The following is a 144,179-nucleotide window of genomic DNA, read 5'->3' on the forward strand; positions in this document are numbered from 1 at the left end:
CCTGTCCTCCCACCCCCTGAAACTGTGCCTCTGTTCCTCTCTTTCCACCAGCCTGAGTGAAAAGAGAATCCAATCCTCTCTCTACTGGGGATTTATGTTAGGATGGTTTGAAAAGAGTAACCAGGGAATACAGGGGATTGACTATTGGTTCTCACGAGGCATGTGGAGGTTCTTACTTGCACTTTGATTCATACCTTTACAAAATGTTACATTTTTACTGCTAGAGCACAGCTCAGAAAGAATGGTCCATTTAGGCAGTATTTAAGTCACTTCTCAGTTCTTACTCCTGAGGATCATCATTGCTACCTAGTCTCTCAAAGCCAGAGTCTTCAGGACAATGGAGGAGAAAAAGAGGATGCTTACCAAAGTCACCCTTGTTCTCTGAATGCATTGCCTCTGTGGATCCATGAAGATCCATCTACTCAGGTGGCTTAAAAGAGGTGCCAGAGATAGAGAGGAACTGAGGGGCAACTAGGAAGGTGGGGCTTTTTTAGTCTAGGTTTTAGGGTGCTGGAACAGAAGGGCTTGTCTGCATTCCCCTAAAGGCTAACTATTTTGAAGTGGGTTCTGTCCCTGTGTGGCAGTGCACATGGTCTCATAGCGGGGATCTGAGTGCAGGGGACAAAGTAAAGAACCTCTTTTGATCAATCCATCCTTTGTATGCGGAGCTAGTGTTCTCTGGATATGTATGGAATATTCACTTTAAGGGGACAAATTTCCCTACTACAGTTCACGGGGAAGAAAACTAACTTCCTCTCCCACCAGCCAGGATATTGATTCAGTTTGTGGAGAGCCTTTCAGATACAAAATAATTATTGCAATCTTATCTTAATTTCCTGTGGTAAAGGAATGAAGGCAAAAAGTGAATGAACCGTATTACCCTACCAGTATTTCTGATCCTCGAGGTTTCTTGCAGACTAATAGCAAGCCTATGTAACACTACATATTGTTTATTTATATAGCATCTTTGATCCAAAGAAATCACAATCCAGTTCATGAGAGATTCAGTGTCAGGATAGCCCTATTCAGTGTCAGGATAGCCCTTGAAGATCTAGTGCAGAACGGCATGCTAACAACTGAGAGTTTATTGTCCTGAGTCTGATCTCGCTCATTTACAGCAGTTTCACATCCGTGCATTGCCAGTGACTTCAGCCGAGTCACTCCTGATGCACATCAGTGTAATGGAGAGCAGACTCAGATGTGAAGAGCAAGAAGGTGATTGAAGGGTAGCAATATAGAGATGAGAAAAGCCAGATACGTCCGGAAAAGAAGCAAAAACTAGACAACTTCCTAAAATATGCATACTGCATACTGCCATGGTTGCATGAGCACTGAAAGATAATATTACAATATACATATATATAATTAAAATAAAACCAACCAGCCAATAAAATAGACAAAAAGCAGGGGGGAAGACAGTGTTTGGAAATAGCAGTTAAAAATATGACTTGAAATAAGAAATATCTAAAAATCTTACCTGCACATACTACCATGCATGATAAGAGTTGTGGTTAGTTCTAGCTGTGAAGTTGTTTCCTTTACAGGAATTTCCTTTACCTCAAAGTCATCATCCCTTCCTTTCTCAATGTAGTTGTAAAATGTTCAAACTCAATTTCCGGCTAGTTTTCTCGTAAGAACAGAAAAACTATGTAACCTTCTGATGAAAGACAAGAGCCTGTCATTTCTTTAAAATCTGTTGCTAGCCACACGAAAAGCTTGTGGGCTATTTTGTTTCATTTCACAGCAGGAAGAACAAAGAAAGTTTTTGGGGGGTGAGGTTTGCCAAAATGCTGATAATGTTTTATAAAATTTACTTTATAAAATTATCTGTTCATAAAATACCAAATCTCTTCAATATACAAAAGATCAGCATGCTTGTATAATAAAGCATAACTGTCAGCAAAATAAGTACATTTTTTTAACCAGTGACCTCTTCAAACTGCTGGATCCCATTGTGACACTGGCAAATCAAGTGCCAGCTCATGCCAAGGCCCCTGCGCTTCAATGAACATTGACAAATGAATAGCTGGAAACCAGCTTGGCTCACTTGTGTGTTAGCGTTGTTAAAATAGGTGGTAAGTTTATGAGAAAGCATTTAGTGTTTAGACTTTATGAAATGCTTGTGAGTTACTACACGCATTAATCTCATTTATAATATCTGTATCCCATGTTATAAAGGATACAGAATATTAAACCAATATTTAAGTGTTTCTTTTGTAATTTTAAAAGTGTTTGCTATTAAACTGGACATACACCCCACCCAGGCAGGAGAGAAGGATTACTAAGTGTGAAATACTAATTTACCACACAAGGTGTCACCTCCTGCCCTACAAAAAAAGCCCATAGGCATTGGATGAGCTATTTGGCACATTAGTGGTCAAGCCACTTTGTTGATTGCTTCCCCCACATCCATGAAGAAGGGACGTGCACAAACACTCGTCCCATCCCACTTTGAGCTCTGGGGGAAGAAAATAAAAATCCCTGACCAGAAGGAACTGTATCACTGTGCTGCTTGGAATTTGGAGTGGGCAACATTTCTAACTTTAAGCAAGGAATCCCCAAGCTGCTTGGCTTGGGTTAGCCCTAAAGGACATACAGAGCTTGCATATCATAGCAGCTTCTATTACTTTTGAAACCTAAGACTAACTCATCTGTGTGTGCATGTTTAGCTGCTTTAGCCTTGTAAATAACTATTTCTTTTTCCTAGTTAATAAATCTTTAGTTAATTACAGGATGGGCTACAAGCATTGTCTTTGGTGAGAGATCTAAAGTACAATTGATCTGGGGTAACTGACTGGTCCTTTGGGACCGGGAGGCATAGGCGCCAACTCCGTGGGTGCTCCGGGGTTCAAGCACCCACAGGAAAAAGATAGGAGGTGCTCAGCACCCACCAGCCACAGCTGTTTAGCGGGGCCACCAATCAGCTGCCGATCTGCTGTTCGGCAGCTGGCGGGAGGCACTTGGGGAAGGAGGTGGAGCAGGGGTGGGATGAGCTGAGGCGAGGGCAGGGCCTCGGGGGGAGTAGGCAGAGTAGGGGCGGGAAGAGATGGAGGGAGGGTGAGGCATCAGGGAGGAGAGAGGCCTCAGGGCAGAGCTGGGGTGGAGCACCCCTGGGGAAAAATAAAAGTCGGCGCCTGTGCTGGGAGTAAGGGGAATATTCTATTTTTCACACAAGGGACCATCTAATCACAAGGGCAGGTCTGCCTGGGTGGCAAGATAGGCTGTCTGACTCCATGGTAAGGCTGTTGTAGTGCTTGAGGCATTTGTACTCGAGACTTGGTTGGTGAAATCTAAGTATGGAACTCACGGCCCGTTTGGGGTTTGTGTCCGTCTTCTTGTGTCTGTGCTTCTTCACAGTCTGCCCTGAGGTTCGCAAAAAGAAAAGGAGGACTTGTGGCACCTTAGAGACTAACCAATTTATCTGAGCATAAGCTTTCGTGAACGTCTCTAAGGTGCCACAAATCCTCCTTTTCTTTTTGCGAATACAGACTAACACGGCTGCTACTCTGAAACCTGCCCTGAGGTTGACACCAACGTTTCATGAGCCATTCCAGACAGTCTGACACCCACTCCTCAACTGAGCAATATATGCCATATTTCCTGAATCCTATTCTCTGTGCCAAAAAAACATGGGCTACCACATCCTGCTCCAGCCTGTTCTCACCCTCCCAGTAAGGCATAGTGACATCACATAGGCCTGACCCTGAACACCCTTCATACAACCTCACAGGCTTCAGTGTGGCTCCATATGGGTCCAGAGGTCCAGCCATGTGAACGCGTCTATCAAAAACATTAGGGCTTGGTCCTTCTCTTTACATATGTAGCTCTTTCTTGCTGCCACAATGGCTTCCCTGACTGTTGGATGCACACTTTGCTCAGGATCTTGCCATCATGAGGAGTAAAATATGGACTTTTTGCTCTAAGAGGGTTATAAAAGTCAGTCCAATATTGCCATAGATTTACACATACACACACATTCCCATGGTCAATGGCCAAGATGCTGAGCACCTTTTGAGAAATGCTGAGTGTCCTCAACATCCAATGCAGTCCATGAGGGTTAGAGGGTGCACAGCACTCCACAGGCAGTCTGCTGCACCTTGCGGAACTGAGCCCTCAGACAGGCAACGATGGAGGGGCCATTTTGTTTTGTTATTTTACTTTTTTTTTTTTTGGTATTCTTAGTGCTCATCTACAGTATGCCTGGCATCTGTGAAAAGGTTTGCGCTGTAGGAAAGGAGAAGTTGATTGCTGCCTCTTATGTTTTATTAAATTTAAAAATTACCCTTTTAAAAGTAGAGCTTTCCGATTATTCAAAGCAATCCCCTTTCAGCGCGTTACAAGGATCCTTACTGATCGTTACCTGTACTAATTCTCAAAGCTTTTTAAAGTGATATCTCTAGAATCTCTCAACAAATGTTTCACTGATGACTTGCGACTGCAAACTACTGGTGCTCAAACCCCAACAAGTGAAAATTAGTCCTTTCAACACAAGGACAGCCATAATATGTCAAAAGCATATGATTATTATTTTTTATATTCATGAAAAACATAGCCCTCCCACCAAGATCAGAGCCCCATTGTGCTAGGCACGATACATACAAATGGTAAGAAGAGACAGTCCCTGCCCCAGTGTGCTTACAATCTAAAAGACAAAACAGACGTAGGTTGGAAGAAAGGAAGGTAATAGTTATCCGCATTTCACAAATGGAGAACTGAGGTGTGGAAAGATCAAGTGACTTGCCCTAGCTTACAACAGAACACTGAACAGGAACGGAAGCCAGGTATTATTAGCCTGAAGCCAGCACCTTGTCCACAAGTCCATTCTTCCTCTCTAGCACTTGGTTCTAGCTCTTGGCGCTTTCATTCCTTTATTTTATGGTCATTCACACTTGTCAGAAATGTGTACATTGAAACACTTCTCTGCAACGATCCCCCCCCCAAACCTTCCTCTTTACCAGCTGACACACAGGTCAGGTCAACAAACACTATCTAAAAGCGTAGCCATGTCTCACTCCCTCCTTGGGGCATGAATTCCTGAGGAACTCATGGAGCACAACATGGACAAGAGCAGTCAAGCCATGGCTGACACCACTGCATGCAATGGTTATTTCTCTCCCCCACCCCACTCCCATAATACTTACTGCACACTTTTAGGCAGTTTCAAAGTCAGATCCAAGGCTCACAGAATTTGTCAGACCAGTCTGTTTATTAGCAAAGCGCTTTGCCAATGCAACCAGATATGTGAGCCCTCTGCAAAGGCTCAAGCTAACTTATTTATACAGATAAGCCAAAGCCAATTTAACATAAGAGACAAAAGGAAGCAGAAACTGACAAATATACAAACATATCTTATTTGCATACTAACATTTATCAATCTCCTAGCTCAGTAGGAGCTCTAAGTTAATTAGTTTGAGGACCCATTGTCTCACACTCCTTAATGTTTCCCTTCCTGACAACTATATTTCAACAAACCCACCAGATGCATTTCTTTAATGAATTATAATTTCAATATAATTCATTCTACTTTCACAACAGTGAGTGTAATCTCCAAATAATGTATTTGTTTCATTCAAATGTATAGGAAGGAACAGTCCAAAACTCAAACCCTGACCCCTTTGAATACCAGAGATAAAGGTCATATTTGAGCTGCACCAGGCTCTATAGGTTTGATTCTAGAACAGATCTAAGGTTGGAAATAGGGCCAGATTTACACCTTACATGCCCCTAGGCACAGCATCTTCAGTGCCTCCCATGCCTACAGCTGACCTTTGTGTTTTCCTTAAAAAATGAAACTTTTAACCCACTTTTAACTTTTAGGCACCCCTAGAACTCTGGCACCCCTAGGCACATGCCTACTGTGCCTAATTAGAAATCTGGCCCTGGCTGGAAAGGGTCTAATTTTTTATGGTACCAGTTCAGACAGAGTGGAAGTCTTGGGAGGACAAGTCTCGAAGGGTTCTGAATCAAAGCTTATCACAAGATCAGCTGATCTAATGAGATTTCCACCATTTTGCCTCAAAATCTTATCAGATTTCAAGAATGTCAAATCCAAACCCGAGCCTTAGCTTCTATCCATGTTTTAAAAGTAAGATGGATACTAAAACCATTGTCTCCACCCATCTCTATTTTACAGGACCAGATTAGCTGTATCTCTAAAGCAAGTACGCAGGAGGAAGGAAAAAGGCAAACTCAAGGAGTCTTCCCCTCTCTCCCCTTCTGCCCACCACATCTTGCATACCTAGTGCAATGGCCAAAGGTAATTACAGTGACTCTGCTCAGGAAAGCACAGTGATTACTTCCTGTATGAATAACAGGGGAAAAGATGGGCCCATGGCTCCACCACCTCTGCCCCTTGCTGGCTTGTGAAGCTGACTGACCAAGGAGAGGGGAAAAGAGTGCACACTTACCAGGCAATGCCTAGAGCGCTGGGAGGGATTGTGCCTCCATAGGTTTGTGATACCCCACTGGGGTAATGTAGCTGCACATCACTCCCATCCTGGGCTCTGGTTAATGCCACACACTCACAGAGTAGGTAAAGAATTTTCCAACCCTTAATTCCGTTTCCTAGCATGAGTCAGAGCTGCTAGTGCTGCTTTAGCAGTAGGCGCCAGAAATTGAGACGGTTGAGAGGAAAATTCACACCTAGCAGACTGTGAAGTCAGGGTGGTTACATGCATAAAACAGAGCAGAATTTAGCCCAGTGAATTAAACGCCCCAGTTTCTACTTTGTATTATAGTAGAAGGCACTTCATTCCGTGCAGATTATTCTAATTTGCTGCAGAAAAGTACAAGCCACAGAGTTAGGGAATTTCCCAATCATGGTTGCACCATGCATCATAGGCACTTAGGTAAAAGGCCAGTGTTCTTGTTTTTGTTTTGTTTTTTGCTTTAACAGCTGTTATGATTTTAATTCTAACATATATACACATGTTGCGATAGTTACACCATCATTCTGAATGTACTATTATCCACACCACATCACGAGTTACTTAGTCAAGTGTTCCGAGTTGGCTTATAGGCTTTTCAAACCCCAACACTCTATTTGCAAAGTTAATCCTTTAGAAAAGCGGAACCATGCGTGTAGCCCAGTCCAGTTTAGGACTATCCTCATCTACAGGTGTGCAGCCTCTGACACCACACCCCCAGCATGCATTGCTCCACCTCACTCAGAATGGTCAGGCTGCTATGCAGGCCAAGACTCGTCTCCAGAGGCTGCAGCTCCATATTAAAACGAGGGCAGCTACACTTTGCTACATTTACAAGATAGGTGGAGCTCTCTGGCTCCAGGCAGATTTTCAATCTGCCCATCAGCTGGGCGAAATACAGGCTCCCCTGGTTTATAGCGATCCCCTGGTTTTGATGAACACACACATCCCATCAACAAGAATCACTCAGCAAGAGGGGAGCAGAGTCCTCAGGCCAGCAATTCTGATTTCAGGTTTGAATTTATGCCAGGGAGACATTACAGTAATGGAAACATTTTTTAAATAAGTCTATTGCCAATTCACTAAGGCAGCACAACACTCCTGTAGCTCACATTAAGAGCCCCTCCCTCAAAATAAATATATCAAGATCCTTGTAGAACCAGAATGTATGCTCCTCACCGCCCCCCCCCCCGCACTCTCTTTTTCTCACACTCACACACACACACACAGTTAAGATACTGTCTTTAGGAGATACATGGCACAGATCTGGTCAGATATTGCCAGTGAAGGTTCAAACAGGGTCTGAAACTGAAGTCAGAATTTGGTTTTTTGGCATCTTATTGAGGGTGAAAAATTAAGACATGGAGTCCATCTCACAATTCAGAAAGGGGAGAGTGCCCAGTTCACATGAAGTCATCTGCATCATTGCCATCCTGGTTGGAAGACATGTTCTCAGACTTCATTAGTGAAGAGTAGCTCCTGAGAGCTTCCATTTCTTTCTTTTTCTTCATTTCCTCCTTCTCTTTCCGTTTCACCTCTTGGATCTGGGCTTTTTTCTCATTCCTCTCCTCTCTGTCCCGGGCTTCCTTCTCAGCAGCCAGGTCAGGGAACCGCTACACTTTGGCCTTCTCTAGCCTGTTCAGTATCTCATTCACCTTCTTCTCCACTGTCACTGTTCTCACATCCTTTTGTCTGTGAAACCCTATCTGTCCCACATCCATGTCAGCTGTTTTCTTCAGGTTGGTCCACGGCGTACACACCACATTGATGTTGTTCATTTTGCAGCCTTGATTGCTATTGGCCTTCACTAGATGGGCGCAGTCTATCAAAACTTCTTTAGGAATATCATCCACTGTTTGCCCCTTGTGTAATCGGAGGTACATGTGTGCAGAGGAGAGCTTATCCACATGAAACCAAATATCTTCAGTCCAGCCATATTTTATCAGGTCTTCATTTTAATATTTAGCTTTTCCCATGTAAATCATAGAATCATAGAATATCAGGGTTGGAAGGGACCTCAGGAGGTCATCTAGTCCAACCCCCTGCTCAAAGCAGGACCAATCAATTACCAATCAATTACCAATTGTGTAAACGGAGGGAACAACGCTGGAGGTGAAGTAGAACACCATGGCGGCGGCGGCGGCTGAGTCCGGGCTCCTCAGCCGGCCAGCCCAGGCTGCTCCCGGCTCCACGGCCCGCTCCCGGCGGGAGGACGCTTGTCTCACCCCAACTTCCGGCCGGCAAAAGGCCAGTACCTAGATATAGTAATGTACAGATAGAAAGTCTGTGGGTGGGGACAGAGCAAAGCTAATATCCTCAACATGTTGGAGTGTTTAAAAGATATTTTTGAGATCAATTTTCTTAAAACAACATTTACTTTTACAATTTTCAACTTTGTCACTTAGAAAGAAGTGATTTTTTTAAAAAGCTGGTGTCATAAATATAAAGGAAAGAGTAAACCCCTTTAAAATCCCTCCTGGCGAGAGGAAAAATCCTCTCACCTGTAAAGGGTTAAGAAGCTAAAGGTAACCTCGCTGGCACCTGACCACAATGACCAATGAGGAGAGAAGATACTTTCAAAAGCTGGGAAGAAGGAGAAAAACAAAGGGTCTGTGTGTGTCTGTGTGATGTTTTTGCCGGAGACAGAACAGGAATGGAGTCTTAGAACTTAGTACGTAATCGAGCTAGGTATGTGTTAGATTATGATTTCTTTAAATGGCTGAGAAAATAGTTGTGCTGAATAGAACGAATATTCCTGTCTGTGTGTCTTTTTTGTAAATTAAGGTTTTGTCTAGAGGGATTCTCTATGTTTGAATCTAATTACCCTGTAAGGTATCTACCATCCTGATTTTACAGAAGTGATTCTTTTACCTTTTCTTTAATTAAAATTCTTCTTTTAAGCACCTGATTGATTTTTCATTGTTCTTAAGATCCAAGGGTTTGGGTCTGTGTTCACCTGTACCAATTGGTGAGGATTTTTATCAAGCCTTCCCCAGGAAAGGGAGTGTCGGGCTTGGGGGGATATTTTGAGGGGAAGACGTCTCCAAGTGGGGTTTTCCCTGTTCTTTGTTAAACATGCTTGGTGGTGGCAGCATACGGTTCAAGGACAAGAAAAAGTTTGTACATTGGGGAAGTTTTTAACCTAAGCTCTTAAGAATAAGCTTAGGAGGGTCTTTCATGCAGGTCCCCATATCTGTACCCTAGAGTTCAGAGTGGGGAAGGAACCTTGACATGGTGGCAGAGCGGTGGGATCATTTTGAGATTTTTTTTTTAGATCGTTTTGAGATCATTTTGAACCAGAAGCACAGCAGGATTTTAAAAGGTTTTGTAAAAGAGGATTACAGCTGTAGATTCTGTGTCTTTGCCTGGAGACAGAGGTGTTAGTTTTTTACAAAGGGATTTTTCTTTTTTGAGCTGGAGTTTCTCTACCTAAAGGCAGGGTAGTTAACTTCCTGCAGGGAAATTCACAAGTTTTTCACAGACCTGAAGAGGTTTTTTTTTTAAGCTGAGAGCAGCTAGAGGGTTTTCTGTATTTGCCTGGAGACAGAGGTGTTAGGTTTTTTTTAAACAAAGGATTTTTCTGTAGGCTGAGAATAGCTGTCAGAGAACATAGGTATCATGTTACAGCACAATTTTGCAAGCCAGGATTTTTGGTTTTGTTTTATGGTTTTCTTTCTAACTCTCGGGTTAGTTAGTTAAAAAGGTAAAGTTAGTTAAAAACAGGGAGGCTAGGATGACAGAAACCAAGGCACAACACAAAGTGGAGTTAACCAGACTGGAGGCAGTGAAAGAGGCAGAAAAAGCCCGAGAGGCTGCCCACCAGAGAGCTATGGAGGCAAGAGAAAAGGAACTGGAGGAGAAGGAAAAAGAGAGGAAGCATGCACTGGAAATGGAGAAGCCAAAGGCTCAGCAGAATATACCAGATAACCCTAACAATCTTTACCCAACAATCCACAAATGGGAACGACTATGTCCACAGTATGATGAATCCAGTGATATTACTGAATATTTTCTCACCCTTGAGAGACTGTGCACACTCCATAAAATATCTGAAGCTTACAAGATGACCACATTGGTCGCAAAATTGACTGACATATTCAATAAGATGCCTTTTGATGAGGCTTCTGACTATAATAAATTCAAGGACTTGATTTTAAAGGAATTTCAAGTTACATCTGAAACTTACAGAGTAAAATTTAGAGCCCTTAAGAGAGGACCTGGACTAAGTAATGTGGCTTATATAAACCAGATGAAGGATCTATTAGATAAATGGGTCAAAGGAAGGGGTGTAACTAGCTCTGAAGGAATGTGTGATTTGATGACTCAGGAGCAATTCCTGAATATGTCCAAGGAGGATATAAAACAGTGTTTATGGGTTAAGAAAATGGACTCAGCGGAAAGTCTTGCTTCTTATGCTGATCAATATGCGCAGTCCCAGACTGCCAGAAAGGTGGAGCAAACCGGAACAAAACGGGTGGAGGGAAGAGAGAGAAACAACCCTGGTCGCAGTTGGAGGGGATACCAGAAGGGATAACCTCAGACCAAACCCTACTACCAGGGGCAGCCCAAGGCCACAACTACACCCCAAGGAACACTCCAGACACGTTATCGTCCTGCCACACCATTCTCCAGCAACCCACCTCGCCCCAGTGACCCGTCAGCTGGACGATGTTTTAAATGTAACGAGCTGGGCCATGTAAAGGCCAACTGCTCCAAGAACCCCAAAAGTTCATTGCACCAGAATCACACCAGAGGTCCTCAGGCCCAGATACCTGCCAGATACCCTCAGAGCAGAGGGAAACTGAGTGTGGACGGAAAGAAGGTCACCGCGTGGAGGGACACTGGAGCACAAGTGTCGGCTATCCATGGTTCCTTAGTGGACCCCAATTTAATTGACCCAGAGGTCCAAGTGACAATTCAACCCTTCAAGTCAAACTCTTTTGACTTGCCTACAGCCAAGTTGCCAGTCCAGTACAAAGGCTGGTCATGAATGTGGACTTTTGCAATCTATGATGATTATCCCATCCCCATGCTGTTTGGGGGAAGACTTGGCCAATCATGTGAAGCTAGCCAAGAGGGTGGGAATGGTCACCCACAGCCAGGCTAAGCAAACTGTCACACCTAGCTCTGTTCTGGAAACTTCTACCACGACCTGGTCAGAGGTGATGAAACCGGACCCCATGCCAACGTCTGCAACAGCAGTAGTGGATCCAGTCAGAGAGACCCAGACAGAGGCAGTCTCAGAACTGGAATCGGTGGAACAACCAGCACCAGACCCACTGCCAGCACTGAATCCAGTACTTGCAACTCCAACACCAGAGGGCCCCACCGAACCTGAACCGGCAGCAGCCGATAACCCTACACAAGAGGCTCAGCTGGAGCCTGAACCCCAACATAGTGTCCCAGCAGAGAGCAGTTCACAGTCAACGGAAACAGCCCCATCACCTGCATCGCTTCCAGAGGGACCAAGCCCAGGTCCACAATCCAATGAGGAAATGATGTCTCCAGCATCAAGGGAACAGTTCCAGACCAAACAGGAAGCAGATGAAAGCCTCCAGAGAGTTTGGACAGCGGCACGGAGCAACCCACCGCCTCTCAGCTCTTCTAAACGATCCAGGTTTGTTGTAGAAAGAGGAATTTTATACAAGGAAACTCTTTCTGGTGGACACCAGGAAGACTGGCATCCTCAGAGACAGTTGGTAGTTCCAACTAAGTACTGGGTAAAGCTATTAAGCTTAGCCCACAATCATCCTAGTGGCCATGCTGGGGTGAAGAGAACCAAAGACCATTTGGGAAAGTCATTCCATTGGGAGGGAATGGGAAAGGATGTTTCTACCTATGTCCGGTCTTGTGAGGTGTGCCAATGAGTGGGAAAACCCCAAGACCAGGTCAAAGCCCCTCTCCAGCCACTCCCCATCATTGAGGTTCCATTTCAGCAAGTAGCTGCAGATATTCTGGCTCCTTTTCCGAAAAAGACACCCAGAGGAAAGCAGTACATACTGACTTTCATGGATTTTGCCACCTGATGGCTGGAAGCAGTAGCTCCAAGCAACACTAGGGCTAAAAGTGTGTGCCAGACACTAGCAGACATTTTTGCCAGAGTAGGTTGGCCCTCCGACATCCTCACAGATGCAGGAACTAATTTCCTGGCAGGAACTATGGAAAGCCTTTGGGGAGCTCATGGGGTGAATCACTTGGTTCCCACCCCTTACCATCATCAAACAAATGGCCTGGTGGAGAAGTTTAGTGGAACTTTGGGGGCCATGATACGTAAATTCTTAAATGAGCACTCCAATAATTGGGACCTACTGTTGCAGCAGTTGCTCTTTGCCTACAGAGCTGTACCCATCCCAGTTTAGGGTTTTCACCATTTGAACTTGTATATGGCCGCGAGGTTAAGGGGCCATTACTGTTGGTGAAGCAGCAATGGGAGGGGTTTACACCTTTTCCAGGAACTAACATTCTGGACTTTGTAACTAACCTACAAAACACCCTCCAAACCTCTCTAGCCCTTGCTAAAGAAATCCTACAGGATGTTCAAAAAGAACAAAAAACCTGGTATGATAAACATGCCAGAGCGGTCCTTCCAAGTAGGGGACCAGGTCATGGTCTTAAAGGTGCTCCAGGCCTATAAAATGGAAGCATCATGGGAAGGGCCATTCACAGTCCAAGAGCACCTGGGAGCTGTTAATTATCTCATAGCATTCCCCACCTCCAACCGAAAGCCTAAGGTTTACCATATTAATTCTCTAAAGCCCTTTTATTCCAGAGAATTAAAGGTTTGTCAGTTTACAGCCCAGGGAGGAGATGACGCTGAGTGGCCTGAAGGTGTCTACTACGAAGGGAAAAGTGATGGTGGCGTGGGAGAGGTGAACTTCTCCATGACCCTTGGGTGTATGCAGCGACAGCAGATCAAGGAGCTGTGCACTAGCTACGCGCCGACGTTCTCAGCCACCCCAGGACTGACTAGACGGGCATACCACTCCATTGACACAGGTAATGCTCACCCAATTAGAGCCCAATCTTACTGGGTGTCTCCTCAAGCTAAAACTGCTCTAGAACAGAAGATCCAGGATATGCTACAGATGGGGGTAATCCGCCCTTCTGGCAGTGCATGGGCATCTCCAGTGGTTCTAGTTCCCAAACCAGATGGGGAGATACGTTTTTGGGTGGACTACTGTAAGCTAAATGCTGTGACTCGTCCAGACAACTATCCAATGCCACGCACAGATGAACTATTAGAGAAACTGGGATGGGCCCAGTTCATCTCTACCTTGGACTTAGCCAACGGGTACTGGCAGGTACCGCTAGATGAATCCGTCAAGGAAAGGTCAGCCTTCACCACACATGTTGAGTTGTATGAATTTAATGTGCTCCCTTTCGAGCTGCGGAATGCACCTGCCACCTTCCAAAGACTTGTAGATGGTCTCCTAGCAAGATTGGGAGAATATGCAGTCGCCTACCTTGATGATGTGGCCATATTTTTGGATTCCTGGGCAGAACACCTGGAACATCTACAAAAAGTCTTTGAGCGCATAAGGGGGCAGGACTAACTTTAAGGCTAAGAAGTGTCAAATAGGCCTCAACAGAGTGACTTACCTTGGACACCAGGTGAGTCAAGGAACTATCAACCCCCTACAGGCCAAAGTGGATGCTATCCAAAAGTGGCCTGTCCCAAAGTCAAAGAAACAGGTCCAATCCTTCTTAGGCTTGGCCGGATATTATAGACGATTTGTACTGCAAACAGCCAAATACCTAACCAAAAAGAAACAGACAAATGCAGTGCAGTGGACTGAAGAGTGTCCAAAGGCCTTAAAGCGACACTCATGTCTGACCCTGTGCTAAGGGCCCCAAACTTTGACAAACTGTTCCTAGTAACCACAGATGCGTCCGAGCGTGGTGTGGGAGCAGTCTTAATGCAGGAAGGACCAAATCAAGAGTTCCATCTTGTCATGTTTCTCAGCAAGAAGCTGTCTGAGAGGGAAAGCCACTGGTCAATCAGTGAAAAGGAATGTTAAGCCATTGTCTACGCTCTGGAAAAGCTACGCCTATACGTTTGGGGACGGCGTTTCCACCTGCAAACCGACCATGCTGCGCTACAGTGGCTTCATACCGCCACGGGAAATAACAAAAAACTTATTGGGTGGAGTTTAGCTCTCCAAGATTTTGATTTTGGCATACAACACATCTCAGGAGCTTCAAACAAAGTCGCTGATGCACTCTGCCGTGAAAGTTTCCCAGAATCAACTGGTTAAAATTGTCCTTGAGATGTAGAAAATATTGTTAGTCTTTTTACCTATCTGTGATTTGGGGGGCATGTCATAAAAATAAAGGGAAGGGTAACCACCTTTCTGTATACAGTGCTATAAAATCCCTTCTGGCCAGAGGCAAAACCCTTTCACCTGTAAAGGGTTAAGAAGCTAAGGTAACCTCGCTGGCACCTGACCCAAAATGACCAAGGAGGAGACAAGATACTTTCAAATTTGGAGGGGGGGAAACAAAGGGTCTGTCTGTGTGATGCTTTTGCCGGGAACAGATCAGGAATGCAGTCTCAGAAACTCTGTTAAGTTAGTAAGTAATCTAGCTAGAAATGTGTTAGATTTCCTTTTGTTTAATGGCTGGTAAAATAGCTGTGCTGGATGGAATGTATATTCCTGTTTTTGTGTCTTTTTGTAACTTAAGGTTTTGCCTAGAGAGATTCTCTGTGTTTTGAATCTGATTACCCTGTAAGGTATTTACCATCCTGATTTTACAGAAGTGATTCTTTTACCTTTTCTTTAATTAAAATTCTTCTTTTAAGCACCTGATTGATTTTTCATTGTTCTTAAGATCCAAGGGTTTGGGTCTGTGTTCACCTGTACCAATTGGTGAGGATTTTTATCAAGCCTTCCCCAGGAAAGGGGGTGTCGGGCTTGGGGGGGATATTTTGGTGGAAGATGTCTCCAAGTGGGCTCTTTCCCTGTTCTTTGTTTAAAACGCTTGGTGGTAGCAGCATACGGTTCAAGGACAAGAAGAAGTTTGTACATTGGGGAAGTTTTTAACCTAAGCTCTTAAGAATAAGCTTAGGGGGTCTTTCATGCAGGTCCCCACATCTGTACCCTAGAGTTCAGATTGGGGAAGGAACCTTGACACAATCCCTTTGACATCAGTGCTCAATCATATTTTGCCTCAGATGGCACTGTGAGTGCTAATACCAGACCTGAATTCAGCCACTCAGTTTTTTAAAGTCTTAAGTCCCAGCTACAGGGTGGCAAATACTGTTTTGTGCCAGCCTCCCACAGCAAGGTAGTCCCTTGATGCAGTTGAAGCACAGTGATATCTTGCAATGTACAGTAAAGTGAAACTTGTTGTAACCATCTTTTGAAATTTTGCCACAGACCTGCCAAAGTCTCCTCCACAAGAGTGACACAAAGTTTTAAGCATGTCAGTGGACTTGAGAATTACAGAATACACTGAGCCATGAGTCTATTATATTCTGTGCTATGGTGGGAATCCTTTTTCATTAATTAATATGGCAGTTACATTTCGAATGGTGCATATATTCTCTACCCACTAGAGGCCAGACACTAGAGCAACCAGTGGAATTCCCTAGCTGGAGTCTTCCCCCATGTATCTAACCTATATTGAAGCTGAAATGGAAACATAGGACCCTTATGGTCTATCTGCAGCCGCTTTCAGGCAAGCTGAGGAAGCAGCTCCCCTGGCTGACCCACAGGCAGCTGTGCTAGGTTTGTCACAATTGGAATTTCTAGTTTTGAACTCTTGCAGCTCAGTATCTTACCTACTGTTTGTAGTCATCATAATGCTAGTTACACACTGTTCCACTCAAATTCTTGCCATGGTTCTGAGGGGGTGCCATGTATAAAGCTACTACATTTTAGGGCTGGTCGATAAATGCAGGTACATTTTTTGTAAAAAAATGTTGAAAATTTTTCATTTCAATTTCAAATTTTCCAAACACTGTGACCACTCTACAAGCTGGTTGAAAAACAGCCAACGGCACAGGATTGTGCTGATTCAGCTACCACGTCTATGCCAATTACTTTCAAATCTCTCTCCCATCTCCTGACCCCCACCTGCTACCTGTTCTCACATCTCCAATTGTTTTATAGACATCACCTCTCAGATGACTCAATGACATCTGAAACTCATTCTCTCCAAAAGTAAACATCTCATCTTTCTCCCTAATCTCTCTACACCACTTCCTTCTGTATCACCTTTGCCAGTTACATTACCCTTCCCATGACGCAGGCTAACAACTTCAGGTTCACCTCTGAATTCTCTCGCTGCTTCTCCCCCCCACCAACTCTCTAAATCCTTGAAATAACCCAGATCCACCAATTGATCACTTTCCCAATGATAAATTCCTTGTCCACATTTTAGTCTCATCTTTCCTTGGTACCTTTCTCTGCTCCAGCTTCCCACCTATATCCCTGCCAGTCTGTTCAAAATGCTGCTCCCAAAGGCTCTGACCCCACCATTCCCCTCCTGGATCCCATTCCTGGCTTCTCTGGTTTGGTGCATCAAATTCAATTTTCTTATCAGATTTCATCTTTCAACTTTCTTTCTTTTTCAATCTGTGCTATGCTGTAACCTCTTTGGTGCCGGAAATGGATGTTACCCTACAGACGCCAATGTTGCCACCACTAAAGCCAATAGGAATTTTTCCCCTATGGTTTTAAAGTGTTACATAAATTTATGGTGCTATAATAAAGAGCAAAACAGGCACTGTACACTGAAAGGTTAACTACTTATATAGCTGTGGAAGAGACACAAACATTGGGTCCAAATCATATATGTATTTCATAGCAAGAAACAGTCATTTACTTAAGTTCATACTTAAGGAAAAGAAAGAAAGGGAAATAACTATACAACACCAAACCATATGCCATATCTTCTGCCATGCTGCTAAAATTAAGTTGTTATGAACATGATCAGGAATTACAACACTTATCCATATTTAAAACTTTTAAAAATAATTCAAAATTTAAAAAGTCCCAGAAGGTTAAAATAGTCTTTATTTTGAACAGATTCTGTCCATAAAAAGTGCAGATCTTATTTTCACTTAATTTTGACTGACGACAAGCAGAATATTCCCTTTCACCAAAAGTGATTGTAACTTCATAATGTAGCCCCTTGCACTACAGCCACAGTTCAGCTTCCATCTCTGCTATCTGAGAGGCCTGGTGGTAGGAAAAACAGGAAGGGCTTTTACAAAGGTATCCAGGGGGAAAGGAAAAGACTCGTGAGAAAGTACTGTCATTAATAAAGGAGGGATGGAATTAAATGAAAGATGTTTCCAATACGACTGAGGTATTGAATTCCATTTAGAAATCTGCCTTTAAACAGATGTAGTTTGGACATTTAGGAAGTAAGAAATGCCTTGTAAACACAGATACAAATAAAGCGGATGTAACAGAAAGTTTGAACACATACAAAACAGCATGGGCAGGTGATACAACTCCAATGGTATCGAAGTGTTGCTCTCTCCCTGTCCCCAAACCCTTCAAATCCTGCATTAAAGGCAGGGGACAGAAGAGGTATTGGCAATCCCCCACACCTTCCAGAGAATACAAGAATTTCATTGGGTTATGGTTGTTCCTGACACTGGCTTCCACAAAGGGAGTGGTCAATGAATGGGGAGAGGATGAGGCCAGCAGAAATAGCTGGGTACAGAGAAAAGCAGATGGAGCAATTTCTCCAAAGGTAATGCACTGACTGTGCTTCCTTTGTGCCCTGGGAAGAATTTTACAAACAGAAAAAAATAATTCCTGGAATTCCTGCTGGGATGAGGGAACTATGTATCATCCCTTAAACGGTACTGTGGCTATATGCTCTTAGACTCTCTATACAGTGCTGCATGCAGCAAACAATCCAGAGTCTCATTAACAGCAGTGGGCATTAATGAGGTAACACATTTCCTATAATGAACTACTCTTGAACAATTTCTCCCATGTTCTGGGCACAAGTAAGGTTTATTTCATCATCAGTGGGGCTTGTCTTACTTACTATTTTATATTGGACTTCTGCAGTATTTGTAATGGAAATACAGTTTAGAATTCGACACTTCACTTATGTTTGATTTTTTTCCCCCTTTGTTCCCTGGTGTACAGGATTACGTTCCAAGGGCTAAATTAACCCTTTTGTAATTCTGTGGCGTCAATATAGCTACAGATGGAATGGATTTTGTACTCTTTGCTTTTGGGGGGCTTTTTTAAAAAATATGAACCACGCCCCTTTCAGATTCCAGTACCAAAGAGGCAATCTTGAATCATAGCACCTGAATGGATTTTTGAGAGCATATTTATTTTTCCTCAGCTTGGTCTGTGAAGATCCAGTGGGAAATCTGACTAGAGCTGGCTGGAAAATGGAAATCCCTTCCTATGAAAAAATGTCATGTTTTTGAAAACATTTTCACCCCAATTTGGGACAAAATTTCAAAAAATGAGAGGACAAAAAGAGAATTTTTTGTCTTGTCAGCCGCCTGCCTGGAAGCCTCTTGTCAATTTTGTTTTCTCCCTGCAGTTCCTCTGTAGCCAAGAAACAAATCACGCTGACTGAAAATTCCCAACCAGTTCCACATTTGACCTAAGACTGGGCAAGAACATTCTAGTAGTAGCAGGATTTAGGAGCATCAGGTTGAAAAAAGTCAAGGAAATTCACCCTATCCCATTAAACCAGCTATTGTGAGTTACTATCAACTATGCACTTGATTGATGTTGCTGAACATTGTGAAGAGCCCGAGTTTGAACACTTTCCTAAAAGTCCTCATGTGCTTAAAGCAGAAAGAAATAATCATGTGCATATCTGAAAGCCATGTTCAAAAACACAATCATAGAAACCCTGACCAAGTGCAACTGCACAGTTTTGTACTTTGGATCTTGTAAATACTGAATAAGCTTGGAAGATCTGCTCCTCTAGAAGCCAAAATAGAGGCCTAGATTCACCACTGTCTTGCACCTTATGTCACCATTTACATCTGTGAAAATCTGTATAAAACGCTACCAGCCTGACCTGGTGTAAATAACTACCCACAATGCCAAGGCACTGGAGAACCAAGTCTGGTATCTTAGATATCGGCAATTATTTTTCCCTCTATCAAAGTACCTTAGACCCTCGACTCTATCGCCTCAGGCCCCTCGCCTGGAAGCAGCTCAGATACAAGTTGTACCTACTGGCCTCTCTGGAGCAAGTGTTATTTCCCACTCCCCTTACCTAAACAGTTATTCAGAGTACTCTGACCTGAATAACACTAATCTAGGGACTAAAATATTGCTTTGCCATGATGCCTACAAAAAAACTACCATCTGGCACTGGTCATGGCATTGACTATCTGTAACTACTGAGACTACTATTAGGATTGATATATGCAAATACACCATATTTCTACTGTTACCTTGTCCTCCCCATCCCCTTCTTCCAACCAATCACTCCCCTCCTCCCATTTGTCACTTTATTTACCTGTGTTATGTTGTCTAAATCCTAGATGTTGAGCTCCCTAGGGCAGAAACTGTCTTTGTGTTATATGTTTGTATAGGGCCTAGCACAATGTGGCTCTGATCCCTGATTGGAGTCCTTACATGCTATCACAATAGAAATCATAAATAACAATAGTAATCACATTTCTAAATAATAATACTTTGAAAATATAGACTATTCACGGGCCTCAAATTGCTTTACAAAAGTGTATAAGTAGAATTAATGTTTTTCTATGAGAAATGAAGAAACTGTGACACAGAAAGGTTTTGATCTGCCCCATGTCACACAATGAATCCAAGGCAGAGTCAGATTAGATTCCTTGGGGGCATTTCCTCTGTTTGTGTAAACTGTCAGAGCCCCAAGGGGTGAGGGGCAAGGTTAACCTAGACCTCTGGGCTATGACAATTTATACAAGCTGAGGATTTGTCTCATCTCTTAAGTCCCTGCCGGTACTCTATTCACTGGACCACATTGCCTCCCTAAAACACATGCACTTAATATCTTCCATATAAGTAACACCATGTGCTCATTTCTGCAGCATGTTTCTTTTCCAATTTTTGGTTATAAGAATGTTTTAGACTCCCAACACACAGTTGTTGCTTGGGTTTCTTCTTCTGAGGTAGGGCTCATAGAATTATTGTGACTTCTGATGTTTGTCCTGGAAGCTTTCACTGGCATCAGGTACCGAAGGTTCTTCCAAAATCTGGAATTTGAAGGAAGAGACTTATCCTCTTTCCACTTCACAACTCTCCTGGATGGTAGAAGCTCCAGTGATTTTGGCAAGAAATTATAATCACTTATAAGCATGTATTCAATTAATATAATTTTAATCTTCCTTTCAACCAGTGCCTTATGCAGTCCAGTCTCAAGTTCATACATGACTCGGTCAGAAATGTAGTTCTGGCTCAGTATAATGATTAATCTTCTGCTTTTGTCAATAAATGAATGGACATCATCAACAACGGCTGTAAATTGAACGATACAGTCATTATTAAAATCAGTTGAAAGTACAGGCATTGACTCAAGACCTCTTTTAGCAGTAGTGATAATATTGTACACATTTCAAAGTGACTAAATTACTGTATGTTTTGTTCCTTCCTAATCTATCACACTACTAAGTAATATGAAAAAAAAAGAGAGAAAAAAAATCTCAGATGTTTAATTCTGATCAATTAATGCAAAACAGCAATGGAATCCTAATTTGCCTGTAGTCAGTATACATTTCTTTCATGTTGGAAAGCAATTACAAACCAACATATCAGCTCTGGCTATTCCTTATTTAACAGATAAGGTCATCCATAAAGGTCCATCCTGAACATCAGAGTACCTCCAAATTAAGTCATCAGCCATGCACAGCTAACCATCTCCTGTAATGCTCACTAAACTTTTAATCCTCACTTTACTACCTTTTGTACCACCAGATACCTTCTTACCTTCTTATTCAGTAATATCTGTACCATAGATAACCTCAAGTGTGTGTAATACTAGCACCCTCTGCCAAATGTAACAGTATAGATTACTATAGAATGACATCTAGCAAACCATTATTTCACAGATTTTCAAAACCTGGTGCTTTCTTAAAACAGGGATTGCAGAATAATTTTGTTATTAAAAACAGTGAATGAAATTAAATGGAGAAGCCCTATATCCTGCAAGCAACATGTAACAATATGCTCATGCAGGGCCAAAATATTACCTAAACATTTTTTTCCCCTATAGACCTCAGAACCACATGGAATCCCACTGTACTGTCTGAGAATTGCAGCCTTTGTAAAGGGTCATCTATTTATAGACTTTGTATATTCAAAATTCCATGTTATCGCATCTATCTATTTTAAGTATTTCTGCCGCACCCATCACATAGGTGTCAGCTATAACTCTGAGTCAGTTTTAATAAAAGCGGCTTCGTCTTCTACATTTTAAAGATTACAGAAATAGGGGAAAATGTGTGTTTCATAGGACAGGTACAGCAAAAGCAGTTGTATTGTAAAGCCAAGCTTACTTTTCAAATCATTAAGATCTCTCAGGTTTCTGACAAGCTGTAAACAGAAAGCTTTCTGAAAAGGAAGAAAGCCAAAAGCAGAACTTTCACATTCTGTGGTAACACTACAGCTAAATTGTTTTTCTCCCCTGAATTAATCTCAGCATTTAACTAGATAAAGGGCAATGTTCTACCCTCCACAGATTATTCTTGTTTGGTGGGCAGAGTGACATATTTTAGCTGATAGAATTTTATGATCTTTGTTCCATCGGGGCTCAAAATCTGCTGCAATTCCATGCACTGCTGGAAAGAGAAAAGGTGTTGGCCTTCTAAAATTAGTGGGTCTTATAAAATCTGTGCAAATCCTGGGAAATCTGATGACTGCTTTGTTAATGGTTGACCTGCCCTCAAGCTGCATGGTAGCAGCCAAGGTAGGGAGTCTATGGGTGTTAATGATGCTTGAAGAAGCATTAAGTCACAGTTTGTATGCCAGAGAGCAGAAAATAATATGGCATAGAGAGCTGCTGCTACCATGCTCCACCCTCTCTCATTCTTGTCTCTGAAAGCTATGAATACCCAATCCTGTAGGCCTTTCATGTTCTAGGAAGGGAAAGAGCATGTCATAGAGCTAGTACTCCCCCATCCTCCTCGATGCACTCTGGCCAAGATTCACCTAGTGGATGATCCAGAGACCATTTAAGTAAATAGGAATCTTTCCATTAATTTCAATAGCCTTTGGATCAAACTCTTCTTTTGGTTACCTCCACACACTGAAATGAAGGACAGAATAAGTCTAAACTTTCTAAACAGCCTCTGATTTTACATGCATGTTGTTTAATGTGTATTCTGTCATTTGCACCCCAAAATAGAATCCCCTTTGAAAATGAGACACTTAAGCAAAAATGCCACATTTGCAGAGATCTTTCTAATTACAGATCCTGGCATCTTTGTGAGATTTTTGTATCAGTTTAATACCAAGGACATTCCATTTGCTTACCTCCTCCAGGAGATACATCCCGCTCAAATATACATAATTTGTAACCAAAATGGTCTTCTAATGTCTTGGGCAATATCTCCAGAGCAAATTTTCTTTCTTCTACATTGGTAGATATGGAGTCTTTCAGGTAAGACACAAAAGCATCATATTCTTTTCCATCTGGAAAAAAATGACCAATTTTTGTCCTGTTGGTGACTGAACTGATCTGACCCATTACACATAGGATAGCTGACCCTTCACCCCGACCCTTATAAATACTGCCCCACTGGCAACGATTTTGAGATAAGAGCTTTCTCTCATCCATCTGCCCAGTCACCTTTCACACAATATATCCAGGATCAATTTCAATCTGACACAAATAGATCTACCCACTTTGTTTTCCAAAAGGGTTGCAAAAACTGTGTCCCTTTTTTATTGAAAATTATTGAAATGTGAAATTTCTTGACCAGCACTAATCATACCTAGTTAAACTGAACTTATTGATAGAAACTTGCATCATTAAAATATGGTTTTACCCTGAAAAGTGAGTCTGTAAAAACAGCATTGTGGGATTCCAGGTTTCTTTCAGTTCTTCTCCTACATTAAAGACTGTGAACCACTTTGAGATTTACTGATGAAAAAGCTCTATATAAGAGAGTCAGGTATTATTATTATTCCACTATTGGGCAGTATTGCAATGTGGAGATTGTCAAAAGGAAAAAAAATCAGGATATATTTTATTTTATGCATTTAGATTTATAATAGCATAACAAAAAAAAAGGCACCTTTCCAGGCCATAAGTGCTGCTGGCAGTTAGTCACACACACACACACACACACACCAAAACATAAAGACAAATTCAGCAGCAACTTCCACCATATATAGCAACTAATTAAACCTTATAACTGAATAATGAAAAATAGCACCCTGTCCTCCTCAAATATAGTTTCCTCAAGCAGCGCCTCCCAAAATCCATTGTAAAAAGGATAGCTTAACGAAGGATAGCTCAAGAACATCTGATGAAGTGAGCTGTAGCTCACGAAAGCTTATGCTCAAATAAATTTGTTAGTCTCTAAGTTGCCACAAGTACTCCTATTCTTTCAACAAATTGAGGCTCTCTCAGACCAAGGGCCGTGAAGCAAGTCCCAAAGTTCAGAGGTACTCATAAAAACATGGACCACCTCATTTCTACTGAGAGAATTCCATCTTGAGCACTTCTAACTGATCTCAACTGTGGAACTAAGATATGGGGAAAGAGGCTCTCTCAAGTAGGTGGGTCCGAAGCTATTTAGGACTTTACAGGACAAAAACTTTATGGTACATGCAGAAACCAATAGTCCACCTTTATCAGTTATGAAGCACCAGTGTAACATGTTTCTGGTGAGATTCTCCACCTTAACAAGCAGGCTTTAAGATCAAGACTTAATTAAAGCACACTGCAGTAATCTACCAGTTAGGTAACACAAGCATGAAATCACACTAGCATGGTCTGTATCCAAGAGTAAAAGCTTCAACCTCCTAGCCAGATGTAAAAGAAAAAGACTGTCCTAGTCCTGATGAAATCTGGTCATCCAGGGAAAAGTGGGAATCTAACCAGACTCTCAAGTTGTGGATACAAGAAACAAGTCAAGGACACACATCTGCAATCACAATAAATGGACATAATCCTCTTCCTAGCTTCCACTGTTTCGCCCCAACCTACTAACATCAATTTTGCTTTATCTGGATCAAAGGTCAGTCACCTCACTCTCTACCATGTCCCGATCTCTACCAGACACTGGGAGAAGCTTCCCACTGTGCCATCTGAGTCAGAGGACAAAGAAACACCAAGTTGGGTGTCAACACCACAACCCAAGTTTTGTTACTAACCCTCCTATATATGTTTAACAGGAGGGAACATAAAGTGAAAACCTGTGTAAAACTCCACATGACAGAGGCCCTAAGGGCTCTCTGGGATCTCCTCAAGTGTGTAGCCCCAACCATGCACTCTGAGGTCCTCAAGTGAATCAACAATGCCTTGTGGTCAACAATAGAATTAGAATAGAAAAAATATTGGCACATACAATGTATCTTCATGCATTATTAAGAGATTACCAACCAATGCAACTAGTGCAGTCTAGGTACTGTATATACAGACTGACAAGGGTTAAGGAAATCTGAGGCATCTAGATACTGTGAGGGTTGTCTCACCAAAACTGTCTCAGAAACTAAACCACAAAGGAAAGATCAGACCCAGAACAAGTTGGCCAATTGTCAACAACAAGTGATGGCTTCTTTGTGACAGCCTGCTCTCCTTAAGGTAGACATTGACAACCCCCATTAACACTGAACCAGCATCTCTCCAGTGATCTCCAGAAAGCACATGAATCTAGAGCACAAGTCAGGTGAGCGCAGAAGGAATCTGACAGCTCCAGGGTACTCGTCTTCTCAGAATCGTCCCTTCTTTCTCTCCTCCACTAACCAATCCCTGACTTTCAGAATGAAAAAATCAGGACACATTATAGGATGACGCATGCTAAAACAATATGTAATGCTATCTGTCACCTTTGCTATTTTCTCCCACTCCCAGACACTTCTTTCCTAGCCAAGTCCTGTCTTGTTTACCCCTCTCCATCTATTCCTACACAATATCCTCCTCTCCTGGATTTTCTTTTGTTTCCATATTTTATAGGACCTACCTGAAGCCAGAGTACACTATTTTATTAATAGTTTTATATCACTAAATGAACTTGTTTCAATGGCAGCATTTGCCAAATCCTACCTCCTATTGTGTCATCTTTTCCAGTGATGTCCCTGTAAAATAAAACTAAGTCAACTCTGAATATCACAAAGAGAACCATCAGGAGCACAGGAACAAGTGAAAAGAATACAGCCACGATTATTCCTGTAGTAAATACATGTCGGGGGAGATCTGGAGGATTCCCTGTAAAACAAAAGCCCAAGAAATTACAACTTTGTGACACAAGTGGCTCACGACATGATTTTTCTTACTAAAAGTCATTATTATCTGACAGCTAGAACTAGAGAACTCTACTTCCAGTGTGAATCCTTTCCTGGTAACGTCTCATGTGGCTATACATCAGTTTGTACTGAAATGGGGAATGAAACACGGGACAAAGCTTTCAAGGTTTACTCCGTGGACTGCCACCCTGCCCATGGCCCCAAATTAGGAGATGTATTTTACCCCCTCAGCCCCACACTTGACCCACATAAAGCCCAATAGACTGAGCCTTAGCTGGGTGAAATGAATTGGTCTGGGAGAATCCCAAAATGTCACACTTGACAAATATTGTGTGTTACTCAGTTTCCCCATTCAGCTTTGTAATGCTGCTTGACTGAATAGAGCTAAACCACAGGAGGCTGTAAAGGGGTTATTATAGAACCTGGGAGGAAAGGTGAGGCGATGACAGAGATAAGTGATCCTCACATACACAGATTCAAAGGAGTTAGAAGAGAACAATGGCTGGCCCATCGGTTGGTGGGAGAATTGACCTAGTTAGCTCTATCCAGGCCAGGATATGTCAGTGAAAAGGCTGACAGTCTGACTGAGATATCTTTATGCAGTGTTGTTGTAGCTGTGTTGGTCCCAGGATATTAGTGAGACTAGGTGGGTGAGGTACAAATGTATTTTATTGGGCCAACTTCTGTTGGTGAGAGAGACAAGCTTGAAGAAGAGTTCTGTGTAAGCTCGAAAGCTCATCTCTCTCACCAACAGAAGTTGGTCCAATAAAAGATATTAACGCACCCACCTTCTCAGTATGAGAGAGACACAGGGTATGTCTGCACTGTAGTCACGAGTAGACATACCCAAGTTAGCTGTAATCTAGATAGCTTGGATACTGGAGCAGCGAAGCTGTGACAGCATGCACTTCTGCATGGGCTGTCTAAATCCACCTGGGATCCTGGGTAATTTCTTGTGGAATTAGACGGTACTGAAGCTCATGCTGCTGCAGCTTCACTTGCTATTTTAAAGCTAGCTCAGATATGTCTACTCGAGTTGCAATCTCACCCTGTGATTGTAATGTAGACATACCCATAGAGACAGAGGGAGAAGACCGCAAGCAGTGTAGGATGCTTCTGTGAACTCAGAGCGGGGGAATAAGCCAGGCCTGCCTGAGCTATGGATAGAGAGGTTATGCTTAGGTAAGGGAATATGCCTGTAGGACTCTTATTTTAAATCTACTTCTGTAACTACTAAGTTGGGACCCACTCAGAGAGACCCTGAGAAGGGACAGTGGTGTAGTTAGCCCAGTAACCATGACAACATGTGTGCCATGTAGTGTTGAAACCAGTTTTCCTCAGCCAGAAGGAGATACACAGGAGGAAATGGTGGAGATGAGATCTTTGGGGGTACTAATAGGGATGCAGAGAAATACCCCTCCCCAGGCTTTACCTTAAAAAGTGCTGATTCTTAAAGGATATAGTTAGGCTTGGCATAATTCGGGGGTGGGGGAATAATTTCAATGGATGATGTCAATGTTTATTTTTAAGCATTTTTTTATTTTTACGGATTTAAATTTTCATAGTTGTAGGAAATTATGGGGAGGGGTTCAGACAAGTTTTAACAATAGTAGACTTTGAGATTCAAAAAGTCAAAGCTTTATAACCATTAAAATACAAATCATTAACTTCACATGTCAAAATATACATAGTAAATATCCTTAAATCAAGTTTTAATAAGTTCTCAAGCAGCATTTTTCTTACTTTGCCTAGCCATGTGTTTTGATTATTATCGATGGAAATATATTGTCATCAATTTTTGTGTGTACAGTGAAATTGACATTTACCAATAAAAATTTAATGCTTCCAAGCCTACACATAGTATTTGTAAGTCATTAAATAGCAGAAGTAAGAGTATTATAGCATACTGTACCTTTCTTCAGTTTAAATATTTTAAATTGTGGTTTATTTGTAGTTTTCAAGAGGCAGGTATAATTACACTTCAGGTCCTCCTCTTTAACAGTTTTAATCCACAATAGTTTTGAGGCATACTTCTTGTTTCCTGAATTACTACAACAGAAGTGCAGAGTTAATGAACAGTCTTTCCTCATTACTACATCCAAAGGAGTAATTTCAATAAAGTAATTTAAAGGCACAAATATTATATGTAATGTGGTCTTAAAGGGGTGGCTGTTTCCAATAGCCTTCTTAATATTCACACCCAGTATAGATTTTATAAGTCTAAAAATAGGCTAACAAAGCTTTCAAATAACCCTTTCAAGATATTCTTCTTCTTCACCTTCACAGTTAAGATATAAAACCTGATGTTTAACAGATCATTACAATAAGAAACTAAGTTTTTATGATTCTTTAGGACTGCAGATCAGAATGAACTAGCTGTTCTGTACTAAAAAAAACAGTTAATGAATAAGCCAACTCATACATTAGACATATATAACTACATTGCTTCCCTTTTCCTTCTCATTGTCAAACTTAAATTAACCTTTTCACTGAGGACAATATACTCTATCAGTGAGATGTGGAGCAGAGTCAGCATGGTACTGTTCTCCACAGGCCCCTATGGATGAGCAAACCCAAGATTTATTAGAAATTAAAATTCATAGTAGTTTATTAATAGCACCTTGGCCTTGGGCCAGTGCAGAAAAAAAAATAGTACAACAAAACTTAAAACTAAATCCAAAATTATAATATATTACAATACTCATAAATACAGATTTTAAAAAGGACATACATCATTAATGAGTATATGATCACCGTGCCACTTGCTTTTGCCTTATTTTAGTGGCTAACCATGCAAATAGGGCAACTGCTTGAATCACAGACACACCATTCCTAACAAATATTCTTTGTCCTCACCCATAACTATTTCACATTTGGGGACAATGTATACCTTCAAATCAGCAGCACTGCTATGGGTACCCGCATGGCTGCACAGCATGCCAACATTTTTATGGCTGACTTAGAACAACGCTTCCTCAGCTCTCGTCCCCTAATGCCCCTACTCTACTTGCGCTACATTGATGACATCTTCATCATCTGGACCCGTGGAAAAGAAGCCCTTGAGGAATTCCACCATGATTTCAACAATTTCCATCCCACCATCAACCTCAGCCTGGACCAGTCCACACAAGAGATCCACTTCCTGGACACTACAGTGCTAATAAGCGATGGGCACATAAACACCACCATATACCGGAAACCTACTGACAGCTATACTTACCTACGTGCCTCCAGCTTTCATCCAGACCACACCCCACGATCCATTGTCAACAGCCAAGCTCTATGATACAACTGCATTTGTTCCAAACCCTCAGACAGAGACAAACACCTACAAGATCTCTATCAAGTATTCTTACAACTACAATACCCACCTGCTGAAGTGAAGAAACAGATTGACAGAGCCAGAAGAGTACCCAGAAGTCCCCTACTACAGGACAGGCCCAACAAAGAAAGTAACAGAACGCCACTAGCCATCACCTTCAGCCCCCAACTAAAACCCATCCAGCGCATTATCAAGGATCTACAACCTATCCTGAAGGACGACCCATCACTCTCACTCTTGGGAGACGGGCCAGTCCTTGCTTACAGACAGCCCCCCAACCTGAAGCAAATACTCACCAGCAACCACACAACAAAAACAACAACCCAGGAACCTATCCTTGCAACAAAGCCCGTTGCCAACTGTGTCCACATATCTATTCAGGGGACACCATCATAGGGCCTAATCACATCAGCCACCCTATCAGAGGCTTGTTCACCTGCACATCTACCAATGTGATATATGCCATCATGTGCCAGCAATGCCCCTCTGCCATGTACATTGGCCAAACTGGACAGTCTCTACGTAAAAGAATCAATGGACACACAGACGTCAAGAATTATAACATTCAAAAACCAGTTGGAAAACACTTCAATCTCTCTGGTCACTCGATTATAGACCTAAATGTCACAATATTACAACAAAAAAAACTTCAAAAACAGACTCCAACGAGAGACTGCTGGATTGGAATTAATTTGCAAACTGGACACCATTAAATTAGGCTTGAATAAAGACTGGGAGTGGATTAGACTCATAGTTATTAAGGTCAGAAGGGACCATCACGATCATCTAGTCCAACCTCCTGCACAATGCAGGCCACAGAATCTCACCCACCCACTGCTGCGATAAACCTCTCACCTATGTCCGAGCTATTGAAGTCCTCAAATCGTGGTTTAAAGACTTCAAGATGAAGAGAATCCTCCAGCAAGTGACCCGTGCCCCATGCTACAGAAGAAGGAGAAAAACCCCCAGGGCCTCTTCCAATCTGCCCTGGAGGAAAATTCCTTCCTGACCCCAAATATGGTGATCAGCTGAACCCTGAGCATATGGGCAAGATTCACCAGCCAGATACCCAGGAAAGAATTCTCTGTAGTAACTCAGATCCCATCCCATCTAACATCACATCACAGGCCATTGGGCCTATTTAGTTAAAGATCAATTGTGAATAGTTAAAGATCAATTAATTGTCAAAATCATGTTATCCCATCATACCATCTCCTCCATAAACTTATCAAGTTTAATCTTGAAGCCAGATAGGTATTTTGCCCCCACTGCTTCCCTTGGAAGGCTATTCCAGAACTTCACTCCTCTGGTGGTTAGAAACCTTTGTCTAATTTCAAGTCTAAACTTCCTAATGGCCAGTTTATATCCATTTGTTCTTGTGCCCACATTGGTACTGACCTTAAATAATTCCTCTCCCTCTCCGGTATTTATCCCTCTGATATATTTATAGAGAGCAATCATATCTCCCCTCAACCTTCTTTTGGTTAGGCAAAACAAGCCAAGCTCCTTGAGTCTCCTTTCATAAGACAAATTTTCCATTCCTCAGACCATCCTAGTAGCCCTTCTCTGTACCTGTTCCAGTTTCAATTCATCCTTCTTAAACATGGGAGACCAGAACTGCACACAGTATTCCAGGTGAGGTCTCACCAGTGCCTTGTATAATGGTACTAACTCCTCCTTATCTCTACTGGAAATACTTCGCCTGATGCATCCCAAGACTGCATTAGATTTTTTCACGGACATATCACATTGGTGGCTCATAGTCATCCTATGATCAACCAATACTCCAAGGTCCTTCTCTTCCTCTAATTGATGCATCCCCAGCTTATAACTAAAAGTCTTGTTATTAATCCCTAAATGCATGACCTTACACTTCTCACTATTAAATTTCATCCTATTACTATTACTCCAGTTTACAAGGTCACCCAGATCCTCCTATATGATATCCCGGTCCTTCTCTAAATTGGCAATACCTCCCAGCTTTGTATCAGCCGCAAACTTTATTAGCACACACTCACTTTTTGTGCCGAAGTCAGTAATAAAAAGATTAAATAAGATTGGTCATTACACAAAGTAAAACTATTCCCCCATGTTTATTTTTCCCCCCTACTGTTCCTCACACGTTCTTGTCAACTGCTGGAAATGGCCCATTTCGATTATCACTACAAAAGGTTTTTTTTCTCTCCCGCTGATAATAGCTCACCTTAACTTATCACTCTCGTTATAGTGTATATGGTAACACCCACTGTTTCATGTTCTCTGTGTATATAAAATCATCCTACTGTATTTTCCACTGCATCCGATGAAATGGGCTGTAGCTCATGAAAGCTTATGCTCAAATAAATTTGTTAGTCTCTAAGGTGCCACAAGTACTCCTGTTCTTTTTGCGGATACAGACTAACAAGGCTGCTACTCTGAAATCTATTTTTTGAGAGGTCACAAAACAAGGCATCCAGGACAAAAATATAGAAAGCTTTTTAACCTCAAGTGGCAATCCAAATTACAGTGTGATAAATGATGGGATAGATCTTCCACATGCCCTAAACTACATGGACAAAGGCAGTTAAAATTCTCAATTCCAGCATACCAGCCTTCTAAATAAGCTGTCTGCATGGACAGGTAATGGAGAGCTCTGAAGGCAGTGTGTTATTACACAGACTGTCTAAATATCTGGCATAACTATATGTCTTTTTTTTAACAAGGAGAAACCACGATGACATCTGAAATAGAGACAACTGCCATATCCAATTGCTTATTAATATCCTCTATTCCTAATTTGATCATGGATGTCACCTTTTTAAACTTAAATCTAATCATTTCCATTCTGTGAAACCTAGAGAATGCAAAGAATTTTGAATATGCTCTAACCAAGGAAATTTATGAGAGAGAGTCCTGCTGAGCTGTTCCTCTAAGCATAACCTTGGCAAATGCTGTGGGTACATCCTATTCAAATCCAAAATTTAACGCTACAATTTAGGACTTTGGACAGCATAGAGTTCATACTTGTCTCAGCTCTAAGGAGGATGACTGCAGTATTATCTGGCAGACCAAAAATCTTCCTAAGAAATTTGTATGGAATCACTTCCAGCCCCAGGGGCTCATTCTACCCCCACATTTCTGTGCCATAGAAAATTTGAGCTTATACGTTAGCCTCAAACACTCTAAGGCCTAGTGCACTTCAATTGACCCCAGAAGTCCAGATAAAATGTTAACACTGTTGCACTGAATCTGAGACCTTCTCTTTTGTTACCTGAATATGCTTATCCCACAAGCCATTTTGTGAGAACCAGATACCCAGATAGCCAAAAGAGCTAACTTGTTCAATATAATGCCATCAAACTTCCATTTATGCAACCTCCGTCTCTGACTAAAGACAATTACTTTATCTTTGGCATAATTTATCATGAGACCTTCCCATTGTGAGTATAAACCAAACACATTTAAAAAACACTTCAATCACAAAGGTGCCTGTGACAGTAAAACCATATTTGCATATAAAAAGATAGTCACAGTGTGATTCATGGTTTTACGGGGGGAAATACTGAGCCCGTTTTAATGCTAGAACAAAATCATCAATATAAAATTACGAAGAAAAGGGCTAAAAGACAGCCCTGTTGAACCCCCTTTGTAACTGGAATAGAATCAGTTCATTATCCACAGGCCTATCCCAGTCTTGGTCACTGTCTGTCTGTGAAGACCTCTTAAAAGAAAAAGTAACCAGGGATCTATTCCAGCAATCTCCAATTTGCCCCACAGACGATCCCCATCAATACAATCAAAGGTCAATTTTAGACCAAGAAAAGCTGCATACAATTTCCTCCCCTGAAGGAGGCACATATTTGTGAAACAAATAAGAAACAAAAACAATTATCTGTAGTGGAGTGGCCCTTTTGGAAACCAGCTTGTTCCTCAGCAAATAAATTATCTTTTCCTGCCCAGCTCCCTAGTCTCGCCAAAAGATATCTAGTGTAAGTCTAATAAATTAACTGGGTGGCAATTCCCAGAGTCTTTTCTATTCCCCTTTTTTATAAAGTGGAATAATAATATTGATAGCCCAACCTGAGGAGAAAATCCTTGTATTATTTATATTAGAGAAAAGTTTAGCCAAAACAGGTGCCCACTAGTCAACGTTTACCTTAAATACTTCTACAGGGATAAAAACCTTCCATGGTGCTTTATTACAGCATTATTGATCAATTAAAAAGTTAACTTCCTCACTGGATACTGCAGAACAGTCTGGAAGGGAACAGGGAATGGAGGCTACCAGAGCTGATCATGCCAAAAAGTTATTAGATGGTGTGATGCTGGCAGGCCAGGTGCCAGCTCTTGCCAACGTAGCAGGCATTAGCTAAGAGATGACAAACTCATAGCTGGAGACCGGACCAGTTCACTTATGTATTAGCGTTGCTCAAAATAGGTATTAGTCTTATAAGAATGTATTTAGTGTTTAGAGTCTATAGAATGTTTGTAAGTTGCTGCATGTATTAATGTAATGTCTGTATTCCATGCTATAAGGAAATATGTAAGTTTTGCTGTATCACTTGGAAAATGTTTGCTCTAAACTTGTGAACGCAGATGGGAAGGAGTATTTCTTCCTGCCCATCCAGAACTGTTAAAATCAGGTAAGTCATCAAGGAATGTCACAATACAAAGGATTGGTTAATGGCCCAATGGCACCTTGGAAATGCTACATGCAAGGAAGCTCATCCTATGGACTTGGAGGCTGAATGAAGGAAATAAAACAAAGACACAGGAAAATATTTCATCTCTTCACTGTTTGAACTCTCATGGGGCCAGAGACATTAAACTGAAGCCAGAGATCCCCAGAGGTTACCCCTAGGTCTGCCTGAAAGACATTTTGAATTGACAGATCTCTACAACTCTGTCACTCTTAGAATTTAAACTGCAATGATTTGTGTATATATGTTGGCTTGCTTTAACCTGTAAATAACTCTATTTATTTTTCCTAGTTAATAAACCTTTAAATAGTTTATTACAGAATTGGCTATAGGCGTTGTCTTTGATGTAAGCTCAATTATTCATGAAAAATATCTTAGGTGCCTGTACACAAAAGCAAGAAGCCTGGGAAACAAGCAGGAAGAATTGGAAGTCCTGGCATAGTCAAGGAACTATGACGTGATTGGAGTAACAGAGACTTGGTGGGTAACTCACATGACTGGAGCACTGTCATGGATGGGTATAAACTGTTCAGGAAGGACAGGCAGGGGAGAAAAGGTGCACTGTATGTAAGAGAGCAGACTGATTGCTCAGAACTACATTATGAAACTGGAGAAAAGCCTGTTGAGAGTCTTTGGGTTAAGTTTAGAGGCAAGAGGAACAAGGGTGATGTCGTGGTGAGCGTCTGCTATAGACCACCAGACCAGAAAGATAAGGTAGACAAGGCTTTCTTCAGACAACCAGATCACAGGCCCCAGTTCTCAAGGGGGACTTCAATCACCTTGACATCTGCTGGGAGAGCAATACAGCAGTGCACAGACAATCCAGAAAGTTTTTGGAGAGTGTTGGGGACAACTTCCTGGTGCAAATGCTGGAGGAACGGACTAGGGGTTGTGCGCCTCTTGACCTGCTGCTCACAAACAGGGAGGAATTGGTAGGGGAAGTAGAAGTGGGTGGCAACCTAGGCAGTAGTATCCATGAGATGGTTGAGTTCAGGATCCTAACTAAAGGAAGAAAGGAGAGCAGCAGAATACGGACTCTGGACTTCAGAAAAGCACACTTGGACTCCCTCAGGGAACTGATGGACAGGATCCCCTGAGAGGCTAATATGAGGGGGAAAGGAGTCCAGGAGAGCTGGCTGTATTTTAAAGAAGCCTTATTGAGGGCGCAGGAACAAACCATCCCAATGTGCAGAAAGAATAGCAAATATGGCAGGCGACCAGCTTGGCTTAACAGAAAAATCTTCAGTGAGCTTAAACACAAAAAGAAAGCTTACAAGAAGTGGAAACTTGGACAGATAACTAGGGAGGAGTATAAAAATATTGCTCAAGTGTGCAGGGGTGTAATCAGGAAGGCCAAAGCACAACTGGAATTGCAGCTAGCAAGGGATGTGAAGGGTAATAAGAAGGATTTCTACAGGTATGTTAGCAACAAGAAGGTGGTCAGGGAAAGTGTGAGACCTTTACTGAATGGGGGAAGCAACTAGTGACAGATGATGTTGAAAAAGCTGAAGTACTCAATGCTTTTTTTGCCTTGGTCTTCACAGGCATGGTCAGCTCCCAGACTGCTGCACTGGGCAGCACAATATGGGGAGGAGGTGAGCAGCCCTCAGTGGTGAAAGAACAGGTTAAGGACTATTTAGAAAAGCTATGCACAAGATGTGCACAAGTCCATGGGGCCGGATGCGCTGCATCCGAGGGTGCTGAGGGAGTAGGCTGATGTGATCGCAGAGCCATTGGCCATTACCTTTAAAAACTTGTGGCGATTGGGTGAGGTACCGGACAATTGGAAAAAGGGAAATATAGTGCCCATCTTTAAAAAAGGGAAGGAGGAGAATCCGGGGGCCTACAGCCTCAACTCAGTCCCTGGAAAAAATCATGGAATAGGTCCTCAAGCAATCCATTTTGAAACCCTTGGAGGAGAGGAAAGTGATCAGGAACATTCAACATGGATTCAGCAAGGGCAAGTCATGCCTGACCAATCTGATTGCCTTCTATGATGAGACAACTGGCTCTGTGGATATGGGGAAAGTGGTGGATGTGATATATCTTGACTTTAGCAAAGCTTTTGATATGGTCTCCCACAGAATTCTTGCCAGCACGTTAAAAAAGTATGGATTGGATGAATGGACTATAAGGAGGAAAGCAGGCTAAATCATCGGGCTCAGCAGGCAGTGATCAACAGCTCAATGTCTAATTGGCAGCTGGTATCAAGTGCAGTGCCCCAGGGGTCAGTCCTGGGGCTGGTTTTGTTCAACATTTTCATCTTCATTGATTGCACCCTCAGCAAGTTTGCAGATGACACTAAGCTGGGGGGAGAGGTAGATATGATGGAGGGTAGGGATAGAGTCCTGAGTGACCTAGACAAATTGGAGGATTGGGCCAAAAGAAATTGGATGAGGTTCAACAAGGACGAGTACAGAGTCCTGCACTTAGGATGGAAGAATCCTATGCACTGCCACAGGCTGGGGACCGACAGGCTAAGTGGCAGTTTTGCAGAAAAGGACCTGGGGATTACAGTGGACGAGAAGCTGGATATGAGTCAACAGTGTGCCCTTGTTGCCAAGAAGGCTAACGGCATATTGGGCTGCATTAGTAGGAGCATTGCCAGCAGATCAGGGGAAGTGATTATTCCCCTCTATTTGACACTGGTGAGGCCACATCTGGAGTACTGCATCCAGTTTGGGGCCTCCCACTGCAGAAAGGATGTGAACAAATTGGAGATAGTCTAGCAGAGGGCAACAAAAATTATTAGGGGGCTGGGGCACATGACTTATGAGGAGAAGCTGAGGGAACTGGGATTATTTAGTCTGCAGAAGAGAAGAGTGAGGAGGATTTGATAGCAGCCTTCAACTACCTGAAGGTGGGTTCCAAAGAGGATGGAGCTAGGCTGTTTTCAGTGATGGCAAATGACAGAACAAGGAGCAATGGTCTCAAGTTGCAGTGCGGGAGATCTAGGTTAGATATTAGGAAAAACTATTTCACTAGGAGGGTGGTGAAGCACTGGAATGGGTTACCTAGGGAAGTGGTGGAATATCCATCCTTTGAGGTTTTTAAGGCCCGGCTTGACAAAGCCTTGGCTGGGATGATTTAGTTGGGGTTGGTCCTGCAAGGGGTTGGACTCTATGATCTCCGAAGGTCTCTTCCAACCCTAATCTTCTATGATTCTATGATCCAGGAGTTCACATTTGTCTGTGGCTTGGTGAAATATAATTATAGGACATACCACCAGTTTGGGGTCTGCCCTTTTTTTGACAGTCTGCCCTGAGGTAGGGACTCAGGGTCGTGAGCCACTCCAGACGGCGTGATAGATGGCCTATCATTATGAAGTACAGAAAAATATTACTCCTGATCTTCTTGGAACCCATTGCTACCAGTTTCCAAAAAAGTAAAGAATTTTTCATTTTGGCAGCATTTGAATTCTTTCCACAATGCCATGCAATGTTCCATCTTTTTTCTTTTGGCAATTTTTTATAAAGCTTCCTAAAATTAACTAGCTTTTGGGTGGAATCCTGTGAGCTTCCTTTCCTGGCCTCCCTTGCCATCATCTAACAGTTTTCTTTTTTATGAAAACAATTGCTGTCATACCAAATTATTTTATCTTTCAGAGGGAAGGAATAACCCTTTTTGGTACCTGTAATTTATGTACAATATTGTTATACACATTAAGTGATATATGCACATCTCTAAGGTCTAAAAGATGTGGGTTTTTTTCACCCTAGCTGATAATTACAGGAGAGAGTCTCTTTAATTTTAGATTTAACCAATGGATTACACTTACTTCGCCTTGCATGTAAGGCTTTGAAATTAGAAGTGAAATACTGTCCAACAGGGATCAGCTGATGTAATGGGGCCAGATAGCAAAAATTAACCTGGAGGGGTAGAAGGTCACTATCATATTTAAGGGCCACTGAAAAGTTAGCAAAACAAGGCCAACTTAAAATTGGAACTTCAGTATAGTCAGTCATACTTGCCCCTCTAAGAGAGGTATAAATCAAATGACCCACTATGTCATCACTGCCCCTACCATTTAGTATTCCCAGCCCGAATCTGTCCAAAATCACCAAAAATATCCAGCCTGCTGAGTTTATTACTTTATCTTTAGAATTTCTTGGGGGAAGGACAAACAACTGGTCATTAAAAGTACTATTTGAAAGACGCTGCAATTTCTTATCTTCCCCACCCAACTGAGCATGAAAATCACCTATAAGAATTGGATAATTTCCAAGCAGCCAGCATCTCAATAATAGATTCTAACTCTGCCCATATAGCTTCATTGTAACAGGGGAATCAAATGAGCATTCATTAAAATATTATCTAGAAAGGTGATACTACAAGCTTGAGGATAGGATTTACCCAGAACTAATACATTAGCTATAGCAGGATATTGATCGAAATGAAAAGGGCTTGACTGTTTAATAGATCCTTCCAAACAAAATTCACAGCCTGAGAGATACAAAGATTCATCTTTGGTAAGCCAGGTTTCCTGTAAAAATATTATATCAAATTGCACTAAATAAGTTTTAAGTTCCAGATCACGAGCTTTACTTTTGAGGCTGTTAATGTTCCATGATATAATTTTAATAACAATTTTATAAAAGCTCTGTAGAGCACCATCTAGCTGGTCAAGTCAGTTCTGTACTAGCAGTCTCAATTTATAAGTTACCAATACAAATCGCCCCACTGGATTTACAGTTATAATTAATTCCCCAATTCTTTCTTCTTCAATTCTTTGATTACCTGTTAACTTCTGTGCATTAGAATCTAGAGCCAACCCAGCCTGGTACATCTGCACCAACAGAATTTTTGGAAGAGTCCTTATCCTTACCCTTTCTTGTAACTGGCGGGGAGGCAAGGGAGAGAACCATTCAGATAATCATTCTCTTACTGGTTCTTTTTTACTTTATCTATTCTATATCCTCTAAAACAAAGACTATCTCTCAGACCCCAAATCTTCTTAACCACCCACCAATTTTAAATGCTACCAACACACAATCTTTTAGACTTCAGTCTTTTAACCTTTAAAATTTGATCTCTGGGCGAGGAGTAAAACACCACTTGTTCAAATAGCAGTTCAATCCAATGTAGTAAATGAGCTAGAGACACATGAACAAGTCAAGCAAAATCAATCCCAACACTTGTCCATGTGCAACACAGGTCTTCTTCTGAAGATCCAGCATGTTCAATATTCATTACATAGCTAGCCCCACCTCTATCATCATACTCTGTAACTTCCATATTTAAAGCCCAGTCAACTGGAGAGGAAAATATCACTCTATCCTCACAGCAAACAGGTCCTCCCCTTAATCAGGCACAGAGCTTCACTTGTGCTGAAGCTAACAGTTGGCCAATAACTGGCATTTCACACATCCAACAGTTAAATAAAATTAGCCAGTATTTAAGAGGCTGGATGCCCTTGCAGTCTCTGGGTAACTTCAGTTTCCCCATTTTCAAATGAAACAGCCAGCCCCTAACTCTAATATGTATGGGGAAGCCTGATAGTTCTCCTTCCTGGACTATTCAAACAAGCTAATGACAATCTGTTCAGTCATCATTGAGCTGAATGTACAACAGCTCTCTTAGTACAACCGCTAGAGCTCTAGGCATGTTCATAACATGCACATCAGTACAGGATGTGTGACACTTTTCAGGCCCCTGGAATCAGAGTATAGTTTACCCACCAAATGGCTCTTGATTAGAGCTAGTTTAAAAAATTCTGACCATGTTTTTTCATCAGAAAATGTCTGATGAAATGTGTTGATTTCTACAAATTTTCATTTAGAAAAAAATCAGATTTTTTTCTGATTTATCATGTTAAAACAATTTTTAGTTTAGAAATTTAAAAAAAAAATAAATCAAATTCAAAACAAAATGTTTCATTGTTACGAAAATGAAACAGAACCAGTCTCACTGTCCCAAAATGAATTTTTTTTTCCAATAATTTCCTTTCTTGGAAAATTTTGAAATTTCAATATCTCAGAATGTTTTGTGGAACAGAAATTCTAGTTCCTGCATAGCTCTACTACTGATACATATTTCTCTCCCCTTCTCATTGTTAATTTTCACAGTTAAACTCCAGCAGGAGTGTACATCGACGCTACTGCCAAGGAAGCCTCTACTGAGGCAAAGAGCAGAACAATGGGAGACTCCAGCATAATTATGACTATGCCTACAGCATTGCACATGTACATACAGTGAAAACCTGACAGTCTTAAAAAAAAACGTTAAGCTACATTAAAAGTCATGATCACAGACATCCTGCATGGAAACCTATGGCCAGCTGATAGGTAGATTGTGAGAGACAGGACTGAAGGAAACTCAGATGTTACACTTAACTAGCAGAACACAAAATGCAGTATGTTATATTGCACAAACACTGAAGAAAAACATTTTGCAGTAAACATACTTACAAATCATACTCCTTTTCACATATTGATTGTTCCTCCTTAGTGCTCTCTGAACATGAATTTAAATTTTTGACTACCCAGTGCAGGAGGTATATTGGCTTGGCAGCATCTGAGTAACCCAAGAAAACTGTGCAGTTGAGTACCACCTCTTTACCTAGGCAAACCAATATAAAAATTTAACATCTGCTCATAAGAATAGTGCAAACGTTCACAATGCAATGGGGAGTCTGATTGCCAGAGATGCAATCTGGATGTCATAGGACAACCTTCAGTGTGGCTTCCGGCATGTCGAAAAATACAGCCAACCTTTCTGTGTATTACAGTATCCACACAAGTGCACTGAAAATTGACTGAACTCCTTAAAGCATTTTGAGCCCTTTAACAGTTGAGATACTAGCAATGCATTTGGATCACTTCAGCTGATGGCAATTTTCAACTGATAGACATTCAGATGACCTATAGTTGAGGGGTGATGAGCCATTTCCATCTTAACACCTTATATGCCCCTGTTATTTAACTAACAATATATATTCAAACCAGGTTTCTGATGGGTAGGTGACCCACAAGATTACAAAAGCCTTCTCTCACATCTCCACACAAAAGTCTTCCATACTAGAAGAAATATCCCTACATCACAAGCTATTTTCTGTGCAATGATGAAGCACTGTAGCTGTGTCAGCTACAGGTGCCGACATTTTGCAACTACGTTTGCCCATGTATTGTGAAAGTAATCAGCTTAGAGACTCTCAAAAACTGTAAGGTTAATTTAATAGCACAGGCATTTCATTTTCAGAGAAACATGCTTGGTTTTGTTATTGCTATGCACTGTATGCAACGTAAACCGAGAGGTCAAATAGCTGCCTGATTTTAGAACTCCGTGGGCATTGTTTGGTGGCTCGGGCCCAGTTCCAAAGAGGCTTGGGGTTTAGGTGCCTAAGTTCCAGTTTTGGCACCACTGTGATCCTCAAAACTCCTGCTGAACCTTGTAGGTGCCTAAATTCACTTGGGGCTATGTCAGGGTAACAGATCCCATGGTGCCTAAGTTTCTGCCTTTGAGCATACTGCATCTCTCTAGGCATCCAGACACCCATCTCCCACCTAAGCCCCAGAGTGATTCACAAACTTGGGAAAGACAGACATTCATCCACCCAAGAACTGTGTGGGGCCAGATCTAATAGGCTTGCTCAGTGGCCACCTACCAAACTGGGTCCCATTCAAAATTGGACAGAGGAGGCTGTGGTGATGCTGTTCTTGTAACTTTTAGCCCAGTGATTGCATACTCACATAGGACATGGGAGACCAGAATTCAGTTCCCCCTTTTGCCAGAAGGGGAGAATGGATTTGAAAATGGGTCTCCCATCGCATAGAAGTGTGCTCTACCCACCAAGCTATGAGACAGGCTGATGTGGGGCTCTCTCAGTCTCTCCTATTGCACTATGGATAAATAACGAAGGAACAATTCGAGCAGGGGGACTGCAACCTGGGTCTCCCACATGGGTTTCCTAACCACCAGGCTACAGAGTTTCTGCTCACTTTCTCGCTCGCTCTTGCCTAGTGGCCACACCTTTGTGGATAAATACTTAAACAGTCATTGGGCCAGAGACAGAAAGAGAGAGATCATCATTTAAACACAATGGAAGAACTTCAATAGGAGAGACAGAGAACCCAGACAAGAATATCCCAATGGTTCAAGCACTTGCCTGAGAAGTGGGAGATCCTCTGTTCAAATCTTTTCTTCCCCTCTGGCAGAGACGGGGGGATTTGAACCTGCGGCTCCCACATCCCAGGCGAGTGCTCTAACCACTGGGGTAAAAGGTATAAGGTGGGCACCACCAACTCCTTCAGACATCTGGTGGATGGCAGTAAGGCAGGTACCTACCTCAATAAATGCCTTAGGTGCCTAAACTGTCTGACTCCAGGTGGTGAGTTCCCATTCATGGATAATTAAGCAGAGACAGGTGCCTCCATGCCCTGGAACACACCCGTCTCATCAGCATCTCTTATTGGATAGTTTAGGTGGGTACTCACCTAGCATTCTGGCTTGGGGATCACATTGTAAGCTGCCTAGATCTCCCCATTCATTGCATAAGGAGCCTAGGAACCTAACTCAAGCTTTGTGGATTGCAATGGTGTTCCTGTAATTTTCTAGGCACTTAGAAGTTAGGCACTGTGATGCTCAGCGTTGCAACACTAAAGACCTTTTCTGGATCCAGGCCTCAGACTCTAGGAGCAGGAAGTATGTGTTGCTGACCTCCTCCAAGCTTCGCAGCCAATAAGAATCAATCAATGTATCATCTGCATCAATGTACATGAGGCTAAACTGAGTCCAGACTAAGCTGCAATCAAAGGACCAGTTGTGCTAAAAGTTAATTGTGTCCCTGGGCCAGTTCTTGTACCAAGACAACTCAGAGTATTTTCCCCCCATCTGTAGATGATCAAGGACACCATATAGAACAGGATGTGGTATGCTGTTCTCAAAGAATTCAAAGAGATCATTTTCTAACCCACTGAGATTCAGGTATTACTAGAAAGCCAATTTTCTAAGGAATTTGTCACATGAAGCCTGATCTGCAGTTATTTTTTAACTTAAAACATCATTCCAAGAATGCAATGTCAGTACCCATCCACACTTCCAAGGTACTTTGTCCTCATAATCCACAAAGTAACTTCATTTAAAATATCTCTGCACGTTTTATAAGGTAGCTGTCAAACTGTAAGGTTTGTGCAGGCACATTTTAAATAAATGGCTATAGGAAGTTGACGTAGATTGAGCACCATTGTCACAGCACACGGTTCAAATGGAATTGTTTTTAGAATCCTCCTTATAGGATCCATATGAAAATCTGTCTAACTCAGCTACTACACACATTAAATACTGAATCACAGTTTGCAGGGATTGAAAACTATATCCGCTACTCACCTAAAGTGTAGCTCTAACATGTTTTTAAATAAACTAACCTGTTTTACACCACACAAAGTATGTGTCCACACACAAGTTAGTTAATGCACTGCTCCTATCCACTGGGGCATACAAGATTTTGGCTTTACTAGTGCTCTTGGCACAAATGTGTACTACAGTAGTTCTTCTGCAGTTCAGACAGGTCTGCCTAACTGGCTGTGTTGACAGGTTTGCCAACCTTCCTACTTTCCATGTCTCTGTACAGAAAGGCATCCTAAAACACACTGAACCACACATTAAAGGGGTCGCTCTGCCTTACTATCCACTTGATGACCTATCCTTCTTGTGTCAGCCATCCAATGTGGCTTTGAGGTCTACAGAACCAGGAAACATGACTAGAACTTCCTTTTGCTGGCCATAGTGAGCATCTCGGTTTCCTCTTGAACAAGGTAGCTGAACTCAGTGAATGTTTATGCCAGTTACTACCAATGATGACTCATCTGAAATAGGGAAGCCACAAATCAACACTTGGCCCAGTAGGTAGCTATGGATCTGCGCAAAGAGAACTTGCAGACAGTTCTGAGTTTCACTAAACATACACCATATAGAGATCAGAACAAAACAACATACATTCACAAAGATTATTTATATAATTAGATACCTATTTGTGTTTCAACATAAATTTCTCCAGGTTCAATTATCTCCAATTTAACAACTTCTGCTGCATCTAAGAAAAAAAAAGCAATATTTTAAAATGCCATTTTTCTAACATCCCACCTCTGTAAAATTATACAAATGGCTCTATTTCAAAAACCCATGCTTAAGCATATCATATAGATTTCAGCCTACTAGTAATATATTTATGAACACTGATGAATCAGCAGTATAATTTCATCTGAGTAACAACAGCTGATGCTCTGGCATTACCAAGTAGTTTAAAACAGCAAAATGGTATGTCCTGTTGAATTTTTTTCATGAACTCATAAAGTGTTCCATTTATGAGGTCCTCAAAGATTCATCTCCAAGACTGCTTCTGAAATCGTTGCATTTATTACTGTGGCTAAATTTAACAGAACGGAAGAGGTGGAAGCTGGCGAGGGAGGCAGGGAGAGAGGAGGAGAAATCAGAACATTCACATAAGACTAAATAAAACCAGTAGATTTTTTTTTTGCTTGTCTCTTTTTGCTTTTTAAATTATTAAGAAGCTTACTTATAAAATAAGTCAAAGTGCAAAGTCAAAGAGTTTTGCTTTCCCTGGGGGAAGAGAGATATAGTTCTGTGTACACTGTACAGTACATAACAAGAACTACAATAGATTGGAACATGTTTCAAGTTCACTTGATCATGCATATTTCAGAGGATTTTACTTCATTTCAAAGAGCTTCTCTCTAGTCCATAGCCCATCTTCATTATTTTTAATGTTGAATTCTAAAATATTCAGCACGCTTATATTGGTAGATGGTGCCTCTTCAACAATTAGACTGAACAACATTGTCCAGTTTGAACTGATCACAATATGCAATAAATACATGACCTAATGATATCTACAGTTAGAGATAATGACCTACATCCTTTCCTCTTCACAAAGCCTGAGAAAATGGACTTTGCATAGGAAGCCTCCATTAAATATTTAATTATATGGTCTTCAGACGCCTAAGAAGACAATCTTACCATCTTTCACCATCAGCTCTGTTGTACTTGTGGTGTTGAATGCCTTTCCTGCATGACTAATTGAAACAACACATGTGTAATTCCCAGAGTCTTCAATCTTTAAACTAGAAAAATCCAGTTCCTTCTCGTTTGCAGAGTTATAGATGTTACAGTTCTGTTTCAATAAAGAAAATTTAAATAATTTTCATGCTATGGATACACTCTGAAGCTTCAAATGAGAAAATAAATATTTTAAAATGAAACCTTTGGGGGAAAATGCTCAGAGATGGCTAAGAGAGGCTGAGGTCCAATTTTCAAACATGGGCACCCAAATACAGCATTGGGACAGCCAAATGACAATATAGCACACAAAATAAGAAATGAGAGTAATCCAAGATAATCATGTAGATTAAGTACCAAACTGAGTACTCAATCACAGGATTTGGGCACCAGAGAGAGTCTCATGTTGAAAACTGGGACCAAGATTTTAAAAAATTATCTCATTTTCAAATCCCCCCATGGTTGCTCAGTATTTTTGAAAATCAGGCCATTTACTCACGGTGTCTAAATATAGATTTAGGAACTGAATTTTAAGTATCCATTTTTCGAAAATTTGGCTAGGCTCTGCAAGCTTAGCCAATCCATTACTCAAAGAAGTTGTTCTCTAGTGTACCATGTGTGTGTCTCAGCACTGCCACAGTTGGAATGTGATTTGCATACACATAGAAATAGTACTCATCAAAAATGGCGGGGGGGAAGGTGAGGGGAATCAACATTTCAGAATTGTTTCCAGGGTTCAAAACAACCCCTTCGTCATTTTTTTTTCAAAATTTTTAACCATTTCAATAATGGTTTTGATTAAAAAAAGATTTGAATTGTTGTGAAGAATTTCACAAAAAATTCTGTTTGGTAGAACACTATTCCCAAATTAGACCAGTGCTTTACAAATGAATGGTATAAAGCAGATAGATAAGGCACTTCTATTCACCTTCTCATTATACAAGAAGAAAGGGACATTCAATGAATGCTGAAGGTAGCACATATAAAACGGATAAAAGGAAATACTTTTTCATACAATGTACACTTAGCCTGTTGGACTCATCATCACAAGTTACCACTGAGGCCAAGAGCTTAGCTGGGTTCAAAGGAGGATGGGACATTTATATGGGTAATAAATATTTCCAGGGTTATAAAGTAAAAATTAAAAAGAAAATAGGAGTTTGGAAAGAGATATAAACCCCCATGCTTCAGGGCACACACCAACCTCTAACCATTGCGGGTCAGGAGGAAACTTTCCCTGGAGCAGGTTAACTAATAACTGACTACTCCAGCATTTCTTGCACTTTCCTCTGAAACAAATGATATTGACCACTGTCAAGAGACAGGACGGACCAACAACTGATCTGATCTAGTATGGTAGCTCCTATGCTCCAAAATGAGCATGCAACATCTCTGATCGCAACTGTTGGGAGCGGACAAACAGTATCCATATAAATCCATGGAGGAATGGAGAGGGCTACCCAACATGGTAAAGAGATAGGAAGACTAAAGGAATGTGTCCAAGGCTTTAGCCCAATTATGGAACACAGTTCACTACAACTGCAACTGTTGTAATCAGGTCCCCTGATTTGGTGTATTTGTAGTACAGAAGAGATTTATGGTTCACTTTAAACAATGGAATTTATTTTACATCTCTTAATGCTACTATAAATGATCTGAAACACCAAAACTTCCAAGCTGCCAACTACCATATAAGCAAATCCCAACACTCAGGTAAGTCCCTTTGCACTCCTTTTAGTGTCAGGATCCCACATGCACTAAAGAGAGTTGAGGCTGGGTAATTTATCAGGTAGGTTCAAGCATCAAATATTTTACCATTCCCCAACCCTGAGATCATAAGTAATTCCTAATTGCTAGTATACTTTATCTTGCAAATCTTTGCAAGTAGACAAATGAGTTTTCTTTTGTGTGTCTGTACTAAGAACTGTGTCACTTACCAGAATTACTGAAGATTTTTACATGACTGTAGAACTACTCTGAAACCTTTTAGATGTTTGTAAGTTTGTAATCTACCTTTCCCAAGGTCTAACATTTCATTATTTTTTTTTTTTTTACTACTAATTTGGGTGGTGATATTTTTGGTTACTTACCTTGTACCACATTATAGTGACATTTTTATTGTGGTGCACAGCATTGCATTTCAGTGTATAACCTCTTCCAACATCTTCAACTTGCCTGGATAAATGATTTGTGTTAAAACAACTGTCTTTGCTTCTTTTGAGTACATTCAGGGACCACTTTTGTAATGTGACATTATATGTTCCATTGCTATGGAATAAAAAAAACAATTTTGGGTGTTTTTTAAAGTCATGTAGGTAGGGTAATTATACAACAAAATAAAAAAATATATACCTAAAATATAATCATTAGAAAAAAAGCATACCAATATTTTATTTTACTTCCTTTTCTTTACTTCCCCACATAAACTAGGTGTTATTTTCAGTAAAGGCCCAGCTTAAGTAACAGATAAGCATATCAAAACAGAATCATGAAATCATTCAGTTTCATAATTATTTATAATAATATAACAATATATGGTGGCAAATATACATACAAATTAGCCTAACGATGCTCAAGTAGTTAAAAATGACTAGTTAGTGGATTTATAGACTTACTCATCTAATTCACTAAGGTTTGATGTAGTGATAATAATTTAAAAAGTGATTTGTGACTATTTATGAACAAATAAACTTGGCAAGCTCACTCTGCTGTTGTTCATGTGGTCACATTATTCATTGTTGCTGTACAGACAACCAGCAAAGTATTTGTGAAAATGTTCACAAATCCTGAGGGTTTCATGGAGAAGCTCAAATTACTACTGAACAAAGACACTTTGTTTCATAGCTACATATTACCTGAAAGACAGAGTTAATTATTTTTATACAATATGTAAATACTTTCATTGTTGAATATTCCCATGTACATTAATGTGGGCCAAATGTGATCTGGAGGAGTCTTGGGGGAATTAAAGTATTGGGGAAAGATGAATGTTACTGAAAGGCAATAATCAACATTTCAAAAAAGGTGCCTAAAATGAAGCTCTCAATTATACATTAAGGCATCTAAACAAGTAGCTTGATTTGCAAGAGTACTCACAGACTTTTGCTTTACGTTAACATACTTGCTAACAAAAAATATCACAAATAAAAATGTTTGCAATGAAAAGAGCCATGAATACCACCAAAGCAAATTCAGCTTTTACTCAATTAAATTATTTTAACGTTTTCCCAATTCTAGTGTACCAAATATGTTTTGTAGTTTTATCAGCCTTCTGTATGACCCTCAACAACATTGTTAATATTAAACATCCTTTATTTTATATATAATTTCTCTGTTGAATCCTAAAATAAATACTAAGCTACTTTTGTTTTATTTAGTCTGGACTGAGTTGGAGATAGTTCTATTAGAGGAAATACCCCCTGATACTGTTTTCAAATATATGATCTATATAACAGTCATAATTTCAGAAGAAAGGAGTGGATTAAACATTGGCCTCATGTTCTGATTAATAAATGTATGGGGAGTCAGAGTAAACCAATCCAAAAAAAATTGGCTTGGCACAGTCTAAAAATTAGTTGTGTATCACAAGAGGGAAAACGAAGAAAGCAGGAAAAGTTAACCTATTTATTTATATGCTCAACATGACCTTTGTCACCTGAGAATTAATAATAGATCTATTGTTACTACACCCCGGTGAGGTAGGGAAGTATTATCATCTAGAATTTGCAGATGGGGAATAGAGATGGACAAACTAACTGACTTGCGCAAAATCATGGGAAGCCTGTGATAGAATGAGGAACTGAACCCACATCTTTTTTTAATCCTAGCACAGTGCTCAACCGCAAGGTCATACTTCCTCCCATTAGACAGTCCCTCAGCATAATAAGAGAGGCCCTCCCTCTGTGATAACACATTCTGTGAAATAACTTCACAGTTAGCTGCACAACACACTGAAGATGTTGGGCCAAATTCAGACCTGGTGTAAACAGGTGCAACTCTATAGATGACGACCCTTACACTAGGTATGAATTTGGCTTGGAGCATCTCCAATCCAGTCTACCACATATAAGATTTTAGTCAACATCCATTAAGAGACATCCTTGTCTCTTACACTCCATGAGGTTTTATCTTTCTGTCTTGGCTTTCACTTTATTTCTTTGGTTGTACTTTGTGGGGAATATGGTATTACAAAATCACTATTTGACTAAAACTCAAAACATGTAGCCTGGCTCAGCAAAGCACATTGGAGAGTGAAAATTCATAAAGTAGCAATTAAGATTTTACAAAAAAAAAATACTGTACATATTAGATTACAAATCACCCCTCAGCCATTTCACTATCAAGGTCAGATTTTGACTTAGTATTACCACTTTACAGTTGAGTACTGAGCATTCTGTTCCCAAAGCATGTAAGCATATGTTCAGCTTCAAGAATGGGTATAGTCCCATTGACTTCAACAGGGCCATACATGCATAAAGCTAAATACATGCGTAAGTATTTGCAGGCTCAAAGCCTTAAAGTGTGTCATTTGCTTGTCACTGACTTCCACCTCTAATTTTTTTTTCAGTTACTTACAATTTACCTAGTTACAAGGTCACAACTATGGAAGAGCTTATTTGACCTGATTTGTGGTAACCACAGGAATTTAGGATATATGATGCACAAAACCATACAAACAACACCACAGATGTGTGGTAAAGATTGTCAGTCAACTCCACTTGTCAAATGTAGCAGGAACCTTCATGACAAGAAATGGGGCTAACTGTGGTCAACTCTGTGCTAAACTGTTAAATTGCCTCAATAAACAAAACTGCACTCATTTCATTTATTTATTTATTTATTGAGGGAGGGGCTTGGTTTGTTTGATTTTGTTTTTATTGTCTGCTTTTCCCATCAGAACACTGATTTGTTGTGAAAATGTTTCATTGGTGCGTTTCTGCTTTATCTAAGGAACCTCTATTTTTCTTCAGGGTCAAAAGAGCTGAGTAAAGACTATAACATGAACATATAATTCAATCAATTTCACCTATTTCTTTTAGTACATTGTCCAGTAAAGCCAGTTGCAAATTTTCAACTGAAAATGACTTTTTTTCTATAATAAAATTTCTTGAAAAAATGGTTGACATTTTTCAATTTTCATGAAAAATGTCAATACTTTTAATCAACAATTTAATTGATAACCATTTTGATAATATTATCAAAAATTCTGAAAATCGTTCCTATAATTTTTAAGTTCATATTTAAATAAAGTTAATTTAAAAATCAACAAATAAAATCATATTAGAAACTAATTACAATTTTTGGACATTTAAAAAAATAATGGAGGCTTTCTGTTGGTAAATTAGGTCTAATATAAAGTTGTAGTTCATGAAATTCTAGCCCTTTTTATTACTGGAGAACTTAGTTTTGTATTTTTCAGTGCTATATATCTGCAGTCACACATCTACTCTGTATTTTATAAACAGAAAAGAGCCCTTTAAAATTTTCCGGTAATCAAAGCACAAACCACTGCTTACATAATACACTATTAAAAAGGAATTATTATTTTAGCCTTTGTCTTGAAATGTACTGTAATTTCAGTATAAGTCAATTATAATAGAAACATCTTCACCTTTTCAAAACTTGATTTAACCACTGTTAAACCACACTTTCTTCCTGCCCTACTGAACAATATCACAACTAAAAGTGCACTAGTCTTAGAGCTCCATTTGAGTCACGGCTTTGTAAAAGCTATTCTGAGGTGAAAGAGCATACTCAACTAAAAATCAACAAATTCCATTTGTGCTTTTAATAATGCCAAAGATGTAAAGTTCTGTATAAAAGCCACAGCCTAATTATGCCATTCTTACTCATCTTGTGTGTTACCTTAACATACAATTAGTCCCACTGATTTCAAAGGGAACACAGTCAGTTACTTACTCAATGCAAGTAGAATCATAGAATAACAGAGTTGGAAGGGACCTCTGGAGGACATCTAGTCCAACCCCCAGCCCAGAGCAGGACCAATCCCAACTAAATCATCCAAAGTAAGTCATTACTTACCCATGGAAGTAAGACTCTTCCATATCAGTTGAAAGAAGTATGTTATTAATCAGTTTTTAAGCATAGATAATGTGCTGTGTCTGGGAGGAACAAAAAAACACTAGTCTTCTTTAACAAAAGTTTTGCTTAAACTTTTAGAGGGTCTGTCTACCTGCAATTAATTGTAAACTTTATGAGCTCAATTCTCCACTGCTTTGCACTCTGTGTAGTTATTTAGAGTTGTGCACATGCATGTAACATGATACTACTTGGGTAAATGTAGCTTTCTGTACCCCTTTGCATAAGTGCTAATGACTACGCAAGGTTCTGGTAGTAGAGGATCGGGTCCTATTTTTATACAGTTGCAAAGACTCTACATTATCCACTGGGCATGTGTACTCACCTGAGTCTGTATATGTAATTCCCCAGGTCACTGAGTTCAGCTGGCCAAAACTCCAGAAATCTCCCATTTAAAACAAGTCTCTGTGTTGCTTGGATCAAATTCACCTTTCCTTCGCTTTCTTTGAACCAGGTCACTGTGTATGTTTTACTGCAAAGCTTATCTTGTATTGATCCAGGGAAGCAAAGGAAAAAATATTCCCCTTCAAGTACATCAATGGAGCGACGCAAGGGGCACAGCTCTTCTTCACAGAAAAAAGAATGGTTAGGAAGCAAAACACTGTTTTCAGATAAGGAGACTGGACTGATTCTAATGACAGTTGCTGTCTATCTGGTTTCTTTCTAAACAGATTTTCTTCCAGCAGGCCTAATAGCTACTGAAGAGTGTGGCCATATGAGGGAATCAATATTTATTCCAATCTGAAGATCCAGTTTTCAAATCTTTATTCAGCCCTTACTCAGGCAAAACTTTTCATGGCTAGAGGAAGGTGGGAAATGGGAGTTTTTCCCCATGGACTTCAGGAAACATCTGTAAGGGTCTGTGTGATAGAGCATGATCCTGCTCCTGTCTTCTACTCTTTCTACACAGATCATTCAGAGACTTTCTATTGTTAAACACCACCCTATAATTATTTACATTGCTCTTCCCCCGCTTTACTGACCACATCATTTACAGCATCAGTTTCTCCTCTGCCAAGTACAGGGAAGAAATCTCTTCTTCCATAGACCCTTTTTGGTTCTACTCCACTAGCTTGCCCCTCCACAGCATTTTCCTTCCTCTGCTTTCTTCTACCGTCTGTGTTAATGGGTTAATTACCTTTTTAGTCCTCCTCAGACCATTCTAATCCACTAATTAGGCACAGTCAGGTCCAGCCTGGGGGGGTGGGGGATTTAATTGGTGTTTAAGTGATCAGAGTGCTGGCTCAGCTGTTAGTTCCCAGCTCTCTGTCACAGCCCAATTCTGCAATCCTTATTCAGGTGGGATAGTACCTTACTTAATTGATTTCAGTGGGGCTACTTACAGAGTAAGGCCCTGATCCAAAGCCTATTTAATCAATTGGAATTGTTCCACTGACTGTAACTACTTTGGATCAGGACCTAAGGTACTACTTTTAGTAAGGGAGGGTGGCAGAATCTGGTCTCTAAGACCATCTTTTTTCCTCTCCTTTCACAATTTTGCTGTTTGAAGATGGGTCTATCTAAACTGCAAAGTCTGGAACTGGATCTGAACTTTACCAAACTTTGGAAGTGTTTGGTCTAGGGTTTGGTTCAGACCCATTACTAACTTAATTAGAATAACTATCCATTGTTCTACTTAATTCCTGATATGTACTGTAGATTCCAGTACTGCAACAGAGAGAAGGAGCAGAATGTCAATGCATGATGCGTTACTAACTAGAACTGAGCAAATAACTGATTTTTCAGTTCAGTGGCCAAACCAATCAACCCAAAATGAAAATTCTTCAGTTTTTCTTGCTGAAATGAAAATCCAACAAAATTTCACTTTGAGCTGAAAATGTTTTGCTTGACTGAAACAAAAAACTTTTTTTTTCCATTTCATTTTGTTTTCAAGTATTTGTTACTCTTTGTTTGTTTCTTTGTTTAACTAAATTTCTAAATGAAATGTCTTTTCAAAACAAAAAGTTGCAATGTTTCATTTTGATTTTTTGAAATGAAACATTTAGATTTTTTCAATAAAAAAAAAGTTTGTGTTTGGCCCAAAATATCTGCCAGATTTGACCCAAATTCACAAATAGTGTCAGTCAACCCCAAACTGCATTTTTCAGCAAATAAACTATTCATTCAAAAAAATTCACCCAGCTAGAGTATACCAAATGATGCCATGTCTTACTGTCAAAGTGATGCTGATTTATGCTTACCAGCTGTAGCTCTGCTGAGGAACATTAAAAATGGGATAATCAGACTTTCAAAAGCCATTTTCTTGACTTACTTGTAGCTTCTTCTCTGGAAAAAAGGGAAGTGTTCTTAGTTTAACTGACGGAGTATTGGAAGAAAAACAAATATACATGATCCATCACATATACAACAAATTTGTCTAAAACTAAGTTCATGAGTAATATAACAAAAATGTAGTGAAGATGGGATTTCCACTGGAAATTTTTTTTATCATCAAAGCATATTTACATGTATAAGGTCATAATCCAGGAGTTTTACTGGCAAGGTTCATATCAGTTGGAGAGAACGGTTGTTTTTCCATCCACTATTTATATTTCATGTTAGATGTTCTATATCATTTCTTTTTGACTCATATCTGATTAAGTACTTTACATTATAAAATGCTGCTCATTCTAGCTATAGATGCATCCAAAGTATAGACCTGATCTTGCAAACCTTAATTATTGGGTGCTTGGGCTTTCCATCATGACTATGGTGTTTGAAGTCAATGGAAATTTTGCAAATGACTTCAATGAACATAAGATCAAGCCCATAGTTTGGACGCATCTGTAGTTATAGATAAAAATACAAAAATCTGTTGGCAAACCAGGAAGCATGCCAGCTGTCTTCAATTTTCTTCATATTAGATTTTATTTCAACATGCCTCAGACACATAACTTATTTCTTCTTCTTCTTTGAAGGTAATTTTCCAACCTTTGAGAGCCAGTATTACCTGCTGCCCTGACTGGATTCTTCTTCAGGAGGACAGAATGAGAGTATTTTCTTTTAAAATATTCCAGTAATAATGAAATACTAAATTGGTAAGAAGGCAAAAACCTATTTCCATAGGACAATACCTAGCCCAAATTCATCTCCACAGAAGCTGGGCTATTGTGGCTTCGGCTCCTGAGCTACTAGGCATGGAGAGCTTGTTCCCACTCATTGAAATTAAAAGGAGAACTTCCATTACATTCAACAGGAGCAGGCCCAAAGTCTGCTACCTTTTCCAAGGTGGTACCTCCACTTTGTAGCCTTACATAAATGTCCTATTCCCATGAGTGAAATCACAGCATGTACATTGAAGCACCTGATTTCCTGAAGTGCTGGGACCACTTGTTCTTCCCTGTTTGAGTCACGTCCGGTTAGCTAGGGAAGAAATGTGAAAGTTGCCTACACTCAAACCAGTAATTAGCTAAAAGAGTGGCTCTCACCTTTCCAGACTACTGTACCCCTTTCAGGAGTCTGATTTGTCTTGCGTAACCCAAGTTTCAGCTCACTGAAAAACTACTTGCTTACAGAATCGGACATAAAAATACAAAAGTGTCACAGCACACTATTAGTGAAAATTTGCTTATTTTCCTTTTTACCATATAATTATAAAATAAATCAACTGGAATATAAATATTGCACTTACACTTCAGTGTATAGTATATAGAGCAGTACAAACAAGTCATTGTCTGTATAAAATTTAAGTTTGTACTGACTTAGCTAGTGCTTTTTAAAACAAGGCAAATATCTATATGAGTTGATGTACCTCTGCATACCCCCAGGGGTATGTGTACACCAGGCTGAGAACTACTGAGCTAAAAAACAAAAGTTACATGAATAATAAGGTTCCATACTCTATCCTGAATTGAATATAAAGACTCAGGGATTATGCATAAAAACTAATGCAAGATTTGTTCGTTGTTTAATTCTTTGTGTTTATATCAGGTTGCATATCTTCTAGCTGAACCTTTTTTTCTCTAGAGGCAGGCATCCTAACCCGGTGAGATACAAAAAATCATAGACAGCCTTTGAAAAGTGTAGTGAAAATGTGGACAGCTACCTAAGCTTTGAAACTGAAATCTGACAATTTATGGTTCTTAAATCCTATTCCTTTTTAGCAGATCACACCAGCATGATGAGTGGAACTTCTGATACAGAATCAGGGGCACCATTTAATATCTACTCTATTTAAACCTCACTTTCTCATCCATTCCTTTAGTAGCACAGTTTTGTTGCTGCTGCTGTTGTTTTTCCTTCTTAGCAGCACATTTTAAGAGTTTCCACTCTTGATTCAAACTATTCTTTGAAATAGGCAGAAGAGTGTTCAGGGAGGTTAAGGTACAGAGTGGTATGCAAAATACTTCATAATATCTGGACTTGTGACTAATAGTTGTTCCTCATAGGCAAGACACACTCAATCTCAGACTGCTAGACCTGAATGCTTCTCTTGGGTTTCTTCCACTCATGCTAGCAAATTGTAGCACCTGAGCCACGTTATCTGCAACCATCTTCATGTCACAATCAGGAAAAATGTGGGAGGGAATTGTTTCCACTGGCATTTGTCTTATAAAAAGAGATTCTTTCAAAAAAGAGGAAGAAGTTGTGATGTTCAGAAAGCAATGAAAAAAACTATTTTTAAAATTTGGTACTAGAACTAACCAAGGGAACATTTCCTGTCAATAAAACATCAGGTCCGATATCTGAAGAATGCAGGAAAACTCACCAGACTAAGTGACATGTTAATAGCAGGGAATGACAGGTTTCCAGATGAAACTAGAAAAAAACAATTCTCATTACTTTATATTAGGCCTCAATCCAGCAAAGCATTTAAACATATGCTTAAAATTATGCATACTCGTGAGCATTTTGCTGAATTGAGACTTTAAAGACTGAAGAGGGAAGAATACTCAGCGGCTCTGTGTGAACTGCAGACTTGAGGGGGACACTAGAAGAGGCAAGGGAGTTTAAATCTCTTTAACAGCACCGATTCGCTGCCCAATGGATAATATGCAGTCAAGAAGTTAGCATTTCTGAATTGGTGAATAAGGGACCTGCAATCCAAATTTCTTAGTAAGTGACCATTCCTGCTGCCGTTACAATGGTTTTAAGGAGAATATAACATACCAGAGCCTTGGGGTATGTTATATTCCTTGTTGCATGGCACTCGCTGGCCTGAATAAACTAGCCCAGGGGTGGGCAAGCTGAGACCTGGGGGCCGCATCCGGCCATCCAGATGTTTTAATCTGGCCCTGAAGCTCCCACTGGGGAGCGGGGTCCAGGGCTTGCCCCGCTCCAGCACTCCAGGCAGGGACTGGGGTCAGGGGTTTGCCCCACTCTGTGTGGCTCCTGGAAGCAGTAGCATGTCTCCCTTCTGGCTCCTACATGTAGGGACAGCCAGGGGGCTTCACACGCTGCCCCCGCCCAAGCACCTGTGAACGGGGCAGCATGCAGTGCTGCCTGGCTGCGCCTCCACATAGGAGCCCAAGGGAGGACATGCCGCTGCTTCTGGGAGCTGCTTGAGGTAAGTGCTGCCCAGAGCCTGCACCCTTGACCCCCTCCTGCACCCCAACCCCCCTGACCCAGCCCTGATTGCCCTCCCACCCTCTGAACCCCTCAGTCCCAGATCAAAGTATCCTCCTGCACCCCCAACCTCTCATTCCCAATCCCACCCCAGAGCCCACACCCCCAGCTGGAGCCCTTCCCCTCCCCTCTGCACCCCAACCCCAGCCCAGAGCCCCTTCCCGCACCCTGAACTCCTCATTTCTGGCCCCACCCCAGAGCCTGCACCCCCAGCCGGAGCCCACACCACAACCCCCAATTTCGTGAGGATTCATGGCCCCCCATACAATTTCCATACCCAGATGTGGCCCTCGGGCCAAAAAGTTTGCCCACCCCTAAACGAGCCCTTCTATAAGCCAGTCTGATTCTGTGACATTTCTAGGTGCAAAGGCTCAGCAAAGACAGTCACAATGAGGTCTCAGAGCTACCAGCTGTTCAATAGTGTGTCATAGTATATATGTAGGTTATCGATCCGGTAAGTGGAAGCCAAACTTTGAAAGGAGAAAAAATGAATCATCTGTGCCGGGGAAATTACGGAATGAGCAGTTAGGAAACTGATAGTGAGCTGGGGCGGGGGTCCGGGGGGATTCCCCTGGCTCATACACACTGAAAACCTTGCTTACGGGCTCTGAGACAGGCAAGCAGCATATTGTCTCAAATCAGTTCGGATTCTACAAGCGAATTCTATCAGTTCGGATTCTACAAGCGAATACATCTCCACGGATCTGCGCTCGCACAGGGGACCGCGGCAGCGGGGCTCTCTGCTCCACGGCGAGCCAGCCGCCTCCTGCCCCTGCTTCGCTCGGCGGGGCCCAGGAGCGTTCCGCCTTCCCGGCGAGGGCGGGGGGCTGCAGGACGGGCTAGCTCGGGCTGCCACCTCGCTGAAGAAGTTGCGGTGGTTTTGGCCCGGCCCGGCCTGGGCAGAGGCGGGGGGGTGCCCTAGCGACAGAGCCTCGCTGTAGGTTCAGCGGCGCCCTCTCAGCACCAAAGGGCTTCACCCACCCGCCATCCCCAGCCCGGGAACTCGCTCTCTCACCGGCTCCTACGGTGGTGGCAGCGCCTCGGAGCGGGGAGCGGCCAAGGGGGAGAAACCCGGCCTGACAGGGAGACGCGCTTCACGCGCGGGCCGGGAGGAGAAGCGCCCTGGGCAGGGAGGGGAAGCGCCGAGCGCCCCGGGAACAGCAGAGGCGCCCGGGCAGGGAGCGGGCCCCGGGGGCCGAGCCTCTGGGGCTGCCAGCCAGGAAGGAGCCGCCTGCACGGCGGCGGCAAAGCGCCCGCCTCCTGCCGAGGCTCCGGGCGTCACCGGGGGGCGTCCCAGCCAGAGCGCCGCTGCCTGCCCCGGGCAACGCGCCCCGCTAGGCGCCGGGCTGCTGCTAAGGCGGGAACTGCAGACCGCGGGCAGCCCGGACCAGCCGCGCTTTGCTCCGCGGAGCCCTGGCCTCTGCGGCCGCTCTCAATGCCAAGGGGCCCCGGCCTGGGCCCGGCACCACTTGCTTTACCGATTAACGTTACAGGCTGCGTTATTATGCGGTGTTATTAGCCCACCACGTCCAGCTGGGGAAACTGAGGGCCAGTCTCCACCCGAGTACAGGCCAGTCAGGGCCCCCGACTTGACTGGACGTGGCAGTGCAGGCTTGGGTCTCAGCCACAGCAGCTGTTCGCACCGAGGCAGGGGCCAGTGCCGCTCGACCCGGGTCTGGGACTCCAGCCTCCTGGAGCTGGAGGGCTGGAAGGGACGCTGAGGACTCGTCCAGACCTAGGGTGGCCAACTTCCCAACGTCTCAAAGCCGAGCACCCCCACCCCAAGGCTCAACTCACCATAAAGAGAAGAGGGAGGCGGAAGGGGGACCGTGTCTCTCCTGCTCCGGCCAGCAGCAGCTGGAGGCAAAGAGTTCTCAGGGAGCTTCCTGCAGCCGTGGGAGGTTCCTGGAGGTATGTCTGACCAGGCCCCGGGCAGCAGCCTGTACAGAAGAAGCATCCTCCCCAGCCAGGCTGGGAGGGGACTAGCGGCAGAGGTGCCTCCAGCTCTGCCCCTCCCTGGCTCTGGGGCCAGCGCTTGGGGGCTAAAGGGGCTTTGGGCTGGTGGGAGCAGGGGCACAACAGATTTGCGGTGGCTGGACTTTTGGTGTCCGGTCAATACTTCTGACCAGAGACTGTACGGGTCCCCTTAAAACCGGACTTTCCCGTCAAAAACTGGACCCCAGGCAACCCTATCAAGGTCAGACCCCAGTGCTGAGGCAGGACCAAGTAAATTAACACCATCCCTGACATGTGTTTTGCTAACTTATTCTTAAAACCCTCCGCTGACGGGTTTCACAACCTCCCATGGAAACCTATTCCAATGCTTAACTATCCTTAGCGTTAGAAAGTTTTTCCTAAACCCTTGCTGCAAATTAAGCCCATTACTTCAGTGGACATGGAGAACTATTGATCATCGTGCTCTTTACAACAGCCCTTAATATATGTGAAGACTGTTTTCAGGTTCCCCCTCAGGCTTCTTTTCTCAAGACTAAACATGCCCAGATTTTTTAACCTTTCCTCATAGGTCATATTTTCTAAACCGTTTTATCATCTTTGCTGTTCTCCTCTGGGACGCTCCAATTTGTTCTTTTTTCTTGAAGCATGGCATCCAGAACTAGATACGGTACTCCAGCTGAGCCCTCACCAGTGCCAAGCAGAACAGGAAAATTACATATCTGGTCTTACATTCAACGTTCCTCTTTCCATCCCAGAATGATATTAGCCTTTTTTGCAGCTGCATCACATTGTTGACTCATATTCAATTTGTGATCCATTGTAACCCCCAAATCATTTGCAGCGATACTACTGCCTAGCTAGTTATTCCCCATTTTGTAGTTGTGCATGTGATTTTTCCTTCGTCAGTGAAGCACTTTGCACTTGTCTTTGTTGAATTTCATCTTGTTCATTTCAGACCAGTTCTCCAATTTGTCAAAGTCATTTTTATAAGCATACTCTCCACTCCATTATCCAAGTCATTAATAAAAATATTGAATAGTACAGGACAGATCCTTGTGGGAGCTCAAGAAATATACACAGTCCTCCCAGTTTGACAACAAACCATTGATAACTACTCTTTGAGTATAGTGTTTCAACAAGATGTGTGTCCACTTTATAGTAATTTCATATAGACCACATTTCGCTAGTTTGGTTATGAGAATGTCATGGGATTGTGTAAAAAGACTTACTAAAATCAGGCTATATCATGTCTATTGCTTATTCCCATCCACTAGGCCAGTAACCGTATCAAAGTTATACTAAAAGTTTGCCTACACTTAAAACACAACAGCAGCACAGCTGTGCCACTGTAGTGCTTCAATATAGATAATAGCTACACGGACGGGACTGGTTCTTCCCTCTGCATAGGTAATCCACCTCCTCAAAAGGCAGTAGCTAGGTTGATGAAAGAATTCTTCCATCAACCTAGCTCTGTCTACACAGGGACTTAAGTCATCTGAATTATGCTGCTCTGGGGTGTGGATTTTTCACATTCCTGATCAACGTAGTTAAACCATCTTAATTTTCTAGTGCAGGCCAGGCCTAAAGTATTGACAGGACCTAAAAAACAGAGAAACTTAAACATTTAGACAGGTCTGTCACCATTGGTCTAGCATGGATGCTAGCAATAGTGGAAACTGTAATACAGATGGCCGTGTCATCTAGTGCATGGCTACACTGGAAACTTCAAAGTGCTGCCACAGGAACACTCCCGTGGCAGTGCTTTGAAGTGCGAGTGTGGTTGCGGGCGAGCGCCGGGAGAGAGCTCTCCCAGCGTTCCTTGTAATCCACCTCCATGAGGGGATGAGCTCCGAGCACTTGGTGCACGGCTCCCAGCACTTGAAGCCTGTCTGCACAGGCACTTTAAAGCACTCAGACTTGCTGCTCTCAGGGGGGTGATTTTTCACGCCCCAGAGCCAGCAAGTTAGAGCGCTATAAAATGTAAGTGTAAAGAAGCCCTTAGACCTGCTCTGAGCAGGAGTAGATTACACAATGGTCAAATGGCCTGTGGTCAGTCTACACCTCCCCAAGCAGCTTAGGTCATGGTCAATGTAATCGGGTCGACACAGTGATAGAGTAGATACTGTGTTACTTATGTCAGCTGTTACTGGCCTCCAGGAGCTGTCCCACAATGCCCCACACTGACAGCTCTGGACACTGTTGTGAATTCCGCTAGGGGTCCCGGGGTCAGGTAGACAGAAAGCCATCTCTCCTCTTTAAAGCCCTGCAAATTTTTGAAATTTCTTTTTGTGGTTGCCCAACTTGGTGAGTACACCTAGCAACTCTCCATTGTTGAGTGCAACTGCCCAGCCGACCATGCCAGCTACACGCTGCAGATGTGCTCCTGCCTGGAGTACATAGGACGTATCGGCTCTCCTGGGCCTGTGGGGAGAAGAGGCTGTGCAGGCACAGCTCCAACCCAACAGTAGAAACGTGGACATCTACGAGCGGATTGCTCAGGGGATGCAGGAGAAGGGGTATGACAGGGACCAGCAGCAGTGCCGCATGAAAGCCCAGGAGCTGAGCAAGCATACGAGAAGGCCAGGAAGGCCAACAATCGATCCAATGCTGACCTGCAGACCAGCCGCTTTTACATAGAACTGCAAGCCATCCTCGTTGGAGACCCCACCACCATGTCCAACAGCACCGTGAGTATTTCCGAAGAGCCCGAATCACAGGCCCCTGCCTTGAGTAGGGAAGAAGAGGAGGAGGAGCATTGGAGACAGGCGACTGGGGAAATCCAGCTGCGCAGTGAGCTAGAACATGTTTTTGAGGGTGAGCCTCATGCAGGGGAAGGAACCTCTGGTAAGTATGCAGTTTGCTTTGAAATTACATATATGGAACCCCCGAAGTAGCAGGATACATCTGTTAATTTACTCTTCTTTTACTTGTGCTAGAAAAGGTAGTGAAAAAATTAAGAGAAGTAGAGTTGCTATCTACTTTTCATTCCCCTCTAGGGTTAGGCAGAGGGGGCCACACAGAGCAGTTTGTTTATGTGGACCAGGATGTCCTATGAATCCTTCATAGGATTCTAGATGAAACTTTCTGCAGTTCTCTGCTGTAGGTTTCTGGGAGGGCTGCCTTATTTCTTCTGCTGCGGAACGACACTTTCCCACACCATTCAGCAATTCAGGCACCATTGCAATACACAGGATAGCAGCATATGTGCCCAGGGAGCATCAGGGCGCCAGCACCAGCTGTGCTTTCTCTGCCTCTGTTACCCTCAGGAGTGAGATATCAGCTAAAATTACCTGTGTCAAATGGTGCCGGTATTCAGTTCTATTGCCCTATACAACCATAATTATGCCAGCAAGCTATTCCACCCTCATTTTCCCAACACTCCGCCCCGCCTCCCTCCCCCACGTTCTGTCAATCCCAAACAGAAGTGAAAATGTGGTGCTTGCAACTTTTGGGGAATGAGGGGAGTTCAGTGTCTTACGTTTCAGTTTCTGTCATGAATACACTGACAATGGTGCCTACGTGTGCTGTGTCTGCAGCTGCTGACATTGTAGCCATCAGTATCTCCACCTCCACACCCTCAGAATGACTAAGCCAGACAAAGAGGGAAAAGAAGAGGACTTGGGATGACATGTTCCAGGAGATCCTGCAAGCCAGTCCTGCATCAGAGAACGAGACCAGGACCTGGAGGATCACACTGGCAGACAGCCTGGAGAAGGACAGAGTGGGGAAGAGAAAGGAGCAGGAAAAGGAGAGGGAGGTGTAGCAGGACATGCTTGCGCTTTTCAAACAGAACAGAGATTCTGCAGACTTTGGTGGATCTGCAGGTTCAACAATCCTGTGCTCACCTCTCTCTGCAGTCCATAGAGATCTCAATATTGGGACCTCCCTATACCCCCCTCCAACATTCCGCGTAACCTCAGTGGTCAGCGCACCATGCTCACCACTCCACCTAAGGGGACTTTAAAGACAATCACAGCTTCACATACAGTGACCTGTGAAAGCCATTGTTGATGTAGGTGTACCTGAAATTGAGTTTTTCTTGCCCCTTCATAAGTTCTGTTCCCTTAATTTATCAAGTTTAAAACGTTTTTTTAATTGCCTGGTTCATGTTACAGCATAAAATTCTATTTTTGGAACAAAATTAATCTTTATTAATTATTAATTATTATTAAATAATATTATTATTTAATCTTTATATGCTGTCTGGTGCTGAACTGGTCTGACACCCACCAATTAACTATTACTTCATTTTGTCACAGAACCCATAACATCATTCACAGACAATATTAACAGGTGCATTGACAATGTTATATTCCTACATACAGAGCAGACACTGCAAGATTCATACCAGGGTGCAAAAGAGCAAGGCCAGGTACAGCACACTACAACAACACACACTACTCTGTCTCACTATTAAAATGGTCTTTCAAAGCCTGCCTGAGCCAGATAGCTCTGCATTGAGCGCTTCTAACAGCCCTTGTATCTGGCTGTTCAAATTCAGCAGACAGCTGCTCCATCTCTGTCCTCCACCCCAGCAGACACATTTCCCCCTTTGCTTCACAGATATTATTCAGGACACAGCAGGCAGCTATAATCATTGGGATATTTTTCTCACTGAGGCCCAATCTTGTAAGAAAACGATGCCAGCAACCCTGCAAATGACCAAAGGCACATTCAGCTGTTATCCTGCACCTTCTGAGCATGTATAGTTGAAGTGTTCCTTGGTGCCGTTGAAGTGGCCAGTATATGGCTTCATGAAGCGTGGGAGCAAGGGTCTTCCAGGATCACTACTAACATTTCAACATTCCCAATGGTAATCTGACGGTTGCAAAAAAAAAGTCCCTGCTTGCAGCATTCTGAACAGTCCTGTGTTCTTAAAGATGCACACATCATATACCTTCCCTGACCAGCCCACACTGATGTCGGTAAAGTGTCCCTGGTGATCCACCAGTGCCTGCATTACCATAGAAAAGTAGCCTTTTCTGTTGATGTACTCTGTGACGAGGTGGTCTGGTGCTAAAATAGGGATATGCATGCCATTTATCACCCCTCGACGTTAAGGAACCCCATTGCTGCATAATCATCCACCATGTCCTGCACATTGCCCAGAGTCACAGTCCTGCATAACAGGAGGCAATTAATGGCACTATACACTTGCATGACAATGTCCCTTGCAGTGGATTTCCTGACTTCAAATTGATTCCTGACTGGTCGGTAGCAATCTGGCATTGCAAGTTTCCATTGTGCAATCGCCACTCGCTTTTCAATTGTTAATGTGCCTCTCATTTTGGTGTCCCTTTGCAGGAAGGCTGGGGCAAGTTTGGCAGGAATGTGGCCTTGCGCAGCCAAAAGTTCTGCAGCCTCTGCTCGTTATTCCAAACCTGCATGACAATGCAATCCTACCAGTCAGTGTTTGTTTCTTGGGCCCAGAACCAGCACTCCATCTCCAGCTGCTTCATGAATGCCACTAACAACTTTAAATTGTTTCTTTCTGTGTGCCACAGCAACCTAACCTCCAAGGAACCATCATGCTCCTCACGGCTCCTCTTGTGGCTCTGCAAATACTGGAGGATCATGCACCCTCTGCTTGCAACGCTCATGACAATAGTGCAGAGCTGCGCACGCTCCATGCTTCTGTCGGAAATGGCAAACAGTGGGGAGGGACACACAAGTTTGTGCAGTTTTTGAAAAGAAGGTGTAATATACTATGGGAGGCAGATGAAATTATGGGATGGAGAACACTGCATTATGGGAAATTGATCGCATGCTTTCAATTACCCCTGGTTGGCATTGCAAAAACTTTCCAAAACATGCTGTGCTGGATGGTGGCAAGTTGCACAGTGGAATACCTATCTACACTGCACTGCTCTGCTCTCTGCATTGATATAAGAACTCCTGGTGAGGATATGCGCTGCTGACACAAGGTGCAAAGTGTTGAAATGTACAAGTGATGTAATAACTGCGACAGCTGTATGCCAACCTAACTGAGGTTGACATAATTTTGTAGTGTAGATTTGGCCTCAGTATAAGTGACTTACTCGGGGCTTGTCTACACAGGAAAGTTATACTAGTATAAGCTAAAATGAAATTAAACCAATATAGTTATACCAGCATAACTCCCAGGATGGACACATTCCAGTATAAGATAGCCAGTTTTAGCTTACGTCATTTGGGAAGCTGTTTAAGCTACATTTTAAAAAATCCACCCATATATCAGAATAAGAATTTCCCCACAGAGGGAGACTAGTATAACCATACCAGTATAACTATACTGGTTTAACTGGTAAAACTTTACCATGTAGACACAAGGCCAGATATATAAAGGTATTTAGGCACCTAAAGATGCAGATATGTGCCTAAGTCAACTGCTTAAGCACCACTGACATTTTCAGAGCAACACCAAAGTTCCCAAGGCACCTATTTTCCCACCTGTCGGTACCTATTGACATTTCAAAGGACAACCAGTATGCAATGGCAAAGGGCCATGGCCATAGGATCTGGGGCTCATACGTAGGTGCAGTCCCAGCCTGAACCATCAGAACATCTGCCACCTTTCAGTCCCCTAGCTGAAAGAGAATCCCCTGAGTGCCTATTTGGCCTTTTCAACCTAGGTGGCTGCATGCCTGTCTCACTGTAGGCATGGAGGGATTAAACCTGACACCTGTCACCTGCCATGGCCTGCATCAGGAAAGCCACATGTGGGCCACTAATAGGTGAGTGGCAGCAATAAGCCCATTCAAAAGACACAAGATGGGAAGGAACTTCAGGGTGAACGTGAGAGTTATTGGCATGAGCCAGAGAAATAGACGTGTATGAGGAAACATTTTTGAGTTTGGCAGAGTTTAGTTGCTCAGGGATGGGGATTGGGTTAGGTGATCGGGGGGTAGTGGAACATAGCAGGGGAAGAGAAGAGTGTAGGGAAAGCTCAGGTAGTCAGATAAGGTGGGGCAGGTGGAACCCAGCCAGGTAGGGCCAGGAAGCGGGGAGGGAATTCTCAGGAAGTGGGAAAAGGGCTGGGTCAGAGCTAGCAAGCAGGGAGGATCACCAGTGGATGGAAGAGGGAGTAAGAAGGGGGCTGGACTGCTTGGTTGAGGCGGAGAGGCCAGAGAGCAGAAAATCATTTGGAACAGCTACATAGTGCTATTCCTAATAGAGATGAAAGCGACAGTGCGAATGGAGACAAGTGCTGAGCTGGAGGGGGCATGGAGATATCCATACCCACACCCTCACACCTCCCAGCAGCTTCCTTGGGCTACCTGAGTAAGTCTGCATACAGAGATATAGGCTGACCCAGAAGTCCATCCATGACCTCTGCAAATTGCCCAACAATAATCTCTACACCATCCTACAATGGAGCCAGGCACTCCTAGAGCCCATCAGGGTCACCCCTGCCTTGGGTATTCTGGCTACTGGATCATTACAGAGACTCATAGGCCAGACCACAAGAATAATCCAGTCCACTGCCTCCTACATAGTGCACCAATTCCTGAGGTCCTGCTGAACTACACCCTTGACTACATCTGTTTCCCAATGCATAGTCAAATGCATCAGAGGAATAAGTGGGCATTTGATAGGTTTGTCACTGCATTTCCCATCTGTCCTCAGAGTTGAGGGTGGCACTTACGTCACCATAAGGAAGCTGAGCATAGATGTATACACTTATATCAATAGATATACAACGTACACTCTCAACACAATGGCTGACTGCAATGCACAACTCCTGTTCACGGATGTCATGGCCTGGATCCTGCTATGACTCTCACATCTGGGCGATATCAGGACTCTCAAGGCACTTCATCAAAGAGGAGTTCCCAGCAGGGTGGCTGCTAGATAGGAAATTCACACACACCCTCGCCTCACACACACACAGCACATCACCCCTTCCTTCCGTGACCAAGCATACCTTATATGAGCACCCCTCACCCCAGCTTAAACAATGCCTGCCACAACCATCCCAGCCCATTGCCAATCACTACAGCGCAAGAGATGCATAACGATATGAGTTCTTTCCCCTTGCTTCACATTTTCCTTCACAGGAGATAGACAATATCATAGGTGCCAACTCCATGGGAACTCTGGGGCTGGAGCACCCACGGAAAAAAACAGTGGGTGCTCAGCACCCACCAGCCACCCACCAACCAATCAGCCGTTCAGTGGACCCCACCAATCAGCTCCTCCCTCTTCTCCCCCAGCGCCTACCACCCACCGCCAATTAGCTGTTCAGTGCTAGGCGGGAGGCGCTGGGGCGGGGAGGAGTGGGACAGGAAGAAACAGAGCAAGGGTGGGGCCTGGGGCGGAGCGGGGGTGAAGCACCCCAGGGAAAGCTGAAAGTTGGTACCTGTGGACAATATCCCACACAATCATGGCTCATGATGCCATTGTCAACCCTCAGACTGAAGCCAAAACCCATTATCATCATGCCCACTAAACCACTTGGCCAGCAATAGTGAGAGAGCCTTTGGCATCCTAAAGATTCAGTGGAGGTGTCTCCATCTGTCTGGTGGCACACTGCCAGGTAGGTCAATGGGATATTCCTGGCATGCTCATCTTGCATACTATAGTAGCGCAACACGAAATACCTGTAATGTATAGGAATTGGGAAGTACCCCTTTAAATAGTTGGGAAGCCATGTAGTGGGCCTCCCTGTCTTCTATTGCAGAAGCTACTAAGTGCTTATGGTATGGAGCAACAATGTATATATATTAAAAACATTTATTTGGAACACAACTGTGTCTGTGTGGTTTCCTCATAGTCTTAATGTTTGTGTAGAGAGGGAAGACACATCTCTATCTATAATGTGAGGAGAAGGGGGTGCATTAGGGGATGTTCTCTGCAAACCACTGCTCATTTTTTTAGATTTTTGGGCTGGTGGCAGCAATCGCAGCATGTTTGGAGCACTGCGCCAGTGCAGGACCTGCTTGGAAAGATGGGGTGGGATGGGGTCACCCAACCCCGCTCTGACCTCACATGTACGACTGGGTCATTACCATATCGGAGCAGGACTTCCAGAGATAGATTGGTTCAATTGACCCTGAGTAGGCTGCTGGAAGGGAGGGGGTCAGGGTTACAGACCCAGGGGTTAGATTTACAAAGGTGATTGTGTTCCGGGGGCAAGGAATAGACACACAAGGGTGCTAGCATGGTGGGTAAGGACTGGTTAAAGAGAAGGGATTGGGTGCTTTGGCATGGCCTGAGAAACAGAGGTACATGGGGGCTAAGGAAAGGCATAGGTACAGGTTCTTGGTGGGTTACCAGGATGTGTCACATGGTAGGGAAGGACTGGCTTAGGGCATGTCCATACAGCAAGTTAGCACATGGCATCCTGGGGTGTAAATCTACAGTGCTCCAAGGTACCATGCACTAACTGCCACATGGACCTTGCTGCTGAGCACTAAAAGCTCTCTAGTGTGTTTTGCGTACCGCTGTTTCAAATCAGAGTAGCTCAAAGTGCACTAGGGAATTTTTACTGCACTCCCTGTGGACAGTTACTGTGCAGCCTTCTGGAGTGCTGTAGATTTACAACCCAGCTTGCCATGCTCTAACTCTACCTAAAAACAAGTCCTTAGTCTGCAGGAGACGTTGAGTGGTGGTGACAGGCTAGTTCACTGATGGACTGCACTGAGGGAAGAATGGGCCAAAGCAGGAGCATGTGCTTGATGCTGAATCTATGCATGGATGGGTGCCCCATCAGGAGAAACACACGACAATAGGTACAAGGTGGTTGGTAGTGTGCCTGGGTCTGTGATATCATCCAGAGCCTCAGTCTGGCTCTCCTACTTATCATGCATAGCAATAATGGCCTGTCACACCCCACACAACTGACCACAGATCTGACCCTTGGCTGCATTAATAGTCCTGATTTTGATCTCACAGTGAGTTCTCATTTACACTAGTGTCAGAGAAGAATCAAGTCCAATGTTCTGAGTCCACAGAGAACACAACTGCCTTATAACAGAAAAGCAACCTGACTATAGCAAATAATCCACTCTTCAGGACTGCAACATGATCTGATCATCATGAAAATCAAACTGAGACTGAAAAATGTACCACATTGAGACAGCCATGGTCACCTGATTAAACATCTCATGGACGTTATTTGCTTTAAATTAGTTTTCACACCATTTTTTTCTTTTCTATTCAAGATTCTTTTCTATCTAAGCAGAAGGGCTAACTTTTAAAACTGGAATGTGAGAACTTAGTTGCAAAACAACTTCTGTGTTAAATAACAACACATCCTAGAGTCATGACCACAGGAAAAAACAGTTCTTTGCCTTTAGCCTGCAATATGCGGTTAGTCTATCCTCCCATCTCTGCATCTAGTCATTTCTCAGTCTCAAGTAGGCATTAACTCATGTTGAAGGTCTGTTGCAATATTGCCAGCCCCAGGTGTTCTAAAACCAGGTCCCCAACTCATGACAGTGGCTTAATAACCATGAGATTTTAAACAAATAATAAATTATGGGTTCTTTTTATTTGCCTTCTGCTTTCTGACCCTTTAAGGTTCATTTTTTGAGCTTTTCTCCACAACTAGACGGGCTAGAAACTTACTTTTTACAAAATTAATAAATAAAAGCTGAGATTATCACAAAAGAAAATGATTCCCCAAGGCCTAGGCTTTAAGAAAGCCAGCAAATATTACACGAGTTGGTAACATTTTGCTTGAATGAGCCTATCACAAGAGTTTAACTTTTTCAACATATGAATGGATCAGCGACATACAATTCCCTTTGTATATTAACTCTGCTATAAAAAGTCTCTGACTACATTATCTTCAAAATGAAACTTTTCCCAAGGCTGAGAAATAGAGATGCTATTACCACACAAATGATATTTACCCGTTACACTTACCTTCAGCATAGAAAACAGTTCCTTTGGTAGTAAATCACTGCACAACAGAGTCCACAGTGATGTGAATTAAAGTAAGCTGTAACTTTATGGTACCAAATTTATAGTTTTTAGATCATGACAAATATGTGGCATATAGAAAAATACACATCAGAAAATGTGCCTGATTTACCATTGCATTACTGCAGTTTTACTGACATAATTCAAGTGAAATCAATGGCCAGATCCATTGATATGCTGTGGCTGCTTTGTGCTACTCAGCAACGCAAAGTATCGCAACCATGCCAGTGAATCTGGCTCAGTGGAGTTACAACTGTATAAAGCTGGAGTACTGCAGTGGTAAATCAGGCCTCGGGTGTTTAACATGTTTGTACAAGGGTTTATACACATTAAATACATGTAAAGGATACACAGCGTAAATTGTAGTACACAGATTACGAAACCAACTCGGTTCATGTTAGCAGGTATCTCGGGTGAAACTCTGGCTCCACTGAAATCAATGGGAATTTTACCATTAACTTCAACAGGGCCAGTATGTCACTCCTCATTTCTCCATCTCTACCTTCTGTTGCTGCTTCAGCTGGAGCACACCATTGTGAGATGTATCATATCCAAAGATGAGAAGGCACAACTAGTTGTATCACATCATATAACTTCCATGCCTTGGAGGCAAACGACTTTTCTTTTGCAAGGGGTATTTTATTCTTTATTGAGCTAATGGACCTAGTACCTCAAAAGCCCTGTCTGTTCTCTCAGATCCTCAGTACAGATCCTCAGTCAGTGTACCTCCATTGACTTCAATACACCATTCCATTTTACACAAGCTGAGAAACTGACCCGCTGTATTTACTTCTATTAAATGTATGTTAAGCTGACAGCAATCTAACACTGACCTCTATTTAACAATTCCACTCACCCACTAGGTGGGGCTGTGACTCCTCTTCATTACAAACTGAAAAACTGATCAGTTCTGAGATGAATATTTCTTTTTTTTTCCAACACATCTTTCTGAATATTCTGATGAAACACATACTTTGGGATACATACATGACAGATATCTGGGGCAGGAGTTAGTTTATCTTTTTACAAGGCACAGCAGATTCTCTATTTGGAAATAGATATTAAAGTAAAGGGTAAAGGTAAATTTGCCAGGGATCCAATCAAACAGGCACAAACTCAGAAGAAATCTGATCTACAGACAGGCTGAATTTGTTCATTTTCACTGAGGCAAATTAATGTCAAATATATTGTCAAATATAGCTGGTCATGGAAAAAATTTCCACCAAAAAATTTCACCAAAATAGCTGAAAATTTAGACTTTTTGTCAAAAACAAGCAAACAAACAAAAAAAAACACCTGGAAACCAATTGTGAATTTTCAATGAGCTCTACTTAAAAAAGCAAGTAAACTACTATTTATAGATAGAAACAAGTGTGCTGTCTTTCCAACATTCTGACCATTCAAGAAAACCCATTCACACAAGAAAACCCTTCTTATCAATGCAGAAAAAAACCCCTGGACTTTCAGACTCTTCTGTGAGGAACCTTATAACCACATGCTTTTTCAATCACTTGTAAGAATTTCTCTCTTATTTTCTGCATAGCTAGCTCTTTCCCATGTTCACATGCAAAGACACACGTAAGAGGCCCCTATCTTCTTGCAAGAGCTGATAGAAGTCATTGCTTTCTTTTCAAATAAGGAAACCCACAGATTCTTCTCTGCGTTTTACAAGATCTTGCTGGACCAGAATCTGGAATTATTCTTGCAAACTCTCATAAACCTAAGAGAAAAAGATACCTGAAACAATCAAGCACACAAAATATCCCATTTTACTTCAGAATCCAATATCAAGCACAGCCACAGTATTTAAAGCTTCACAATCAATTTTGTTGATTATTTTGAAAATGTAGCAATTTTCATTAAAATCATCTTTCTGTAAATTTAGCTTTAAAATTTTAATTTAACAAATGTTTACAGTGCAATGAAAGTACACTGGAGTGATATTTTCATTTCTTTTTTGACACTACAGCTATAATAAATTCACTATCTATATAAAGAATGTATTTTTATTCACATTTCAAATTTTTATACCAAGCATTCAAAAATACATAAGCAGCAGCATCTAAATCATTTCTTAATTATTATTAGCATGTTCTTATAATTTTATTTATAATGGCATCTCATTGTGTTGTAGGAGCCTCCCAAAAGCAGAAGAGTCCCTGAGCTGAAGAGTTTACAAACTAAGCTTCTAATCCTTCTATCAGATACAAGTCAATGGAGTGCTACAAAAATAGTAGAACCCAGAATCAGAACCAGTTGTAGATATGATGTAGTGAGATGAGAAGACGAGGAGGAGAGTTTAGGGGACAAAAACTAGAGGGACCATCAGTTAGACAACATGATTACTTCACAAAATGATGGAGTAAGGAAGAGGATTTTAGTTTGATACCATTCTTTTAACTTTTATGTAGAGTAAGAAGGATCTATATATTACTCACTAGATACCCCTGAAATTTACAGAAAGCAAACAGGAGCAGACAATTCAAACAGACAAAGTAACAGTATTTAAGAAAACTACCTATTTACACAGCATGGTTGAGTTGCGAAGGCTTGTGTCTGAGTGGCATATGGTACCTCACAAGTTTCCAGAATTTAGAGTTGGATGCATGTGAGCATTCTTGGTGCTTCTCTTTCCATTTTATGGTACCTTGCTGCTTGATGATGTGCCTGAGGGATTCTTGCAAGCCCTCATAGTTCCCAATTGTCTCCATTTCAAGGAGGATCACCTTTATGTTGTTCTGAATGAGGGCACTGTATAAGGCAATCTGGTGTTCATAACCAAATTCCTCATACTGAATTAGCTGAGGCGTTAGAATGATGATCAGTCTCCTGCTTTTCTGTATTCTCATTTCAAATGCATTAGCTTCATCTAATAATGTGCAAAAAATAAATAAATCACAAGATGTGAGATTTCTTTTACGGACTCTGCTGTGTCCAGACCTCTCCGCTCAAGATATATTTTCATTGAAAATAACCTTTGTCTCACATTAATCTGAATTAGTCTCTCATTATGAATAGAAGCTGAAAAGCACACAGTAATCAAGGGTTTTATTTCGAATGATCTCCTTATCTGAAACCTTCATACACTGAGGATTCTTTACTATTGGTGCCCACTATTTACACTGCATTTCTAATTTTGGTGCTTTACATAGTTTTGAAAACCTAAGGTCAAATTCAATGGAGAACTGAGAATTACATCAGAGGTTCTCAAACTGATTCCCATGGAGAACTGGCTGGCTATATGCAGCTCTGAACTGCATATAGCCAGCCTCTCATGTATTTCTTTTTGGGAATGCAGACATATGGTACAGTCAGATCAATAGGCTCTCACTCCTTTGCAACTTACTCCTGGGATTCTGTGAATGATACAAGGATGTTGCAGCATTGGATATGTGATCCTTATCATACCAGTCATTTCTATGCAGAACTCTCTACTATCTATGGGAAATTCTGTTTAAAAATAGATGGAACAATATGATCCAGTTTTATGAAGAAAGAAAAAAAATAGTAAATGATCCTGTACACACACATAGAGCCATACTTTGCTCCTAATCTGTGTGTGCAGTTTTCTGTGTGTGCAATTTCAGTAGACTTTGTGTACAGAGTTCAAGGATATGGTGTGGCCTTTTGTGAATATTATTAGAATTGGGTTGACAAAATGAACACAGACAAATCCATATTAGTGCAAGAAGCATGCTGTCTAGTCTACAAACATATGCAAATCCTAAGGCACACATGCAATAGCTGTATTTTTTGTTAACAAAATCACAGCTAAACTAGGTGTCATACTACTGTAGATCTGAGAGCTGAAATTTCATTTTGGGACATAGGATTTGTCAAACTCGATTTGATCATTGATTCACAAAGTCCAGGATCCTGCTATTATCAGAGATCAATATTTGACATTTCACAGGAAGACAATATCCTCCTGTCATCGGCTGGTGTCATCCACATGTGCCCTCAGCTGGCCAAATATGGACCTACTGGTCCAGTCATGACTATGCTTCTCTTCAAGTTCTCTTCAATTACTGCACGGAAACCTTTTTTCTGTTAAATAACCCCACTGCTGATTTATTTATTAACATTAGAGATAACTCAATTCATCATCTTTAAAGCAGACCTTTGTCCTCTCCTACTTCTCCACACCTGGTTCTTCAGCCACTCAATTACCTTTTCTGGGATGCAGTCCTCAGTTTCCTTCCCAACAGTCAACTGAAAATAATGTTCTCCAATCACAGGAGAGGTGTGCTCTTTTTTTGTTTTGCTTTTTCCTATTTGAATCTCTGCCCTCTCTGGGCCTACCTTCTTTCCTGAAGGGTTTTCAAACAGCTTCCTACTGTTCTTTTTCTGGCCCCTTCTAGAAGTTTATCTTTCCATACAGCCTTTTAAAAGGGGCCAGACACCCTGTGGCACTCCCTATGCATTTGACCAATTATGCAACAGTATACTGACTTGGATAAATAATTTCTTCTCCATCCCTACAGAAAACGCCTTATAGAGTGAGATTTTATTGCCCTTATTTTATCAACCATATCTGTCTAAGATTATCAGCCAACAATTATCCAGTCCTTGTTTTAAATCTAGTCATGGCATTTGACTTTTCCTATGCAGCTGTATTTCAATGATAGAGAGTGCCAATGATGAAGGGACGGAAATCAACTGGAGTCTTAACTCAAAGTTTTCCGAAGACTAGTGATTACATCAGTCCTTTATTACATGGCCAATGAGTACTTGATTAGTGATTTATAGCCAGATCCTGCTACCCTACTCATGCAAGTTATCCCTCAGGGAACATCAGTGTGCATACAATTATGACAAAGAGCAGCAGGATTGAATCCTAAACTGTTAGTCTGTACTTTTTCCCTTTTCAGTTTCTTGTAAAGCTGCTCACATTGGGCTTAGCTGTGGCTTTGCCACAAGTCCTGAGTCTGCTTGTGAGGCAGTGCATAGATACACTGTCCCACAAGCAGACTGTGAACCAGATTGTGCCTTTGGGTACGTCTACACTAGAACTGGTGGTATAATTTCTGGTTTGGCTGACAAACCTGCACAAGCTGTGATTGATCTAGAGTGCTAAAAATAGAAGTGTAGCTGCTGTGGCATAAGCACCAGGACAGGTTAGCCAACTCAAGTATAATCCCACCCAAGACCCCAGATTTGCACTCTAGGCAGCTCATCCTGCCGCCTATGCAGCAATGGCTACACTGCTATTTTTAGCACACTAGCTCAAATCAGAACTAGTGTGAGTATGTCTGCCCAAACTGGAAATTATACCTCTAGCTCCAGTGTAGACACAACTAAAATAGAGTCAAAATCTAGTTCATGGTTCCCCGTTTCTTCAGAAAGGTGGTAAATAATTTGTGCCTCTAATCTGCAGATTACAGTCCCTGGCACACCAGCCAGCAAAAGCTACATCCTCTGGCTCTGCCCATGTGCTTGTCACCCACGTGTTCAGAGGGAGAGTAGCAGCTCCACAGAGGCTACTCTCACACACTGCTGCCCACAAAGTGAGTAACCTGCACAAGAGCATAAAGAGACTTCTTACGCCCCAGTGTGGGCTAATAGCTAGGATCACAATCCGCCCCCAAACCATAAGTCATTCACCGCAAAATAGCTTTTGATCCTTACCTTCCCCCGGCAACATGTCTCGCCCAAAAATACACAGTTTATATCCGTGTTTATTTTCTAGAACATCTGGCAAAATCTGGTGAACAAAATATTCCACAAAATTAGCTTCATTAGTGCGATTTTTGGGATAGATAACATATGCATCGTATATCTTCCCATCTGCAAGTTGAAACAAGGGGAAAGCACATTGCTGTTAGTGTGGATGAAATGTGGTTATTTCAAGAGTTAGAAAAGAAAAATTAATCTTTCGAACTAGATTTAATTAGACCTTTCTGTTAAGCAGAAGCTTGTAAATCAACATATGGGTATTTGTAAACTAAAGAATATCGTTGGCGTTTTACCATTATGCATTGTCATGATTTGGGATCCGGTCCTGCAAACACTGAAGCACATGTGGAAATTTACAGCACTAAGGACTGTCTCCCTAAGTTCAATGATCCAGACTGGTCATATAGTAAGAATTAAACAAACCAACACATGTCAGCATGAAGTCAATATAATTTTCAGCATTTGTTCCTTCAATGGCATCATAAGCCAGTAACGTCCTTTGACATGCTGGGAGCAGACAGTACATTTGAAGTCTTTCTGCTTGTGGAAATTACCCCTCACTCCCATGATACCTCCATGTATCTATGTGAAGGTCCTGTTCACTTAAGATATGGTGTTGCAATCACAGCCAAGGCCTAGTTCAAATTCTCATTGTTTCTATTATGCCCTTCATCTCCTTCAAACATCTCTCCCTTCGTCTCCTTCTCCCCTCTAATCTTAACCATGTTTGGTTTGTTGCCATCTCCTCAATCTGACATCTACTTCCTTTCCTGGACTGGTCTTTCCTCCTTTGACTTCCTCCTAAACAGGGACTCCATTTCCTCCATTTTCTTTTTCCATTTTTAAGTCTCCCACCTGCATTTAACTGTAAATGTACTAATGAACTCTGTATGATGCTTTGGGATATAAAGGAAGGTGCCATGCAAAAGAAAAGTGAATTCCCTTAAGTAAAATAAAGTTCGGTAGAAAAGAAGGAGCATGCAATAAATGAAGATTTGCCAGAATTAACTCAGTGCATATTAACAGGTTGGTTTTACACTAATTTTCATTATGTTTTGCCATAGAGCAGCAATGCCTATATCCTGAAGTTCTTCACTTACATTACCTGTTAAATAAAAAGTGCCTTCTCAAAAGAACCTTTTAAAAAACGGTTACCTGTCTATTATTTATGTATATATTTTTGCTTTGATTTATAAAAGCTGTTCTTCTATTAACAGGTGCCCATTGTATGCACTGGGCACTCTTACAACAATTAATATTGATAGCCTTATATATCATATTTGCAAATTTGCACTGTCCCTCTGGAGTATCAAACAAGAATTTTCTTTGGGTTGAAGTGATTTTTTGCATAATACACTAATAGCACTTACACAAAGCCCATGAGAAGAAAGGACTTTACACAGGGCCTGCAGATGGTTAGGGATCCTATCTAGATGAAACTGACCTCGAGGTTAGTATTTGTACATCAAAATACATACACACACCCATACTAAACTTAGAAAACAGCCTTCATATTTTATAAAGGGCCTGGTTCTCCACTGCCTTGCCAATTAGGTGGCCATTCACACTTGTGCAAAGTAAGCATGCAACACTGCGAGATCAGAATGTTACCACTTTACCCTTATGTTGCCTGGGTATAAATGACTTCACAAAGGGTAACAGAGTGGAGAATCAGTGCATGGATGCAATAAACAGTTATGTAATTAAGCCATTTCAGAACAATTTACCTCTTCTGCTTCCCCCCCCCCATCTTTTGCATAATTCTTACTCACCATCCTGGGTTTTGTAGGGTTTAAATATCCCCCGACACAGTAGGACAATATCAGTTTGGAAAAACTGGTAAAGTATGAGCAAGAGGGCTATTATAACTAACAAAACAAGAATCCCTATCGTTGTGTAGGTGCTGTGATTATCTCCTGCCAAGAAAAAGAAAAAAGATAGTATTAACATTAAAGATACTAATAGCTGGGCCCTGTCTTCTGCCTCTCACACACACCCCAGATAGGATCTTAAGGAGTAAAGGGATTAAAAGAACCTCCGCCAGTGAGCGGTAGTTGATGGGTCCACAAGACCCCACCTTCAGCTCCATTCATGGAGGTTATGTCAGGGAATGTGTGGTGGGGGTGTTACAGTCACTGCATTGAGGGGGCTCCCTGCACTGGCCTGCCTTCCATACATCATTTCAGGCTGGGTGAGGTTTATAAGCCTTTATCTCCAAGGTATAAAGCAGCTACCATACTAAGAAGGCCCACAACATTTGCCCTTTCCCATCAGAGGTGAGGTCAGGGGGTGGGGTGATTGTAGCTGCTGTGCGGAGAGGACCTCACTATCAGCCCCACCCCCATCAGGTGACATCAGGGGACATGGGGTGGGGAATGTGGGATGAGGAGACAGCAGCTGTGCTAAGAGAGATCCTGCCTTAGATTAATGTATTTTTTGCTATATCTCCCCTCAGTACAAGCAGAATAACAATGCTGAGCTACATCTAGCCAGGGGTTCTCAAACTTCATTGCATCATGACCCCCTTCTGACAACAAAAATTACTACACAACCCAGGAGGGGGACCGAAGCGTGAGCCTGCCTGAGCCTCACCGTCCTGGGTGAGGAGGAGACCAAAGCCAAAGCCCAAAGGCTTCAGCCCCAGGCAGGGGGCCTGTAACCTGAGCCCCACCACCCAGGACTGAAGCCCTCGGAGTTTGGCTTCAGCCCCAGGCCCCAGCAAGTCCAATGCCAGGGCTGGAGACCCCCATTAAAAAGGAGTAGGGTTGCTAACCCTCCAGGATTGTCCTGGAGTCTCCAGGAATTAAAGATCAATCTTTAATTAAAGATAATATCATGTGATGAAACCTTCAAGAATTCATCCAACCAAAGTTGGCAACCCTAAAATGCGGTCACGATCCAGTGTGGGGTTCCCACCCACAGTTTAAGAACCACTGATCTATACATTAGCAGTTACTCCTGTGACACAAAATGAGGCAGAAGGAAAATTTCTCTCACATCAGTGTCTATTTTGTTCATGTGTATTAGCCACTGTATGTGAAGCTGTTGAAATAGCTGAAAACATATCTACCACTAACTTTTCGATGCTACAGCTACTTCTACAATTACATTTTATTGCAATACCTGGCTAAGAAGCCTGATTCTTTAGAAATGTAAATTGGACTCCTTGGACCATATCCTCAGCTGGTGTAAATGAGTGTAGCTCCACAAACTTCAGCCTCATGGATTTCAGTGACGTTACACCCATTCACACCAATGACCCCTTAGCTGTTAAAATGTCTGACTCAAAGACAGAGTATGAGTTAGCTAAAAACACGCAAATGAAATCTAAGAAATATTAACAACTCTGGAAACTAGAGAAGGATGGTACAAGTCACTCATGGGAGGATTAATTAAAGACAATATGTACCTCTGTATGAAAGCTGGTGAGTAGATATGAGTTTTATAAGATTAGTAAGATGTCTGTTTGGGGATTTCCCCAAGGATCATAAAGCTAGTACAATTCTATGAATAATTTTCAAAATTCTATGGATGACTTCAACCCTCTCAAGCAAATGTTTTAATACGTTCAGTAAATCCATCACATGCATGAATGATGTCAGTTTTACTATCGGCTAGCCATTAAATGTTATTTGCTATGATAAAAAGAAAAGAGGTGATATTTTCATTTTAAAGAGGTTATTGTATTTCTTGATGTATCAAATGTCACACAGACCTGTAGAAAGAAATTCATGCTTTAACTAGCAGAATTGCTTACTTTGGGCTTCCAGGCCTTGGTTATGTTTCCATCCAAAACACTGGAATAAAGATGGGAAAAAATATTTCTTTTTTTTATTTTGGTGACATTAAAGCTTCTCTTCTTGCAGTGGATCAGTGAAGTAAAAGACAAATTGGATACTGAAGATAAGCTACCCACCTTGTTGGCATTCCAAATTGACTGATTTTGAATTTATTTATAATACTTTTGGTGTATGGGAAGATTTTCAAAAGCACCTAAAATATTTAGATGCACAAGTCCTTTTTTTTTTTTAAACTCCCCCCCTCCCCAAAATAACAATTCTTGTCAGAATTCAGCTATATGAATCTTTGTTCATTGATTTCAATCATGGGTTATTTACCCCTACTTACACAAAATGTATCTTTATAACTAAAATCACCTTTTCCTGTGTGGAACTGAAATATAGATATATATTACCTACTCATAAATGTTTTACAAAACATTATTAAGGTTAGGAAATACCAGAATTAAGATTGCCTGTGCAATCTTAATTCAGCCCTTTTGTGCCTAGGCACTATAAGACATTCTTTACTCACATGCTCACATCCTATTTTTTCCACATGATCACAGCCTCATTCTATGCACAGGGTGGATGATGCTCAATTAATGAGCAACTATTTTAATACTGTGTGTTCTCCTCACTGTTCAGTGTGTGGCTCTGGGCCTTATTTGCTGCGCACTAGTCAAACCTGCTCTGAGGAAATTATTAGTTTACTCCTGAACTTTTCTCTGTTGATCATCATTACTGTATCTGAGTGCTTTACAAAACATTAATTCATTAATTTTTACAACACTTCTCTGAGATGAGGGAGTATTATACCCATTTTACAGATGTGGAACTGAGGCTCAGAGACATTAAGATCAGAAGTATCTACTAATTTTGGATGCCCAATTTAAGACACCCAGGATCTGATTTTTCAGAGTATTTAGCATTATAAAGCACTTTTATATGTTCAAAGCATAGCTCCCATTGATTTCAGTTGCCGCTGAGAGTGCTCAGCACTTCTGCAAATCAGACCTCAAGGTCTGAAGTCAAGTACCCAGAAAACAAGGAACACACACTTAATGACCAGCTGTGAAAAGTTCGGTTTACGTGACTTGCCTAATGTCACATAGGAACTTTGTGGCAGAATTAACTAAGACACACTCCTTTTTCCTCCTGCAGTCCCCTGCCTCATTCACTGCACACCTTCCAACATCTGCAACAATTGAGGCAGGGGTCTCACAAACAACAGTCTTCTTCACTAGCTAGAGTAGGTCCAACCTGTGCACTGAAAGAGGCAGAGTTCCTATAGAAAAAACAGTATGTGATCATGTAATTAAAGACTACATAATAATACACCTGAACAAGGGGCTGGATTAAGGCTGTGCAGGCAACCTTAATTCTGGCATTTCCTAACTTTTGAGTGCTCGACTTTGCAACCTTAATAACGTTACTTTAACAATTTTCCTGCTCTCAGTTCAGTAAGAGGCTGCTCAAGACAATCTGCAGCCCTGGCAAAATTTCAGTGTGCTGCTGCCCTCCTTGTGAGCATAGGGCTGCAGAGTTGGGCCAGCTGCCTTTCTGTCATGATAGAAGGGCAACTGGGCCAAATTTCACTGAGTGGCACTCTGTCCTGAAGCATGGGGTTGCAAGCCACTCAAATTTGGCCCAGCCATGCCTCTGGCATGACAGGGGGGTGGCCAAACTAAATCTGCCACCCTAGGCAGCTGCCCAGTTTGCCTATAGCTAGAGCAGCCCCGAAGTTCAGGTGCCTGGACCCAGCCCTGGCCAAGCCGCAGAAGGCTACAGCTTCAATTGAAGGGAAAGTTCTGCTCAGTCCAATGCTCAAGTATGCCCAGTGTGGACTGAATCTGTAAGGAATTTAGCTGCAAAGCTCTTGCAAGTCTCTACTGAGCATATGCAAACTGCAATTTTTTCTAAGGCTTATAACTTGGTCAAATTTGGGAAGATTGTCACAGGAACAGCAAAAGGCACATCATCCCTGACACAAAGGCCACCATATGCCAAATTTCAGTTTCTTGCTCCGAAGCATGGGGCATTAGAACTTCTCAAAGAAAAGGTCACCAAAATTTTCAGCATGGTCAAAACCATGTATTTTCTCCTAACCTCATTTTCAGAAATGGGAAAACCATTTGGGCTGAAATTCCCCCTCACCCCGCAAATCAGCCAGGGGGAGAAACCTGGCATGAAATTTCAGCCTAAATGGTTAACGAGTGACAGTTATAAGCCAGTGAAATGGGAAGCATTGAGCTCTGTTAATAATAGGCAGCACTACCAGACTCACTTATAACACATCTAACTATTGAACTATTGACTCTTAGATCTTTTTCCTCCACATTCATATCCCAGGGCTTTTTAGGAGTTTTCACATTTAAGTATCAAATAATTTGCTTTTCTTAATTGTCATAGAACATTACTGTATTTATCTGTGCATTACCATAGTATATGTAATATTACCATTACTTAGAGAGGGAGTATTGCAAATACCACAATACATTTAATCACTGTGAGAGGTAAACGTCAAGATTTTAAAGGCATCCACTGTTTTGTTTTGGTTTTTTTTGTCATTTTAAACCTTAGAATGCTAACCCTCTTTCATGAAAATCAAGTTCACTTACAAATTAAAAAAAACAAAAACAATTATTTGTTTAAATTCTATAAACAAACACTATTTTCTTGCTTTCTCTTTCATGAGTCTATGCCCTTGTGTTACATTTTAAGCTATAGCCAAGGCAAATTTAAGTAAAACATCTTAGCCTTTTCCAAGGACATTGGGCCGTAACTTAGGATCAAAGTCTTTCCAATCTTAGTTAGGCAGCATTCTGATTGCACTGAAAAAGGAGAGCTAGCTCAGTAAAGATTGAAGATTTGGCCCTTGGTATACAAGTTTCCAGCACAGATATATTTCTACCAAAATAATAATAATAACACAGACAGAAATTGTTAAACCATTTTCTAGTTCCAAATATTTTAAAATAGTTTCCAATGTGATTTATGATCCACCATTTTTCATTATGACAAATATTCACTGGCTAATTTACATCACTGTCAAGTTTTGTTTGTACTTAAATCTAACATCATCTTCATGCAGCAAATTGACTATGTTGTATCTCGCCAGTCCTAAGTACCTGATTCTTCAAAAAGCTTTGCACAGGCAGAGCACCACAGCAATCAATGGGGCTCCATGTGGGCACAGGGATCCATCCACCTGGCACCCTTTGGAGGACTGAGGCTTAGGGATTCGCTTTCACCCCACCCAGACTAATGTACATTTTAAAAAATGATGGAAGAAACATTTCCCAAGGCACAGTTACATTTATAGTGTGTTTTTGTGGAGCAAATCTAGCCCCCTGCTTCATGGAGCAGAACTGGATGTACCTCATATGCATGCCATGGAGTCCTGGCTCTACGGCAGTGCATGGGGGTGGTAGGTAGGAGAAAAATATAGGTAGGCTTTTCCATCCTAACTGCCGCCCAGGGATTTGGAGGGATCGTGAGAATAAATATCTGGCACAGATTGATACAGCGATTAGGCTGACATAGCCTTCCTGGAGCAGCTCCACATCCTGGGGCAGATTTGGTAGGCCGCTGGATCTGGATTTGGCTCTGAATTAATTAGCTAAAAGGAAACATTTGAAATGGAAGAGCTTGTTTTATTCTGATTTACAGTTTCATGGTTTCTTCAGAAGAACGTGAGCCAGAGAGAGACAATGCACTAAAAGGCCAGTTAGAGCAGGGAGGCAACCTAAAAGCATGAGCCCATGAGAAAAAAACATTCAAAAGCCAGAAAAATAAAGAGGCTGAAAATACGCCATCCCTTGTCCCAATAGGGCTGGGATTTAGAGAAATCTGACATGGATTCTACACTCTTGATTTTGTTTTTAGGATTCCTCCTGGGTACAAGGAACATGAAGCAATCAGGCTTCCAATGGCAACAATCCTTCTCATTAGTCAACAATACATAAAGATATAACATAAACAATATTATATACATATATAAAGACTGTTCTGCCCTGAGATCTAAATGTCTAAAAGACAGCTAATAAAAAAAATGGGCCCTATCATCCCAGTTCAGCAAATACAGGAGCCTTATAAGGAGCTGTTGACATCTGTATTTGTGCTGGATACACAAGGACTGTTAAAAAGGTCATAAACTTCCTGTGTTTATGAAGTTTATATGCATCAGACAGAAATCTCCACATTGGGCTTCCTGGAACTATGGGTTCAATTCTCAACAGGGCTGATACAGCCCCTTGTCTTTCTGGGAGAGATAAACTGAGTTCCGTGCAATTTCTGGGCTGGGTACTTGTGAAGACCTTGTACAAGGCGATTCAGGTGTTTCTGGTTACTGAATTATTACTTTACTTCATCCTGCTAAAAACAGCACATTATTAGCTTTTTGTTGTTGTTGGGCTTTTTTAAGTAACAGCTAAAAGCTGTGGGAACATGGCATTGCTGGCTCTTTACAAAACAACACTTGGAGACAGGAGGCGATAAGAAGACAGAACAGGGGACTGGAGAGGGACAGCATGTTAGAAACCAGCCAGAAGATATTTTATAGTGGCTTTTCCAAGTAGCAAAGTTTGGATCCATGTCTGCAATTCACATCCAAATCTATCTTCCAGAGATAAACCTGAGTGCCAGATTCAGTACTGAACTTTCCCAAGAATTTGAGAAAAAATGAATCTGGTGTTCTGGAAGTAGGCCCACCTCCACTCAGCATGATTTTTGTGTCTAGAGAAGTAAATATTTTCTACAGCAGAGAGTGCACAGGGGAAAAGATTTTTTTCCCCACATTATGGGCCTGTCTGTGAATGGGGATGAGAAGACACCAGATCAAGATGAAGGGAGAAATGGAAGATATCACTGAGGACTGTCTATGAAGGTAGAGCCAGAAATGTCCAGGGTGGAACATCTCTGAATGGGCGGGAGGGACAGAGAGATGCCAGAGGCACCCAGTCTGTGAAGAGAAAGGGCAGAATTAAGAGGTATTCAGGCACCCAGTCAGTGAATAGGAAGAGATACTGAGATTGGCCTAACTGGGGAAGAGGAGCAGGAAAAGGGAATTAAGAGATGTGAGGAATAACCTGCCATTGTAGGTGCTCAGAGACCAACATTCCATAAACAGACATTTTGACCAGATAAAACATGTCTGTAAATTGACCTCAGAGGACATCAGAGATGGCTTGTCTGGGAATGGGGAGAACATAAGAACGGCCATACTGGGTCAGAACACTGTCTTCCGACAGTGGCCAATGCCAGATGCTTCAAAGGGAATGAACAAAACAGGCAAGCACTGAGTGATCCAACCCCTGTCATCCACTCCCAGCTTCTGACAGTCAGATACTGCCAGAGGGAATCCTGAGGATGTGGTGATCGCCCTCTCTGGGACAAAGGAGAGGAAGATGGGAGCATCTGGAGGCAGTGGAGCAGCCTGTTGTTCCTGTGAAAAGGGGTCAGGAGACATCAGGAATGTCTTTTCCATGACTTGGGCTTGAGAGAGGAGGAATCAGAAGATATCAGGAACAAACCGTGAATGTGGAGTATGGGATAGACTTGGTGTTTGTATTAGGAGTGTTTGGGCCTGCTGATTGCATGAGAAAGGAGTCTTCTGTTTGTGGGGAAAAGGAAGTAGGAGAAAGTAGGAGAGAGTGGGATGGAGGAAGGGAGCAATATTCACATGGGAGAAAGAACAGTGTGTATGGGGTAGATTAGAGATAGTGATGGAAGGGGACGGCTAGCTTGGGAGGAAGAGTCACTCAGAGGAGTAGTAGTGGTAGAAGATACAGTATACACTGGAAGATCCACACCACATAAGTAGAGGCAGATGGTGGTGAAGACGGGGCGAGGGTGGAAAGGGGTAAGAGGCAGAGAGGTGGTTGAAGGGACTCTTGAGATTCCCAGGAGCTCCTCATTAAAATTCTGGTACTAAAGTGGAAGGACTGTATGCGCAATTTCCCTGCCACTGAAAGAGTTCACCCCCTTCTGGATACTTCCAAATCATCCCACATAGAGCTGACTACATGGTTTTATGTATGTAATGTTGTTGTAGCTGTGTTGGTCCCAGGATATTAGAGACAAGGTGGGTGGGGTAATATGTTTTACTGGACCGATTTCTGTGTAAGTTCAAAAGATTGTCTCTCACACCAACAGAAGTTGGTCACCTTGTCTCTCTTTACATGATTTTATGATATTTGTAATACTATTATGTATAGCATCGGCAGTATGCAAGGATCTTTGGTGACATAAGACGTGTCTGAAAGGCTGATGTATTGCCTTTGGAAGGCACTGGGTTGCACCATGCCCCAGTCATTAAACAAACTAAAAAGGAAAAATCTTTGGGACAGACACGCCAGACCCTCCTACAGATCTTCACACATACTTCAAATCTACATACATTGTGTATATTCTGAGGGAAGGAAATGCAAACATTTCCACTGAAATGAACTTAATCTAAGCATGTTTGCCAAGAGGTGTCACCTCCTTCCTTGGCAGTGACAATGAGAAAGCACTTCTGTTTTACCTGGGGGGAGGAGTGAGGAGGGGGGGCTGGAAGAATAGATTTCCCAATCCCTCCTCACTCCTGCCTGTGAGCACAACCCTCACCCCTTTGTCACCCTTCCACCTGCTAATACAAATTAAGAGGGACACTGTATTTAAGGATAGTCTTGTAGTTAAGGCAATTGACTGGAACCCAGGAGATCTGGGCTCAATTCCAGCTCTGCCACAGACTTCCTGTGTGACTTTGGGCAAGTCATTTAATCCCTCTATAGCTCAGTTCTCCTTTTGTAAAATAGCACTTCTTTCCATCTTGATTGTAAGTTCTCTGAGGCAGGGACAGTCTCTATGTGTTTGTACAGTGCCTAGCACAATGAGGCTCTAATCCTCCATGGAACCTCTCAGCACTCCTGTGATACAAATAATAATAATGGGGGCTTCTTGTGAAAATGTTGGAGGCACGTCACTGGCAGAAGGGGACTGAGCGGAAGAGCCATTAACAATGGGGTAGCAGAGGGCACTGGGAGGCCTGTACCGTGTTGTGGACAGTGGAAGAAAATGGTGAAGGAGGATGATATTGGATTTGTTTAAAAGTCTGCTTGTTTCAGAAAAAAACAACAAGGGAGACATTTTACATGACTTTTATTGCATGGTTATAATTCATCTGGTACAAGAAATCCCTACTGTATCAATGATTAGATTTAAATGCCAGCTACTGTCATTTTACCATAAATATTGTTGAGCCATGTTAGGAAGGAGGGAGGCAGCTACAGCAGAGGATAAGCACTCCTGGAGATGGTACCAGCAGTCAAGAATGACAGAAGTAGGGATCTTGGTGTTAGCAGCAATAGACAGAGGGGGACAGACATCACACACACTGGCAGCAGCAAAGTGGGCACATTCAAGAGCCCTTCATAAACTATTATTGATGACCTATGGATAAAAACAAAATAGGATTTGTCTACAGCAAGGACCAGATACTTAATGATTACATTGCCCAGAATTCAGAGAGACAAAAATTGTTCTTACAGTTTTCAGAGTAACAGCCGTGTTAGTCCGTCTTTGCAAAAAGAAAAGGAGGACTTGTGGCACCTTAGAGCTGTAGCTCACGAAAGCTCATGCTCAAATAAATTGGTTAGTCTCTAAGGTGCCACAAGTTCTCCTTTTCTTTTTGCGAATACAGTGAAAGTCAGATACACAGCTAGTCATTGTTTCCGTCATCCAGTTGTATATGAACCACAACAAGAGACATTTATTACCATACCTATGACTAGCAACATTACTGCAGGGGCTGCCACACTGGCTTTACTTTCCTTTGATTGAAGGTACACACCCACAAGAGGTCAATTCAGTCCATAGCTTAGGAGTGAATTCCTCACTGACGCTGAGCTCACACACAGCAGCATCTCTGAGTAACACTTCCTACCATCTCTGGATGGCTAGGAGATTCCATCCCATCCTGATGAACGATGGCCTTGCCTCAGTTATACAAGGCTTCATCACCGTATGTCTTGGACTAGCGCAATGCAATATATCTAAGGATGAAGCCATCAGCCCTTTGGAAACGCCAGTGACAGTGAAGTACATCTCCTCAGCAACACGGGATACTGTGAGTGATAAAGAAAAGAACCAGAAAACAACCCTATAATCATGTAAAGCTAGGCTTCTGTCTTCTTTCTGTGCTTATCTGTCTTCTCTCTAAGGTTATGGGTAGAAGGAATGTGAACTGTGTGTAACCTGTACTCCCCGTTTTCGGGAAAGAATTCCTTATACAGATAAGCCTCCATGTTCATACCTACCCCAGAACTTCAAACAGACTGGGTTAACCGGTTTGAACTGGAAGAGATATCACACGTGTTGAACCAGGCTATAAAAGCTCATCTCTGTTCTTTGTTCGGGGCTTCGCCATATTCCTCTGTGTAGGAATTGGTGAGCCCTTCAGCTGTTGTACTTGCTAGCATTAAAGTGCCTCATTTTATCTAAGAGTCCTGACTCTGTGTTTGTTTGGCTAATACAGAAGTCCAGGGAAGGCTACCCTCCCAACCCTAGACGGGAGGGAAACCCTTTTTCCCTAACAAAATTGGGGGCTCGTCCAGGATTGCCGCTTCTCCGGACCGGTGGACGGTCGGGACTCTGAATCCTTCTTGCCGGCACCTGGGTTGCTTTAACCTTGAAGGCTTCCCATCTCGCTTCCACCCGCCGCTTCGGTGAAATAAGGCATCCCTAAAGGCACTAGGGTCCGGACCTATTGGTGAACACCGGCCGGTGGGAACTTGGTGAGTTCTGAATTTTTCCTTTGTGATTGTCTAGATAACAGCCAGGGGTTCCATCTTTGGGGAAAGATGGGGGGGGGCATCCAGTAGAACTGTTGATCCTTCTACGCCCCTGGGCTATATGTTAAAACATTATGATAGGGATATCAAGGCCTTACAATCGGATGGCAACAAAGCTTTGTATAAGTTTGTATTTCTGTGTCGAGGTCCCTCGGTGGGAATGACGCGAGACGACCCGGAACCAGGAAATCGCTGGCCGGGGGAGGGAACATTTGAGTTATAAATAACATTGTTCATTTACGGAAAGTATTGTATGATTTGCAACCGCGGCAACTTAAGTATTCTGATGTATGGATAAGGGAGGCCGAATGGCACAAAAGCGCCAGTGTAACTACTAGTTTACGTACTGCGGTAGAAAAACTTAAAGCCATGCGACCCCCACCCTACAATCCAGAATCTAGTAATGCTGACCGGAAGCTAAAAGTCTATTTATCCCCAACTCCCATTGAAAGAAGCGGGGGACCCTATACCATTGGAAGAATGTTCCTGGCTATAGGGTGGGGTACCGCAGCCTGACCCCGATGCACCCACGCCCCCGAACGGGGAGAGGAGCGGCCCCACTCTCCCGCTAGCTACCGATACCCCCACAACTGACACAGAGCTGGGGGATGATCCGGAGGCTGGCACCTCTACCATGGCGGTGGCACGTCCTGATCCGCGAAACCCCAGTGATGCGACCCCTGCAAAGACCCGTCTCATAGTTCTCTAGGCACACCTAAGGCAAAAGTTACTGAAGCTGCAATAGCTAGTGCAGTCCAAATGCCTATGCGACAATTGCCAAGTGGTAGAGGGGGGACACAGATGGTGTATGTCCCTTTTACCAGCACAGATCTAATGAATTGGTCATCTACTTTTCCCTCATTTCGACAGTGTCCGGAAGAATTTATTAAAAAGTTAAAGGATATTTTCACAATGTATAATTGTAATTATGATGATGTGGAGATAATTTTGAATCAAGTGCTAAGTGAGGGTGAGAAGGAAACGGTGTATAAGAAAGCTAGAGAGGCAGTACAAGGCAGGGTGGCTTATCCGCAAGAGAAACCTGAAATGGATTGGGATGTTCCAAAGACCGTTCAAGAGTGGGATAAAGTGAGAAAGCGAATCTTAGAAGCATTAGAGGATATGTCTAAGCCTGTGTATGATTGGGGAAAGGTAGATGCATGTGTTCAAAAGCACGATAAGCACCCAGGGGAATTCTTCCACCGCCTTTGTAAGGTTTTGAAAAACCACGGCGGCTTAGATCCAACCTCCCCTGTAGCAAAAACACAAGTGATCGGCCAGTATGTAAAAAACTTATTACCATTTGCTCGGAAGTATGTGTGTAGTCAACCAGCTTATGAAAACAAAACGCTGGAGGAGGTGGTGGGGTTAGCAGCCCATGCCTGGAGGAATAGGAAAGAATTAGACACTAGGAGGTCCGAAAAGCTCCTTAATCTGCAGTTGCAAGGTTTCCAAGACGGCTCTCAGGGACGAGATGCAAGCTGTAGGAGGGGAGGCTTTCGGGGACAAGGCGGAAGAGGAGGCAGCTCTACCCAGGGATGGGGACCACAAGGTCAGAACTTCTAGCCACGGCCCGGGAGGGCAGGGCCAGATGAGTGCCGGCGGTGCCGACAAAAAGGACACTGGGCTGCCCAGTGCCCAAATTACCCCCTCCAGTCAGCTGACCCTCTTATGCAAGCCTACCAGAGGGTACAGGAAAGGGGGGGAGAAGAAGGGAGTACTGATTAAAAGCTAGCCGCCCACAATGCTTCGTTCCCCCCGCCAGGAACCCCCTCCGCTTCTTGGACAGTGCAGTTGGATGCAAACCACCCGGAACTTCCAGTTGTGGTGGGAGGAAAAACTCATTCAATGTTAACTGACAGCGGGGCAGATAGAAGTACTCTACAGGACCCCAACCTTCCTACCACTTCTGCAACCGTAAAAGCTATAGGGGTTGGTGGCACCGTGTGCGCCCTTCCTCTAACTGCGGAGCAAGCGGTCCAGCGTGGCCCGTTATCAGAGGATCATAGCTTTTTAATTGCAACTTCCTGTCCTGCAAATCTATTAGGCAGAGATTTGTTATGTAAACTACCAGCAACTATAACTTGCAGCCCGGAGGGGCTCTATCTCTCAGTCCCTACTTCTGTCCCTGAAGCTACGGTAATGGCATTGTTAGCCACTAATGCCACCACAATGACACCCACTGCCCCCCTTGTCCCTGCTGAGTTATCTGATATTCCTGAAGCATTGTGGGCCTCGGCGTCCACTGAAACTGGACTTTTAAAGTCAGCAGAACCGGTTTATATCACTTACCGTACAGACATCCCTCTGCCCCGAAAAATGCAATATCCATTGCCTAAAGAGGCCGTAGAGGGCATTCGGCCAGTCCTACAACAGCTTTTAACTCAAGGAATCATTAAAGAGGCTACCAGCCCTTGCAATACACCTATTCTTCCTGTTAAGAAACCCAAGCATGGCCCCGATGGCAAACCGGTTTACCGCTTCGTGCATGACCTCTGACTGATTAATGCTATTGTGATCCCGAGAGCTCCGGTTATTCCCAATCCAGCAACTATTTTAACTGCTATTCCCCCAGGAGCTACTTATTTTACTGTGATTGATCTGTCTTCAGCATTTTTCAGCATCCCTGTGCACCCAGACTCACAGTTGCTATTTGCCTTTACCTTTGACGGACGTCAATACGTATGGACCCTCCTCCCTCAGGGCTACAGGGAGAGCCCTACCATCTTCAGCCAGTATTTAAAGCGAGATCTGGACTCTATTTCGTTGACCATAGGTTCTACTTTGATTCAATACGTTGATGATCTGTTATTGTGCTCTACAGACAAGACTGCCTGTGTACAAGACACTCGAATCCTTCTTTTTGCATTGGCCGAAAAAGGTCACAAGGTGGCACTCTCCAAGCTACAGTTTGCCCAACCCGAGGTGGAATATTTAGGGCATTGTATTTCATATGCCTCTACTGCACTTACTCAGAACAGGATTGAAAGCGTTCTGAGTATGCCGAGGCCTACCACTTAAAAACAACTCCACCAGTTACTGGGAGCAAGTGGCTATTGTAGAGCCTGGATTCCGGCTTATGCGGAGTTAGTGCACCCCCTCACTGATTTGCTGCTGGATTCCGTTCCCGAACCCCTGCCATGGATGACTCTACACAACAATGCCCTTACAGCCCTCAAACAAGCATTAACTTCTGCACCAGCTCTGGGCAGACCGGATTACGCAAAGCCTTTCACCTTGTTTTGCCATGAACAATCTGGCACGGCGTCTGGTGTGCTAACTCAGCCCTTTGGGCCTGGCCAGCGACCGGTGGCTTATTTTTCGGCCCTTCTTGACCCAGTGGCTCAGGGTCTTCCGCCCTGTCTCCGTGCTGTTGCAGCTGCCGCTGTATTGGTTGAGAAAGCTTCGGGACTTACCTTGGGCCACCCTCTTCTAGTTCAGGTGCCTCATGCCGTTGCAGTGCTTCTTAACCGTGGATCCACGCAGCACCTCACAGCAGCCAGGTTGACCAGGTACAAGTGGGCCTTGCTCGCCAATCAGGCTGTTACCCTACGCCGCTGCGAAGTCCTGAATCCTGCAACCCTCTTGCCTCTGCCTGAGGACGGGGAACCTCATAATTGCCTCCACTTGGTGGATTTGATCTCCACGCCTCGTCCTGACCTCTCCGATATTCCATTGCAGAATCCTGACCTCCAATTGTTTTGTGATGGCTCCGCCTGTCGGGACGAGTTTGGGGCCTTACGAGTTGGCTATGCAATTGTTACCCTGATGGCAACGCTTGAAGCGCATGCCTTACCTACTCAAAAGTCAGCGCAAGCAGCAGAACTCGTGGTGCTTGTTAGGGCCTGTCAATTAGCTGAAAACAAAACTGTGGCCATCTATACTGACTCCAAATATGCCTTTTCAGTATGCCACTCTACTGGACAACTTTGGAAACATCGTGGGTTCCTTACCTCCAGTGGCTCTCAGATCTCCCATGTTGCCTTGATTTCGGCCTTGTTAGAGGCTATTCAACTTCCTGCAGCTGTTTCAGTTACACACTGTAAGGGCCACTCCCGCGCCTCGGACGAGGTTTCCAAGGGAAATGCTGCAGCCGATTCGGCGGCCCGTCATGCTGCCCTCTGTAGGGCTCCAGCCCCTTTTCCTTTTTTGGCACCCCTGCTACTGCAACCAGTGACGCCAGCCATTTTGCTCTCTGCCCAGCAGACAACGCCCCCGGCCGAATTTAGCCGTTGGAAATCCATTGGATGCCACCTAAATGAGGACAACCTCTATGTCAGCCCGGACGGTCGTCCAGTTCTCCCAAGACAACTCCTCCCTCAGGTTTCCCAAGCACTCCATCTGGCCTCGCACCTGGGAAAGGGGGGATTAGTGGCTCAAATAGAGAAGTTGTTTTTTGCTCCGGGGGTCCATGCGGCTGCGAAGACCGTAACTGCACAGTGTGAATTGTGTCAACGGTATAATCAAGGAGCCATCAAACTACAAGTTATGGGACATTGCAAACTGCCTGACTACCCATTTACTGTGGTCCAGATGGACTTCATGGACTTACCACCAGTGACAGGACTAAAACACTTGCTTGTCCTGGTTGACCTTTTTTCAGGGTGGGTTGAGCATTTCCCCACTCGAAGGGCAGATGCAGTATCCGTAGCAAAGTGTCTCCTCAAGGAGATTGTTCCCCGCTTTGGGATAATGACTCGTTTGGAAAGTGATCAAGGCCCCCGTTTCACTTCCCAAATTATTCAACACTTAGCGAAGGCCCTCGGCATAAAACAGGCCTTGCATACCCCCTATCATCCACAAAGTTCAGGAAAAGTAGAAAGGGTGAATGGGCTGATAAAAACATGCGAGCAGACTGGATTAAAGTGGCCCGAAGTGTTACCCATAGTGTTAACCAATCTTCGTAATACACCCCATAGGAAGCATTCGTTGATACCGTTCGAAATTCTATTTGGCCAACCCTTGCCAATTCCCCTAACCAGTGTAGACGGGTTTGTCCCAGCGAAAACTTCATTAATGGCTGGGCAAGGTAAGTTGGCGGGTTATTGTTGCATGTTGCAAGATGCATTGAGTGATGCGTGGGCCAGAGTAAAAGATGCCCAACCTTTACCGCTTGATACTTGTGCTCACTCTCTTTTTCCAGGTTACTTTGTCTGTGTTAAAATCCATCGAAGGAAGCATTGCCTGGAACCAAGGTGGTTGGCCCCGGCCCAAGTCCTTCTGACTACTCCGACGGCAGTGAAGGTCGAGAGCATCAATAGATGGGTGCACTGCAGCCACTGTAAGAAGGTTCCTACTCCAACATCCCCAATGACTGCCATCACGACCGCCGCTTCTACATGAACTGTGTACCGATCGGTCAGCGGAATCAGAAGCAGTTATAGAACTGTGGAGCATTAGTTATGCTGTTACAAATATTGTATTAATATTATTTTTTTTTGTTTTGTGTTGTTAGTAGCCGGTAGTATTTATAATGTATGTATGGCTATGGGCATTAACCTGGGCCTCTGCCCTGGGGGGTTGGGATAAAAATACGTTTCTACAATTAGCCCAAAACGTAACCAACGCCTGGAATGTTAGTGATTGTTGGGTGTGTTCCCACTTCTCCTCCCATTCACTGCAAGGTTTCCCCATTTTGCCGGTTCCAGCGCTCCTCGATTCTTGACAAAATGGGTCGGCGTGGTACGGCCAAAAGGGAAAAAGGGGAAGGGGACCCATAGATTTTAGGACTTGGATCCCGAACCATCGCCCAGACTTGCTCGTTAAGGCCCCCTTGTGCGTAGAGAAACAGTCACTATGCTCCCAAGGTAAAACTACACTGGGAAAATACCCAAAAACCCACTGTGAGAAAATCCTAATTTTGGGGAAAAATGCAAGCACTACTCTTTTGCTGTATCCCAATGGTACTGAGGTAGCCAACTATGCCCATGCCGGAGGCTATGTGGGGTACATTCTCAGAGAAAATACGACTCAATTTGCCGGCCTTACATTATGGAACTTGGGGGGAATAGGACCCAATCCTGATGATGCTGCATCCCTGGTGGGACGATTGCAGGACGTTTCTCAGAACTCAGGGGACAACAAAGGCAACTATAGCATAGTATTAGGAGATCACCATTTATGGTGGGTATGTGGTACTTGGGCAGGAAAAACCTTGCCCCCAAAGTGGTTAGGAAGATGCACAGTGGCCTTTGCCTGGCCAGCAGGGATGCATCGTAGAGACTTAATAGAAATCAAAGACACAACTCGACGAACCTGTCGAGATACCAGTTATAATCCTATTGTCGAGGAAGGCAGTGCAGGCATGCGAGCCTTCCGTATTCTTTTTCCGTGGGTGGGGGTGGGCCAACTTGAATACGCTCTAAAAAATATGTCAGCCGAAATGGAAATATTTACTAACGCCACTCGAGATGCAATCCAAACCTTACAAGAAATAAGCTCATTAGCTCGCTACAGTATGCAAAACAGGTTGGCCCTGGATCAGCTTTTAAGTGCGCAGGGAGGGGTGTGCACATTTCTCAATGCCACATGCTGCCTTTATGTGAATCAAAGCGGACGCATAGTCACAGATACTAATATAATTGCAAACGTGTCAGCCTTCTTTCATAAGCAGGCCTATATTTCTCCCAGTGTGGGCTTTGACTTATGGGGCTGGCTCACCAGCTGGTTGCCTAACTTTGGATGGCTAAAAACCTTGTTTGTGTATGGAGTGGGATTCCTTATGATTGTGGGTCTGCTGTTCTGCTGTGTGTCCAGTTGTTGTGCCCTCTTCCACCGGGTATGTACCAAAGCCATGAGCCCAGCAAAGATATTATATATAAGAAAGGGTGGTGTTAACCAAGATGAAAAGCATATGAACATGTTAAACAATGAATAATGAGCCATGTAAGACAATTATCTTCAGGCTCAAAGGGAGGAACTGATAAAGAAAAGAACCAGAAAACAACCCTATAAGCATGTAAAGCTAGGCTTCTGTCTTCTTTCTATGCTAATCTGTCTTCTCTCTAAGGTTATGGGTAGAAGGAATGTGAACTGTGTGTAACCTGTACTCCTCGTTTTCGGGAAAGAATTCCTTATACAGATAAGCCTCCATGTTCATACCTACCCCAGAACTTCAAACAGACTGGGTTAACCGGTTTGAACTGGAAGAGATATCACACTGTATGTTGAACCAGGCTATAAAAGCTCATCTCTGTTCTTTGTTCGGGGCTTCACCATATTCCTCTGTGTAGGAATTGGTGAGCCCTTCAGCTGTCGTACTTGCTAGCATTAAAGTGCCTCATTTTATCTAAGAGTCCTGACTCTGTGTTTGTTTGGCTAATACAGAAGTCCAGGGAAGGCTACCCTCCCAACCTTAGACGGGAGGGAAACCCTTTTTCCCTAACATGAGCATATCAAACCCGTTCTTTATGCTGCTTCCCAGAGATTATCAAGTCAAGGCCAAGGTCCGATCTCCAAGGCACTCAGTGCCCTGCGCTTAGCATATCTAAGGGTGTGTCTACACTACACTCTTCTTCTGGTGGGGTGTAGTGTACATACACGCATAGTCCCCAGAGCACAGGTATAAATAGCAGTGTAGATGGTGAGGCACAGCTTAGGTGAGTAAAGACAGATCTGAAGGCTGTGGGTATGAACCTGAATGCATACCCTACACAGCTCTCTACTTCCTCAACCCATGCCTCCCCATCTACACTGCTATTTTTAGCTGTGTAGTGCCCGTGGCCTCCCCACTTCTGGAGCCCTTCTCCAACCCGGGAAAATACTCCAGCAGTGGGTATGGGGTCCAGCAGTGGAGAAAGGCTCCAGCAGTTCCATGCCACAAGGAAAGACTCCAGGCAGCAGGGAAAATCTCTGACAGTGCCCCACGGCCAGAGCCTTTGCCTCACCACAGGGAAAAACTCTGGCAGCGGAGAAAGGCTCTGGCGGGGAGAGGTGCTTCACCGCAGCGAAAGGCTCTTGTAGTGCGGAGCTTCTAAAGGCTTTCCCGCTGCCTCCCCTCTACCAGAGCCTTTCGCTGACATATGTAGCTACACGCCATAGTGTGGATATGGTGTGCTATTCAATGCGATGTGCCGCTACGCATACTCTGCATGTCGCCGCCAGTGATGTGTAATGGAGATGTAGCCTAAAAGACCACCCAAAGCTCTGGAATGGAGACCATAATTAAAAGCTCTGCTCCTCAGGCACAATGGAACTTTCTGTTATAAAAATTTCAAGCTCATCAAGTTCAGGACATAGAACTTTCCTCGGGGCTGGTCTGAGACTGGGGAACAAACTCCCCCAGGAGCGAAGGACCATCCCAAACCTCACGGTCATCTGCTCCAAGTGCCTGGTGCACTTCTTCAACCTGCCTTCTCTCACATACACGTTGAGCAGCCTGTACATGAAAAAAACAACCACCCCCAAAGTAACACCCTACCAAAACAAACCATTGCGCACACAATTCTCCCTTGGGGAGAGAACGCGAGTCACATCGCTTACTTCACTTCTGGAAGGTGCACAGTGATGAGGGTGACATAAGAACCTGACTAGAAGAGCATAGAGGGAAAGGGCAGTCCTTTGGCTCTACAAGAACTGGCAGCTCAACCTTCAACTTCTTTTTTTAAGATCTTGAAGATTTTGTGTTTCCTGACTTGGTCCTGCACTAGCAGCAATAGTTTCTTTTCAAAAAGCGATAAAAAGAGTAGTTGAACACTGCTGATAAGAGAAACGGAGACTCGTGTCAGAGCTATGCCGCCCGCTGATCTGTGACTCAGATCTAGATCCTGGGGTCCTTCTGTGGTGCACGGCAGGCTGCACAGGGCTGTTGTGCTAAGCACATGGGCAAGTGGTTGCTTTGCATAGATTCAAGGCAGGTTAATCTCGCCACAAGGAAGGAGTGATTTGGCAGCGACATGCTCATGAACGCAGAATTGGATCCCCTGCATGTCATTTTGAACCTCTCATTTACACTATACATGCAACACTCCACACTTACACTGAGCAGCATCCTATCCCTCAGAGCAGTGGTTGTCAACCAGGCGTCCGGGGCCCTCTGTGGGGACCACAAGCAGGTTTCAGGGGGTCCACCAAGCAGGGACAGTGTTAGGCTCGCTAGGGTCCAGGGCAGAAAGCCAAAGCCCCACAGCATGGGGCTGAAGCCTGGGGCCCTGAGCCCCACCACCCAGGGCTGACGCAAAGCCTGAGCAAAGTAGCTTCGTGGGAGGCCCTGTGGCATGGGGCCCCAGGCAATTACCCTGCTTGCTACCCCCTAATGCTGGCCCCGGCTTTTATATGCAGAAAACCAGTTATTGTGGCACAAGTAGGCCTTGGGAGTTTTTATAGTAAGTTGCGGGGGGAGGGGGGGGTTAAGGGGCTCAGAAAGAAAAGGTTGAGAACCCCTACCTCAGAACACTAGACTCTGTGGGTGAAATCCTGACCCTAGCAAAGTCAATGGGAATTTTGCCAGGATTTTATCCTAAAGCTTCAAGATCAGATCTCCACAAGTCCACCAACAAAACTCTCCATATTATAGCACGTGAATATACAGTTGTATAGTATATATACATTGTATAGTTTGACCATGTCGGGTGGCAGTGGGAGGGATGGTACTTTTTTATTTTACTTTTGCCAACTGAAACAAACAACCACATGTTTCTGATTCTTCAAACTGTATGAAAATTGAAAGGTACCTTACCCTTACAAGGCACTTTGAGCTGTAATGTCACCGTGAGCTTTACATGTTCTATTTCATTTAGTGCTACACATGTGAAATTCGACAGAAAATCCTCTTCCTTTACTTCCTCAATATTTAAAATGGACTCTCCATAGTATTCCCAGTCACGTCCCATAAAACTAGTAGAGAAAGTTGTTACTGTTAGTTGTTAATGGATAGACACAGCTTGCAAAATATGAAAATTATTTCACATGATGCTTACAATTGACGGTCTTCACGAAACCTTGAAGTATCGAGATCTTCAGCTTTGATTTCATTAACCTCCCATGTAACAACGGCTATATTTTGCTTCCCAATCCCCAGAAGGGCTCTACAGCTAATGTCCACAGGAGAACCTAAACAAAAGTCAGTGGGAATTTTGTAAATAATCCTTGACACAAGCAAAATTCCAAAATAAGAGTTGTACTGACTTGCACCAAATAATGGAAGATGTGAATTAAAACTGATTTAATTATATCTGTGCAAGTTTGTGTTGGCAAGGCCGAAAATAAGGTTAACAAATCTTACACTTCATGGCATAAACTGGTAATGTGCAAGGGAGAGAGAGGAATTCTAACATTCCTGCAAATAGGGAATTATAGATTCATTATAGCAAAGAGTTTAGAGTATTTTATTTCTTTAAGTAAATTAAAGTGCTTGCAAAAGGTCTGTCTGATGTCCTGGAAAGGTGGACAGAACCACCTCGAACTAAAGGTCCATCCCCTTAATCAAGGGAGCAGCCACAGGAACTGGGATCAACTAAATCCAGGGGACAAATAATAGCGGGGTGGGAGAGCAGGAATAGGAGTGTAGATCATAGGTTTAAAACAAGGGAACCAAATGGGGACACTGAGCAGAGAACCCAGACAGAACCCGCTGCTATGCACAAAAGGTGCTAAACTGACAACCTGGAAAAATGAAATCCTTTAGCACAGAAGGCAACGCAATCTATCCTCACACTCTGCCTAATGCACCCAAACTATGATTAGGAAGCAATATGTCTAGTAGTGAGATGAGAGCTCAGTTTACATGATCTTTCCTTGGCCTCTCTCCAAATAACCCACTAAATGGAAATAAATTTCTGTCACTATGGAAGTCTAGTAACCTCAAGGTGAAGAATTCTATCAATAATATTGTTATCAATCCCAAGTTAGGCAACCCACAGCAGAACGTCATTTAAAAATTATTAAGATAAGAAGTTGATACATACCACACTCCACTTTTATTACAGCATTGTCTGTTGGATATTGAATTCGGGGAGGTATAGGTGAAGGGTATACTGAAATTAAGGTAAAAGGAAAGCAAGCGTTAGACAGCCTTACCACATTATCATTCTAGTTTGCCATGCTAACCTTTTAGCACTGCAGAAGCAGAAATGCAAGCTAACACCAGAACACCAGTGGTCCATATATTTACTAGAATTATCTGATTTTACTCCCAAGACAACATCCTTTGGAAAATCTGCATATTTGTATGAAATGCAAAGGTTGTTTATTAATTTGTGTTGCATTTTTACATCAATACTCATAAACAAGGGGAAAGAAGAAAGAATATTTTTCTAAAGCATGTTGCTTTAGCTAGTTGGTGGAGAAGAAAAATTAGTTATGCGCTATCATGTTTTCTCACCTGTTTACATCGCTCTTTAGTAACATTTAAATCTTTTTTAAAGACAGGATGGGGAATTCCCTCAGGCAGTTGAGCAAGGGACCATTGCCCATCACTTCAGCTTGGTAGATTCCTTTTCCTTGACCTTTTAGCAGTGATGGCACTTGTCCTTTGGGGTAGTTGGCAATACAGTAATAATGCTACTGACATATTTATAGGTCCACATTTTCCAGTGTGCGGGCACAACCTGTGCACAGCTGCATACCCCTGACTCCAGCTTTCACAGAGTTTAAGGCCAAAGATCATCTAGCCCAGAGGTGACCAACCTGAGCCTGAGAAGGAGCCAGAATTTACCAATGTACATTGCCAAAGAGCCACAGTAATAGGTCAGCAGCCCCACCACCCTATCAGCTTCCCCTACCTTCCCACTCTCAGAGCCTCCTGCCCACTGGCAGTCCTGCCAATCAATGCCTCCCCCTCCCCCCCCCACACCTCCCAATCAGCTGTTTTGTGGTGTGCAGAAGGCTTTGGGAGGGAGGGAGAGAGGGCGGGAAGGGGTGCAGTGGGGGCAGGGCCTGTGGCAGAGTCAGGGGTTGAGCAGTGAGCACCCCCCGGCACATTGGCAAGTTGGCACCTGTAGCTCCAGCCCCGGAGTCGGTGCCTGTACAAGGAGCCGCATGTTAACTTCTGAAGAGCTGCATGTGGCTCCGGAGCTACAGGTTGGCCATGCCGATCTAGTCTGACCTCCTGTATATCACAGGCCACCAACGCCACCCAGCCACCCCTACACCAAGCCCAACAACCAGAATTAGATCAGCACACTAAGCCCTCAAGCAGTGGTTTAGCTACAATGATGCATGTGGTGCAGTCGTGCTAGGGCCCTTAAGGTTATGGGGGCCCATTACCTTAGGCACCATTGTAGTTATGCCACAGTCTACACATAGGCAGATTAGGCAGCTGACTACCAGCTGGTGGGGACTCTGAGGAGTAGTAAGCAGCCCCCAGCTGGGTCACTCGAGAAGCATTCCCACCTCCTCCCCATGGGCTCCCCATCCCCAGAGTGGGTAAGATTGCAGCTGTGGCCATGGCTCAGATGCTGAGCAGCTTGGAGCTAATCCTGGTGGCACTGCGAGCACTGCTGAAGCTTCACATTGCACCCTGTCCACACCTGCTGCTCAGTGCCCATCCCCCGTAGGGTCTGCTGCCCCGGCAGAGGCCACAGTGGTGGCTACTTCAACAGTGAGGAGCTCAACCGGGAAGGTATGGGAGAGCAGACTGGAGGTTGCTGGGGGCCAGGCAGAGGGTGCAGGCTGGGATGGGAGCGGGGTGTGGAGGTTCCCACTGTGGATGAGCTGAGCAGGCCCAGGAGAAGGGTTTCAGGGGATGGGGCACCCCTGCCTCAGGGGGTGGAGGCTGAGGAGGCTGGGGAAGAGATTTCAGGGGGGAGATGAGGAGCGAGCCCTGATGAGAATTAATTGGTTTTCACTGTTAGAATGTGTGTTTCTCCTAACTAGTCTAAATTCACTGGTGCACTCCAGCTCCTGTGCAACATTTTGACAATGGAAAACCATCATCAACCTGGTTTGATCAGCCAGCTAAACTGGGTTCCTGGAGCAGCCCGAAAGTAGCTGAAGCATACCAGTAAATCTTGCCCCATCTGGGATAGAATCAAACCTTATCTGACTAGTGAGTATATTTTAGAAGTCCATAGAAGATGTTACAGATATTGGTGGAAGATGGTTTTTTATCTAGGTCAGGTAACATTTTTATTGTATGGAAACAGCTTTACCTTAAGGGCCTTACTTAGACAGTAATGGAAAATGAAGTAGGAATCGTGAACTTTGAAAAGTGCTGAAGAGGCAGTTGTTGTTATACTAGGCTTTGGTTTTCTGACTGAATGGCAGCATGGATCCTGGTGTTTGGTTTCTGGGACGCAGAGACCACATTTTCAGGAGTGGTCTGGAAATTGGTGATAACACTTACTTACATTTAATGCACAGCTATGTGATTGGCAAATGCAAAGCAAATGCTTTTCGTGTGCAAATTGCCAAGTGTTTCCTTGGCAAAATTGTGGGTGAAGGATTTGGGGCTTAATTCCCCATTGCATTCCTCCCCTTTGACAGAAGCATAATAACTCCATTCCTTTAGTTCCAGTAGAGATGCACCAGCTTGAATCTGGAGTAACACAATATTGACTAAAAGAAAAGGAGTACTTGTGGCACCTTAGAGACTAACGAATTTATTTGAGCATGAGCTTTCGTGAGCTACAGCTCACTTCACAAGTACTCCTTTTCTTTTTGCGAATACAGACTAACACGGCTGTTACTCTGAAACCTGACAATATTGACTAAAGCTCTTGGGCTTTTTGACTAACTGCATGCCTGCTCTGGGTGTGGTTTGTTAGTTTAAATTTTGGCATATCAAAACTGAGTTATGTGTGGTTTATGTTGATACAATATGTGTATTTATTACTAATGTGGGAAGTCTCAGAATTGTTCTTGCACAGAACTTCCATTAGCCTCTATTTACTGGTAAAATGTTAGGTTTAAAATATAGGTGCTGTATCTTACGGTGACATCACACACAAGAACTACCAACATGACATCATCTCTGCAGGGCTCCTGCACTATAAAATTTAGCACTGTACTACAAGTAAAAATTTTGTACAAATGTGTAAATAAAGTGTAGATAGCTTGCAAAAATGTGTAGACATAGTCTGCATATTGTGTTTGTGTGTTTATGGATAAGTTGGATACGTTTTGATTTTCCAAGAAGATAAAAGTAAGCAAAATTTTAGATTGCAGAATTAGGAAGGGGTCCCTAATCTATTCTTGCACCGGGACCATCTGGGGCCTTGCTACGCCCAAAAGGATTGTGGGTATGTAGTGAATGTACCTGGAATGGTCCCTCAGAATAGGTGCTAACTACTTATGCTAAACAATCTGTTCCACCTTGCATTTTGCTGAAGCTGGGAGTACCTTTCCCAGACCTGAAGAAGAGCTCTGTGTGGCTCAAAAGCTGGTCTCTCTCACCAACAGAAGTTGGACCAATAAAATATTTTACCTTACCTACCTCGACTGTCTAAGTGATTGTGTGTCATAATCAGAAAACACGAGGGACTGAGGTGCACCAGTGCAGTTGCAGGGAGTTAGTTAAGTGAGATATGCCCGATGATCATTGCAAATGAACCAGGCCTGGTGCTGGAGAAACAATCTGTCCATTTGTGCTGCCATGCTGACCTGGGGGAAAATTCTTTTCAGACCCTACATATAACAATCAGTTAGACCTTGAGCATGTGAGCAAGACCCACCAGCCAAGCACCTGAGAGAGGAGAGAATGCTTGGTACCATCTCAGAGCACCTGTCCTCCCTCTCCAGTGTCCCACCCTCAGCTGTGGCCGTCTCTTATGCTTCAGAGGAAGAAGGGAAAAAAAATCACACCACATTCCAATGAGGATCAAAACCAAAATAAATTCAAAACCTCAAATGTGGCTGCAAAATGGAATTGTTGTCCAGTCAGCTCTGTCCTTGACCATGGTCACAACACTGGGCCCCCTTGGTAAGACAGCAATCAAAAGTGTACCCCAAATTCCACTCCTGTCTCATGAGAGGCCCATACACTTTCAAAATAATGAAGTCTCATGCATCTACTAAATTCAAAACACATCAACAAAACTCAAAACGTTTCCCTCTGTTCATATTCATCACCTCAATCTTGTCTGAGTTGTCTGTCATATACTCACCAAACAGCAAAGGGGACAGAATGGAACCTTGTGGCACTCCACTGAGGGAACCAAGGAAGCAAGTTCTTGCCTCCAGAAACGAGCACAGCCAGAATAGCCCCAAGAACAGCAACTTTATCATCACATCCAACAGCCAATGTTGTCAGAGGCTGCTGCTGGGAGATTTAATGTGGTCAGAAAGCACAGTTCAGGGCCAAGGCAGTGTTGGAAGGCAAAGAGATTATTATGAGATGGAGCCCAACCTGGCTCTGTATCTCAACCTTCTCCACCCACAAAAATCCGTTGTAAGCAGCTGGTCACACGCTTCATCATCAAGAAGCAACAAACTAGTGGAGAACTTTTTTCTCTTTAATGATACACACAAAATTCACTTTGTTGTAGCAAGGCAGGTAGTGATCCTTATCTTATTAAGCAGCAATATGACCATCTTACCTTTAATTATAAAGGGTCTTGTCGCTGATACATTATATACATTTGCATTGTGCGTGTAGGTAAAATGGCAAGTATAATATCCTTCGTCAGTTTTTTGGGGATGTTTAATAAAAAGATACTTCTCTCCCATTAAATATTTTTCACGTGGTCCTTGGAGAGCTTTGCAGTCCTGAAAAATAAGACACTTTCATCACATGGCTGTACGTAACTTGGAATAATAATCTGATTTTCATTGATGTTGTTAGTGTTTTTATTTACCTTATACCACTTGACAATAGTAGCATTCTCATAATTGTCAATCGTAGGGCAAACAATTCTTCCAGAAGTTAACGTTCCGGTATCATTTGGATAACGTATCTGACTTGGGAAACAAATTCCTTGCTTGTGTGGATACACCATCACACTCACAGTGTACTGTTTCTTATAATTATAACTTAAAAAAATAAAAATAAAAACAGATCAGACACAGAGGGCTGTGGAATATTTCTAGGGATTAGCTAGAAATAACCTACAATTTCTACTGAATATTATTTTTGCTTTATACGTATGCACGTGATACTGTATTTCTCTTGCAGTTAAAAGATGTGGGGGAAATGGCCACATAAAAATAGCAATTGGTATATAAAAGTTTCAGGGATTCAAATGGATACCATGAAAATAAGTGAGATTACACAGATTGGGATTATAACTGTCCATCTAACTAAAACAGACATCTGTGCTTATTATAGCCTTAAAACTTGCATTTTTCAGTGTTCTGCTTACTAGCATGTAACACAAGTGTAGTTTCCCGAGTCCTCTTTTGATGTTGGCAGAAACCAAAGAAATCGCCCAGAGGAATGTATCCGTCCACCCTCTTCTGCAGGAATGAGCTGGTTAGTTTGTGTGTGATACCATCTGACGGTCCTATTTTGACAGTCTTGGGGACATTTTACAACCAAAGCTTCGTCTTCCATTGCATGAACTGGAAAAGAAGAAAATAAAAAGTTCCCAATCCTGGCTGGAGAAAAAATACATGGCAAAACTATGGGTAAAATCCTAGCCCCATTAAAGTCAATAGGAGTTTAGACACTGACTTCAAAGGGGCCAGAATTTCACCCTGTGAGTATCCGATATTTTACACATTTTTAATCGGAAAATGCAATAAAATTTCAGAAGGAGTCGTGCTGTTGTATGATCATTAATGCATCATATCTTGAGACACTCTTCATGGAACAGTATGCTGAGGTATAATTTAGACCGGGTCTACATGCAAAACTGTACCTGTTTAACTAATTTTAAACCGAGTTAGTTAAACTGGTGCAACTTGGAGAGGGAGCCACTCCTATATCAGTTTATACCTGGCTTATGTTAGTTGCACCAGGTGGAAACTAAGCTGTTATAAACCAGGTTTAAGGTGATATAAGAGTAACCACACAGGGGGTTGCATCGGTTTAACTAAATCAGTTTTAAGTTGAATTAATGCAGTTTTCAGGTGTGGACTAGCTTTTAGTACATAAGTGCAAATCCAAAGTGACATACTCTTCTCATTAACATATGAGTATACAACATACCCATTGTTACAAATGCTTCACTTCAAGTTCAGATTGCATTTGCTAGTGCAACATGTTTCCTGTGAGCTAGAAAAAGGAATTTAGGCTGGATTTGGTATGAAACTAAATTACCAGAGCACATTATAGTGGACAATAGGATTGCTTTATGGTCTTAGTTAATTGATTAGCAGCTCCATAAAGTAACAAACATATAAGGACACTGATTCTTACTCTCATAGTTAAACTATGGAACACTGGCAACAGCAGACTTTCTGGAGTCAGCACAGGGGTTAATTTAGTCCTATTCAATTTTTAATTCCTTCTAAATTTTTCTTTTCATGAATGATGTCATAAGTCATTTATAGAACTAATAAGCACTACGTGAGACAGAGGGAAGTCCAGAATTATACCAGAATCAAATAGTCAAAAGTAAGGTCAGGAATTGTTCATCGGAAAATTCAGTGAAATTGAAAATTTTTGTGGCAATATATTGGTTTTCAGGTTAAAATCCCTGCTCTGCCTGATTCAGAGCAGGGACTTAAACCTGTGGGGCAATCAGTTGGTTTGCGGTGTTCAGCAGGGGAGGGAGGGGAGAGGAGCAAGGACACGGTGTAAAGGGGAAGGAGGTGGGAGGGAGAAGAGGTGGGTTAAGGGTGGGGGTTTGGGGGGAAGGGGTAGAATGGGGGGGGCGAGGGTTGAGCCCCCGCCCCTGGTGCTTGCACAGTAGGGGAAGCTGCCGTTGCTGCTGCGCACCGTGCTTCTCCTAGCCTACGGCACCTTCAGCCTCCTTGCCTGCCTCATTGTCTGCAGTGCCAGTGGGCTGTGCCTGTGTGGGGTAAGGCGGGGGCACCTCCCATTGCTTCATACTCAGCAATGATGATTGTAGTATTAAATTGTTTCTTTAAAATTGTTTAAAACTTATACCTGTATTAAATTGCTTGTTTAAAATTGTTTAAAATGTATATACTGCCTTTTGTCTGGCAAAAAAAAAATTTCCCTGGAACCTAACCCCCCTCCCCCATTTACATTAATTCTTATGAGGAAATTGGATTCGCTTAACATCTTTTCACTTAAAGTCGCATTTTTCAGGAACATAACTACAACGTTAAGTGAGGAGTTACTGTATTGTCATCTAGGTGCCTGTAAATACCACATAGGCAGGAGGTTCTAAAGGGAAACCTTTATACAGGGACCAGTAGAAGAAGGAAGATTGTATACACACCCCATCAGGGATACATGCCAAAAATGCAGAATGTTCTGGAAGTTCCAGGAAAGTAGGAGAATAAGAAAAAGAAACCAGAAGGACAGGAGAGGGGATACCAGAATCTGGTGGAGAGGTGACAAGAGGGGAAAATAGTGGGAGTGATTAGAGGAGAAATTGGGGAAGCAGGATAAAATGAGAAGTTAAGGAAAACAAATGGAGAAATTGAGACAGGAAATTGGGGAAAGACACTGCACCCAATTTTCAAACTAGAGTGGCGACTTCAATATTTGAATGCTCAGACTGGGCATAAAATCGTCATGAATAAATGTAGGATGGAAATTAGAGGGAGGAGGAGGAGAGATATTCTAGAAGAGTCTCCCGACAGTAGTACTGGGGGAAAACAACCTAACTAGATTTAGGATGAAGCTTGATGCATTTATGAATGGGATTATATGACAGAGTTGTCTGAGATATCAGAAGACTGGAGACCACCATGACCCAGGAGATCTCTTCCAGTCCTGTCACAGTTTAGGTACATAGATACTGAAAATTGATTATTTAGTTGGCTGTGCACCAGTGTGAGCACCCAAATGCTGAAACAGCTGCTCTGAGATAGACACTCGGGTCTCAAAATTACATACACATTGGGGAAAAGAGAGATGAGAGAGAATTAGTGGGAGTGGGGGTTACACAACCTGATGGAGGAGAGGGAAAACAAGAGAGGAGTCAAGAAAGAGAAGAGGTAGCCGGATGGAACTATGGAGAAAATCCCTCTGGCAGAAAAGACACTTACTGTCAGGCTAGAAATACTGCCTTCCCAAAAGCTACTTAAGGGAAGTGGTAAGTGTCAGGAGTATCAGGATGTGACAGCATTGCCTGGCCTAAGGAGGAACGCATTTAAAATGGAAGCATTTAAAAAGACAAAGGAGGAGGAGAAAGGTTATAAATAGGTTTGGAAGGATTAGCTTTTTATTGGTAAGTATCAGTGAATGTTGATCTCACCATATACACACAAACCAGCAAAAACTACTTCCATCAATAACAATTGAAATTTACAAAGTACGAAAAATGCTGCTTGAGAGTTTGATTTAAAGATGTTTACTTTGTATACATTCAGATGTGATGTTGAAAATTTGTATTTTAATGGTTAGAAGCTTTAACTTTTTGAAGCTTAACATCTGCTGTCATTAAACAATTATGTGACCCCCACATAATTTCTCACAAATGTTAAAATTTAAATTGATAAAGATTGAAAAAATGCTTAAAAATAAACACTGAAATATCTGTCAAAAAAAAAATTTAAATCAAATTCTGCCAAGCCTAGTTATAAAGGAACTAGGGACTTGATCTAAACCCATTGAAGTCAAGGCAGCTTATCTTGGTGCAACTTTAAGCAGAATTTAGCTTTTAAATAAATTGAATTCATTTGTAAATTGGGATTGATATGTAAACCTACACATATGGAAACCTATAATCGGAAATGTGTTTTATATAGCTGCTTTCATATTCACACTGTCCGAATCAACATGCAATTCAGTGAGTTAGATAGGAGAGATATGTAAGGTCTAAATAATATTACACTGGTAGATGGTGGCTGTAGAGACAATCCAGGAGCCCTTACTTGCGTGGTCACATTGAAGCAGAAGGGACTACTAACATAAATAAGGGTGGCGGGCCCGGCCTACGAAAGCGTGGCAGTCATGTTTGCATTTAGCCAACATCTCACACAGCAATGTGCATTAAAAATCACCTTTAATGAGAGAAGAAATGTTAGCTAGGCCTCCAGTATAGCAAAGCACTTAAACATATGCTTGACTTCAGTGAAACGTAACCATGTGCTTAGGTGATTTTGTTGAATGGGGGCCTAGAATACCAGTTATCCTTTCATAAAGCACCATTACCTTCCACCTGCATAGCTACCAGAAGCAGACAAAGGAAGCTTAGGCCTTGTCTACACTGCCATTTTACAGCACTGCAACTTTCTCGCTCAGGGGCGTGAAAAAACACCCCCCTGAGCGCTGCAAGTTTTAGCACTGTAAAGTGGCAGTGTAGACAGCGGCACTCCCAGTGCTGGGAGCTACTCTTCTTATGGGGGTGGGTTTTTTGTAGCGCTGGAAGAGCTCTCTCAGAGCGCTGGTGTCGCGGCTACACAGCCATGTTAAAGCAGCACTTTAATGTTGCTAGTGAAGACCCTTAGTTTAATATCGCAGAGGCGGGCAGTGGTTGATGTATTTTAATAACCTGAGGTAATACTATCTGGGACTAATTTTAAACTGTGGTTGGTGGCTTGAACTAAGCCAGCTACTTTTAAGTAAAGTGTCCATTATTTGGGGACTTTCAAGCTATTTCTGTAGAAGAGACAGTCACATATTTGTAACATGAGACTTACATGATTCTGATGTCATGGAAACTGAGAGGAAAGTAGATAGCAGGATCAAGTGCAGAAGGCCCATCACGGTTCTAAATCAAGAAATAAAAAGAAAGAGTGGGATTTTGCAGAGTGCTCTCTTACTGCATCCACAGTACTATCGCTGCAGTACAGATAAAGATGCACATCGATTAAGAGATAACAGTACAGTGGGATGATAAACTGAGTCATACGGGCTGCTGACTGTATAGTATGCTAGTTCTGCAGCATGATTTATAGCATTTGCCTCATAAACTAATACGAGAGTTAGATTATGTTGACGCTGCCATTACAGTGTTAGTTGCTCACAGCAGTGTTCCTAGCCTCTGTTTGCCAGAAGCTGGGAGTGGATGATGGGGGATGGATCACTCAGTGATTGCTTGTTCTGTTCATTCCCTCTGAAGCACCTGGCATTGGCCACAGTCAGAAGACAGGATACTGGGCTAGATGGACCTTTGGTCTGACCCAGGATGGCCGTTCTTATGTTTATGAAAAAATTATTCATTTTTGCTGATTTTTCCCGAGCTTGGTCTTTGCTAAAAGGTGAATTTGTTCCAAAAGTTTGAGCAAAAGCTGTTGAACAATTCTTGGCTTATGCAAGCATGAAAAATATCTCTATATTCTAATGAAGGCCAAGATTGCACTCAACCCCATGCACAAATGCATAATAGCAGGTAAGGCATAAGAAGCCTCCAAATCTTGTGTTCCTCATGCAGGGTGGTGTCAGCCTCAACCCTTGCAATCACCTAAGCACAAGAACCGTGCAGGATTCGTGCCATTAATGACATTAAGGAAGCCAAAGAGGAGGAGAAGACATGGCCCAAACAGATGTGCAAGGAAGGGAGTGCACACTGCACCCTCTTAATGGGTGTAGCAGCAGACATACTCCCATTACATACAGTACCAGAAAGTTCCGGAGACTTCCCAATGCCTGCTAGAATTCACACCGAGCAGCATGGCTCAGCACTTCCCCAGCAAAATACTTTATTAGGGAAAAAATGGTGTAATTGGTATTCGTTTGTGGAGATTTGCAAATATAGCCTTTCCCTAGCTCAATCCACACACGGAGGGCATGGATCAGCATTTATGTCGCACTCCCCATCAGTGCCTGGCCCAGTGCAGGGAAGCTGATGATCCAACCAGTGGACCAAATTCAGTGATGAATCCTGGTCACATGCTACCTGAGCCACATTGCACATACACTAGGAAGAATAATCCAGACAACATCTCAGAAGACAGAATAAGTACAATCCAGCTAAACTAAGCAGCCGTAACAGTTTACCGTATTCAGCATTTCTGTTTTGTAAGAAAATTTGACATTTCATTGGAGATTTTTGAAATTTCCTACAAAACGGATATGCCAAAAAAACCCTCTGTTTTGGAAAATTTAAAAACTTCATTTCAAAATAAAATTTTGCTTTCAACATTTACCTTGTATTTTATTTTTATTTTACCATTTTTTGTGACATATCCAGTAATAGTACTGCATAATATGACATGTCACAACAATTTATGACAAGTTATGTCATAATATAATTGGGAAACCACATCTTGCATCTGTTGCAGATCAGTTTTCAAGAGAACCCTAATTCGGAGTGAATTACAACAACTGAGCTTGGAGATAAAGAAAGCATGAACGATATTGGAAAAGAGGTAAGTAACATACTGCACGTGTTAAGTACACTGTCTTTACTACCATGCGGCGAACTGAGGCGGCCGCCTCAGGTGCCAGACTGTTGGGGGGTGCCACTAGGACCCAGAGTGTAGAAAATTATGTCTGCTGCTGGTGCATATGTATTCTCTCTGCTCTAGATGCACAGAGATGGTGGAGTGCTGTGCTGGAGGAAGGAGGGCACAAAAGACAGAACAGGCAGGCAGGAGAAAAGGTGAGAGGGAATAACAGAAAGCAGCAGGAGCTGCAGGGAGAGAGAGAGAGGAGGAGGAGCCTCTTATGTACCTCTCTAGCACCCCCAGGAGCCTGGACTGATTTACACCAGCTTCTCAGGGAGCTTTCTGTTTCCTGCTGCTTCCCTGAACCCACTTGAGGAGTCAACTGAAGTAGTAGGAGCCAGTTAGGCCCTTAAGACGCTGATATCATCCCTCACTCAGGCCCTGCTACCAGCCTGCTTATTTGTCCCCTTCAATTGAGTGTTGAGCAGGGCCGGCTCCAGCGTTTTTGCCACCCCAAGTGGGGAAAAAAAAACAAAACCACCTTGCCACTGAACACGGAGGCGGAGCAATGGTGTGGCCGTCGAATTGCCGCTGAGCGCGAAACACGCTGTAACGGAGCAGCAGCCAAATTCCTGCCGCTGCCGAGGGCGGATTGCCGCCCCAGAGCCCAACATCCTGCCACCCCTTTACATTTGCCGCCCCAAGCACCTGCTTGGTTCGCTGGTGTCTGGAGCCGGCCCTGGTGTTGAGAGCCACTATAGCTGGAACAGATCAGCAGTCATGAGTGAAAGAAGAAAAAACTGCTCTGGGGCAGCATTCAGAAAAAGAAAGAAAGCAAAGGAAGCTTTTCTATCTAAGCAGGAAGGAGCTCTCCTGAGATACATAGACACAAATGTTCAGAGTGAGCCTTCCGGCCCCAGTGAGGATGTGAGTGGTGAGGAGATGCCTGATCTTCCAGTTAGTCAGGGTGCAGGTGACCTGGCAGCTACTGCAGCATCCATCTCTCCATCTCAAATGAATGTAACCATGCACATTCCTGAAGAAAAGTGTAGATCAGAGAAGAGTGTGGTGGAGGCGCAAGAAACAGCTGCTCCTGAGTTTAGTTCCTTAAGTCTAGATGATCCAGGACTCTGGACCGACTTGAGCAGTAGCCTGAGGGACTTCCTTGTACTGCATGGGCCACAGCAAGTGAAAAACTTCATGTTCCCCAAAGACAATGAAAATAGACGTTTTCATCCAACACATTACTGGTGTGAAATCCCCAATGGTGACAAAGTGGAGAGGCCATGGCTTATGTACTCAAAAACCCAGAATGCTGCATACTGTTTTTGTTGCAAACTCTTCCAGTCTAATGTTCCAGCCACATTGGGTTCTACAGGAACAAAAGGACTGGAAAAATCTGGCTAGAAATCTGGCATGCCATGAGAAGGCAGCAAATCACCAGAGAGCGTTCCAGAGCTGGAAAGAGCTTGAGATGAGACTAAGGTTAAAGGCCACCACAGATGATCAGCAATCTGCTTTCTAATAACTGCACATATTACCTGGATTAAGAAATTGTCCAAACTCAAACTCTCTTTCCAATTTCGGAGAGAGAGAGAGAGTATGTGTGGGAGAGAGAGAGTGACAAGAGGGTGATATGTGTGTGACAAGAGGGTGATATGTGTGTGACAAGAGGGTGATATGTGTGTGTGTGCGTGCACGGGCAGGCAAGCAACAAGAGGTTGATATGCCATAGGTAGAAGGTAGGGTTTGAAGCTTAATGGAAATTCATGAGCACTCACAACTCTCAATTTTTGAGAGGTAGCATAGGCCATTTACTAAAAAAATTCTAAGCTTTCTTTTATATAAATTAAGGAATATTTGCCTTGCAAAAATTCTGTCTCTGGACACATAATGCTGTAACAGAAAAGGGTTAACTAGGACTTGGTCTACACTGCGAAGCTTTGCTGCCATAACTATGTTGGGTAGGAGTGTGAAAAAAAATCACTCACCCCAGCCAATACAGCTATACCAGCAAAACTCCTGGTGGAGATGCAGTTATACTGATAGAATAGTGCTTTGTAAGCATAGCTAATATCATCTGAGCAGGTGGTGAAGCTCTGACAGCAAAAGATCTTCTTTTGCCAGCATTTACTGCATCTACACTAGTGTCCTTTGCTGACATTACTATCCTGGCAAAGACTCTGTAGTGCAGACAAGTCCATAGGCTTGCTGCACTTCCTTGTTCACATTAAGAGTTTAACTTCAACGCCCACTTCACACTAGTGGAACACGACTTGAATGCCAACATTATCCAAACAAAAGATAACCAAGCCAGAGTCAACAGGACTGAGAGGGGAGCGAAGGCACAACTCGCAGATGCCCTAATTTGTGCACTGGCCAGGACTTGGAACTGGCATATCACCAGCGTCAGGGGTCACATGGAACCAGATGTGACAACTAGATTGCAAAGGAGGCCCCTTGTTCCAAGGGTATTTCCTGGAGAGGCTTTTGGGTTTGTGATCACTTTGCACCAGCAGAGTGGGTGCAAAATAGTCGCATTGCACAGGTAAATTCTCCCCAAATAATTTTAGCCACTGTGTTGCTTCTTCACTGCACCGTAACACTACATTCATAAAACTCCTTGTATGTGCCTTGGCATCAGTTTTCAGCAGGATCTTGATTCATGTACAGCACATGTTGAGCTATAATTAGAGAAGTATGTTTTTCAAACACACTTTTTTCAGGAATTCAAAAAAATAAAACTTGATTCTGCTTCCATTTTCCATTGAAGTCAATGGCAAATCTACAAATGACCTCAACAAAAGCTGGATCAGAGATTAGCACTGTTTAGACACACTGATGGACCTGGCAATATGGACCTGGTTCTCCAATACCTTATACCTTGTGCTATCATTTACAATCATGTAAAGTGTGAGAACAAAGCAGATGTAAAATGCTACCATTTTCATTTAGTAACATGTTACATCCACTGGGCACAAGTGTTTGCACAAAATACAAGGTGCGAGGAGAAAGGCCCATGGTTCCAGAATGGCAAGAATGGGCAAATGACTCCTGTATCTTGGCTGAGGGACAGGGGCAGCCTGACTTTGGACCCTCAAACATTTGTGGAATCTCTTAAAATAGTGTGATGTAGGATTCAGGCTATGTGACAGTATTGTATATTTACAGCGGAATATGATCCCCCACCCCCAACTTTTGCAGATATATTTGGAACGTACAATATGTTTAAAGTAAAAACTACCTAACAGTTTCCTGGAAAACCACTTACTCAGTAGATTTATTTCCATAATATCCTGCCAAAAATGTCAATTTTCTAGATAAAATAGCTTTTCCTGTAATTCTCCAACAGCTTTACTGCAACTTTCCTTCGACCCTGATAATAAGTTCCGTAGTCTGAGGGAAGAGATATACCTTTATGGGCTCAGTTCTCCAAACCTTTACCCATGTGAAGGAGACTTTGTATATCCAATGTCTGAACACACAGGAATGCCTTCCAATGTCGCATATTTCTCTGAATAGACATGTCAGACCCTGTAAGGTGCCAAGTGGCAGCAGCTGTCTTTGATTTCACAGGCAGTGAGAGTGCTCAGGGTCTAGTTATTATATTATAAAGAATAGTTGTCTACCAAAGTAATTTTCCTCCCCCAAATACAGCTGTGTTAAGAAACACAATTATCAGCTGTTTTCCAAACTTGCATATTGGCAATACATAACTGATATTATTTATAATATTGTTTACAAATATGACTAAACATAACATGCATACACTTCACACTAGCAAAAACTGACAATTAATACTATAGTAATTTACTCATTCACAATGTTTTATGACTTTGATATAAAATGCCAGCTGATACCCATAATGTGAAGAAATCTTAGAAGCCTTCATAATGAGCACCCATTCATCTTTCAGATGTTATTTTCTCACCTTTAGCAATACACAATGCTTTCACTCTGACAGCAAATGATGCTTTAAAATAATGAGCATAGCATTGGACTTAGTGCCAGGAATAGCTCTCAAGGGAATCAGTACCTTCCACATTAGTCAAAACTGTAACTGTATAGTTCAGCAAGCCCAACATTAAAATATAACAGTTTTTAATTATTGTGCTGTACATATTGCTGTACATAGTGTAGTAATGCAGTGTTTTGAAACAGGCAGGTATATCAACATGGAAAATACAGTGCTGCAAAAACCATTTGCACACAAGAAGCATCTTTCATATCTTTGAATTGTAAACAAATGTTCAGCTCAGGAAACTGAAGGAAAAATGTTAGTTTCAAACTGAACCTCCTTTCAAGGGAGGTCATTCATTTTAGTTCCAAGGTTACCTGTATTCTACACAAACTTGGAGTCCCTCACTTTTCTTTTACTCAACATTGTTTACATCACAAATAAAGAATCTTGTAAATGAGATTATACAATTATTCATGCTAAAGGAATGGATCCCACAGAATGTTCAGTTTCCTACATGAATTATTTTTTGTGTGCTCTTTATTTTGACTCTCCATCACACACTGAATTACATTTAAATTATAATATAGAAATTGAACTTACCAGTTGGACAATTCAGAATGGAGAGAATCAACTGAGTCTGTGTGTCTTGTCCTCCACTTTGATTCCTCTATTACAGCACATGCCAGAGATTAGTGGAATCTTTATAAACTTGCTTCTGCAATTCATGCCTGTAGGAACAAGATATGTAACCTCATTTCAAGGCACCTCCCACTGCATAGGGTTTATCACGTAGTAGACACAGAAATTGTTTTGGTAACCAGTGCCTATCAGATGTGGTCTTTGCTAACTAGAAATAAATATACTTCTTAAACAACACTGCATTCATTATTAATCACTATGTGCAACACTTAAATCAACTTTTTAGAGCCTTTGGATTATAATGTAATAAGCCTGCTGGCTAATTCCAGTGCACCCTTCCCCACACACATCTGGCAGAAAAGGACAGAGCTGCACTTGGTCAATAAAAGGCATTGTATGATTCACTTTCATTAACAACCAAAAATAAGTGACAGATAAAGAACACTAGGGACCAAAAACATGAACTGAAAGAGGGTAGAGAGAGCACAGAAGAGGAACTTGAGAAAGACTGGCCAGGCAGCAAGGCCAAAGAAATGACCAGAGGAAGAGCTGGAGTAGCAGGGGCAGCTTTTTAGTGAGGGAAGCAGCCATGAGGTAGCCCCTTTAAAGGACTTCTTCGGGAATTATGCTGTACTGTTTCTCACTACCAAACAAACAATCCAACAATACAGGACGCGTATACACCAGAAAGCTTTGACATTGCAACCACTGCTGCAAAGCCCCAGTGTGGAAGTAACACACCATATGTACACTGCCATCATTACACCTGTTACCACCACTGCTGGCATTGTTACTCTTGCTCTGGACAAGGCTAACCATTGCACTGTCCACCATGGCACTCTGCATCATTGCACGGCTACTACAGGCAGTTAAGTGCTGGTGTAACAACTACAACTGAACAATTAGTCCTCCTAATCCAATCCCACAATGCTTCAGCCAACCCTTCAGTGACGGCTTTATAAGCTCAGATCACTGGCTCTGTCACTTGTCAAACCACTCACTGACTGACTACAGGCAGCCCCAAGAGCAGCCAAAACAGTGATCTGCTGGCCTCATCTCTGCCTGCCTTCCTCCCATCAGGAAACTGTTCCATGCAGGCCTAAGCACAGCCAGCACAGGCCTTGGTTGCTCCTTGCTCTGCCAGGCAGCTTCTGAACTAATTCCATAAAGGCCTGAGAGCATTCCAGGTGGTACATGGCTGGGTTCCGCTCTACCCCTTCTTTTCTCCATAAGCAGCAAGACAATCCAAAATACAGTTTTATTCAAACTTTGCAGAAACATGGAAAAAAAATCTTATGGAGCTTTATGCTGACGTTAGATCTTTCAGCTGCCTTCAGTACCGTTGATCATGAAGTGTTCTTGCGTCACTTAAGCACTGTGAGAAGAGTGAATTGGCCTGTGTGTGGGTGGTTTCATTCCTTTCTTTCTGAACACTCTCAAAGGGTACCCTTGGGCAGTTAGCCCAGAGGGCATGGCGCTCCATAAGTGTCCATCTTGTTTGCTTTCCTGATCAATGTGGGTACATGAGAGAGGCCACTGAGAGAGTTAGTGAGGAAGTACGGCTGTGATGCTTTCTGTGTTCTGTCACTCTCAGCTCTGTATCTCTATTTCATCCCATCCAGGCACTGCTGTTGAATGCTTTACCCAGGGTCTGAGACTCGTGGGAACTAGTGAGTTGAGGCTCAATGCAGATAAAACAAAGGTGATGTAGTAGGCTGGAGGCAGGTGTGTTGTGATAATTGGGCCTACAAATTTGCCCTACTGTAAAACATACATGACAGTTTATAAGATGTCACAAGAACCTATAAAAACAAATGTTGATGGGAAAAAGTATGAAAGGGAGACAGAAAAACTGAATGAGTCCAACCAAAAAGGCCTACTGAGATAACTCAAGGACTGTGTAGAGATCGTGCTTGGTAAACAAGAAAAGCGTGGAACCAGAAATCAGTGACCCAAAATTGGTGAGTGTGAAAGCTGGCCTAATTGATGGGCAAAATAATGAGGGGATGAGCTATTCTGCCCACCATTCCCTGTGTGGGTCCTTAAAGAAACAGACTTTGGGGAGGAACATTGGCTACTAGAGCAAACTTCACCATCATGGCTGCCACCCTGACCATCTCCTGGGACCCTGGACCTTCTTCATCTTAATTGTGAGGGACGTCCTGACTTGACCAGGCCAGAGTGAGGGACGCAGATGACTCCACCACCTCTACTGGCTGAATCCCGAACACCACGTGGGATGTGAGACTGTTTCTCCACACACACACACACACACACACTGCCCCTCCCATGTGTCCTTTTCCTTCCCCACCTTATTTCTTCTCTTTCCTGTCTCTCTCCTTTTTCCCTTCGTCTAATAAGAATCTGGCTTAGCTGGCCAAGACTGCATATTTTTCAACACTGCTGCAAGCCGATGACCAGAAACAGGCAACTAAAAGCAAAGCCCTTAACAGCCTGATGCTGGTACAAATGTACCAGATCTCGCAGAGGCTGATAAGACCATGGGCTGTGCCTGTGTTTCTCCAGCAGTGAGACTGCAACTCAGGGCAGGTCTACACTACAGCTGGGATCGACGCTCTGAGCTCAATCCACCAGCAGTCGATTGGCAGGTCTAGTAAAGACCCGCCAAATCAACTGCAGATCACTCTCCAGTCAAACCCTGTACTCTACCCCCGATGAGAAGAGTAAGGTAAGTCGATGGGAGAGTTTCTCCTGTCAACCCCCCGCGGCGTAGACCCCGTGGTAACTCAACCTAAGGTACATAAACTCCATCTCCGTTATTCACGTAGCTGGAGTTGCATCGCATAGGTTGACTTACCACAGTAGTGTAGACATAGCCTCAGAGTCAACACCAGAGACAAAAGCTACATTTCTGTCTTTGCTGTTCATTTCGCTCTCCCTTTATGTGTGTCTGTCTCATTTTGTCTTCTAGGAAACAGGATCAGAATTTAACAACAGCAATAAATGCTCCAGCCCTTCTCTACTCACTTATCTTTACCATGCTATCTAAGAGATTGTCAAATGTGGGAGGGGGTGTCCTTCTAAAAACACCCCCCAAAAGGGAAAGGGAACAAGGGATGTTGTTAACATGAAAGCCTTATTTAATACTTTACATTTAAAATGTTTCCTTCTTTTCTGTATCTTTAATAGAAGGTTTAAAAGGACGTTTAATGGTGTGTTTGCCATGGCATTAAGCAGGCTGAAGTCTGTGTATGCCAAATCCCAAAACTTGTATAAAACTGTTTAATGTTGAACAGTGACTAGGTTACATTAACACCTTTGGCCCATATAGTCCATCTTACAGCATATGTGCCTGCCTTTTTCCTAAAAGAGTCCACAGCTGGGGAATATTGTTTGATCACCAGCTGTTAGTAAATGTTCCTACCCCAGCAATGACCAGAAACATTTTTGTCCATCTCCCTCTGGCTAAGAGAGTACAACCATTTCTTTCTACCATCATCCAAGCTTTGTCACCGCAAAGCTAGGCTAATGCAATGCACTCTGCATGGGCCTACACCTGTTGTGATGAATTTGCTAAGCAGGTAACTACTATTCCCCCATCAATGCCTTCTCTGCTGACCTGTGACCCTCCAGAGCAGATGCACAGGCATATCCCCCACCTGGGGCCAATAGGGCATGGGGCAGAAACGATTGCAAAAACCCTAACCCAGGAAGTGACCTTGCTGTGGGCGAAGGCAAGGGCTGCATGGTGAGCTGGCAGCAGAGCAGAGAAGCTGGCTGCATGGGAAGCTGCTTTGAGGAGCTACATGGCCAGCAGGAGGCCAAGCAGGGGAACAGGCTGAAGCAGGAGACAGAAAGCCACAAGTATAGCAGGCTGTGAGTGTCAGCCATCACAGCCAAATTCAGAATGGTGCAGAACTTGCTGGAAGCAACAGGGACTGAGCAGGGGTCCTGCAGTCACAAGTCTGGGCAAACAATCAGCAGCTAGCTCAGGCTCCTAAAGGGACTGGAGCCTGAAGAAGGCTATTGCAAACTGCCCTAGACACTGGAAATTAGTCTGAGAAGTGGCCAGCGTGCTCTGACCAGGTGTTAGGCCCAAGAGAAGGGACTACTGGCTGGGGACTACTGCAAAGGACAACTGTACACAGACAGAGACTAGAGGTCTTTTAGACTAGCTGCCATTAGCTATCACTGGCATTGACATGTTACTGGGGACTTTACAAGGGTTGATGCACCACAGCACTGGGCAGATGTATAAGTTACATCAGTGATCAGAAACTGAAGCTCATGACTCACTTATCAAGCAGGGCATCTTGCTGGAATAAGATGAGATCAGTGCTTCATTATCTTCACTGCCTGTTGATTTCTCGGTAGTTTAGGTGTTGGCCTATACAACATTAAATTACTTAGAACCTGTCTATCTTTCCCGCAATCCATGCTATACTCCCACAGTGATGGGGGCCTCGGCGCTGGAACATATTATCCACCTTGGACTGCAGTAGCCTGAATTTGTTGACATACAAAGCGTAGTTCGCAGCCTATTAACTTGGGCCTTAAGGGGATGGAGAGGAATGTGCTAAAGGTTTCCATTTGTGGGTGAAATTGGGTATTGTTTAGGCTTGTTTTCCTCATTAGCTAGCTATTTTTTAGTTTGGAGGGAAAATAAACAGTTGGATTGGTTTATTATGTGATTGTATTTTTTATGTATGCCTAGAGACTAGGACTGGTGATTGTTTTTTAGATATACATCAAAATAACCTGGGAGATAGTGCACTTCGGAGCTTGTGTAGACCGAGCTCCTTGCACACAGCAGGGCCTCCTTCCTTTCCACCTCCTTGTGTCCTCTTCTCCCAACTCCTCTATTACAGGGACTCCCTGCAACTCCCCCACCTTCTCCCTTCTGCCTGGGGCTCTGTACCTCCCATTCCCCTTTTCTCTCCATGCCATGGTCTCTTTGTGCCCCCCAGCTCCCTCATACTAGGATCTCCCTTGGTCCTCCTCATGCCAGTGTGCACCCCATTCCCACTTCCCCTCATGCTCTCCATTCCCTTCTTCTCCCCATGGCAGGGGCTCTGTGTGCCTCCCATTCCCTTCTTTCCTTCCATTGCTCCCTTCTCCCCATACCAGGGTCCCCCAATCTCTCTCCTTCTGCCAGGGGCTATGTGTGCACCCCTTTATCCCCATTCACCCTTCCCCCATATCACGGTCCCCTATTCTCCAGATCCCCATTTCTACACACACACCATTATTGTTTGTCAGGGCGATAAATCATTCAGCGTGACAACATGTTAAATTCTCTTGGGAGGATGAGCAGAGAAGAGATGGGACACTGTTATGCTGGAAGGTGTTTGAGTAGTAGACTATTGCAAAAGAGCTTGAAGCCATGACTTGGCTAAACAGATGATAAGGGCTCCATATCTCCCCCATTTTCCCCACTTTAGGTTTCCCCCCAAAGTAATAGAGTTCTGCCCATTGAGGCCTAGAACATTTTGGAATTGATCAGAGGTGGCATTCAAAAGTAATTGCATACCAGACAGACAGACAGACAGAGAAATGCCGTCAAGTTGAGTGCACTGCCTCACCAGCTGGGTCAATGCGTACATACAGTGAATTAGCTGTCTTATAACAACTGAACAACAATCAACTTGTATTGTTTCTGAACTACTGTACTCTAGAGCTGCAGCAGGCTTACTAGTGACAGACTGCAAAGTTAGCTCAGCCAGCTCCCTGACATCTTTTATAGAACAACCCCGTAGTTACATGTGTAAGCAGAGTCAGGATGAGCTCCACCCTGACATCTGGTGGTGAGGTGTGGCAAGTTGTGGAAAAGAACTTCAGGGGCCAATCTCATTTGCATAGGCACACCCACCCTGCCTAGAATGAGGCCATAGCTGCCCAAATGGTCACTTTGGCTGCTGTGGGATCCCCAGTGTCTCTGTTATTGGGGCAGGAGGAATAAATTGTTATTACCCTGATTATGGGAACTGTACTTGGAACTGTACTTGGCCTTTCGTTATGATGGAGGGACTCACCATCAACTAAGTAGCACTCGCTAGGCAAGGGTCATGGGTTCCAAAACTCTGTGAATTGAGAGAGATTGGGGATAAGTATTAATATTTGGTGGTATGGGCTCCTTATTGAGGGTCTTACATACTAATTGTATTTCCTCCTCTCTCTATAGTAGATTATCAGAGTTAATTTTGATTTCATTAGGAGTCTAGTTACAGGCTGCTGAGCTCACCTTGGGCTAATGGTGCACCAGCATTGAGGCTCCCCTACTACAAGCTGAATTCACCAAAGAGCTGAACTGCCTAAGAGCTGAAATCACTGAGCATTGTGTTAAGTAGTGGGGGAGCCTGAAGATATATTGTGGAGCAGTTTGTGGGATGCGGAGCAGTTCATGGACTGGCTGGTGGAGCAGTTTGTGGGACAGCGGGAGCTGCTTGTGGGACGCGGACTGGTAAAGCGGAGCCTTATGGAGCTGCGGGGCAGTCAGCTTCAGGTCCTGTAAGGTGCCCCTTACCTCTCTTCTTCCCCACCCCCCCGATCTCCACCCAGGTTGGGAGGTAAAGCTCTGCAGATAAACTTTCAAACTCTGGGGCTGCCCTGACCAGGGACAGAGACTTTTGGGTCATTGGACTTTTGGGACTTTGGGTGATTTCGGGTTGCTGGACTCAAGAACCAAAGGGAAAGGACACAACCCAATTTGTTTGGGGTGGGTTTTTGCTCATGGGTTGTGTTATGAATCCTATTGCTGGTGTTTCCCCAACATAATGCCACATTGTTTCTCTCTGTTATTAAAAGGCTTTTTGCCACACTCAGACTCTGTGCTTGTGAGAGGGGAAGTATTGCCTCTTGGAGGCGCTCAGCGGGGGTGGTATATATTTGTCCCAGGTCACTGGGTGGGGGCTCGAGCCGGTTTTGCATTGTGTTATTGGAATGGATCCCCTAGATATTGAGCCCGGCCCTTGTTGCTGCCAACTCTGACGGGCAGAAGGGTTACACATGTTTAACATTAACAGCATATAACTGACCAACAAATGTGGACCTGCAAACTCCTGCTTGGAGATAGTTCCTCAGGGATAGGGTCTGTCATCTTGAAAGCAATAAATGTTGCAGAAAAGAAATCAAAAAGTCAGTAACAAAACTCTGGCTGGTTCCCTGTCCACAAAAGCCTTGTCTTGCTGCTCCAGGGCTGCCTCCAGAAGGGAGGCTGCAAGGCCATAGGTCTGCTGTAAGGCCACAGGCCCACAGCCGGTGGATGCAGGACAGTCAAAATGAAAATGACAGCAGCTACTCTGTCCAGAAGAAACTGGGCCAGCTTGCTGCTGCCATCGCAACAGGTTAGACAGCAAGGAGGAGTGGAGGGAGGTGAGAGTTAGGACCAGGATGGAGTGTCTGTCCTTCCATCCCCCACAAGGTGTTCTTTCATGTTGTCTGATGCCAGATTTGGATTGAATGGGTCCCCATGAAAAAAGAGGTGGAGGTGAGACTGAATTCCTAGAGCGGAGAGACCACACATGGAACCTGCACAATGCACGTCCACAGAACAGAGTCTGAACAAGCCACTGAATAAGCACACAAGTACTCACCTCCCTGGCAAGAGAAAGACCCATCAATAACTAACTGAAGGTAGGAGACTAAGACCACAGAAAGGAGGCTGCTGACTGAAACCTCTAAAAAATTTAATCAGAGACCATCAAATCTGCAAGGGTTTTTTTATGTGCAACAGTTTGGACTTCTTTCTGTGAGCCCAATCCTCCAGTGACACCAAAGCCTCCTCTCGGAGTGCCTTGGAGATTGTTCTTGTATCCTACCATGAAGTTCTCCCCCAGTTTCCTGTTCTTTTCTTAACAGGAATTATTAATTCAAGTACCTCTGGGGCTGTTTATGCTATTCATATCTCACCCACTCACCACGAATTAGTTATTAAGGCTTTTCATACATTGTTTATTTAAAGAAATTATATAAATAAAGGAAACATTTAAGTGCCACAGATGGGATATATTAAAGATAAAGTTCCTATTAAATGACAGGACTACATAAGCTTGAATTTCCAGGAACTGGTTCCTGACAAAGCATAATGACTTGTTACTAAAGATTCTTGGCAGTTCCTTAATGTAGATACATGACTGGAAATGAATTTCTTGCTTATCTATGTGTATTAAGGGGCAGATCTTGATCTGTAAAGCTCCTTTGGCCTCGATTTCTCTTCCTTCACCCTTCAGGAGGTTTTAGTCGCAAAACTGAAGAAAATATGGAAGAATGGTATTATTCCCTGCGTTTTATTCAGACATAAAGAAAATGCCCAAATGTTAAGCTATTTAACAAAAATCACCAATTATGCATCTAGAAATACTTCAGCCTCTAGAATTAAGCTTGGATTCTTCACAGAGTATATTCATTAAAATGTCTAGTGACCTTTTTGTTTTGAAGAAAATAATACGTCTACCTTTGCTACATTCACATGGTGGGTTATAAATTGAGTTTGCAGCAGAATTGCTTACATTGGAAATAGGGCAACACAGTGGCATTTACTATATACAGGTATGTTCTGAGTTGGTCAGTCACAAGGAATTTTGGGGCCATTCTGCAGTCAACCAATACAATCACTAAAAGGAATGTCTCAACATCACCTCCTTTCCAGAAACTAATGCACTTTCCAAAAACCCATGAAGTGAGATCCTTTAGCCTAAACGGTGCCAAGGAACAAAGGCCCTGAGTCTCAGTTCCCACCAAGCTGTGTGTTATGTAAGAACCAGGAACAAGGGGACAGAGTTGGCTGTTTCATTTGTTGGGGTTTTTTTAATTTAAGTCCTAATCCTTTTTACAGTGACTATTTTTATTCTTCTGCTTGTATGTGGTGACTGGATTGCCCTGCTAACAACAGAAAGGTCATGCTTACCCACACCCAAGGCCCATCAACGCTTGTGATTTGCTCCCACAAAGGAGGACCTCAGGTTTTATTTTTGGAAGAGTCTAACCTTGTTCCTTGAGCAGGTGGCCTTGGAAATGTAAACCAGCTCAGTTTCTCAACATTCATTGCCCTCTCCTGGGCTGGACTGAGCCAGCTACTGCTCAGTCGAGCAACTGCTGAGCCATAAGTTACACCCACTATTGCTGCAGATATTGCAGCTGCTACAAGTGACCACCCATAGGCGCCAACTCCGTGGGTGCTCCAGCCCTGGAGCACCCATGGAAAAAAAATTAGTGGGTGCTTAGCATCCACCGGCAACCAGCTCCCCCATCCCAGCGTCTCCTGCCCACCGCAGTTCAGCTGTTGTGCGATGTGCAGGAGGCACTGGGGGAAAGGGGGAAGAGTGGGGATAGGGCACACTCAGGGGAGGGGACAGAACTGGATGGGAAAAGGTGGGGCTGGAGTGGGGACTTGAGGGAAGTGGTAGGATGGGGATGAGTCTTGGGGACGAGGAGGGGTGGAAAGAGGCAGGGCAGGGGCTTTGGGGATGGGGGCGGAGTGGGAGGTTGAGCATCCCCAGGGCCCGGAGAAGGACGGCGCCTGTGTGACCACCCTTCCTCCATCCTGCACCTGCCTCACTAGGAGCACAAGGAGTGTTTGTAGGCAAGCTGCTGCTGCACTGAACAAGTCTTACAATCACTGCATACCTAGGCCTCCTCCAAATGGTGCCTACCTGCACAGCCCCAGCCTGGAGCTTAAAGAGCCAACGTACTGAGAGGGAGCCTGGATCCCTGTTCTCCTCCTTGCCTCCCATCACCCAGCTAGGCAAGATTTGCTTCTCTTCCTGACCCCAGCCCCCCAGGGAAATCTGCCAATAGTCAGGGGCTCACCTGCTCACCCAAAGAGCCAAAGGAGATCCATGTCCCAACTGACCACTCAACCCATCCCGTTACACACCTCCCCAACTACCCCACAGTCATAAGAACGTCCATACTGGGACAGACAATGGTCCATCTACAGGAGCCTGTCTTCCGACAGTGGCCAGTGCGAGACGCATCAGAGGGAATGAACAGAACAGGGCAATTTTCAAGTGATGAAGCCCCTGTAGTACAGTCCCCAGCTTCTGGCAGACAGAGGTTAGGGACACCCAGACACCTGCCCGCTGCCATCTTGCCAACTCCAGGGATTGAAACAAGGATCCCCAGAGCTAAAAAAACCCATGAATTTCTACAGTCTGAGCAAAGGATCTAGGCTTGAGAGCTGGGGGCTGTAACAGACTCACATCCTCTGCAGATCAGGATCAGAGGGGCAGAGGTGAAAGTATCATAGAATCATAGAATATCAGGGTTGGAAGGGACCCCTGAAGGTCATCTAGTCCAACCCCCTGCTCGAAGCAGGACCAATTCCCAGTTAAATCATCCCAGCCAGGGCTTTGTCAAGCCTGACCTTAAAAACTTCCAAGGAAGGAGATTCCACCACCTCCCTAGGCAATGCATTCCAGTGTTTCACCACCCTCTTAGTGAAAAAGTTTTTCCTAATATCCAATCTAAACCTCCCCCACTGCAACTTGAGGCCATTACTCCTCGTTCTGTCATCTGCTACCATTGAGAACAGTCTAGAGCCATCCTCTTTGGAACCCCCTTTCAGGTAGTTGAAAGCAGCTATCAAATCCCCCCTCATTCTTCTCTTCTGCAGGCTAAACAATCCCAGCTCCCTCAGCCTCTCCTCATAAGTCATGTGTTCTAGACCCCTAATCATTTTTGTTGCCCTTCGCTGGACTCTCTCCAATTTATCCACATCCTTCTTGTAGTGTGGGGCCCAAAACTGGACACAGTACTCCAGATGAGGCCTCACCAATGTCGAATAGAGGGGGACGATCACGTCCCTCGATCTGCTCGCTATGCCCCTACGTATACATCCCAAAATGCCATTGGCCTTCTTGGCAACAAGGGCACACTGCTGACTCATATCCAGCTTCTCGTCCACTGTCACCCCTAGGTCCTTTTCCGCAGAACTGCTGCCTAGCCATTCGGTCCCTAGTCTGTAGCGGTGCATTGGATTCTTCCGTCCTAAGTGCAGGACCCTGCACTTATCCTTATTGAACCTCATCAGATTTCTTTTGGCCCAATCCTCCAATTTGTCTAGGTCCCTCTGTATCCTATCCCTCCCCTCCAGCGTATCTACCACTCCTCCCAGTTTAGTATCGTCCGCAAATTTGCTGAGAGTGCAATCCACACCATCCTCCAGATCATTTATGAAGATATTGAACAAAACTGGCCCCAGGACCGACCCCTGGGGCACTCCACTTGACACCGGCTGCCAACTAGACATGGAGCCATTGATCACTACCCGTTGAGCCCGACAATCTAGCCAGCTTTCTACCCACCCTATAGTGCATTCATCCAGCCCATACTTCCTTAACTTGCTGACAAGAATACTGTGGGAGACCGTGTCAAAAGCTTTGCTAAAGTCAAGAAACAATACATCCACTGCTTTCCCTTCATCCACAGAACCAGTAATCTCATCATAAAAGGCGATTAGATTAGTCAGGCATGACCTTCCCTTGGTGAATCCATGCTGGCTGTTCCTGATCACTTTCCTCTCATGCAAGTACTTCAAGATTGATTCTTTGAGGACCTGCTCCATGATTTTTCCAGGGACTGAGGTGAGGCTGACTGGCCTGTAGTTCCCAGGATCCTCCTTCTTCCCTTTTTTAAAGATTGGCACTACATTAGCCTTTTTCCAGTCATCCGGGACTTCCCCGGTTCGCCACGAGTTTTCAAAGATAATGGCCAATGGCTCTGCAATCACAGCCGCCAATTCCTTCAGCACTCTCGGATGCAACTCGTCCGGCCCCATGGACTTGTGCACGTCCAGCTTTTCTAAATAGTCCCTAACCACCTCTATCTCCACAGAGGGCTGGCCATCTCTTCCCCATTTTGTGATGCCCAGCGTAGCAGTCTGGGAGCTGACCTTGTTAGTGAAAACAGAGGCAAAAAAAGCATTGAGTACATTAGCTTTTTCCACATCCTCTGTCACTAGGTTGCCTCCCTCATTCAGTAAGGGTCCCACACTTTCCTTGGCTTTCTTCTTGTTGCCAACATACCTGAAGAAACCCTTCTTGTTACTCTTGACATCTCTCGCTAGCTGCAGCTCCAGGTGCGATTTGGCCCTCCTGATTTCATTCCTACATGCCCGAGCAATATTTTTATACTCTTCCCTGGTCATATGTCCAACCTTCCACTTCTTGTAAGCTTCTTTTTTATGTTTAAGATCCGCTAGGATTTCACCGTTAAGCCAAGCCGGTCGCCTGCCATATTTACTATTCTTTCGACTCATCGGGATGGTTTGTCCCTGTAACCTCAACAGGGATTCCTTGAAATACAGCCAGCTCTCCTGGACTCCTTTCCCCTTCAAGTTAGTCCCCCAGGGGATCCTGGCCATCCGTTCCCTGAGGGAGTCGAAGTCTGCTTTCCTGAAGTCCAGGGTCCGTATCCTGCTGCTTACCTTTCTTCCCTGCGTCAGGATCCTGAACTCAACCAACTCATGGTCACTGCCTCCCAGATTCCCATCCACTTTTGCTTCCCCCACTAATTCTACCTGGTTTGTGAGCAGCAGGTCAAGAAAAGCGCCCCCCCTAGTTGGCTCCTCTAGCACTTGCACCAGGAAATTGTCCCCTACGCTTTCCAAAAACTTCCTGGATTGTCTATGCACCGCAGTATTGCTCTCCCAGCAGATATCAGGAAAATTAAAGTCACCCATGAGAATCAGGGCATGCGATCTAGTAGCTTCCGTGAGCTGCCAGAAGAAAGCCTCATCTACCTCATCCCCCTGGTCCGGTGGTCTATAGCAGACTCCCACCACTACATCACTCTTGTTGCTCACACTTCTAAACTTAATCCAGAGACACTCAGGTTTTTCTACAGTTTCGTACCGGAGCTCTGAGCAGTCATACTGCTCCCTTACATACAGTGCTACTCCCCCACCTTTTCTGCCCTGCCTGTCCTTCCTGAACAGTTTATAACCATCCATGACAGTACTCCAGTCATGTGAGTTATCCCACCAAGTCTCTGTGATTCCAATCACATCATAGTTCCTTGACATTACCAGGACCTCCAGTTCTCCCTGCTTGTTTCCAAGGCTTTGTGCATTTGTATATAAGCACTTGAGATAACCTGTTGATCGCCCCTCATTCCCAGTATGAGGCAGGAGCCCTCCCCTCACAGACATTTCTGCCTGTGCTTCCTCCCGGTATCCCTCTTTCCCACTTACCTCAGGGCTTTGGTCTCCTTCCCCCGGTGAACCTAGTTTAAAGCCCTCCTCACTAGGTTAGCCAGCCTGCTGGCAAAGATGCTCTTCCCTCTCTTCGTAAGATGGAGCCCGTCTCTGCCCAGCACTCCTCCTTCATGGAACACCATCCCATGGTCAAAGAATCCAGAGCCTTCTCTCCGACACCACCTGCGTAGCCATACCGGTACGTAAGCCGTACCGGCAAGAGCTAGTGCGCCGTACCAGGGTGGATCAGCTTCCCCAGGCACAATTTAAAGAGCCTGCGGCTCCCAGCAGTGGCTGGAGCCCCCGGCCCTTTAAATTGCTGCCAGAGCCCCGCTGCTGGAGCCCTGGGGTAGCGATTTAAAGGGGCTGGGACAGTAGCGGCGGCCGAGCCCTGGGCCTTTTAAATCATCCCGGAGCCCTGCTGTCGTTACCCCAGGGCTCTGGCAGGCTCCGGGGACGATTTAAAGGCCCCGAGGCGGTAGTGGCGGCCGGAGCCCTGTCCCCAGAGCCCTGCTGCCTGAGCCCTGGGGAAGCGGCGGCGGGGCTCCGGGATGATTGAAAGGGCCCAGGGCTCAGCCGCCATTACCGCCCCGGGCCCTTTAAACTGCTGCCAGAGCCCCCAGCTGCTGCTGTTACCCCGGGGAGGGGGAAGGAGGCAGTTGCTGGTACAGGGTGGGCCGAGGCTGGCTCTGACCCCCCCAGCCCTGCCCCTTCCACCCGAGGCTCCGCCCCTTCCGGGGGCCAGAGCTGGACCCGGCCCAGCCCCGTACCAGTAAGTCCCTAGACTTACTTTCACCCCTGCAGAGGGGACACATAAAACTCATTGGCCATTGGGTTACAAAGCATTACGGGTTAGGAAAGAAAGAATACAAAATGAATGAGTACAGAATTTTGAGGGGGATAAGAATATAAAACTGATGGATTTTTGAGATGTGGGAATGAATGTGGAACGGATGAATTTTTGGAGGGAAGCATACAGGATCAATGGGGTTTTCAATAGGGAGAGTGTTTACCCAGGGAGCTTCACAGAACATTTTAGGCCCCCTCATTAGAAGGTTAGTAATGTGTCATTGCTTCACCTTCTAGTCCTGGACTTCTGTATTTCTCTTTCTGGTAATGTTAAAATCTTGTGGTTTCTTCTCTAACTGTAGTGTGGGTGACTGTAGATTATCCATATACCACTGTTTTGCAAATCCAGTCCCAATTTGTGGAGTAAAGTTCTGCATCATAGCCGTGTGACTTAATAGCATTGATCAGGTTGTTGTCCATTCAAGATAGCTTTGTTTATTCCATTTTGTAGCTGCATGTACTTAGTAACAGGAAACAGGAAAACCAATCACCTTACCTGTGATCCACTGACCACTCAAAGTCAAGCCAATCACTTTGCAGAAGATGAGGTTGGCACCTAACGGGGTAATTTGTTTGTCAGGGCCAGAGCATTAGTTAAAGGCCCTGCTCTATCTGTGTCCCAGCAACAGATGCTATAAGAAAAATATTTGTGCAGGCTCCTCAGTGGAGGTTGCTGGGGCAATGTAAGGGGTTTGCAACATCCACAGAAAAGAGGAAGATTATCTGAACTACCGCAGCATAAAAACAGTAATTTCTGCAACCACAAAATTAGGTGACCAATGTATTTGCTGTCTTCCTCACTTTTACCCTGAACCACATACAATTCATTATATCGAAAGCCATAAACGGTAATAGCACTGGTGGCAGAGTAAGGCGGAAAGGCTGGATAACATATACTCTAATCATCCTAAAATATTCAAAAGTGAGTTAGGAACTGGGGTGACTACATGCTCAGGTACCCAACCTCCAACACACACTGATTTTCAGCGAATGGAATCTCAGCTCTTTCTGAAAATCAGGCTCCTTTAAGGTGTCTCAAATCAGTCACCCAAAAATTGATGCCCCAAAATCCTGTGCCACCTTTGAATATCTCTCCCTAAAGTTCTCTGGAGAGTATTTTTTTGGTATAACCTAGGAATAGTTGTAAAATGCTATATCCCGAGAAACATCCCAAACCAAATACCAGTCTGGTTAGTGTTATCCTTCACAACATAGTAGTTGCTCATAGGAATTTGCATAATTTTCACAGAATCCTACAGATGCTTTGCTGACATAATTAATAATCCAGTGACATAACCAGCAACGTCCCCCCAAGATTAAAAGGTAAGGAAATAATCAACCAGAAATTTCAAAACCAAAATATATCCAATATAGCAGAGCAGTCTGTACTGTAGCACCCATCTTAACACCATTCCCATCTTAACTCTATTCCAAGACTGACATACAAGATGGACACACTATACAAGATTCAGGCCTGGGGTGGGAGACCACCTGCATTTCGGGTTAGATACAAACAGCACAGCAACATCTCCCCCTCACCATTCCCCTTTGGTTCAGACTGCATCAAATAGCGAGCGGGAGGCAACTGTGCCAAACCTGGCACAGTAGCATCATCTAGCCTCTAGTTCCCACAAACTCTACAGTACATTACACTACACACACTTTCAGAACCTCTCAGGAATAGGACACAATAAAAACAAAAACAGCCATTCGCCTTAATTCTCAGAACCTAACTATCTCCAGGAAAAACTTCTCGGATCAGCCAGTTATTTCTGCTCTCCAGCACTCTCCAACTTCCCAGTCTTTGACAGGCTGTATTTTGGCTTTCCCCAGCCTCTGCCCTAGCCTCTGTTAGTTACAAGGGGCCATTGGGGGTGTGTGGGGGGAGGATGGAGGCTAGGAGAGGAGGAGAGTTGAATTGCAAATTATCAGAGAGCTGGGATGACATCCTGGCCCCACTGAAGTCAATGCCAAAACTCCCACTGACTTCAGTGGAGCCAGGATTTCACTTCCTGTAGCTTGCACTTCCAGTATGGAGGCAGCTGCACTCCCGATGAGTATCATGTGTACATCCTAATGGCAGACATCTGTCTGATGAATCTGAGGAAGTTGATCAGACGGATTCATCTCTGGAGGCTTAACAAGACTGGATGACTTTCTAACAGACATGCTCTGGCCCATGCAGAAGTCATAGGCCTATGGTCTATGTTACACAGAAGGTCAGACTAAAGGACCCTAATGGTTCTTTCTGGCCTTAAAAGCTGAGTCTATGATCTGTGCACGGGGGCAGGGAAGATATTTAATTTATAAGCTCTCTGGGACAGGCACCATCTTTTTGTTATATATTTGTACAGTTCTTAGCACAGTTGGGCTGGGGCCTCTAGGTACCACCACAATACAAATAAATTATGAGATATGCAGGATGCAGAAGATAACAATGGCTTGCAAACAGGACTAAGCAGCCGAGTCCTGGTTGATTCCTCACCAGGGATGCCAGAACAAGGTGGGACCAGGAGGCCATGGTCCCATCACTTTTTACCTGCCTTAAGGGCAAGTGATGGGGGAAGGAGGGAAAGGGAAGAGGGGCGCAAGCAGCATGCAGGGCTTTGTGGGGAAGAGGCAAAGTGGGGGCAGGGCCATGGGGGAAGAGGCAGAGCAGGGGCAGGGCCTCAGGTTGGTGCACAAGCAGGGCCTCGGGGAGGGGCGGAGTGGGGGTGCAGGGCCATGGGTACTGGGTACTGGTGTACTGGTGTACTGGGTACTGGTGGCTCCAGGCCCCACTCCACCCCTTCTAGTGAGCTTCCGGCACTCCTGCTCCTCGCCCCACTTAATCCTGCACATCACATTACAACTGTGAGCCTGGGAACTTACATTCATGACACTGCTGGATACTATGAACCATGGATTTAACAGAAACAGAGATTTTATGGCTCATTACAACAATTTGTAACACACCTGACCGCCTGCTAACCTTTAACTGACCCCTACATTTTAAATGGCCTCCTGCAGCATGTGTGAACGCCTAACAATCTGTCCACCTTGTTTTTAGCTTAGACACTCTGGTTAGCTAACCTTACCTTCTCCAGCCCTGAAGAATAGCTCTGCGAAGCTCAAAAGCTTGTCCCTTCCACCACCAGAAGTTGGTCCAATAAAAGATATTACCTCACCAACCTTGTCTCTTTCTTCAGTTATTTTTATTAGTGGTGATTTTCAAACACCCAGCCTTAACTCCAGTCTTCCACTTCTTCATGTACAACTAACACATTACAGACTTTACACCTGTCTCTCTGGGAAACATCTTAATCCATCTTAATCCAGGTTGTAGTTTTGAGAGAGCCTGTGAGGAATTGGGTCCGTGCTGCACCATAGCTGGTTTTGTGTTGGAGTTTGTTGTCGAGCTCTGCTGAGATCCATCTGGCTGTTAAAGTTGCCTTAATTGGTGATTGTCTGTTAATTTTAGTGTTGGCAATGGAAAGAAACACACTTGTGCAACCTGAACTCTAGGGTAACCATTTTTTTCCTGTGGGTGGAAATAACATTTTAAATACCATTTTTCTGTTGACATTGACAAAAATCTGAGTCCAGCATCAGGGAGGAAGTAGCGGTTCTTACAGGAAGAGAGGAGTGGGAGTATGGAAAGGGACATAGCAAAACTGGTAAGACATTTAAAGGTCACATTTATAAAGATCAATGATCATTTCTTAATAGTGTTAGCAGAGTCAGGATGAGCTCCACCCTGACATCTGGTGGTGAGGTGTGGCAAGTTGTGGAAAAGAACTTCAGGGGATGATCTCCTTTGCATAGGCACACCCACCCTGCCTAGAATGAGGCCATAGCTGCCCAAATGGTCACTTTGGCTGCTGTGGGATCCCCAGTGTCTCTGTTATTGGGGCAGGAAGAATAAATTGTTATTACCCTGATTATAGGAATCAAGGACAGTGGAACTGCACTTGGCCTTCTGTTATGATAGAAGGACTTGCCATCAACTAAGTAGGCCAGCGACATGGGTTCCAAAACTCTGTGAATTGAGAGAGGCTGGGGATAGGTATTAATACTTGGTGGTATGGGCCCTATGGTGAGGGCCTTACATGCTAATTGCACTTCCTTCTCTCTCCACTGTGGAATATCAGAGCTAATTTTGATTCCATTAGGAATCTAGTTACAGGCTACTGAGCTGAATTCACTTTGGGCTAATGGTGCACCAGCACTGAGGCTCCCCTACTACAAACTGAAATCACTAAAAGAGCTAAACTTACTAAGAGCTGAAATCACTGAGTGGGGGGTTAAGTAGTGGGGGAGCCTGAAGATATATGGTGGCGCAGTTTGCGAGACGGCGAGCGGAGCGGCTGGTGGAGCAGAGCAGTTTGCGGGGCGGCAAGCGGAGCTGCCCATAGGTTGGCTGGCAGAGCGGAGCCCCATGGAGAGGTGGGGCCATCAGCGTTGGACCACGTAAGATGCCGCTTAACCCGCACCCCCCCCCCCCCCCATCTCCACCCAGGTTGGGAGGTGAAACTCTGCAGGTAAACTTTTGAACTCTGGGGCTGCCCTGACCAGGGACAGAGACTTTTGGGTCGTTGGACTTTTGGGACTTTGGGTGATTTTGGGTTGCTGGACTCAAGAACTAAAGGGAAAGGACATGCCCCAATTTGCTTGGGGTGGGTTTTTTTGCTCATGGGTTGTGTTATGAATCCTGTTGCTGGTGCTTCCCCAACATAATGCCACATTGTTTCTCTCTGTTATTAAAAGGCTTTTTGTTACACTCAGACTATGTGCTTGGGAGAGGGGAAGTATTGCCTCTTGGAGGCGCCCAGTGGGGGTGATATATATTTGTCCCAGGTCACTGCGTGGGGGCTCGAGCCGGTTTGCATTGTGTTATTGGAATGGAACCCCTAGATACTGAACCCGGCCCTTGTTGCTACCAACTCCGACAGGCAGAAGGGTTACAATAGTTTCTTGTGAACATAAGGCTTTTCTGTAACTCTTAAAAGTTATTTATTCAGTCTCAGATTTCGAGTATTTTACCTGCCTGACATTATATCCAAAGACTGCTTTAATCTGGTTGTAATCCACAATTTGACCTGCCATTATTCTCACTTTCCCTTGAACTATTGGTTCAAATAATATGAGGAATTTGGAGTGTAACCTCTGTGTGGTTTCGTGACTACAAAGCAAACTTGAACCAAATACTGTTGGTTCCCAGAATAGCTGATATTATATAATCTACCAAACAACTTAATTTTTTCCTATTAGTTTTTAGCCTTGCTGTCTTTGGCTTCAAAGAAGAATAAGAAATATCAAAGAGTAGAATAGAAAGGGATCTGTTAGTGGTCCTCTCCCCCATCCCTTTGACACTCTTCAAGAAACCAAAACACACAACTATTATTACCTGCCAATGTTACTTAACAACACTTCTGTGATTGCAGGTAAAGCACTGGGCACTGCAATGGAAGTACTCATATAGAGAGCTTTAGGTCTTGCCAGGAGTTTGCTTCCCTATTCCCATAATAGTCCGCTAATCTGAAAGAGCATATATGGCTCGCACCCAGGAAGCCATCAGTGGATATCACCAGGAGCATGACTGTAGACTGGCCTCTGGAATTTTTAATCTCTGGGTCATCTAACCCTGCTCAGAGTAGGGCATGTCTACACTACAAACATGGGCCAACACAAGTTACAGCAGCATAAAGCTGCTGCAGTTGGTATATCACTCGTGTGTGGGCATACCTGGCTACTTGTGTCGGTGCTGCATGTATTCCCCCGGAGTCAATGCACAGTATGGTGCACCATAGGTAAGTATCACAATGTGCATCTTGCCACCATCCAGCGCACCGTCTTTTGGAAAGTTTTGGCAATGCCTAGTGGGACAGAAACGCGTAGCATGGAGGTGACTGGGAGCAAGGGGTGAGTATGGCCTGCCAGGCGGGAGGGAAATAAGGAAGGACTTGCTCGGTTGCATGAAACTATGAGTCTAAGTCATGGCACTGGCAGTGGTGATTTTAGCTGATCTCTCACTCTGGAGGATAACAAAGGCACTGAAAGCACAGCTGCTGCTGGCATCCTGAAGCCACCTGGGCCCGTATGCCACCATCCTGTTTACTGCAGTGGTGCCTACCAAGGTTATGGACTGACATGGGAAAGTGTCCTACCACAGAGGAAGAAATAAGGCTGCCATCCCTAGAAACATTTGGGAGAGGACTGCAGAGTACTTCCATGAGCATTTCATTGAGGATTTAAGGGACACCTCTGTGGTATATAAACAAACTACCTGGCACAGACCCCATCCCTAATTCTAAAGGGGAATGAAAACCAGATAACAATTCTACCTCTCTTTGTTGTACCACTACCTCTTATAGTACAAGTAAATTAATGAAAAGTCTACGGCTTTTGTTAAATTGGGGGCACCATCTGTACATCACTGAAATGGGAAATACATTTACACGCTTATCTGAAGTCCCTTCCCCTGCATCGGGCTTGTTCATGCTCAACTGCTGGGACTGACTGGACAGTGGTGGAATCTCAGACAGTTCCTGGCTCTTAGCATTGCTGTACTCCCCCGCAATTGCATGTCCACCATCCACCTCTTCTTCCTCCTACTCGCTGTTCATGGCAGGAGCCTGTCTTGAGCTCCTTGTAGGTATCCATAGTGGTCTGTGGAGCGGTGGCTGGGTCACCAGCAAATATGGCTTGCAGCTGTTTGTAAAAGCAGCAGGCCTGCGGCTTGGCACCAGACTGATTGTTGCCCTCCCTGGCCTTCTCATATGCCTGCCAAACTTTCTTCATTTTCACATGGCATTGCTACTGATCCTTGTCATACCCCTTCTCCTGCATCTCTTGTGCAATCTGCTCACAGATCTCCACATTTCTACAACTGGTCTATAGCTGTGCCTGCATAGCCTCTTCTCCTCATAGGCCCAGAGGTTTAATATCTCCTGTCTTCTCCAGGCCAGAGCAGTCTGGAGTATGTAGTTAATATGATCATCTGAGCAGTTGCTCACAACAGAGAGCTGCTAGGTGTGCTCACAAAGATGGATAACCAGGAAAGGGCATTTCAAAAATTCACAGGGTTACCAGAGGGGGCTTCCAGTCTCCGTGATCCCTGAGCAGCGGAGTTCACAATTGTGACCAGAATGGTCAGCATCAGGCATTGTTGGACAGCTGCTGGAGAACTGGTGGGGGTTGACATTGGTGTAACAGTGTCTACTCTTGCACTGTGTTGACCTCAGTTAATTGGCCATAGTGCAACATCATTCGGGAAGGTGGTGTTACTGCTGTGACTGGTTGCCCCCTTTAAGATGCCACCTGATGTGCTGAGATACCACTAAACCCACCTTTTCTGCCAGCCTGGGTACCCTTTTTACCTGTCTTACTGAGCCAGGCTATTAAGCCTCCTCCAGCACACACACAGGCAGGGCCACGCCCAATTGCAGCACACCACAGACACTGAGATCAGCTCTGGGAAGTCTCAACTTAAGGGACTTGCCCCAGCACTCAGGTGTCCATCTCCCTTAGAGTGCAGACCCAAAGGTATATTATGAAATCCGCCTCCTCCCTCAATGTGGAGGAAGGGGTGTGACTGGGGTCCCAGTGGGGGCCAGCTGAGGTCACTCAATTAGGGTGAACTGCAAAGACAATGGGCCAGACAAACCCCAAAGCTGGTGGATAATTCAATACTTAGATTTACCAAGGCAGCATAAAACAGCTTCTTAATTACCTAACTGGTTATTGAGAATTCAACACCACAGTTCCCTTAAAGTACCCAGCCTCAGGCCTCCATCCCGGTGTCCAGGTCAAATATGATGAAGATTTCTATAAATCTTATTTCATCATATGAAAGAAAAGGTTTTACCAACCCAAAGGATTGGACACATTACCTCCCAGATTAATAAATATTCCAGATCTTACCCAAATAGACACATACAGCCAATTCTTGTTAACTAAACTGAAATTTATTAAAAACACAAGGTAGAGAGAGTATGGTTAAAAATCAATATACATACAGATGTGAGTTCTATTCTTGAGGGTCAGATATATAGCGAGATCATGAGCTTTGTAGTTGCAAAGCGTTCTTTCAGAAATAGTTCATAGGTTATAGTCCAATATCATATTCAGGGCGGACCAGTTGGCACTGGGATCCCAATCTGGTGGTTTAAGCTTACCCTGATGAAGCATCAAGCAGATCGGAGTTGAATAGGATCAGGACCCAAGGATCTTTTATACAATTTCATGTCTTCTTTGACAAGTTGGAGTCCCAAAAAGTAATTAGGATGACTTTGAAGGAGGTCAATCACTAGTACTTAGTTATCGAATTAACATAAGGCAATTTGCTTGTTCCTCCACCATTCACAGATGATTTGTTATACATTCAAAGAGAGAAAAATACAGAGCTATCCCATGCTTACAATTCATTTAAATGCTAGGATGTTCTTTTGATCTCTGAATTATCAGAATACAGCATAGACAGGGACTGTTGATTACACTGTTGATCACTACCCATATGTATGTAAATACACAAAACCACAAACATTATCTCCCCACGTCTTTAAGAGTTGAATAGTTTCAGAGTAGTAGCCGTGTTAGTCTGTATCAGCAAAAAGAACGAGTACTTGTGGCACCTTAGAGGCTAACAAATGTATCTGAGCATAAGCTTTCGTGGGCTAAAACCCACTTCATCGGGTGCATGCAGTGGAAAATACAGTAGGAAGATATATATATACACACAGAGAACATGAAAAAATGGGTGTTGCCATACACACTATAACGAGAGTGATCAATTAAGGTGAGCTATTATCAGCAGGAGAGAAAAAAAAAACCTTTTGTAGTCATAATCAGGATGGCCCATTTCCAGCAGTTGACAAGGTGTGAGTAACGGAGGGGTGGGGGTGGAAATAGTTTTACTTTGTGTAATGACCCATCCACTCCCAGTCTCTATTCAAGCCTAAGTTAATTGTATCCAGTTTGCAAATTAATTTCAATTCAGCAGTCTCTCGTTGGAATCTGTTTTTGAAGTTTTTTTGTTGTAATATTGTGACTTTTAGGTCTGCAATTGAGTGACCAGAGAGATTGAAGTGTTCTCCGACTGGTTTTTGAATGTTACAATTCTTGACATCTGATATGTGTCCATTTATTCTTTTATGTAGAGACTGTCCGGTCTGGCCAATGTACATGGCAGAGGGGCATTGCTGGCACATGATGGCACATATCACATTGGTAGATTGGGTTGAATGTGAGTCATTTATTTTGCAGGATGTTTAACACTTTCTAGCCACCTGTCACAGCAGACCCAAAGCAGATTACTAAGCAAATAAAACAAAACAGGCAAACTAAGCTTGTTTCACTGAGGAAATTGGTTACAAATAGTAAATCATCACCCTAGATATTGTTGCAGGCAGATTACAGAATGTCTTGAAAAGCAGCTGCACTGATCTGCAACTTGAGACCTCAGGTATTGTAACTCATAAACTAAACGCCCTTGCAGCTTCGGCTCACTCCTTCTCCCTCTAATTCAGTTCTTGCTTCCAGGTGTTTTTCAGTGTCTCTTTGGGTGGGGAGGCAGAGGAGAACCATGATGATGTCACTCCCATGCCTTATATAGCTCGTGTGTACGGTGGGAACCCTTTGTTTTCCCGGGGAAAAACACTGGCATTCCAAAAGGGGGGGAGGAGTATCCAGTACCGGGGACTCGGACCCATGTCTCTGCAGGGCTGTGGCAGCCATTGCTCCCTCAAGGGACCACAGGAAGACTAAGCTCTTTTACAGTCCATTGTCTTTGTTAATGGGCCATTAGCACTGTCTGACTTTCTCATTGTTGTACCTGAAGGGCTAGTTGGGGGTGACACCCAAAGTAACACATTTCAAATACAGATACATAGTCAATATTCCTAACTTCAGATACAGAAATGATACAGGCATACAGATTGGATAATCACATTCAATAAATCATAACCTTTCCAATGATATCTTACATAAGCCATCTTGCATAAAGTACATCTCAGTTATGTCATATCCATATCATAAGCATATTTTCATAAAGAATATGGAGTGTAATGTCACAACTGCGTTGCCATAATGGGACGCTTACATCAATTGCAGGCAAAGTTAAGTGTAGACATATGCACAACTAGGCAGTGGCGTTGGAACATTTTTAATAGTGGGGGAGCTGAAAGCCAGCCCCCTTACCCCTCTCCACTTCTCCAACCCCCAGAGCTGAAGCCGGGAGCAAAGCCCGGGGCACAAGGTGACCTCAGAGCCTTGGATGCAGGGCAGCAGCCAGGACCCCAGGTGTGCTGCAGCACCCGCAGCACCCCTAGTTCCCACACCTATGCAACTAGGTCAATTTAAGGCAGCTTACATTGACCTAATTCTGTTGTATGGACCAGGCCTCGGTCAAGTTGATGTGGTGATAAGAACATTGGCTCTCTGTCTACACTAGTGCTCCAACTGTTAGAGTGGCACCAGTGCTGGTGTAATGGTAGGAGAGTTTAAGAAAAAGTCCAGTGTAGACACAGTTCTAGGGAATGGGCCCTGCCAGAAGGAAAACCGGGGAACAAGGGAGAAAAAGGCAAAACAAAGAAAAAACAAAAGGAGAAAAGAAAAAGAAAGTAGAACAGAGACAGAAAAGCTTGGGAAAAGAGAGAGATGGTGGCAACTAGGCCAGGGCATTGTGGAGCAGGGAATGGGGTCTCTCTGTCCTGCACCAGTGGGGCCAGGGTTTTATGAGCTTGCATTGCTGTACCCCACCACCTCTTCCAGGTGTACTCACTATTAAACCTGCACTCTGGGTTCTATTAGCAGCATGAATCTGGCCAGCTTTTCTGTTTGAGCAGTTTATGGACATTGTTCGCATTTTAGATAGTGTAGTGGTTAGAAAAATCAGATATGACCAAGTTTATTCTGCCATGGACACATATAGGATTATCAACAAGTGTGAGCAAGTCTCCCATTGACAGCTGGGGGCAGGGGGATTTACCTCTGTTAGCTCTGGGGAAATTGATACTAGTACCAAACCTGAAGATAGGAGGAAGCATAATTTACACAAATTACTATGTGTGAGTGCATCTCTAGGGACTCTAATCAGTACAGTATCTAGTTGCCAAATATAAACATTAAAAATTGTATTGCAGAGTCCATAAAAAACCCTACTCTGAACCACTCCACCAAATGCGCTCAGATACTATAGCAATGGGAGAGGCATGAGAACCTAAATACACCAGTAAGAAGTTCCACGGTTGCAGTTCCTTTGTCATGCTGGTCTCCACCACTTTTAGTATTCCTACTGAGACTCATAGCAAGTGGCCGCAGATGGAGACCACAGTTTTCAATATGGGTGCCTCCATATTAAAGCCATATTTAGGCGCCTAAATAAGTGGCCTAATTTTCAGACCTCTGAGCCATTTAGGTGTCTTAATATGGATTTAAGAGCCTAGTTTTGGCACCCAAGATTGCAAGTTTGGTAGTGGTTTCCAAGACAGCTTAGGATCTAGCCCAGCTGATGCCTTAAAAAAAGGTTTGGTAGGGCCAGGACTATTTCCAGTCTTCAGTGTATTAAAGGGAGGGATCTCATAAGGGTAGTTCTGGAATCAACGATGCACCATCTCTCTAGTACAAACTAGTTTATTCAAATGAAATTAATGTGGATAACTAAAAGTTCTTATAAATGAAAGCGTCTAGGGACAGGGGCCTGTATTTTATTTTTTTTAACATTATTTTTACTCACAGGATAAATTTACATTTATCCTCTCTGCTGACTTAACAGATTCAGCACTAATTTTTCTACCAAGATAACTTTTTGCTGAAGTCAAACCTCAGGTATTATATTTGACTTTTGGATAACCATAGATTTCATCAAATTCACAGAATTGCTATTCTACAGACTATAATAAAACCCTTTAAAATAATCTAATCTCTCGCTACAGCACGGATACAAACATTTTTTTTTTGTTCTGTACCTTCCTGTGCCAGAAGATGAAAAAGGTAGTTTTAAAATAGTTATATGTAAAATAGTAACTTCCATCAAAGGACATATGTATTAAAAATATCTATTATACTGCATACTCTTTTTAAAGAGCTAAAGGGAAGGTCAGAATACAAAGCTAGACAGTGGAATTTTTGCAGTGATCCAACATATTCTGTTCAGTTTGGGTCATCTTTTCATTGGAAAAATTATGTGAAACTTAAGAGGCAACAAGAATGCGTTCTAAGGAAAAACTGAAAAAGGGCAGGATTTACCCTTTTCTTTAAAAAGAAAAGGAGTACTTGTGGCACCTTAGAGACTAACCAATTTATTTGAGCATAAGCTTTCGTGAGCTACAGCTCACTTCATCAGATGCATATTCCTTAAATATTTTATTTAGTTTTCAGTTCTGGGTGCAAGCAAGCCAAAAAGAGCAAAAGAAAAAGAAATAGAACAAAAAAAAAATACAGTCAAACAGGAGAATTAGGAAATGAGACAGAAAGAGGAAAGACTGTGATAAATCTTCCACAGCAGGCTACAGAAGGAAAGCCTTCCCCCAGCCCATCACAAGGGAGGGCTCCAACTAAGCCATGATTGGAAATCATTGATGTACAGTCTCAACCTTGAGTATCAAGTATCGCGGGGTAGCCATGTTAGTCTGTATCCACAAAACAACAAGGAGTCCAGTGGCACCTTGAAGACTAACAGATTTATTTGAGCATAAGCTTTCATGGGTAAAAACCTCACTTCTTCCGATGCACGGAGTGAAAGGTACATGAGTATGTTTTTCAGAATAAAGCAGTGCCAAAACTGTGGGCACATCTCTGGCAGACAAGCCTCTGAGAAGGAACCATTTATTCTTGCAATAAATTATACAAATACATTCACCCTCTCTGAGCCCGGGATGGAATGTGAAGGGGAAGAGATGGTATGCAAAAAAAAAAAAAAATTGTTGATTGCATGCTTCAATATTCCACTCTAACCTCCCTTTTCAACTTTGTCCCCTTTTATCAATCAGCAACCCACCTGCACTTCCTTCTGTTCACTTCCCACACCACTCCTAGCTAGCTACAGGAAATGTTGGTAACCGCATAAGCCAGAAAATGTTTTATTTTTCTTTTCTTCTCTAATGTAAGCTCCTGATGCTGACCCACTCCTTTGACTTTGCACAGGTGGATGAACTGAGAAGCTAAAGTTGTTTCCTAACACCAAATGACTTCTACCTTGTCTATTATTTCATATTTGTGCAGAGGCTTTGGCACCCCCTGAAAGGCTCATCAAAGGCCTGCGGCATTCATTCCACTGCAGCCTGCTGGGAGGAAGCCATACTGAGTTAGCCAATGACCTGGGGATTCAGGGGTTAATTGTCAGCCACAATTCAGAGGTTCTGCCAACAGAGAGTTAATTAAATGCAGCTGAGCCTATTTAGGCTCAATCCCTTAAAACAGTGGTTCCCAAACTTGTTCCACCATTTGTGCAGTGAAAGCCCATGGCGGGCTGGGCTAGTTTGTTTACTGGCCGCGTCTGCAGGTTCGGCCGATTGCGGCTCCCAGTGGCCGCGGTTCGCTGCTCCAGGCCAATGGGAGCTGCTGGAAGCAGGGGCCAGTACGTCCCTTGGCCCGCACCACTTCCAGCAGCTCCCATTGGCCTGGAGCAGCGAACCGTAGCCACTGGGAGCCGCAATAGGTCGAACCTGAGGACGCGGCAGGTAAACAAACTGGCCTGGCCCGCCAGGGGCTTTCCCTGCACAAGTGGTGGAACAAGTTTGGGAACCACTGCCTTAAAAGAAAGGTGTTGCTCTCTGAGGAAAGATCATGTTGAACCAGAGCAGGTTGCTCGGGGAAAGAGAGAAGCTATACTGCACAGTTAGTGAGCTTCATAAAAAAAATACAACTAATAAAGCTGCATGGAAGGAAATACGGGTAGAGACTTGGCAAACTCTATAAAATCTGAACTTCTGCAGCAGACCCTTAGGCAGAGAAAGGGGTGTGTGTGTTCAAACTTGAGCCTCTCATGAACTGCTCTCTCATTGTGCCACTCTGGCTCTGACCCATATCTGGGCTGCCTGGGATCTAAAATAGCACTTAGTTTCTGTTTGGTAGCATCCATATAACAGAACATTAGGGAGGTTTCAGAGTAGCAGCCGTGTTAGTCTGTATTCGCAAAAAGAAAAGGAGGACTTGTGGCACCTTAGAGACTAACCAATTTATTTGAGCATAAGCTTTCGTGAGCTACAGCTCACTTGAGCTGTAGCTCACGAAAGCTTATGCTCAAGTAAATTGGTTAGTCTCTAAGGTGCCACAAGTCCTCCTTTTCTTTTTGAGAACAGTAGGGAGTTCGTCTCCAGGTCTCTTTCTATAAGATCACTCAGAGATTTTGAATTGAGCAGCGGTGGCCAACCTGAGCCTGAGAAGGAGCCAGAATGTACCAATGTACATTGCCAAAGAGCCACAGTAATACGTCAGCAGCCCCCCCCCCCCCACCGCCCCCCTTCCCCGCCCTGCTCCCAGCGCCTCCCACCCACCGGCAGCCCTGCCGATCAGTGCCTTCCCTGCACCTCCCAATCAGCTGTTTCATGGCATGCAGAAGGCTTGGGGGGGAGGGGGACAGAGAGGGGAGTGAGGGCATGGCAGGCTCAGGGGAGGGAGCGAGAAGGGGTGGAGTGGGGGCAGGGCCTGCGAGCCAGGGGTTGAGCAGTGAGCATCCCCCGGCACATTGGAAAATTGGCACCTGTAGCTTCAGCCCTGGAGTCGGTGCCTATCCAAGGAGCCGCATGTTAACTTCTGAAGAGCCGCATGTGATTCCGGAGCCACAGGTTGGCCACCCCTGGAATAGAGTGAATCATTGTATAATCTGTCCATATGATAGGAGAATAATCTCTGTTTCCTGTAGAATTTTCAATGTCATTTCTGGATCTCTTGGACAAACAATGGCTAAACAACTAATGGATGAGAATTGCAGATCTCTTGCAAACAGAAGCCAGAGGAGAGGAACAAAAACTTTGAAAAACTCTAAAAGCTCTGTCATAACTGAATTATTTTTTCTTTTCAGAAAGAAAAATTGGTAGTAGTGATGGATTTGGGGAGCAAAGGGAAGGTTATTAAAGAAAATGTAGACAATGATATTGAAAGTTGTTAGATTGAACTTGGGGCCTCAGGAGCTAAGCTGGACATTATAGCTCCCATGGTATCTACATAGCCAGCTAGCAATACTTCTAATGATTAAATCCCCTATCACAGACAATGTCTCAACCATATTCATCTCCTGGAGTGACTACCTTGGGGCATAAGAATGATTGCCTTCCCTCAACTCTATCGGAAGATGGATCCCATCTAAGGGCATTTGTTCCTCCATTTCACCCTAGTCCCTTCCTCACGAGAGACCAGATTTCTCAACTGGAAAATTAGGGCAACCAGTTCTGATTTAGACCCTCATTCCTCTATGCTTATACGATCTCTATAAATAATTCCTACTACCTTTGCTTCTCCCATTCATCAAAGGTTATACTTGGGCTCTAAGGGCCTCCTGTACGCTAAAACGAGGTAACCACCACCCTCATTAATCAGTCTCTAATCTTTTACCTCCAGTAAGATTAGGGCTTTTATTCTGTGATTGGGTGCTGGGTTGATTTAGGTTTGCTCCTTAAGAAAGAAGCTAAAGTTTATTTTACAGTTAATGATTTAGTCCACTGAG

General features: G+C 43.4%; 2 protein-coding genes and 1 pseudogene across 3 annotated transcripts; all 3 read right to left on the minus strand.

Annotated features, from left to right (window-relative positions):
- Nucleotides 1–7,634: 7,634 nt before the first annotated feature.
- Nucleotides 7,635–8,401, minus strand: LOC144258952 (coiled-coil domain-containing protein 25 pseudogene; annotated as a pseudogene).
- Nucleotides 8,402–17,331: 8,930 nt separating this feature from the next.
- Nucleotides 17,332–57,558, minus strand: IL18R1 (interleukin 18 receptor 1). Of its 2 annotated transcripts, none has more exons than XM_077807097.1 (11): nt 57,516–57,558; nt 53,137–53,221; nt 51,261–51,501; nt 46,927–47,104; nt 44,798–44,951; nt 43,788–43,853; nt 40,231–40,381; nt 27,735–27,871; nt 25,623–25,784; nt 22,883–23,041; nt 17,332–20,869 (listed from the first exon to the last, which is right to left on the minus strand). In XM_077807097.1, exons 2-11 carry the CDS (start codon nt 53,192–53,194, stop codon nt 20,466–20,468), a joined length of 1,710 nt encoding a protein of 569 aa, XP_077663223.1. In that variant the 5' UTR covers nt 53,195–53,221; nt 57,516–57,558; the 3' UTR covers nt 17,332–20,465. The 2 variants fall into 2 exon arrangements, with proteins under 2 accessions (XP_077663223.1, XP_077663222.1); XM_077807096.1 differs by lacking the exon at nt 57,516–57,558 and adding an exon at nt 55,644–55,662 and having other exon boundaries at nt 53,137–53,216.
- Nucleotides 57,559–69,420: 11,862 nt separating this feature from the next.
- Nucleotides 69,421–114,608, minus strand: IL1RL1 (interleukin 1 receptor like 1). Its single transcript, XM_077807098.1, has 11 exons — nt 114,496–114,608; nt 108,246–108,316; nt 103,886–104,084; nt 103,382–103,556; nt 103,124–103,292; nt 98,555–98,623; nt 97,568–97,700; nt 97,327–97,484; nt 76,810–76,953; nt 74,990–75,148; nt 69,421–72,230 (listed from the first exon to the last, which is right to left on the minus strand). The coding sequence occupies exons 2-11, from the start codon at nt 108,307–108,309 to the stop codon at nt 71,884–71,886; spliced, it is 1,617 nt and encodes a 538-aa protein (XP_077663224.1). The 5' UTR covers nt 108,310–108,316; nt 114,496–114,608; the 3' UTR covers nt 69,421–71,883.
- Nucleotides 114,609–144,179: the final 29,571 nt, after the last annotated feature.

Source organism: Eretmochelys imbricata, chromosome 1 (assembly GCF_965152235.1).
Source record: "Eretmochelys imbricata isolate rEreImb1 chromosome 1, rEreImb1.hap1, whole genome shotgun sequence".
Classification (NCBI taxonomy): domain Eukaryota; kingdom Metazoa; phylum Chordata; order Testudines; family Cheloniidae; genus Eretmochelys; species Eretmochelys imbricata.

Coding starts and splice junctions, on each gene's coding strand:
- IL1RL1 (XM_077807098.1), bottom strand. CDS start 108,309: ATGGGCCTTCTGCACTTGATCCTGCTATCTACTTTCCTCTCAGTTTCC. Junction 104,085..108,245: donor TTCCATGACATCAGAATCAT/GTAAGTCTCATG, acceptor CTTCTTTTCCAG/TTCATGCAATGGAAGACGAA. Junction 97,485..97,567: donor TTTCGTGAAGACCGTCAATT/GTAAGCATCATG, acceptor TTTCTCTACTAG/TTTTATGGGACGTGACTGGG.
- IL18R1 (XM_077807097.1), bottom strand. CDS start 53,194: ATGGCTTTTGAAAGTCTGATTATCCCATTTTTAATGTTCCTCAGCAGA. Junction 25,785..27,734: donor AATATTTAAACTGAAGAAAG/GTACAGTATGCT, acceptor TTTGTTTTACAG/GGAATCCTCCAGATCTCCCC. Junction 20,870..22,882: donor GGATGTATCTCCTGGAGGAG/GTAAGCAAATGG, acceptor TTCAATTTACAG/CCGTTGTTGATGATGTCCAT.